Source organism: Talpa europaea, assembly GCF_964194135.1.
Source record: "Talpa europaea genome assembly, chromosome: 12".
Classification (NCBI taxonomy): Eukaryota; Metazoa; Chordata; class Mammalia; order Eulipotyphla; family Talpidae; genus Talpa; species Talpa europaea.
This window is the reverse complement of record NC_140079.1, coordinates 507,415-646,356: the sequence shown is the minus strand read 5'-3', so window position 1 is coordinate 646,356 and position 138,942 is coordinate 507,415. Positions and strand designations below refer to the sequence as shown.

The window sequence follows — 138,942 nt, the reverse complement described above, 5'->3', positions numbered from 1 at the left end:
GGGGCTGCTGCCGCTGCGCAGGGCCCCCTGGCCAACGCCACGGCCGCTTGCCTCCCGCCCGGCTAGAGGCGGTGGGGACGGCCCCGGGCGGTCGGCGTCGCCTGTTCTGGAAAGGACTGAGCCTGGTGGTCGCGCCGCCCTCCCTTACCAGGAGAGCCGCGCCGCCCTCCCGGCGCCGCAGGGACATGTTGGCAGCAAACTGTGGTTCCTCACCAGCAGGGGAGACTGTGACAGGCCCTGGGCTTTACGTAGAATCGGTAATTCTTTTAAAATTTAGTTTTGAAAATTAAAATGTAAAAAAGTTAAAGAGTAAAAGGACTTCTGAAGTCCCTCATCTCAAGCAGAAATACGTCCACCAAGATCCCTTTTACCCCCCACTGCCCCTCCGCCACGCAGCTGCGGTGAGAACAGGGCTTCGGGGTAAGAGGACCGCAGGAGGCCCTGAGTAATAACACAGTTCTCAGGCCTGCCAGTGCATCTCAAGGGATGCTTTGCATATGATGCAAATATCCTGATTATATTTTCATTAGACAGATACCCCTGATTAGCCCCGGAGGTACAGAGCCCTTCCGTTCACCGTAATGTCAGGAAATTGCTAAATTGGAATTCTTTTCCACTGTTTTATAAAAATGGTAGCTGACCTCCACCACGAAAATCATGAGGTGCTGTGCAAGATTCTGACTGTTTCCCTCAGATTGGAAAGGCTTTCCGGCAGGACCTCTGGGTGACCAGCTGAGGAAGCTGGTGTCAGAGAGGCTGTGACTAGGCCAGGCCCACGCGGGCCTCAGAACCTGGTTATCTGCATCCCGGTCCAGGAGCTCTCTTATTTTCACATTACATCCAAGAAAAAAGAGAAAGTCATGCTCAGTTTAATTTTAGTGTTGCATCTGTTTATATTTCAATACTTTGAAGGTGGGTGATCTCTGAGTCGTGCATGCGGACAGAGAGTCAGGGGAACCCGAAAAGTCTGAGACAGCGCTGTAAGCCCAAGCCGGGAGAGAGGCGGCGCGGGCTAGCAGGAAGGCCCAGCGGCTGGGGTGCAGGGCCCGCTACCCTGGCTGAGCTCCCCACCTCTGCTTCCCTTCCTTGGGGGCTCAGAAAATGGCCCCTGGCACGGCACAGGGCCGTGCACGCTGCAGTCTCTTACGGACCTGGACGGACGGAGTGAAAGACCCAGAAAGTGAGGCCTTTTAGGAAGAGTTGGGACCGTTAATTAACTGCCTGCTGGCTGCGGAGAGGCTCCAGGCCCCTCCCAGGGAAACAGACACTTAGAGTCCGCCAGACTCTTCAGGCCACGTGGCTGACATGGGACATGAAACTGTTAAGTTTAAAACATGACGGGTCCCGATTTTCAGAACAGTCTTACTCTCCAGCACACGAGCTTTCCGTCAGGTTGTGGGACTTGCCCGTCGAACTGGAAGACACCGAGGTCACGATGGTGTGTATATCTTATATTTTTATATGTAAATGTTAACTTCATGCAAGTATTTTTTGCTTACTCATGGACGGGTCACGAGTACAACCCTAAAGATCTATCAGAAGCTTTATTTTGGTACAAATTCATAAAAATCAAGACTGTGTCTAAACACTTGCATTGGTATCACCAGTAATCGCCTGGAACACTTCTTTGCTGGGAGCCGTTGGTCTTACGGAATGTGGAAGGTGCAAGAGAAGTAATTGTCATTGTAATTTATTTTATATAATCTGGAATCCAAAAATAAATTAGGTGTTTTAAAAAAACGATTACTTGGTATAGTAGGACTTGAAAACCATGCATTTACGAGAAAGCGCCGCTGGGTCTGGTCTTTGTATTTCTAGCCTACGTGTGACACTTCAGGCCGGCTGGTTTACTTTGTCACGGCCTCGGCAAACACCGCGCGCCCACATCGTGGCCAGGAAGCCGCGTCCACTGCTGGGCAGCCTGGGCGGCGCTGGGCACGGGCCACCCGCCAGGGCAGGAGCCGGACTGGCCCGCCGCCTGAGACATGAGGAAGCCGCCTGCACCGCGGAAGCAGCGTCCCCACGGCCACCCTGGCTGGCCCCACAGGCAATGATGCGCAGGTGACCCTCCAGGACGCAGCCGGCCACCTTGTGGGTCGCACCCCCACCGCGGCCAGGTTGCGGGCGCCCTGGGAGGGCCCGGGGTATGGCCCCGGGGGGGGGAGGGGCGGGAGCACAGGGCTCAACTGTTGGGGTCTGGCTTGGCCCCGGGTGCGCGGGCGCCTGGGCCTGTGGGCGGGAGGGGCGTGGCCGTGGGGCGCTGGCTGTCTGGTGGGGGCATTGGGGCGTCCTGGCGAGTCGGCTTAGCAGGCGCGAGGGAGGTCGCGGCGACAGAGACCCCCCCAGCAGCAGCCTCGGTGGCTGACCGCTGGAGCGACTGGCCCGGACCATGTCCTCAGCCGCCCAGGGGAGACGAGTCGGCTCGGCTGGGCCGGCGCTGGGACTCAGGGCGGAGGCGGAGGCTGCCTGGGGGCTGGAGTCACCCCGAGTAGCCGCTGGTGGCTCAGGCATATTCTGTCTTTTATAAATGCAAGAAGGAAAAGGCTGAAATGCAGAAAGGAAGCGGGGCCAGGAGGGAGGGGGTAGCTTTTTTTATTTTTAAAGGAGTTATTTTTATTCATGCTGGGGCGGGGGGGGGGAGAGGATTCACCAGAGACACAGTGGGGAGCAGAACAGGCGGGTCCATGAAATCCACTGCTGAGGGGGTGGGGTGGGGGTTACGGGGGGTCTGCTGCGCTCTGCGGGTCACTCCCTTGCTGGGGGTCGCGCTCAGGCCTCAGCAATGACAGCCGGAGACTCTGCCCCGCGCCACCAGAGGCCCCTGAGAACGAGGATCAGCGCGCATGTCTTACAGCACTCCTGGTAAGGCTCGGCAATGATATATTCTATTTGCAAGCAAATCAGTAAGAGATACTTTCCCCTGAAGAGCCGGTTGTGACGAGCCGGAACGATCCCTCAGCCTTCCGGGGAAGGGGCGGATGACACAGCTTTGGCTCCCGTCCCGGGCTGGGGAAACGAGACCGACCGCGCCTGTCGGATTCTTCCTCTGCGCGGCGGGCCCATGGCCCCGTGGCTGAAGGACTTAGCATCACATCAGCCTCCCCCTGTTCTACGGACCAATTTCCCTCACAGCTTCCGGGCTTCACCAGTTACAGCACTGACATGTCAAAACACTGCTGGTTTCTCAGGCTTTTCTTTTTGAATCAGAGGTTCCTCTTTCCCCGCCCGGCCAGATCTCCCCACAAGCGGAGAGAAGTAAGACCAGCCAGGTACCGTGTTACCAAGTGACACAGGTGCTGACGGCAGCGCCACGTGATGTTTCCCTTCTCTCCTCATGGATTCTCTATCCAAACCGCTTCTGCCCCACGTGGCCGGCACCTGGCACCCTGGGGCACTGAGCATGCGGTCAGTCCCCACAGGCCTGGCTCCATCCCGCTCCCCCGCAGCTGCCAGGGGCGGGGCGGAAGGCACCGCTCCTAGTGCCACGTCCTGCCCCGCGGGCTCACCGCAGGCCCCTGGCTTCTCACCGCCGAGCCGTCACCTGTGCTCGCTGCGAGCAGGTGCAGGACGGAGCCGAGGGAAGCACGAAGACGAAGAGAAGGCCGCGGGGCGTGAATATTTCCTGCTGTGGGATAGAAGAGGCAAAGATCACGGATAATGTAAGATTTTTAAGAAATGAGTCTATTTCGATCTTTTTGGTCCCCCCAGCTTCCACTCAGCGGGAAACTCTGATCCAGAAGCCAGACCAGGGCATGAAGGCCGCGGCCAAAGCACCGCCAGGAACTGAGCACTCGCGGCCAAGCCCCTTCCTGAAAGCGGCTGGTTTTGAGTAGGGGATAAGCATGCCGAAGAGATGACGAGACATGCTACTCGTTGTCCTGTGATAAATGAAAGGACACATCTCTGATATTCTCAAAATTTCTTATTAAAATTAGCTATTTTTATACACGCATACTGGTAATTTATGTGAGTGAGAGACTAACATTTATCATTTTAATTGGGTCCAGAAAGATGTTGTGTTGAAAAATCACCCTAAAATTGTTTAATTAGTTTTCTTGAGAGCAAACAGGAAAATACTTGTTTATACTTGAAGTGAAGCTGTGGGTTTTTTATGTTTTTAAAAATATTGTTTGTTTGAATGAAAACTAGATATCATTGAACCTAAGTCAATTATTTTTCTTTTCATTTTTTTCTTTATAATATAAAATTTGGAACACTTCCAAATTTTCAATAAAATCAATTATTCGGCTCGCAAATGCCCTTCTGAACGGATCTGTCCTTTATAGAGTTCATGACATTGACGTGTCACAAGCTGGAAACGGCACTGGCATGTTCTCAGAGGAAATGACACTTTACCCAGCCTTGGTGGCTTCATTCTTTGTCACGTGATCTCTAACCTCAGAGATATGATGTGCCTCTAAGATTTCAGGGCACAAGTTGATTTAAGATGAAAAAATACACAGAGAACCGTGCCGGGGTCTGCAGACACTCAGCTAGACCTAGCCTGCCCACGCCCACGCCGGGGGTTTGAGTCAGTCACCCCTGAACACAGCTGCTTGCATCGTATCGTTCACAGACCTGGAACAATGCTTTCGGGGAGCCTTATGTGAGCCCTAGACATTATAATTCCACAGCAGACACGTGAAAAAGTGCTTACCATCACGTATCACCCTGGGACGGCAAATCAGAAACACAGTGAGCTGCTGTCTCACACCCAAGAGAAAGGCCCCCATCAAAAAGGCCAGAAACAACAGGTGCGTGCAAGGATGTGAGAGAAAGAAGCCCTCACACACTGGTGGGGGTGGCGACGGGGCCAGGCCCCATGGGAAAAGCTTGGAGGAGTCTCAAAATGGTGCCACATTACCCAGCAATCCCACGCCTAGGTCTAAAGAACGCAACGTCACCACGTGCACGTGCTCCGGCGTTCCCTGCAGTGCGACGCACACAGCCCGATCATGGAAGCAACCGAAGCAGCCAGTGACAGGTATGTGAGCGAAGCAGCTGTGGCGAAGGCACATGAGGGACACTGCCCCCCATCACAAAGACAACCCTCACGTGCAGCCACGCGGACGACCGAGGGGATTAGGCTAAGCGACGCAGTCCACAGGACTGTGACTGCGCTGGTGTCACTCTGACGTGGAACACAGAGAAAGAAAACAAAGTGAGACAGAAGCAAGCATGGACTCGGGGAGGGCCCACTGTCGACCGGGGCTGGGAGGTGAAGGGGCCCCGGGGGACGGTGAGCCTGGCGGGTTGGAGGCCGCACAGGCGTGATGAAGCGTGAATCTCCACCTCTGAGCCACACCCCAGGCTGCGGGCCAGTGTAACCGCAATAAAAGTAATTATTAAAAAAATCTAGAACTCACATAAATTACCTCCCCGGTGGCGCAGCGGTTGAGCGCTGGGTTGTGAAGCTGCCCGCAGCCTCTGCAGCGCCAGTTCGATCCCCAGCTGCTCTCCGGCCTCCGGAGGAGGGTCCCACATGGCGCGCAGACCTCTCCTGCCGCCCGCTGCTCCCCTCAGCAGTGTCCTTCGGCCCTTCTGCCTGCTCTGCTCCCCGCTCTGGCTCTGGTGAATTCTCTCACCCTCCCGCTCTTCTGATTGTACCCAGTGCATGTGTAAACAAAACAAACAAACAAATAAATAAATAAAACAAAAAGCAAACAAACAAAAAAAGCCTCCTTTAAAAAAAAAAAAAATCTAGAACTATTCCAGTTACTTTGATAGCCACTTTGGCAGTCGCAGTGAGCTGCCACCCAAGCATCGTTGTCTAAAGATCTTCTACCATAAGATTCAGCAAGACTCAGGGGCATCTGACTTCTGTGAAATAAGCAAAACCAGAACTAACTGTATCATTACCTCAGGTCACCAGGGAGGAAACGGACACTTGAAAAAGTTACAAGTGACTCGTACATGGTGAAGCTCAAGCCTGACCACGCTCTCAAGCAGCACATGACATATCACATGCGACAGTGTCCTTGGGGAGGGAAATGATGCTGAACAGCTAAGGAACAAAGTAATTATCTTCCTGTGCTATTATTCTCCTGAACGGTAGTAGCTCTCGGCATTTTTCAGAAGTCAGACAATGAAGTAGAAACTTCTGTAGACGACCGTGCACTGCTTCCAGCACGTCCCACTCTTAAAAACATCAGGAGACAAAAGAAGGAGCCGGGCTCAAGTGGAAGCAGGTCAGATCTTCCCTGGCAGCAGCAGGCATGGCAGTGTCTGCCGAGGTGAAGGGTGCTGCCTCGGGATGTCTGCAAAAGGTCGAGAGCTTTCGGCCCAGCGCAAAATGAATGGATTCAATTACTTCTGAAAGTCTTTGAGGGCTTTTCCATTAATCAAATTCTGAACCGAAATTTAGATCTTTGAAAACATATGTCTAAAATTTCTGGCTATAGTAACGCAAAACCAAACAATCCCACGTCTCTCTAAATTTGAGGATTCTTTAGATGATTAAGAGTTTGATGACATTTTATTGCTGATTACAGCCTACAAAGAAGAGCTAAGTCAGCTTTGAAATGAAAATTTTGGTTTTAACTGAATATGACAGCAGCGTCCTCAAAATACACACGCACCCACCTCTGTGGGCTCTGAAGTCACCTGGCCTCCGGGAGAAGAACTAACATCCTCCCTGGAGGGAGATGAAGTCATTGGAGACTTCAAAATATTACTCAAAAGCATTTCCTCACCCCTCACAGCTGGCCCAGAACCGACACCGCGCAGGCATCCGAGGCCGTGCCAGCGAGAGTGGCCGGCACGACGGCCCCCAGGACAGAGAGGCCCCGCTCAGACCCCCTATTACTGGACGTGGACTTTAAAATAAATGAGGTTTGTTACGCTCATGGCGACAAGTTTGAAGCTTTCAAGCGAGACGCTGGGAAAAGGCAGAGTGAGCGCGTCTGTGCTTGTGGGCAGGAGCCGCTGAGAACGCCGCCGGCGCGTGAGAAACACCGACACATCTCAGGAGCCACCTGCTCAGGAGTGGGAGCGCCGTGGCCATGGGGAATCGTGGCCCTGCGGCCCCGGGGGGGAGCGCGAAGGTGAGCTGGCGGCGGCAGTCACTGGCCCAGCGCTGCCCATTCTGCGAGTGGGCTGAGGCTGAGGGCCCACGTCAGGCCTGAGCCAGAGTTTGGGGGGATGCTGCGGACAACAAGGGGGCCAGCGCAGGTCGGGCAGGGATGTGCCAGGCACAGTGTGTGCCCCTCGGGATGTTTCCTGGTGCCAGGGGTGCCTGGGGAGGAAGGACGAGAAAGCTCACAAGGGAAAGTTCTGAAGGGCCAAGCGGAGCTTTTCAGCAGTGTGAAGAGGCAGGGGCGAGGGAAGCTTGCAGAAAGTGGGCCTGTAGCTGCGGGACAGTCAAGGGAGCTGCTCCCAAACGGACGGGAGCGGTCAGCCGCGCCTCGGTCTACCTCGTGCAGGGGGACCTTTCGAGGGGGAGCACCCACCATCCGGAGCGCGACGCAGCGTGAGACACAAAAAGTGCATGTATGTAACCGTGCGGATATAAACCCTGGAGATGCGCGAGGACACGGAACGTAAATCACCTGATTTCATGATCGAAACGCAGACAATTAAAATAAAGTCAGACACGCTGGCGAGCAGCAAGACACGGAGATACGCGCACACAGAAAGCGCCTGTGAAGGGACAGGAACAGACGTGGCTCCACGGAGAGGAGACAAAGTAGGTTTAAGCCTGAAGGCAAGACTCCGAGGAGAGGGGCTTCGTAATGACAGAAAGTCCAGTTCAGCGGCGTGATCTGGCGTCTGCTTTGTGCAGCTGAGATAATTGGCCTCCTGAGGGTATAACACAGTCACAGCAATTTTCAGAGTGAAAATCATACATCTTCTCACCACAGGCAGTAAGCTAAAAATCAAAAACAAAATAAAGATAAAAAAATTCTTTATGTTCTGAAATGAGTAAATAAATCTCTAAATACTTAAGATAATGTCACATGGTGGAAAAGAAGTATCTTGAACTACACAGAAGACAGTACATTTGGAAATAAGGGACTGCAGCTAAAGCGATGCTTAAAGGAAAGTTTCTCCTCAAATGCGTATAGTTGAACAGAAGAAAAGCTGAAATTAATGAGCTCGGGACTCATCTAAAAAAGCACTGCAAATAAGATTGAAATAAAGAAAAGAAATAACGATGAAACATGAATGAAGTACACTGTAAAAATATAACAGATCCACAAAGCAAACACTGTTCGTGACAACCCGGGGGAAATAAATGAAATTTACTGCACACCTAGTATGTGCTTTAAAGTCTGCTAAGGCCTTAAAAATGCTATTTAATTTCATTCTTTTTCAGTAGCTTTAGTGAGAAATAATTCACACCCCGCCCCATGCAGCGCATCTACTGAAGGCGCACCAGTCGGGGGCTCAGCCGGCTGACGTGGTGGCCAAGCATTGTGGCAGTCTGATTTTAGAATCGTTTTGTCCCCAAAGAAACCCCACCCTGAAGACGCCTTCCCCACCCCGCTCCTCTCCCCTCTGTGCCCGCCCCAGCGACCCCTCATCTCACCACTAATCTCCGTTTAAGAGCCAATGGCCTCTCTCCGACCTTGCAGTGAGCGGGTCTCATGGGGAGCTTGTCTCCTGCGCCCCGCCTCCTGCCCTGAGCAGGTCTGCGGGCCCCTTTGCTTTGGGGTGCACATCGGTCCCTCATTCCTCTCCACGACCGAGTAACCCCACTACGGACAGACGCTGCTTATGCATCATTAGCTGCCTCGTTTTCTCTGTGGCTATTAAAAATACTGCAACGAACAATCATGCACAGATTTTTGTGGCTGTTTTAGTTTCTCAATCTGTCAGAGTTGGCTAATATCCTGGATGCACGCTCCGAATTAGATGTGTGAGCCGCCATTTCCCTCGTCTGCAGCTCGTCCTGGGCGGTCTTGATGGCGTTGCTTGCAGGTGGAAGTCTTTTCATTTTCATGCTGTCCAGAGGCTTCCTAGCTCTGCTGTTACGGTCAGGCCTAGGCCTGCTTTGCGCCCTTCACGGCTGCGTGCTGCAGCAGCTCTGTGGGTGGGTGCTGTTCCAGCCACCTGTCGGCAGAATAACGGGGACACAGAGCCTGAAAGAGGTCCCCAAGAGCAAGCCAACAGATGTCCTAATTGGAATTCTGCCTCAAATTTCAGACCAAGTCCAGACACAAAGTCCCTGATACAAAGCCCGCCTGGCCTGTCGGGCATCTTGGAGTTGGCATTTTAGTCAAGGGTGTACTCAGTTACGGAGAGGCTGCTGCATTGGGCATTTGTTCTGGAAAACTAGAGCAGTCAGGTGCATGTCTTCCGGGCTGGGGGTCGCTGGAAAGACAGTGCAGGTGGAGGCCGGCTGGTCTGCAGAGCCTGCGCAACGAGCACGTGAGCTCGGCCCACCCCATAATGCTTCTTGGCGAGGTGCCGCGCACGCTCGTGAGACAGCACCCCTGTCCCCCGTGCCACGGCTCACACGGAAGGGCGCCAAGTCCATGTCTGAGACCAGCTGCTCCATGGCAGGGAGGACCCGAGGTTTCCTCTGTGCGGGGGAAACGGAAGGTGAGCACAAGGGAAACGCCAGCAGAAGGAAGAAGAGTCAGCGAAGGAGAAGGGGCCGTGACTCCCTCTGAGGACGGGCGTGGACAGGCTCACCCGAGACGGTCGTCTGGAATCAGAGTTGAACGAGCAGCCAGCTGGGAATACCTTTTGCAAGAAAGCTTCAACGTTGGGTGCGTGTGTGCGCACGTGTGTGTGTGTGTGTGTGTGTGTGCGCGCGCGCGCGCGCGTGTTCCTGAGAGAGAGGGAGGGAGGAGGGGGGAGAGAGCGCGCGCCCAGGCAAGGAGGGGAGTAAGCAGTAGTCAGGCACTAGTGACGGATGCTTCTTTGGAAAAGAACACCCGACTACCAATTTCATGGAGCTGCTGTATTAAATAAGTCAGTATTTTTTTTTAAAAAAAGATTTATTGGGCCTCCCCGGTGGCGCAGGCGGCTGAGCCCCACACTGTGAAGCTGTCCGCAGCCTCTGCAGCGCGGGTTCAATCCCTGCCAGCCGGCAAGGGTCCCACATGGCTTGGCAGACCTCTCCTGTCTCGCCCTAATTCTTGTATACATACAAGAACTGGGGTACAGGCCAGAGGCATAGGGGGTGAGAGGACTCGCCAGAGACAGAGTGGGGAGCACAACAGGTGGATCCACTGAAATCCACTGCTGAGGGGAACCGCAGGGAGACAGGAGGGGTCTGCTGCGCCCTGTGGGTAGCTCCCTGGCCGGCCAGGGATAGAACTTGTGCTGCAGAGGCTGTCAATGGCTTGACAGTGCTGCATCTTTTTTTTTTTTTGGTTAAGATTTATTTATTTACTTATACAAGAACCAGGGTACAGATCAGACGCGCGGAAGGGTGAGAGAATTCACCAGAGCCAGAGCGGGGAGCAGAGCAGACAGAAGGACCGAAGGACACTGCTGAGGGGAGCAGCGGGCGGCAGGAGAGGTCTGCGCGCCATGTGGGACCCTCGCCGGCGGCCGGGGATTGAACCGGCGCTGCCAGAGCCTGCGGGCAGCCTCGCAGCCCAGCGCTCAACCGCTGCGCCACCAGGGGAGGCCCCAGTGCTGCATCCTAACCCCTTGCACCACCAGGGAGGCCCTAAATAAATCAGTATCTTTAAATAAAAACTAGGCCTAGCTTATAATGTGTGGTGCTCAGCATTAGCTACTGTTGCTATCCCCCTGCGACAATTCTGTAATTTGCAAATTTTTGGCTTGCAATGGAGGTTTCTGGGTCAGGCCAACCTGGGTTTGACTTGCAGTCCTGTCCCCCAGTTCAAAATTCTTCTCTAAGTCTCTGTTTCCTCAAAGAGGGAACGGTAAAGCTAAGAATTAGCATACGTCTGTGCTGCTGTCAATTCCCAGAGACTGCCAGTGCAGACGGGGGATAACAAAATGAGCGCTACCTCAATCACCAGCATGATTCTGAGTTACAGCATATGAGTGACTTCCCACAATCTGACTTCCTGAGACTCGTGACGACCATGCCCTGACCAGGGGCATCAGAGCGAAGTGTCCAGGGGACAGCGGAGGCGGGACCGCCTGTTGTCCCGGGGGCGAGCCCATGGGTCCTGGGTCACCGGCTCTGATCCAGCCACTTCCCCAGCACTGCCACGGCCCGACAGGCTCTTTTGTATTTTGCTTTTCATTAAAGCTGATTCCTTTCTCTAAAGTGCACTCCTTTGCAAGAGCGCTAATGCATTCCACAGAGCCCTTATTTTACTCTCTTGTAAACTTCATGGGTTTGTTTGTAGGGATTAAACGAGAGAAGTGTTTGCAAAGTTCTCAGCGCCATGGCTGGCTACGAGAAAACACGAGAAAACACGGCACTTCCCGAAGCCGGAAGGCGGGCCGGCCCTCCGTCCCTCCGAAGGAGCAGGGAGGTCCCTCCGGCAGTGCTTCCAGTTTCCCTGGGAAGCGTGCTCTCCTGCCTTCTAGCTCTCCAAGCACGAGCTTTAAACCTCTTCTGTTTAAAGTCATTTGGCCATGTCAGGGCCCTAAGGTAAGTTCAAGGTCAGAATTTTCAGAGTAGAAAATGATTAAAAAAAAAAGCCAGCAGAAGAGACCAAAATCTGTTTGAAACAGTATCTGACAGCTTATTCATCAAAAACAGCAATGGAGTTGATTCATCCTGAGCTGGGAAATAAATGCCACTCACCGACATCTGTGCTCCCTCGTTCTCTACAAAGACGGCATATACAGGCTGGGAGCTCAGTCCTGCAGGGCCGTCCCACCTCACTTCGTCCCTGCGAGGGAACTTTGTGATGCTGAAGAGCAATCACGAAAGGAGACAGCAAAAAAAGAAACGCCACAGAGTCATCAAATAATTCCTATTCTGAGCCAGTCTTCAAAAAGGGCTGCCACCACCTCCCTGACTACACGCTATTGCCCGAACTAGGCACATGCGTGTGTTCACACTCCACCTAGTCCTTCACAGGATCTTCAACTTTCAAAGAAAACATTAAGTTAGAATAGAAAAAAGGGCTTATATAGGGAAAAGAGCCTCAGAAATGATGCAGTTATGGAATTAGCATAAATCTTTGTTCTAAACTCCCCGGGAGCGCAGGTAAACAGAGGTTCCCAACACCAGGGAAAAAGGCTGCAAGGCTGTTAGGTTTTTTTCCCAAAGGTCTGTTTTATTTATTTATTTATTTATTTATTTCAAGATTTATTTTTTATTTATACAAGAGCTGGGGTGTAGGTCAGAGGCATGGGGAGGGTGGAAGGGTTCACCAGAGACAGAGCAGGGGCAGAACAGGCAGACTGACTGAAATCCACTGCTGAGGGGCGCAGCGGGCGAGGCAGGAGAGGTCTGCTGTGCCATGTGGGAATCTCCCCGGGTGGCCAGGAATTGAACCCGCGCTGCAGAGGCTGCGGACAGCTTCACAGTACCAGTACCGCGCTCAACCTGCTGCGCCACCAGAGAGGCCCTGCAAGGCTGTTAGAATGAAGAGCGGAAGGAGCTCGGAGCCACCCAGTCCCCGGCTTGCACTCTGCGGACACCCAACCCCCCGCCAGACCTCAATGAGCCCCCTCAGCAGGTCAGTCAAAGGCTGGACCAAAAGGGACGCGTCTTAGCCACACCACACATCTGTTTTGCCCCTTTGTTGTTTGGGGTGTGTGCTGGGGGGTTTGGGGAGGAAGTGAACAGACCAACTGATGGGACGTGTAAGACTCGCCTCTTTCATTCTGGCCAGTACGGCTGACGGCGGGCCCGGGACAGCTGCCCACTGCGACCTGCACCGCGGCTGCTCCCAGGTGCCCTGAGTGACCGAGTCCCTGCTATGTGTTGGGTGCTCAGTGGGGGGTGCAGGGCAGGTGCAGGAAAGCGCCCCTCAAGCTCTCCAACCTCCTGCGCAACAGGAGGAAACGTGGCCATCAGAGTGAACACGGCGGGGCCTTTTCCAAATCAACATCATGGTTTTGAGTGTCTGCAAACAGTTAGAACTTGCCAAAGAGCGAATTTCATCACACTCTAGAGAGTGACACTGCCTTGTGCTGCCAGAATGGGCCCTCCCGCCAGGCCCTGCCCAGCGTCACCCCAACACTGGCCCCACGAGGCAGGAGCAGCACCTGCCCTGCAGGTGGATCCTGGGAGGGCGGCTGAGCGCGTCCAGCAGAGGCTCCACAGAGCTCGGTGCAGCGCCATGGCCCCAGTGAGTGAGACGGGCCGGAGGCCGCAGGCCTGCTGAACACAGCTGCCCGGCAGCAGGGGACAGCCTCCCCGCGGAGGCCCGAAGGAAGCTCCCCAGCAGAGGGGCCTGGCGCCTGTGAACACAGAACCAGCTGGATCAGAGGGCCAGCGGTGTCCCGCAGGAGCCGCTCACTGCCTGTCTTCCGAATGCCACCCAGCCCATGCTGGTGCTCTGCCCGCGGACCTATGGCGTCCCTCCCACCAAGGCTGTGCTGCAGGCGTTGCCTCCTGTGGGGGCCGTCACCGGCCTGCCCGCGCCCCGTTCTCCCCGTCTGCAGAGGCCCATGCGGCCAGCTCCAGCAAGCCAACGCGGCCGCCCAGTCCCGGGACTTGGAGCACAGTGAAGACGGAGAAAGGCTGACCCGAAGGTGGAAGCTGCTGAGCGCGGACGCCAGGCGTAAGAAACCCAGTACAGCTAAGCAACGTCCGCTGAAACAGATGGAGAGCAGAAGGTTTATGAATGACAGAAGATCACTTTGCAGTGAGGAACCATCAGTCAGGAGAGATGAAACACTAACATCTATTCATGCAATAAGATCCCCGCAGAGTGCATATATCAAAAGGTGATAATATAAGGATAAATAAGCCCAAAGTCATGGCAACGGAGTTTACCTGGTGTAATTCCTTCAGCGGTTGGCAGAGGAAGCAGAACAACACATGAAATTTTAAGGATACGAGTTACCAGTCCTGACCTCGTGAATAAGCGCGCAACATTTGGCTTGACAGACGTAGAACACACATCATTTTCAAGCATATACAGAATGTTTTAATAAATTAACCAAAACAGGCCTAAGGTATGACCAATATACTTCAGAAGCTCGGGCTCACCCAGAGCACGTCCCTGACCACATGCAGCAGCGAGGGCATCGCTACAGTCTTGGAAATCACAAACATTTTTATCACTCATGAGTTAAAGAAAAATAGCGACAGAACAGAAACGGTTGTGCGGTGAAAGGTAACGAGAGACAGCGCCAAACTTGAGCTGCAGCCAAGGAAAGACTCAACGGAGAACTGATCCTCTCAGCGTGTGTTAGAAGACAGGAGCTGTCGACGATTAAAAAGCTAAACGGTCAAACAGCAAAAGCAGCCCAGCAAAAATTTTAAGGCACAGACAATAAAAATTCTAGTCCAACAGAGAACACGTGGCATAAAGTCTCTGCAGAAGAAATAAATCTGGCAGAAAACCAGGGACATGAGCAGGCAGGGGCGGCACCGCGAAGACTGGCGTCCAGGAAGACGCGCGAGGAAGGTCAGGGCGGCGCGTTCCGAGGCTCACCTGAGGGGGAGAAACCTCTGGAGCGCGGACTCACCAGGCGGCAGAGGCGAGCGAGCGCCGAGGCACGTCGGAGCTCGCCTCCCAGAGAGACCGCGAGCGACAGGGTCCCCGGAGAGACGCCGGCGCGGGGGCCCGCGGCAGGCGAGGCTTCCAGGGGAGGCCGGGCGGGCGGCGGGCGCGAGGGGCGGCGGCGCCTCGGGGAGGACGCGGAGAGGCCGCCGCAGAAACGCGCGTCCGAGCGAGCCGCGTTCCCCCGCGTCGGAGGGCGCGACGGTCGGCGCCACGCCCCCCACCGGGGCTGGGGTTGCGGCCGCGTCAGCCCCGCGACGGCGCCGCCGGGCCCCGCCCCCGGAGCCCCGCCCCGCGGCGTCACAGCCGCCGCGCCGCCCGCCCCGCCCCTCCGGCCCCACCCCCCCGCCCCGCGGCGTCACACCCGCCGCCCCGCCCCTCCGGCCCCGCCCCCCGGCGCCCCGCCCCGCGGCGTCACACCCGCCGCGCCGCCCCTCCGGCCCCACCCCCCGGCGCCCCGCCCCGCGGCGTCACACCCGCCGCGCCGCCCCTCCGGCCCCGCCCCCCGGCGCCCCGCCCCGCGGCGTCACACCCGCCGCACCGCCCCTCCGGCCCCGCCCCCCGGCGCCCCGCCCCGCGGCGTCACACCCGCCGCGCCGCCCCTCCGGCCCCGCCCCCCGGCGCCCCGCCCCGCGGCGTCACACCCGCCGCACCGCCCACCCCGCCCCTCCGGCCCCGCCCCCTCCCGCCCGCAGCCCCGCCCCGCGGTGTCACACCCGCAGCGCCGCCCGCCCCGCCCCTCCGGCCCCGCCCCCGCCCGCCCGCAGCACCGCCCGCCCCGGCCCGCGCGTGGGGCGGCAGCCGCCGACCTTGACTGCGGGGTCTGGAGACCCCCGCGCCGAGGAGGGGGCGCCCGGGGCCCGCGTCTAGCTCCGGCGTCACGCGCCCCAGACCCCCCCGCACCTCGGAGGCGCCCGCCCGCCCGCCCGCTCCCCGCCTCGTCTGCGCCTCCGGCCTCGGCTGCCCCCGCGGCGTCCGCGCCCTCGCCCGCGCCGGGGCCGCCGTCGGCTGCGGGAGGCCCGGGCTGCGCGCGCGGGCTCCGGCGTCCTCTGCCGAGCGCCGGGCGGCCCCTCACGGCCAGTCCCGCCGCCCCGCGAGCCCGCGGAGCCTCACCAGGCCGAGCGCTCGCCGCGGCCACGCCCTTCGCCGCGGCCACGCCCCGCGCTGCAGCCACGCCCCTCACCGCAGCCACGCCCCGACGCGGCCACGCCACGCACCGCGGCCACGGCCTTCACTGCAGCCACGCCCCCGACGCGGCCACGCCCAGCCTCGGCCACGCCCTTCACTGCAGCCACGCCCCGACGTGGCCACGCCCTTCACCGAAGCCACGCCCCGCGCCGCCCTTCACTGCAGCCGCGCCCCCGCGTCGGGCACGCCCTTCCCGTTGGACCCGCCCCGTTGCAGCGACTTTGCAGGTCGTGAATCCAGCTCCCGCCTCGCGGCTCCCGCGTGGACAGCTGCGTGGACAGCTCCCGCGTGGACAGCTGCTGCGTGGACAGCTGCTGCGTGGACACGCCTGCGTGGACAGCTCCCGCGTGGACAGGCCGCGGCTCTTGACCCCCTCACTGCTTGGCGGGGGCTGCGGCTGGTTTCCATGGTGGGAGCGCGCCCTGGACCCGCTGCACCCCGAGGGGACCAAGACTCACTCCCCCGCCACCCAGGCGGCAACCTGGTTGAGGACGAGTCACACCCTCCCCCTGCCCACACTTGCCCCCTCACCCCCCAACCCCCCACCCCCCTCACCCAACCCCACCCCCACCCAGGCCCACACCCCCCTCACCACACAGAGAGAGGCACTGGCAGCTTACGGTGAGGGAAGACATGAGATTTAATTGCAATTTGCACATTTTCTCCCAAGTGTTTTTTATTCTGACCATCATTTCCGTGATTTAATCCAATCATTTGACGATGAGTTTTGCTGGAAAATCAAACCGGAAGGAAACAATTTCATCTGTGATGCACCGCGTGCCCCTGCTCTCCCCGTTGCCCCAGGGTGAATCTGTGCCACACGACGGGGAAATTCAACCACCTCGCTGCTGGCAGCGATGGGCACAGCTCAGCGGCGCTGCCCCCGGGTCCCGGGACCACCTGTGTCCTGAACCCCGGATCAAGCGTATTCTGAGCCGGGGCGGCCCCTCTGTGCTCGCGCCGCCCCACCCCAAGCCTGGCTTCGCCGGTGAATGGTGGACCCCGCAGGACGCGGCGCTGCCCTTCCAGTCACTGCCCCTCGAGTCCGTTCCCAGGCTCCGCGCTCGCCCCAGACCCTCTCCCGCAGCTCCGCGTGCACTTACTTGGTCACGAGGTCCGGGGGCGCGGCGGGAGGCGTCCTGACTGCCGTCCTGGCTGCCGTGGGCAACACGAAGCCCGCGCGCGGCCCACACAGACGCCGGCCCCGCCGGGGGTGCCTCCTCCTCGGGCGCCTTCTCCGGCGTCACCTGCAGACAGGCAGCCCCCCGGGGCCAGCCCCCCGGCCCACAGAGGGTCTCCAGGACGGGAAGCTGCCCGGGGGTGTGCAGACGCCTGCTGGGCGCGGCTCCCCCGTCAGGCCCCAGGGACGCCCGCCGCGGCCCTGGGAGGAGGCTGCACACAGCACGAGGCTCCGGGGCCTGTGGGGCCCGACTGCCCCCCACCAGGCCGGCCGCCGACTCCCGGACAAGGAGGCGCGGAACAAAGAGTCACATGACTGCGAGGTTTGTTTTTTCTTTTTACTTGAAAACTCGTTTGACCATGAAATGTTGGCAGTTACAAACCTGTACACTGTGGGGATTTAGTTTTTTGGCTGTATTTTTGTTGGTTTTGCTTTTCTTCCTTTTTTTTTAGAAAAAGAACACGAGACTGAACACCGTCAGCAGCAGCGTCCGCAGAGCCCCGTCCCGAGGGCGGCGAGCGCCAGCCCCTTGCATAAAGTGTGTGTGCAACGTGTGCGTGTGCGTGTGCGTGCGCGGGCTGCCGTCTCGGGGCGCGGCCTCAAAGCCGGGCCTCCAGAACGGGGCCAAACACACTTGCTGGAAGAAACGGCATAAAAAACATTTTCTTGAAAACAGAGAAAGTTAAACGAAAACGCTGGGCCCAGAGCAAGGCCCCAGCGCCCCGCGGGAGGGTGGGGACCGTCCGCCTCCAACCTGAGCGCGCGGTCGCCGCGGCCTGAGAGCGCGCGTGGGCCGAGCGCCGGGACCCCCGAGTAAAGCATCCTGACGGGCGTGAGGTGCAGTCTCTGCAAGCGCCTCAACGCTGAGCGCGCCACGCACAGGGCTACAGACATTCCCAACACCAACACACACACCGCTCACGACAGCAGACCGACAGGGCGCGCTCCCGAGGCGCGCGGCAGGACCCCGCGCCCCCCGCCAGCGGCCCGGGCGCACCCCAGGGCAGCCCGTGGGGACCTGCTTCCGGGGCCTCCTGACGGCCCCGCTCCACACGCCGCGACTCTAGTGCACCCCGAGTACACGGGCAGGGACTGATTATGGCCTTCGTGTGGCAGCACACACTGGGATTATTGCTTTCGTTACGACGTCAGGAGAGAACACCCCCCACCCCAGACGCGCACAGCCGGCAGCCCGCGGACCCGGCACACACCAGCACCTGGCGGCGCCCACGCGCCAGACACCTGAGCAGGCCCCGGGCCCCGTTCCCGGGCGAAGGAAGAGCGGACGGGACACACCAGGCCTGGGCGCCGGAAGTGCTTCTGGGCTGGGCCGAGCGGCCGGCGAGGCGAGGGACAGCCCCGGTGTGCTTGGGGCTCCGGGAGGCCGCACCCATCCCCTCTCAGGCCCTGGCGGGCTCCCGGTTGGGCAGGGCGCGGGCGGGCGGACAGCACCCACGATGGCAGCGGGCAGGGGTGAGACTCGCGGCCCCTCCCCCCGCAGGAGAGCCCGTCAGAAAGGGGCCCCGCACGGGGTGTCGCGCGGGAGAGCGCCGCTCGCCGGGCGGACGCCACCAGGCCGGGAGGCGGGCCGGCAGGGGACGTCCCGGTCAGGGCCACACTGGCCCTGGCGAGGCCGGGCTCAGCCTGCTCATTCCTGCCCCGCAGGAGAGGACTCCATTTGGCAAAAGCAGGGCTTTGAGGAACGTGCAAACAAATGCGTGAGGAGTTCTCGCGCGCCCCGGGGCTTCCAGAGACACTCGGAGCCGACCGGCCCCATCGCTCCTAAGCAGGCCTGGGGCAGGAGAGGCCAGGCCCGGGAGGGCAGCGTGGGCGTGACACCCACGGGTGCTCCCTCGTCCTGGCAAGGAGGGGACAGCGGGGTGCAGGAGGGAAGGGGCCGCGTCCAGGAGGAAGCGCGTCCCCACAGAGGCCCTGAGGGAGGCTCGCACGTCCTGTGCCCGCCCCCTCGCTCGCCCCGGAGCGGCCCCGGAGGCTGCAGCTCTGCGCCCACGGCTTTCCGTCCTTGCTCACGAGCAGGGCTTCGACCCCAGACATTCGGTCGTTTTCTCCATGATTGATGCAAATGTGCTTCTCACGTCAGAAAAACACCAAGGCCTCAAGAGCAGCCTTAGTGCGGTCACTTACTCCCAGGCCCCGGGGTCTGCGCGGAGAGGCGGCTGGAGGGGTGCGGGCTGCGCGGAGCCCCCGGGCCCTGGACCAGCGTCCCGGGCGCCTCCCCGGTCAGTTCTGGGGACGCGGGCCGGCGCCCAGGCAGCTGCGATGCAGCGGGTCCGAGCGAGGCCAGTCGTCACCTCTGCTCAGACTCAGGTTCAGGGGTGACCGTTGTAACCAAACGCCGTGTTTTTTTTTCTTTTGAGGCGCAGCTTTGACCCGGGGGTATAAATGGCCGTGCCCAAGTCACGTCGGCGGGACGAGGAGGCAGGGTCCGGCGTTTCTCGACCGTCACAGAGGCCGAGGCAGGCCGGCCCGGCAGGGACACGGCAGCGCCCGTCAGCTGCGCGGAAGGGCCCCTCGGCGCGAGCACCCCCGGGCCCGACACGCCCCCTCGGTCCACGCGCGGGCCCGGCTCGACTTTCTTCTCTTTAAGACAAAACCGCATTGCAACGACGGCGCTGCCGGCTGGGACAACACGAACGGCTCCGCGCCGGCGAGGCTGGCGGGGATCGGGCGGAAGGCGTCCAGCAGACCCGGCTTCCTCCAGGGAGCGAGTCCCGGCGACACCAGAGCCCCCACCCGCGGCGCCGTGGCCAGGCCGGCCCTCCCGTCCCCGGCGCCCGGCGCAAGGGCGGCCGCTGCAGCCCCACCGGGCTGTGGCCGCCAGGACCAAGTGCGCAGCCCCGCAGAGACCCGAGCCGCCGCCCGGCTCTCCCTCGGCGCCTTCCTCAGGGTCCAGCAGCGCCCACCCCGGCCCTGAGAGCGCCCAGAGGGGACGGTGAGCCAGACGCCGCCCCGCCCCGCCCCGCCCCACCTGGACAGCGGCGGCCGCTTGACACGAGGGTTTTAGAGGCTTCGGCCAATCCTCTCGTTCCACGATACGTGTTTCTCTTTTCTTTTGCCTAAAAGACTAACTTTCCCCAATCGCAGCGACTGTCTTCACGGCCCCCTCGCCGGCTGGGAGTGACCACACGGGGCCGGCCGCCGGGCTGCGCGGGCCCCGCCGGGGCGAGGCAGAGCGTCCGCCAGAGCACGCGTGGCTTGCCGCAGCCGCAGGCCCGTCTCCGGGCGGCCTGCCTGGACAGGGGCCCCTGAGTCCCGCGGGGCCGCCGTCCTCCCTCCACCCCGGCCCTGCCCCTCGCCTCCCGGGCTGACCTCACACCTGGGTCTGGTGCTGCGTCTCCAGGAAGGGCAGGTGGCAGCCGGGCTCGCCCCCTCCCCCACTGTCACCCACGGCCAGCCCGGGCCCGTCCAGGCCGCAGCTGGAGGACCCGGCGGACACGTCCGGGGCCCAGGCGCCTCTGGGGTTGTGCAAGGACAGGGGGTCGCCGCTGGGGGGGGCGGCCGGCTCCGGGGCCCTGGGCAGACTCCCTGCGAACGTGCTGAAGGGGCAGGTGGTGGGGTCGGGGGCGTCGTGGGGGCAGGGGTGGGGCGGCAGGTACTGGCTGGGGTGGAAGTGTGGCCGGCGGCGGCAGCCCGGGCTCAGCGGCCTGGCCAGGGCCAGGGCCTCGTCCTGGTCGGGGCCGTCCCTGGGCAGCGGCGGCGGCAGCTGGTCCTGGCTCAGGAAGTCCTCCTCGGGCGGCGGCGGGTACTCACTGTCCACGTCGTAGCCGCCCAGGTAGTACTCGCTGTCCAGCTCCCGCGCCGCCCCGGCCGCCGGCGTCCCCTCGGGGCCCTCGTAGTGCGGCGCCTCCTCGATGTCCGGCAGGCGGGCCCCCGGCATCCAGTCCGACGTGTCCCAGTGGTAGGCTGCGGGGCGGGGAGCACAGTGACCGGGGCGGCCAGCAGCCGACCCTGCAGCCCAGGCGCTGGCTTCCCCGGCAAGGTGGCGCCTGGGGCCGTGACCTCACACTCCGCTGGCCACCCCAGGCCCCTCCCCGCCCCCCTCAGGCCACTCGCCACATGCGGAGCTTGTGGGCCACATGCGCGGGGAGGCCCTGGGGCGGGGGGGGGGGGGGGGGAGAGCCGTGAGACGCGGCACATGCACAGCCCAGAGGAGAGCAGCTGGGGGGGCCACAAAAGGAGCAAGCAGAACGCTACTCTGGGCCTGCCTGCCGGTCACCTCGGTTGTAGTTCTGTCCTTGATCCACGATGGACACTGTTCAGACACAAAGCGAGAGGCGAGGCTGACGGGGGCCGCGGGCAGGGCAAGAACCCCGGCCGTGCCGGAGGATGGCAGGCGGCAGCCGCCCGCCCCGGGCCCGGCCTCCAGAGCCGCGGGGACCGTGGCCGGAAGGCGGTCAGCCCGCAGGCTGCAGCCCCACGTCCGGGGCCCGCCCCTTGGACCAGCCGCTCAGGAGCCCACGAGAGGCGGATTCCACGCTCCCCGCCGCCAGTGGGACGGGCGTTTCTCGGCGGATTTTCAGAAGAGCCCGCCGTGCAGGCCGCCCGCCCGGAGCAGCATGCAGGGCCCCGGAGGCTGCCTGTGCCCGCCGCTGGCCGCGTCCACCCCACACTAAGCCACACGCTGGCACCCCGGGACCCTCCGTGGAGGCCATGGGGGGAGCAAGTACCTTTGTCCTCTATAGTGTCAACGACATTGCTGACAAGCTGAATGACAGTCACTATGGAGGCTTGTGGCCGGAAGAGAAGGCGGGAGGAGAGGACAGGTCAGGTGAGTGACACGTGGCGCCCACAGCGGCTCTCAGCCGCCGCCCCCCCACCCCACGCCATGGCGCGGCCGCAGCACCGCAGCCCCCACGGCCTCGCAGGGACACTGGGCAGGCGGGGTCTCCGGCCCCGAGCCCTCAACAGCAGCAACGCCGGCCGGTCCTCCAGAAAGGCTCGCTGGGCAGACAGCTGGGCACCGTTCTGCCGGAATGTCGGGGACGTTCTTTGAGACACTGAGCTTCTCAGGGGCCGAGGCTTGGGGGAGAACACCCCCTGCCGCGCGGGACAGTGCCTGCTGTGGGCAGGGCCTCTGCAGCCCCTGACCTCCCGCCCACGGAGCCCCGCCAGCCCGCTCCTGGCACAGCGGCCTCAGCCTCACAAGACCGCTGGACGGCCGGGCTGTCCACACGCCGCCTTGGGGCTCTGGGGGCCTCTGGGCTTGGCACTCGTCCGCGAGAAATGGACACTCCTGCTCGTGGGGCGGCCGGGCACGCCCTCCGGGAAAGAGGAGCTAAGCGGGGCGCACGGGCAGCCGTAGGGGCTGCCTGGAGGGCAAACGCTCCGGCCTCTCCTGCGGTGGGAGGGAGGCAGGCCTGCACACGGGGCAGGCGTGTGGCCATTGTCCCCGGGAGCTGCCTGCAGCCACGGTGCACGACGCAGGCGCACGCCAGGGGCCAGAGTGCTGTGGGGGGCAGTTGCATGGAGGGGCCGCGGGGATCAGGCTCTGGGGGGGTGTGCACGCAGAGCGGAGGTGGAGAGGCGCCCGCCGTCGTGTTGTGTCCCGGGGCGGAGCCGGCCCCTGTGGCATCACAGGCTACACTGACCACCCTGGCCCGCCACGCCCCCCCCCCCCCCCCCAGGACGGGAGCCCAGGCCCGGCCTCACCGTTGTCATCTCCCGAGTCCGACTGGAAAGAGCTCAGGGACTGCACTTCCGAGCTGCTGCCCTTGTTGCTGCCTGAGAAGCACGTCCCGTCCCCGGGGTCCTCGGCCCCTCTGTCCTGGTGGACTGCAGGGATAGAGCAGAGTAGCCCGGTCACTGGGGCCCTCCTGGCCTGGCCCCAGGCACGTTGCTGCCAGGAGTAACCTCGCTGTACGGTTCTGGACCCGGCGACCCCCATCGGCGCCCTCGGCCCCGCGAGCTTTGAGCGGAGACTCCCGGATGGACGCTCAGGGCCTCAGCAACAGAGCCCAGACCTGCCTCCCGCCTCCGGGCGCCTCTCCCAGATCTCCCAGCCAGCCTTCCTGCCGGCGGACCCCGCAGGAGGGCCCACGGGAAGACGCCCGGCTGCCCGCCCTCCTGCGCATCTGGGGCTGGTCTCGGTCATCAGTCAGAGCTGGCTTTGGCCTCTGCCCTCGCTGCTGCCCAGCTGCCCTGCAGCACCAGCTCCCCTCCTCAGCTGGGATCCCCAACACGCCACCCCCCACCCCCCCGCTCCTGTAGGCGTCTGCCTGGACCAGACCACTCTCCTCCCGACCGCCCAGGGCACAGCCCGGGTGTGGGGACCGAGTGCGCTTGGGCGCCTGCAGCCGGCACGGGCCCCACCCCCGCTCCGGGGTTTAGCTTTCCCCAAGCCGGGCTTTTGCGGGGCACACTCCAGGAGAAGGTCCGTAGGCCAGGGACTTGGCTGTCTCCCCAGCCCCTCCGTGCGCCCCACTCACTGTCGGGGCCCGCGTCCCAGCCGCCCTTGCGGATGGAGTCGCAGTCCGAGCGGCAGGGCGACACGGTGGGCAGGTTGGGCGCCACGCTGCACACCACCACGCCGCGGCGCGCCGGCAGGATGCGTGGCGACTCGGGGTGGAAGGTGGTCATCTCCTGGTGCTCGGCCCCCAGCGCGTCGGCGGCCTTGTCCAGGTTGCCCCTGGAGTCGCTCTGGAAGCAGGGCGTGTAGGCCATGGGGCGCACGGGCACCTGCGGGGGCTCCCCGGCGCGCAGGCCGCGGAAGGCTGCGCCGTTGGTCTTGCGCAGCAGCGCGGCGGCCGCGGGGTCCCGCACCAGCGCGATGTTGTTGCGCGAGTAGTGCTTGCGGAAGACCTTCCTGCGGAAGGCGGCGAACACCGCCACCAGCACCAGGATGACCAGCAGCACCGTGGCGAGGCCCACCAGCTCCTCCTTGCCCACGTAGGCCTGGCCGGCCCGGATGTCGGGCACGAGCACTGGCCGCAGCGCGCAGCGTGGGCCCACGAAGCCACGCGTGCAGTTGCAGGCGAAGGAACCGAACACGTTCACGCAGGCGCCCCCGTTCTCGCACTCCTCGCGCGCGCACTCGTCCACGTCGTCCTCGCACCTGCGGCGGACACGTGTGCTCAGCGCGGGGAGGGGCGTCCCTGTGCCCCACACCCAGGCCACCGCCAGGCACCAGCGCCCCCAGCACTGCCTCCCGTGTAGCCGTGGCCCTTACCTGAGGCCCGTGAGGCCCGCGCCGCAGCTGCAGGTGAAGGCGCCGCCCGCCGCGTGGCAGGAGCCGCCGTTGCGGCATGGGTTGGGGAAGCAGGCCGTGACCTCCGCCTCGCAGTTCCTCCCGGTGAAGTGGGAGAGGCAGGCGCACTGGTAGCCTAGGGAGGGTGGCCCGTGAGCCCTGTGGGTCATCCCCCCCGCCCCCCCCACCGGCCTGTGCAGGGGCCACTCACCTCCCGACGGCAGGCCGCTGCAGCTGCCCCCGTGCTGGCATGGGCCGCGCGCGCAGGCGTCGGGGTAGAGCACGCAGCCCAGCCGGAGCTCGGTCAGGCCCACCACCTCGGCGAAGCTGCTGCGCTTGTTCTGCAGCGGCAGCTCGTGGCCGTTGAGCACCACGGCGTCCAGGCAACCCTGGAAGCCGCTCAGCACCGGTGCGGCCTGCGCCTCCGCCGCGCCGCCCACCTGCACCTGCGCCCCGAAGTACACGGCCGTGTCAGCGCGCAGCTTCTGGAAGTAGAGGGGCGCGCGGCGGCGCTCCACGTAGCTGTCGTCCAGGGACAGGCTGGTGGAGTTGCGGTTGAGCTCCAGGGACACCCAGTGCCAGCTGCCGTCGTTGACCGCGCGGCCCGAGATGCCCAGGATGCCCGGGCCCGTGCCGCAGTCCAGCTGGAACCACAGCTTGCCGTCCACGATCTGCGGAGGGGCACGCCACGTCAGGCGCCCGCGCAGGGTCCTGGCCCGCCCGGCCCGCCCGGGGCACCTCCTCTTGGCCGGCAGGGGTGACGGGGGAGCAGGGCAGCGGCTCAGGTCCACCTCCAGGTGGGGTGCGCCCCAGAGCCGCGTGCAGTGTGCTTTCACGGCGACAGGTGCTGGGGGCTGAGCACGAAGCTGGGGGGTTTCTGGGGCTGGAGACAACCCTGCGTGGGCCATGCGGAATCTTCTCTGGCCGGGTCTCCAACAGGGTGGTGGGGCACAGGCGTGAGGCCCAAGGGCTGTGCCGTGGGCCCCGGCCAGCCCCGAGGGAGGTGCACACACGGGCCGCTGCCCCGGGTTGGGACCCCTCCACCCCTCCACGTGCCGGACACAGGGCCCCAGCGCCTGTTACCTTGAGGGTGAGGCAGGGGCCGGCGCGCGTGTGCATGACGACCCCGGAGCCCTGCAGGGTGCGCAGCCGCAGCGCCAGCCGGAAGGCCTCCTCCCTGCTGTCCTCCGAGAGCCGGTACTTGATGTAGCTGTTGCCCGCGAAGCTGAGCGACGAGTGTCCTGAAGGGGCCGGGGAGAGGACGGGCGGCTGCAAACACCCGCTGTGGGGGCAGCCACGCGCCAGGCGGGGCGGCGGGGGTCGTGGGGGGCGAGGCGGCGGACCAGGCCTGCGTGTGGGAAGGGGTCGGCGGCCGGGATGTGCGCGTGGCCAGCTCTGGGCTCAGGCTGAGCCGGGGCCGCCAGCGGGACCCTCCCCTCCCCGCAGCTGCGTCCGGGCGCCTGCAACGGGAGCGCCCTGGCTGCCGCGGTCAGGACCCTGGGCCGGGTGCCTGGGCCCCGAAGCTCAGCAGAGAGCTGGGCCAGCGGCGGGCACGACCGTCTCTGATTCGCGCTGAGAGCCCTGTCAGAGCCACCCTCGCTTCCTCCTCCGAGGCCGGCTGCCGAGCCCCAGGACAGCCCCTCGCGGGCGCGGGCCCGGGAAGCACTGAGACGGGGCCGTCAGGGTCGCGGGTGGAGACATCCCACACACGGAGTCCCCTCTGGGGCCACGGCTGCCTCTGCGTTCCGGGACCCGCCTGCGCCAGGGGCTCCGGACTGGTGGCTCAGCCCCCCGAGTGGCCTCTGCTCCGCGCTGTGGCTTCATGTGGCCATGGCAGCCCCAGAGCGGGCCAGGGAGCTGGATCCGCGACCCGAGCAGTGGCCCCTGCTCTCCCTGACGTGGCAGCCTCACCACGACCGGCCCCGGGAGCGCAGTCCCTGTCCTGGCAGCGCCCGGCACACCTCCCCAGCAGCCAGGCTCTCGCTGGGGCCCACTGGGAGGAAGTCGAGTGGACCTGTGCTGTCGGGGCCAGCATCCTGACTCAGGCGAGGCGTGGACCCCGTCCGCACCTGAGCACTCGCCGAGCTTCCCCGGGGGACACTGGCACAGGAACGGCCGCGGGCTGGCCTCGTAGCCCACGCACTGCATGTCTCCCGGACACGGCTTCTCCACGCAGGGGTCGTCGGCGCCCGGACACAGTCCTCCTGCCACAGAGAGAGCCACGGTCAGTGCGAAGGGGGCAGGGCGTGGCCAGCCACGGAGCTGCTCCGGGCCGAAGCTGCAGCGGGAGTTGCCCCCTGACCAGGGCCGGGGAAGCTGCAGGGCTTCCCAGAGCGGGCGCGGCGAGGACTGGAATGCCCCCCGAAACTCAGGGTGGACTGATGTGGCTTAGAAGAGTGTGCGGTTCAGGGAGGGGGGCTGAGGCCCCTCCAGGAAAAGCTTCTCCAGAGTCCTGTCAGAATGAGCGTCCCTGGGGGGACCCCCCCACCCGCAGAGGCAGGTTCATCACGGAGACGGGCCGGACCCCTGGGCCGGAGGGTGGGAGGGCGGGTGAGCTCGCCCTGCGGGGCCTTCTCTGGGCTCGGCCTGTGGCTGCGTCAGGCCGGGGCTGCCTGGGGGCCGGGCTCCCTGCGCGCAGCGGCGCCTGCCCCGGCCGCGCCTCCACACTTCCCGCGGCTCCCACAGCCGTGGCCTCCCCCCTCCCCACCGTGTCTGCCCGCGAGCCCCCAGACTCAGCCTCTGCCGCAGACGTCGCAAGGGGCAGCTGCTTCTGGAGAGGGAGACATTTCTGAGGAAAAGCCTGACCGGTCTGATGTGCTGGGCCGCGTGGCCCTTGCGTCCTAACCGCCCGCCCCCCCCGCCCGCCCCCGCCCGGCCCCTGTCCTGGTCCCGGTGGCTGCGCCCTGCCAGCTGCAGGCGCCCGGGACGGGGAGGCTCCTCTCCGCCTGTCTGAGGCTCACACCTGAGAAGAAGGCCCGGAGGGAGGTCCCGGGAGCACCCGCGAGGAGGCGGCACTCAGGCCCCAGTGGGTGACCCGCACCCAGCGTGACATGCTTCACGCACAATCAGGCTGCTCCCGGGGGGTGAGTTTAGGTGGGCGAAGACCACAGAGAAAGGGGGTACCCCCGAACAGCCTGCCGCCGGCTGCTCAGGCTCTCTTCACCCCTGGGTTAAAGCAAAAGCTGCAAGGCAGCTGGCGGCAGCCGGCCCCGGCTCCTGTTCCTCTGCTGGCCTCACGCAGACCCAGGTCCCAACCCCCAGCCCCAACCCCGCCCCACGCCGGCCCCGCGATCCCGCCGGGCGCACAGGAGCGGCGACGAGACAGGTGTGTCCTGGGTTTAACGACATTCGAGCGAGCCCGGCGGTGCTGCCGCCAGCGCTGGCCCCAGAGGCTGCTTTTCCTTTCCTCTAAACAGGCGTCCAGGCCGGGGTCTGCCTGCTGAGGCTCTGAACATCCTCTGGGGTCCCCCTGGTCCCCCTGCCAGAAGGCCCAGAGTGGGGCTCCAGCTCTGCTGTGTGTCCACTCAGCCACGCTTCGCGCCCTCGTGGCTCCAGAGAGCCTGAAGGCCGGGTGGTGAGTGACCGCCCCCAGCTGGACATGGATGTGGGCAGAGTGGCTCCTCCCTGGGGAGGCGGCTGCCACGACAGAGCAGGCTCCCGCAGCCAAATGGGGTGAGGGCACCCGCGTCCCCATGCTGGGCGGGAAGCCAGGCTCCTCTGGGACGTCCAGGGCCTTGCCCCCGTGGCCCCGAGCCCTGCCGTCCAGCCCTGGGGGGCGTTTAGCTCATGGACTGTCACCGGGTCGTCCAGGCCTGAGTAGGCTGCTAGGTGAGCAAGACGGCCTTGCCTGGCGGTCTGGACGCGGCCTGCTCTCGGCAGCCGTCAGGGCCAAGCGCAGCTGGAGCGACCCCAGCCCAAGGAGCAGGCTGCACGCCCCGCTCTGGCGGCCACCCCAGCAGGTGGTGGGAGCTGGTCAGAGAGTGGACATGCTTGCGGAAGGTGAGGCGGGTAGCCGTCCTCTCGGGCCTCCCTTCCCCGCTGAATCCAGCGCTGCTCTCCCCGGGGGTGTGGATGTGCCCCCTCAAAGGGGGCGAGCAGCCCAGGCGGGCACCTCCAGCCCAGGAGGCCCAGGGCGTCGGCACCGTGGCTTCCGGGAGGAGTCGGGGCGCAGGACGAGAACCGGACCCCACAGAGCCAGGGCTCCCTGGGAGTGCGCACCTGACGGGGTCCCGAGGGTGCAGCGCTGCCCCCACGCCCCCTCCAGGAGGCCCTGCAGTCTGCCTCCTGCCCCGCCGGTGGGCTCGGGCGAGTCCTTGGACCTGGCCTGGGGCCCCTGGCACCCACGTCCCCGAAAGCTCTGCGCCATCCACAGAGGGCTGTCCCCCGCCCCACCCGACCCTGCCCCTGGCTTCTCCCCGATTCTGCTGCAGACTCCCCTGCGGCAGACGCCAGGCAGAGCTCCCGCGGCCTTTCACTGGGGTGGCGCCCGGAGCGCGGGGATTAACGAGCTGGGTGGCCCCCGAGCCCTTGAGCCCGCCGTCCCTCTGGTAGCCCGCTCGCCGGCCTGGCCTGGGCACGTCAGTCTGGCCACAAGGAGGCCCAGGCGGCAGGGCGGCGGCTCTCACTCCACACGCGCTGGGCGCCTGGTGGGGAAGGCGTACCCCGGGCTGCGCGCTCCGGGCCCACACCTGGCCACAGTGGGGCCATCGTGGAGCGACACCCAGGAGAGGCGGAGAGAGGCCGGGACACGCCGGTCTGTGAGGCACTGAGGTTCCTCTGCCGCGCCTGCTCGCCCGGCGCTGCCGAGAAGCTTCCAGAGGGACGCGGCCAGGGCCCTGCCCTCCCCGAGAACATAAAGCCACGTTCTGCAAATGCCTCTCCCTGGACAGAGGCCTCCCAGCCACGCTCTCTCAGGTGGTACCAACGCCTTAGTCGAGGGCAGTGAACTCACGGCTCCCGGTCAGGGAGGGGCCGGCGGAGGGGCCAGCAGAGGAGCTGTGCTCTCCCGGGGCCAGGCAGGTGGCCAGCAAAGGCCGGGGCTCTGGCACTCAGCTTGCGCTGGCCTGACCTCGGCTGCCCAGGAGACTCCGCCCCCACGGTGCTCCCGGGCCTCGGGCCTGTCCTCCAGGCAAGCAGACCGGCTGCCCCCGCCTGTGCACAGCCCCCCGCTGCCCCGCTGCTGTCCGGAGTCTGGCACCCCTCGGCGGCCGGCACCTTCAGTGGGGTGCGGAGCCCACATGCCCCCCACACTGCCTTGCCCCCCTGCCGCAGGCCGGGCCGAGACGCTGGGTCTGCTCCAGCTGGCCGTACTGCCCAGGGGCAGGGCCTCTCCCCGCCACTCCAAGGGGCCCGCAGGCCCTGAAGCTGCCCTGGCCTTGGCCCCGTCCGCCGGCTCTCGCTCCCCGCCCGCTCCCAGCCTACTTCTCCTGCGGGGTGCAGCTCCACCCCAGCGCCCCCAGTGGCCTCCCTGGCTTCGGGGCTCCGCCTCTGCTGGGGCTCCGCGCGCGTGTCCGCCTGCCTGTGTGCTGGGAGCTGCCGGCTCAGGGCACGCTGTCCTGGCACCCCGCGCCTCCCTGCTCCCTCAGGGAGCCCCAAGGGCTCAGCGGGGGTGGGGGGCGGGCGCCCGGAGGCACGTGGGCGCGCTCACCGTTGCAGGCACAGCGCGCGCTCCTGTGGAAGCGCGGGCACACGAAGCTGGTGCGTGCCGTGCTGTAGGTCAGCAGCGCGTGCGAGTCCAGCGACAGCGTCTGCTCGCAGTGCTGCTCCTGGCAGTCCAGCCCCGAGCAGTTCTTCTCCAGGATGGCGGCAATGCGCACCGTGCTCTCCAGGTGCCGCCGCGCGCCCGACAGCTTCTGGATCAGGTAGGCCGGCTTGTAGAAGTCGCGGGGGCGCCTCTCCACGGCGAACAGCATGTCCAGCTGGCGTGCGCCGGGCGCGGGCTGGATGCTGGCGATGCGCAGGCTGTCCTGCTTCTGCGTGAGCACCGCGGCCCGCAGCGCGCGCCGGAAGCCGTGCAGGTGCAGCCCCACGAAGTCCTCGGGGGACACGTCCTCCAGGCGCAGCGTGACCGTGTGCGGCAGCATCTCGCGCGCCAGCTGCTCCACGTGCACCACCACGCCCACCGGCACCTGGAAGCGGCCGTCGCTCACGGACACGTTCAGCACGTACTTGCCGCTGTCCAGGCCGCCCAGGGCCGTGATGCGCCCGTCGCGGCTGTCCACCTTGAACAGGCTCTTCTGCTCCGACGTTAGCGTGAAGGTGAGCGTGTCGTAGGCGTCCTGGTCGGCGGCGTGGACCTGGCCAATGACGCCCCCGGGGAAGTCGTCCTCCAGGGCCACGACGAAGACCTCCAGGGGCGTGGCCGTGGGCCTGTGCACGCTCTCCTGGATGACCCGCACGTGCACATAGGTGTGCGAGGCCTGCTGCGGCCGGCCCGAGTCCACGGCCTGAAACAGCCGGGGGAGAGGCAGGCTGAGGGCAGCCGAGGCGGCCCCACGGCCCCTCCGGCCCTGTCCAGCATCCAGTGGGGGTGATTTGCCACGCTGGCCAGTGCGGACACAGCGGGCGGGGGCAGGAGGACACAGGTGCCGCGGCCCTGGCCGGCAAGAAGTCTGTCTGGGATTCCTGGCGCTTCCCCGGGGCCTTTCCATACCCTTGGGAGACCTCCTGGGGCGGCACGGTCTAGAGTGAAAACTGGCTCCCCCGGGGAACCACGGAGCCCCTTCTCCTCCTCCCCGCCCCGGGGTTGGGCGGCCTCCCGATGAGACGGGGAGGGGCGCTGGGGAAGCCCGGGTGCACCCTGAGCTGCAGCCAGCCTCTGCGCCAGGTGGGGTAAGCGCCTGCGTCGCTGACCCCTGGAGTCCTTACACAAGACTGTGGCTGCTTTTGGGCAGTTCTCTGCGCCCCACTGGCCATCTGCCCCCCGTGATGGGCCCAGGGACCAGAGGGGCTGAGCGGACAGTCAGGAAGGAGACCTGGATGCCAGCTGGCCGGTCTCAGGACAGGGTGAGCTGGGGTGGGGGGCAGAGGTCGCCGCCTCTCAGCCTCACCGGAGTCAGGTGAGAAAGAGGCCAGGAAGGCAAAGGGCGACAGACAGGCCTGTGCCCGAGAAGGGCTGAGTTCAGTCTGCGAAATGACCTTGGAAGGTCAGACCTGGAGGAGCAGCCAGACACCCCCTGGGGCACAGGCTCGGGGGCAGGAAGCCGGCAGGGGGCGTGCGGGGCGGGACTGGCAGCCGTTCTCACACTCCAGGTGAGGCCGACCAGGCTGCGGTCAGCCACTGTCCATCCCCCCAGGGGCAGCTGCCAGGAAAGTCTGGGTCCCAGTGAGGTTCCATTCATACAGAGCCAGGCCAGGGCTCGCCTGGGGTTTAGAGGGCGGTCAGAGGAGGGACGCGGCCTGGTGGGCACTGTAGTCAGGGACGGGTCAGAGGCTGAAGCCCGAGGGCGGCGCAGAGCAGGGAGGTGCCGGCTGGTGAGGCCCATGCTGGGTGAAGGCCGACTGACACGTGGCCAGGGGAGGAGGCCGTCTAGTGTCTACCAAATCCGGGCTGTGGAACCTGCTCCCTGGGGCCAGCGAGGCTGTGCTGGCCATGCAGCGCTCTGCGGGCTCCACCCGAGACAGGTGCCAGCCGTGCTCGGGCAGTGACCCTCAGGCCATGGTGCAGGGGCCACACGGGAGGGATGCAGGGCCGCACATGCAGGGCACAGGCACTGTCCCCACCCCAGGACATGGGTGCCCCGGGGGCCGGTGTGGCCGTGACAGCCCCTCAGCTTCTTGGAGGGGGCCTCGGCGCTGACAGCTCAGCCTGGGCATCCGTGGGGCGCCTGCCATGGCTCCGAGCCAGTCCACCACGCCTGCCCACAGGCTCCTGCTGGGTTCCCTTGAGGATGCTGGGACTCCGGGCCCTGGGGACCCAGCGGCCAGGATGCGGCAACTGCCGCTCTCCCCCAGGGACGTCCTCCCTGCCCCCGGCCCCCTCCGCCCGGGCGGCTTCTACGGGTGTGAAACAGCCTGAGCTGAAGCCCCGCCGGCCGCACCTGCACGCACAGCAGGAACTCGGGCGCCTGGGCCTGCCGGAACACCACGGCCGAGCGCAGCGTGCCCTGCGGGTCCACGGCGAAGGCCTGCTGCTCGTTCCCCGACAGGATGGCGAAGGAGAAGGGCGGCCCGTTGTGGAAGGAGTCCCTGTCGGCCACCACCAGCTGCACCACACTGGTGCCCACCGGCTGGTTCTCCTGCGGGAGGGCGGAGGAAGGGGCGCTGTCACCTGAGTTGCGCTCACAAGGCCCCGGCCGCGGGGGAAGGCAGGGCCAGGGCGTCCCGAGGGCAGCAGGTGTTCCCTGGGGCTCCGCCGCGGACGTCCCGGAGACCGGGGCCTGGTGTGCGCAGATTCCTCTGCAGCATTCCCAGGCGCCCGAGCCCACAGCTCTGCTGGGGCCGTGGAGGACTCTGTCGTCGAGGAGACGCCCGCTCCGCCACGCTTCTCGGGGGCAGAGACAGGTAGGGGCACCCTGGCTTGGGGGTGCTGCTCCGGGACCCCTGGGCCCCTGTTGTTGCCATGGAGACACAGGCCCGTCCTACTGCTTCCCGGGACCCGGAGACGCTGGGGGGGTCGCTGTCTGAGGGGGACATGCAGCACAGACCTCAGAGAGACACAGCCTTGGCACCCCTTAGTTTGTCCCTGCTCTCAGTGGCCGTCTGGTCATCGAGATCGGGATCCCGGGCCTCGGACACCAGGCCCCTGGAAGCTACAGCGGGAACTGGGTGGGCCCAGCCGGGACTGGACTGGGGCGGGCTGGAGGGGAGTGTGGGAGCCCAGTGCTGGGCAGCGTGGTCAGGCTGGTGGACGTGGCGTCACGTCCAGTGTGGAGCAGAAAACCGTTGTTTGGGGCTGGCAGACGGGGAGGGGAGGCTGAGAGCGGCCTGGAGGGGGGCCGGGGGGCTGCGGGAATGCTCGCAGCTGGGCCAGGTTCACTTGCCTTCCCTCTGCCCATGAAGCCCCTGAACTCGGGGTTGATCCTGAGGCCAGAGTGGACCCGGCGGCTGGTTCTCCAGCGTCTCCGGACCCCAGGTGAGGAGGGGTCCCCTCCTCTGTGTGCCCAGGAGGCGACCCTGCACTGGGCCCACCTGCTGCCCTTCGGTTTCCAGCTCTGGACACGCGGGTGAGATGCCCCGTGCCAAGAGCTGGGGCAGCTTTAGAATCAACTCGGAGGCAGGAAGAGGGTGCCCCCGACGGCAGGCCCGGCGGTCAGCGCTGTGCGGAAGGCTTGGGCTGACCTCCAGGGCCGGGGGCAGAGCTGTGTTTGCAGCGGACACAACTGCTTCCCAGGCCCTGCCACCCCTTCCCTGTGCCGTGGGGCCAGGGTGCGGGCACGACCTGGAGCGGCCCTCCTGGGGGGCGTCTGCCGGGGACTGTGGGTGAGCGGCGGCTCCGGCCCTGGCCCATAAGCGTCCAGCGTGGGGCGGCAAGAGGCCGGGGTGGCTCACCTGGATCACGGCCGTGTAGTTGGTGGGTGTGAACACCGGCCCATTGTCGTTCACGTCGGAGATGTCGATGTTGACGGTGGTGGTGGCCGACATGGTGGGAAGGCCGCTGTCCACGGCCCGGACCAGCAGCGAGTATCCAGACACCTGCCAGGTCAGGGCTGGTCAGAGGGCAGCCTGCTCTGCCCGGGCGACGGGCTCACGGGCTCGAGCTGGCCGGCACCCTCGGGGCCCCAGGCCAGGCCGCCTCGGCCACAAGCCAGGTTTGGGCCTTGTCCCGCCCGTGGCTGACCTGTGCCCTGCAGGTGTTGAGAGCGTTCCGGTCTCCACCCAGAGAGGCCAGTAGCACCTCTGCCCACTCGGGCCACCGTCCAGTGTCCCCTGGGGGGCCCGCCCAGCCCACTCCCTGCGCAGGCCATGCCCAAGCAGTGGCCGTCGCACAGGCCGGAGGGCACAGCCCCGGGGCCTTCTGCTCTCAGCGCTGACACGCGCTTCTTCTCTAGTCAGTGTACGCTGCAGACGCGTGTTTTTGGTTCCAAAAGACAAGGTTCAGGACCTGGTGGAAGTGGGCACGGGCCTCTGGCGCATACTCTCTGCTTTTTCTCTGAAGTCTCTGTGGCCAGACACTGGCCGCCCCAGGGGCAGCAGACTCATTCAGTGTCCAGCCCCCACCCGGTGCGGCGCGTGAGGCACTGAGACACCGCCCAGCCCCGCCCCACGGGACTGGCCTGACGCCAGGGAGGGGTGTCGGGGAGAGCCAGGCGCCTACCCGCTCCCGGTCCAGTTTCTTCTTGACCCTCACGAGTCCCAGGACAGGATCCACGGCAAACTCCTCGTCCCGATCACCACCCGCAATGGAGAAGCGGATCTGCGCGTTGGGCGGGCTGTCCGCATCCTCGGCGAGCAGCTGCCAGGGCAGAGCAGACGGGGCGGGGGTGACAGAGCCGGGCACGGTCCGCTCTCAGGGCCCAGCCGATGGCTGCAGAGCCCGCAGGACCCCGTGCCCAGGGCTGCCCGATCCTTCGGCGCATCTTTACAGCAGGCCGTCCGATGCCGACCGTCTGACGGTCTTCAGTGAGGACAGAGGCAGAACTGACGGCAGAGATGCCGCCGTGGCCTCCCGCGTCCACAGAGGGTCAGAGAGGCCACAGGTGGACGCCGGGGAGGACCCCGCCCCCAGCAGACGGGCGCCCCCAGTCTGCCCCACCGTGGCAGTGCCGCAGCCTCCACGAGTAGGAGGTGGTGGACGCTGCCTCGAAAATACTCACGCCCCAGCGGGCTGCGGGCGGCTGGGAGGGGTGGGGGCTGCCTCAGGGTGGTGGGGTGCCGAGCACAGGGCTGCGCCTCACAGAGGCGCCTGCAGTCCTGGCGCCCGCGGCCTCTGAGGACATGCTCCTCCATGCTGGCCTTCGAGCTGCGCAGCCCCGGGCCGAGCTCGGCGAGGACGGCTCCTGTGGTGACCGTGTGTGACGTGCAAGCCCGCGTGTCACGTGTGCCAGGGCATGGGAGCCCGTGTGCTGCGGGTGCACCGTGCATACATGCAGATGTGCACAGGCGTGCACGCCACACAGCACACGGCATTGCGCATAAGTGCACACATCATGCGTGTCTGTGCATGTCTCACACGCACACTGATGCGCACCACCACACATGTCACACGTGCACACACGTGGCCTGCAGTGCCGGTATGTCACGTGTGCACAGGTCTGCAGGGCAGGTGTCTGTGCGTGTGCACAGTGCCACGTGTGTGCAAGTGTGACGGTGCCACAACACACCACGCATGCCCACAGCGTGTCATCCGCGTGCTCGCACATGTGCAGGCCCCCGCTCACGCCAGGCCCCTGGGACTCACCAGGACGACGGAGGCCCCGACTGCGGCGTCCTCGCTGACGACCGCGCTGTACACGTCCTGGCTGAAGGCGGGCGGGTTGTCGTTCACATCCGTGAGCTCGATGCTGACTGTGGCCAGGGCGCTGAGGGCCGGGGTGCCCCCGTCTTTGGCTTCTACCACCAGGTAGAACTTCTTGCAGGACTCATAGTCCAGGGCCTCAGAGACGGAGATGCCCCCTGGGAAGAGGAACGGGGGCTTTAGGTTTGGGGGGCGCAGCGGCAGCGGGCGGGCCGGGGTGTCCCCACAGCGCCCTTCTGGGCATGCGCCGCACTGCACATTGCCGGGGCCGCGGGGGCAGCTCCCAGGCCAGGCCCTCTCCCCCGACGGCCCCGGCCCGAGGCGAGGGCACACGCTCAGGCCCAGGCAGCGTCGCGCTGAGCCGGGGCCTCTCCTGAGCAGGGACCACCCTCGGGCTTGGCTTGCAGCTGGTCTTGTCATCGGTGCTCCTGTTCGGAGTGCCCCCCAGCGTTCCTGAGCGGACAGGATCCGGCTAGACAGACCCGTGGGGGCCCCGCACAGCCCCACCCACCCGCACGCGTGCGCCGGCTGCCCTCCCTGGCCAGGTTTGGGAGCCCGGAGCTGCTGGCCTCCCCCGAGGCTGCCTGGGTGAGGCCTGTGACTGGGGGAGCCCCAGGCACGTCCACACGCTCAGAGAGACACGAGGGTGGCCGGCCCCACCCCCGGTCATGTGCAGCCCCGTCTCCCCCCGGGGCCCAGGATCCTGCAGCCCCACACGGAGTCTGGGAGCCCAGGCTGGAGGGTCTTCCCAGCGAGGCCTGGGGGGCGGAGCGCCCAGGGCGGGGGAGGGCGGGGCGCGTCTCCGGGGTGGCCTCACCCACCTGTCCGTGGGTGGATCCCAAACTTGCCAAGCTCGTTCCCCGAGCGGACGAGGTAGGTGATCTCCGCGTTGGTGCCGATGTCTCTGCTGGCGGCAAAGACGGTGAGGACTGGGGTGCCCGGGGCCGTGTCCTCGGGCACGGCCGCCAGGTAGTCCCGCCGCTCGAACACGGGGGGGTTGTCGTTGACGTCCAGGACGGTGATGGCCAGGGTGGCCAGGGAGGACAGGGCGGGGCCGGGACCCTGGTCGCTCGCCTGCACGCGGACGCTGTAGGAGGGCTGCAGCTCCCGGTCCAGCGGCCGCTCCAGGATCACCAGGCCGGACGCGCCGTCGATGGAGAAGACGCCGCCCGCCGAGTCGGCCAGCGAGTAGGTCACGCTCCGGTTGGCGCCTGCGGGGGACGGGCCTGAGTGGCGGGGGCCGCGGGTGGGGGGGTCTGTGGGGGGCTGTGTGGGAGGCTTCATGGGGCACAGATCTGGGTTCAGGGCCACAGCAAATCTGAAGTGGCCCCGAGTGTCCAGGTGGTGGTTCAGGAGGCTGGAGGCCACGGAGCGTCCAGGCTGGAGCTGGACCAAGGCCCAGCACACGATGGACTCGGAGCCATGAGAAGGGAGAGGGTGCGGGTGGGGAGGGGAGAGCAAAACCCAGGGCTGGAGCAGGGCGCACTGGCTGGGGTGTCCGGCCGCAGCCCACACGCGGCGCAGTGGGCAGACGGGCTCACCGTCTCCGGCAGAGGGTCCCCTGGGCCCCGACGGCTGCGCAGGATCTGGGGAGCACTCCCGCAGCTGGAGCAGCCCCGCCCGGCCCCCCGGAGGCTCGTCCGTGCAGGTCGGGGCCGGGGGGTGGGGGGTGGGGGGGGGTCCGGGCCTTGCCAGGGTCCGGCCTCTCCTGCGGGGGCGCCTCGCCGGCTGGCAGCACAAAAACCTCACACCTACTCAACGTGCCGCTTCCCGTGAGCCAGGACTCCCCGCGGGCAGCGGCATCGCGGGGGGCGTAAACCACCTCACGGGCTTTAAGCCCAGGTCGGCCCTAAGAGCTCGTCCTCGGTGCAGTTCCAGGGACTCCCCCTCCCGCGGGTCCCCTCCTCCGCCCCAGCCCTCCCTCCACAAGCCCCCGCCCAACCGTGGCCAGGGCAACGGCAGCCGCCTGGGGCAGGGCGGGTGGGGAACAGCCGCCTTCCCGAGTCCTGCCCCGAGCCAGGCCTGCGTGGGGCGTGGCTCCTGCTGTTCCTAGGGCGGCAGCAGGAGTGGCTTCTCCAGCACCCTGGGGCCCACCTGGAGTTCTCGCACCGCCCCCCCCAGCCAGTGCAGGTGCGACCTGCGCCCCCCACACCCCACTCCTCTGGGCCGCAGTCCCGGGGGCTGTCATCCGCGTCTGCTGGCGCCTCCAGCCTGCTGACCGGGCTGGCCCAGGCCACACAACTGTCTGGCCCACTCCCTGTGGTGCGGGCAGTTGAGCGCAGCGCTGTGGAGCTGTCCGCAGCCTCTGCAGCGCCGGTTTGATCCCCGCGGGCCGGCGAGGGTCCCACATGGCGCGCAGACCTCTCCTGTCTCCCCGCTGCTCCCCTCAGCACTGTGTTTCAGTCCGTCTGCCTGTTCTGTGCCCCGCTCTGTCTCTGGTGGATCCTCTCACCCTCCTGCGCATCTGGCCTGTATCCCGGTTCTTGTGTAAATAAATAAATCTTAAAAAAAAACCACTGTCCGGCCCAGCCTCCTGCCAGCACGTGCTCCCCCTCGGGCCGGGGGGCTGTCCCAGGAGACGGCGACTTCGGGCTGCTGCAGGGACCGGGGCGCACGGCTCATGTGGGGCCGGGGCTGGGTTTGCAGGAGGCTGCTCTTGGCAGCAGGGCCTGCCGGGCTGGTGCTCTGCAAGGGCCCTTCGCTGGACAGAGTCACAGGGAACCTCCCTCCCCTGCTGCGCCCTGTGGCACGCCTGCCCGCAGCCGCGTTCATGCTGCGTCAGGAGGCCGGGGCCCGTACGCGTGAAGTGCTGGGGCTCCGGTGGCGTGAAGTGCCCGAGTCCCCTCCTTTGCTCGGTTCCTGACCCCTCTTTAGCCCCAGCTGCCCTGACGTCTGTGTCGATTCATCGTGCGTGCTTCCGCCAGCGCCTGCGCCCGGCAACGGCCTCTTCACACCGGCGACGCGGGCGAGGGGCAGCACGTCCTCGCAGGGCCTCCGCGTCTACCAAGCGTGGCGTCAGTGTTCAGGTCAGCACAGGCCGCGGCCAAAGGCTGAGGGGCAGGTGGGCTGCCCAGAGGGCAGCAGCAGCGGCAACAGCCTGGCACAAGCAGGACAGCGCAGCAGCGGGACGGTCCCGAGCCATGGCCCCAGGGGCTGCTCGCCCTTGGCGCCCTCGGTCGGGCCTTCTCCAGCCACCGCAGCTGTTTCCTCTTCCTCAGAGCCCCGCAGACCTGGAACGAGCCTGGGAGCCGCGTTCTGGTCTCTGGGCCGACGAAGAGCCCCGGGGGGCCCACGTAGCCGGCAGCGGCTGTCGGCCTGTCTCCAGGCCACCAGAGGCCGGTCCCTGTCCCTGGACTTGTGAGGTCCTGCTTCCCCGCAGCCAGGCCGGCCGGCCAGGCGGTGAGTGCGGACCCGGCCAGGCTCCCGCCGCACCAGCTCCCTCCCCTCCTCCAGGCCCTGCCTGGTAGAGGCGCCGCAGGAGACGCCAGCTCCTTAAAGCTAGAATTCTAATTCAAGGCAACCTTGAAAAATCGCTTAAACCTTGAAACTTCACGTCTGCCTCAGTCCCCGCCTCAAAGTCGAGTCTGAATTACTGGGAGCCCCGTTCGTATGATCTCGTCCACACCCCCAGAGCTGCAATGCGCCGAGACCGTTTCCTGACGCACCTTCGAGCAGGCGGGTCTGTGGGATCGGGTGGCACCACGGGGACGGGCGTCCTCCTGGCTTCACCCAGCTCGGCCCTGCACAGCGTGTCCAGGGCTGCCCCTCGGCATCGGGGCCTGCCGACGAGGAGCCAGCAGGACTCTCAGCAGCCACCGGTGTCTCGGGACAGTCACAGAGCCCCTGGGCCTGCGTGTTTTCAACTGATCATCGTGTTTTCACTTTTCCGTTACCCAATATTTTCCTTCCAGCTCAGAATTAAACAACGACGACGAGTCCACAAAGGCCCGTTTAGCACAACAGACGCCCCCGCCCCCTGCGGCCCTGGGAGGGAGCCCGTCCGTGCTCCCCGCGGCACCACGTGTGTCCTCAGGGCTGCCGACCTTACACCCGCCCCTCTGCCTCACCGCGCCTCGTGTGAAGCGTGTTTGGACACCAGCCTTATCAGTGACTTTGCATCCTCGTCCACCGTCCCCCACCCGCCTGCATAGTAAGGCCGGTCCCGGGAGCAGAGGCCTGGGCAATCCGGCGGGCTTTGCCCCGGGCACTGCCCTCAGGCAGGGTTGCCGGCGTGCCCTGAGGTGGGGGTGCAGTCTCGTGGGAGGAGGTGGGATCTTGTAAACGCAGCCACAAGAGCGAAGTGCTGGGGCCCGAGGAGGGCGGCGGCTGCTTCCTCCTAAAGGCTGGGCCTCGGCAGCAACGACCCACCCGCTCCCTGGTGACCTGGTTCCTCCGGCACGCTCTCAGGTCCCAGCACAGAAGGAGCCGCCCTCGCGTTCCCAGCGTGTTCCCAGCCGGGCCTGCCCAGCGACTCACCCAGGTCGGGGTCCACGGCCTGTACCCGGGCCACCAGCGCCTTGGGGGCCGTGTTCTCGTAGACGCAGGCCTCGTAGCGGGCGGCGGAGAAGACTGGGGGGTTGTCGTTCACATCCTGCAGGTGCAGGCTCAGCCGGGACTCGCAGGACCTGCCGCCCCCGTCGGTGGCCCTGGCGACCAGGCTGTACACGGGGACCCTCTCCCGGTCCAGGGGCGCCAGGGTCTTCAGCTCCCCTGCGGAGGCAAAGGAGGCGAGGTTGGCCGGGCCCCGCGGACATGGCTTCCGAGGAGCGCACGCGCCCGGCACACAGAGCCCTGCCCAGGCTGGACAGGACGCTTCGCTCAAGCACCCCTCCCTCCCCGGACACGGAGCCACGTCAGCCACGTGAGCGTCAGGGAGCCATGTGCAGGATTTTGGACGCGGCTACGCTCCAGCGCAGCCTCCAAGTCACCGAGGCCAACGCCAGGCCCTGGCCCTTCTTTCTGCCACGTGGAGGCCTCACTCAGCAGCTTGGGGCCAGCCGCATCCGGCTTTCTGCTGTGAGGATGGATGAGCTGAGAACTGACCTCTCCTGAGTCCCCGAGGGTCATTCACGCATCACCCGAGGCCCCAAGGGCAGGCCCCTGGGCTCCCAGACTGGCCTCCGGCTTTCAGAGGAAAACGCAGAGGCCTCCGGAGGCCCGGAGCCAGCGCCCACAGTGCTGGGGATGTGTGGCCGGAGGGGCCAGCGGAGGGACCGCACGTCTGTGGGGGGGGCGCTAGCAGCCAGGCTCGAGTGGCCTCTCCGGCCCCGCAGGCAGGCGGTGCAAAGCTGCGGCCGGGTCGGACTTGGGGACTGTCTGGGCTCAGAGGCTGCCGGCGCCCCCGACCTTGCCACCGCCCCTCCCTGCTCCCCGCTGCCGGCTGGGCCCAAACCCCAGAGTCCTGGGGCTTTGCAGGGGGACACGCAAGGCCGGTACAGCCAGCTCCAGCTACCTCCAGACCCTTCTACCTCCAGGCCCTCCTTGCAGCCCCTGCGGCTCCACTCCCACGTCCTCTCCCCCTCCGGCCCCCAGGGCTGGGTTCTTGGCTCCTCCACGTCACTCGTGCTGTGGCCACGCTCAGCCACCGCCCCACAGCCACAGCTTCCCAGGCCTGCCCACCCTGATGTGTTCACAGACTGGTCTCCAGAAGCGGGGCCACGGCACTGGGCTGCTGCGTCGGTCAGCCTGGGCTCCTGCAGCCGGGGCGTCTCCCGAGGGGCAGCTGACGGGGCTGGGGGCCCCTCAGCAGCTGTTGACATCCACTTGGCCCAAGGGGACCCTGGCCCAAGGGGGCCCAAGTGGGAGCTGCTCGCCTGTACCCCTGGGGGCCCCGGCGCAGAGCTGAGGTGGCTGCCTCTGCAGCACTTTCCTTGCAGCGGGTAGGGAGGCCACAGCAGAGCCCACATGCCGGCCCTGGCCCCATGCCCAAGCCATGCCGGCAGGGACTCCGCTGAAGACTGGATGGAGGCTGTGACCGGGCGGGGAAGGGCCTCGTGCACCGCCTGCGAGGAACCCCTCCCCCCAGGACCCTGGCACCGTCCTCTTGGGAGTGGCCGTGGCGTCCACACAGGGGCCACCCCACCTTACCGGTTTCTGGATCTAGAAAAAATTCATCGTTTCCAGGCCCGTGGAGCGAGTATCGGATCTCCCCGTTGGCCCCAGCGTCGGCGTCCCGGGCGCCCACCCGCAGGAGCACCTCGTCGGGGGCAATGTCTTCGGGGAAGGAAGCTGTGTACGTGACCTGGACGGGGCACCAGGTGGGCTGGTCACGGCGGGGCTGAGGGCCAGCGACACCTTCTGCGCGCCCAGCTGCCTCCCGCCCGCCCCCCCAGGCAGAGCACCGCCCTGCCCGCCACGCCGAGCGCCTAATGCACCCGGGGGCAGGCACAGCACGGGGACCGCCCCCCGCCCACCCGGAGTCTCGAGGGCCCTGGTCTGCTGGCCAGAGTCCTGGGCTCCTGGCTCTCAAAGGGCCAGACGAGCCCGGGCCAGGGAGAAGGGGTGGTGCCCCCCGCGGCTGCCCCCTCCATCACAGGCCGCGCGGGGGACGGGGGACGCAGCCGTCACGGGGCTCCAGGAAGGCCCCAGGCTTTGTGCGGCCAGTGGTTTCCGGAGCAGCAGGCGTCCGGCCCCACTGCGTGCGGCCAGCAGCCAAGCAGCCCGGGCAGAGCCGCAGCCGCCCTGGGGCAGGCCCTGGGCTCAGACACGCGTGTCCCAGCCGCGGTCCCAGGAGTCCCTGCCGGCCCGGGGGTGCCAGCCTCAGGCCACCGAGAGCAGCGGGAAGCCGTCCCCCCCCACCTGGTCGCAGACGGGGCTGTTGTCGTTCACGTCGGTGACGGCCACCTCCACCGCGGCCCGGGAGACGAACAGCCCGTCGGTGGCGGTGACGTTGAGCAGGTAGAGGCCCTGCTCCTCTCTGTCCAGCGGCCGCTTCACGTACACCTTCCACTCGCCCTGCACCAGCCCCAGCGCGAAGCTCCCGCGCGGGTCCCCGCCTGCAGGGGCGGAGAGAGGCTGTGCCGGGAGGCCTCCCCGCCTCCCCGGCCCGCAGAGCCCCAAGCGGACGCCTCCTGCCGGGGCCCGGGCGCTCCCCACGGACCACCAGAGTCGCGCCGACAGCACTCGGCCTCGAGCGGCCAGGCAGGGTGTCCTGTGTCCCCGCCGCCTCGCTGGCTACTGACTCTTGACCAGGGCGCAGCGTCCGCTCGGCCTCTCCCACCGGCTGCGTCACCGGCCACGCCAGGACCGCGCTGGGGCTGGGACCCAGGGGCCCGAGGGTCACTCACTCGAGCCGCGTCTGCAGCCCAGCACTGTGGCCGGCTCAGGGCCGCTGGCAAAGAATCCGGAGAGCGAGCACACGGGGAAGGGCCGGGGGCCGCGGACCCCACCCCGAGGGCTGAGCGCCGGGAGGAGATGAACGCAGACCCAGCCCGCCAGCGCTGCAGTCGCCAGGGCGGAGTCCAGAGAACACCCCCCCGCCCAGAACAGCCTCCCGGGATGTCCACAGCCCAAACCAGCAGGGAGAGGCCTGTCGGGCAGCTTGGGCCTGGGGGAAACCCCCTGGCCAGGACCCCCTTGTGTGATCACTGCTTCAGCCCCGCGGGTCTGGCCTCTGTGAAATGCCAGGCGCACCCCCGGCCCGCAGTGGACGCTAAGCCCGATTGATCGTCTGGGCCCACCCCGCCCACGGCCAGGTGGCCACTCTGCGGGCAGTGCCCACGGCCTCGGTGGGGGCCCTTGAAATTCTTGTCTGAGAATCAAAGTGTGAGAGAGTCAGCTGCCCTGGCACTAGCAGAGACCCTCGGGGGGCCGCCCCCCGCCCCCGCGCCAGGCTCCGCCTCCACGCCCCCCCCCGCCCGCGCCCCCCCACCACTCTGTACCCCGCACCACGACCCTGCCCCCGCCCAGCCCCGCCCCCAGGACCAGCCCCGCCCACCCCACCGCCCTGGGAACTGAACCTCCACAGGCAAGGGCCGGGCGGGTGCCGAAGGGGCACAGGGCGCAGGTGGAATGGGGGGCCAGAGCTAGAGCTGAGGCTGAAAGCATCAGGTCCCCTGAGGCCGAGGCCCCGCCCAGGCGCCTGCTTCATCCCTTCTCCCCTTGGAGAGAGTTGTCCCCACAGCGGGTCACACCGCAGGAGGGTTCCCCAAAGCCGGCCCGTGCCCCGGCCCCCAGCCCCCCCCAGCTCAGCCCCTCCCACGGCCGGGACCTGCCCACGCGGGAGCCACCTGGGACCACAGTCTGTCTCCACTCCCAGGGCCTCGGGGCGCAGCGCAGGGCTCCGGGGGACGGGCCCTGGCTCAGGGATCAAGCTGGCCCTTGTGGGGACTTTTAAACCGCAACAAGCACTCTGAAAAAGGAATCTTAGCTACGTCACCCCAAAAGCCGCTGTCTCCTCACCGAGCAGAGAGGTCTCAAGGCCGGCGCTGGCGGGCGCCGTCACAGCAGCCGAGCAACCCCACACGCAGGCCCAGCCGGCAGCGTCCACGCGGCCCGGGGACACCGGCCCCAGGAGCACGCGGGCCCCTCCCCGGCAGCGGTGGCCGGGGCCGCTCACCTGTGATGTGGTAGCTGACTTGGCGGTTGGCGTCGGAGCTGTCCCTGTCCCGCGTGCTGAGCACGGCGACCACCTGGCCTGGGGGGTCGCTCTCCTTCACCTCCCCCCGGCACAGCTCCCGGGCGAAGACGGGCGGGTTGTCGTTGACGTCGGTCACCCGCACGGACACCGAGGCGGTGGAGGACAGCGAGAAGGCCTCCCCCAGGTCGGCGGCCACCACGGTGAAGGTGAAGGCGGGGCCGGCCTCGTGGTCCAGGGCCTTCAGCGTGCTGATCCAGCCCGTGCTGCTGTCGATGGCGAACGCCTCCAGGGCGGCCGCGGGCTGGGCGTCCGCGAGCAGGGCGTAGGTGACCTGCCCGTTGGCACCCCCGTCCGGGTCGGCGGCCCGCACCTGCGCGAGCTGGGTGCCCGCGGGCATGCCCTCCATGACCACAGCCTCGTAGCGCGCGCTGTCAAAGACCGGCCTGTTGTCGTTCAGGTCCAGCACCCTGACGTCCACGTCCACGGTGACCACCACGTCCACTGTGTCCTGGGGGACGGTGGCCGCCACCTTGAAGTGGAAGGCTGGGGTGGCCTCGTGGTCTAGCCGCTGGTCGAGTTTGAGGGTGCCCGTGTCTGGCTCTATGACGAAGACGCCGCCCCCATTGTGCTCTGGCCGCTCCCCGTTGACGGTGCTGAACCTGGCGCTGCGGCCGGGCAGGATGCGCAGTGTGTCCACCGCGCTCCCGAGGGGGGCGTCCTCCGGCACGGAGAAGGAGTACTGGGGCTGGGGGAAGGAGGGCAGCGGCGTCTCTGGAGCCACGACGTGGACATAGACGGGCACGAGCGAGTGCCTGACCGGGACGCCCCCGTCCACCGCCCTGACGAAGAAAGACAGCACGGTGCTCCGCAGCTGCTGGAAGCTGCCCTTGGTGACCAGCCAGCCGCTGTCGGGGTCGATCTCCAGGAGGTCGGCCACGGAGACCGAGGCTTCGCTGTACAGGGAGTACGTGAGCCTGGCGTTGGCACCGTCATCGGGGTCTGTGGCCTGAACCTGGGCGACCAGGTGGCCACTGCCCACGTCTGCCCTGACGCTGGCCCGGTACTCCACGGCCGCGAACTGGGGCGCATTGTCGTTCTCGTCCAGCACGATCACCCGCACGGCGCAGAAGGCCACCCTCCCCCCACCATCCAGCGCCCTCAGGGGGATGCTGACGTCCGCCTCCAGGGGGTTTTCCCGGTCCAGCCGCTCGGTGGTCACGAGCTGCCCGCTGCCATCCACCAGGAACCGGTCTCTGGCGAAGTCGCTGAGGATGGCATAGCTGAGCTGCCCGAAGGGGCCCGGGTCCTCATCTGTGGCGCGGACGAGGGCCACCTTGGTCCCCGGGGCCGCGTTTTCCCTCAGCTCGGCCACCTGCGTGGTCTGGGCGAAGGCCGGGCTGTGCAGGTTGGCCCCGAGCACCCTGACGTGCACCTGCGCGGTGCCGGCGAACAGCCCGTCGGACACGGACACGTTGAGGCTGTACAGGGGCTCCATGCGCTGCTTCCGGTGGCCAGACAGGGAGAGGACGCCGCTCCTGGCGTCCATCAGGAAGCCCGCCCGGTCGTTGCCAGACAAGATGCTGTACTCCAGCCGGTCGGCGTCGGAGCTGTCCGCGTCCCAGGCCTGCACGCGGGTCACGAAGTGGCCCCGGGGCGCCAGCTCGCTCACGTAGGCCTCGTAGACGAGCTGGTCAAACGCAGGTGCATTGTCGTTCACGTCCATGACATGCACGTGCACCAGGACCTCGCTGCTCAGCGGAGGGACGCCGCCGTCGGCCGCCCGCACCCGCAGTGTGCAGTGTGGCAGCGCCTCGCGGTCCAGCGCCCGGGCCGTCAGGATCAGGCCGCTCGCGCTGTCCACGTGGAAGTGGTCGGAGCCGTTGTGCGAGGCCTGCACAATCTGGTAGTGCACAGCCCGGTTGTGGGCCGCGTCCGCGTCGCTGGCGGCCAGATGCAGGACGGGCGTGCCCACCAGCGCCGCCTCGGACAGCGTGGCGTTGTACGCGGGCTGCGCGAAGACCGGTGGGTTGTCGTTCACGTCTCTCACCAGCACATCCACAGCCACCTCGGCCTTGGCGCCCGTGAGAGTGTCGCTGGCTCGCACCGTCAGTCTGTATGCGGGCATGACCTCGTAGTCCAGGGGGCTGACCACCCGCAGGACGCCGGTGTCGAAGCCCAGACTGAACTGGCCGAGCGGGTCCCCGTCCACCAGGACGTACACGAGGCCCTGGCCCTCGGGGCTGCTAGCATTGACACTCAGCACCGGCGTGTCCAGGCCCACGTCCTCGTCCACGGACACGGTGTAGAAGGGCCGATCGAACACGGGCATGGCCTTGTTGACGACGGTGACGGGCAGCTCCACGGAGGTGGACAAGGAGGGCTCCCCGCCGTCGCTGGCCAGGATGGTGACGCCGTACTCGATGCTGGAGAGGTCGGCATCGAAGGCCTCCTTTAGGGTGACATCCCCCGAGTGGGGATTGATCTCAAAGTGGCCATAGTCGTCCTGCAGGACGTAGGTCACGGCTCCGTTTGCGCCCTTGTCTTTGTCGACGGCGGTCACCTGGTAGATGAGCGTCCCTGGTGCGGCGTCCACCTGCACGGCAGCGTAGTAGGGGAGGCCCACGAATACCGGCGGGTTGTCGTTGGCATCTTCCACGCTGACCCTGACCACCACCCGGGCCACGTGCAGGCGGCCCAGCTCGCGGCTGGCCTCCACCACCAGCTCGTAGGACTCCCGCTCCTCGCGGTCAAGGGGGACACCTGTGGTCTGGATGACCCCCGAGGTGGGTTTTATGCTGAACTTGTTTCCGGGGTTCAAGATGCTGTACCGCAGGGGCTCGTTGAGGCGGCTCCCCACAGCAGTCACTACGGCGACCTTGGTCACGTTGGTGCTGTTCTCGGGGACAGAGGCGGAGTATAGGCTCTGCGTGAAGCGGAGGCCACTGTCCATGGCCTCCTTGACCAGGACTGTGACCGTGGCCATGCTGGAGAACTTCCCATCCGACACCCTGACCACCAGCACGTAGCGGTCCTTGGTCAGGCTGCTGTTGCTGACGGTGAGCACCCCGCTGTCGGCGTCCATCAGGAAGTGGCCCGAGCCGCCCTCTGCGAGGCTGTAGGTCAGCTCTAGGGGCACCTCGGAGTCAGGGTCCGTGGCGCTGACGGTCAGGACCTCCACACCCACGTAGGTGGGCAGGAGCAGGATGGCCTCGGGCGCGGCCTGGGTGAAGGCGGGCGGGCTGTCATTCTCGTCCGCCACCTCCACGCTCACCTCCGCAGGGCTCTCGGCGGCCAGCTGGGGGCTGCCGCTGTCCCGCACGTGCACGTGGAAGAGAAAGCGGGCGACACTCTCGTGGTCCAGGGGGGCGATGGTCCTCACGGCGCCGGTGCTGGCGTCTACGGCAAAGACCTCCCTGGCCGCGGGCTCCAGGATCTGGTACACGAGCAGAGCGTTGCGGCCGCTGTCGGCGTCGGAGGCGCGGATCACCAGGGGGCGGCCGTCCGGGCCCCCCACGACACTGCCCACCGGGGCGGCCTCGCTGAGGCGGCCTGAGAACCGCGCAGAGAGGAAGCCCGGGGCATTGTCATTCTCGTCCAGCACCTGGATGCTGACTGTGGCGTTGGCGGCCACCCCCGCCATGTTGGTGGCCTGCACGGTGAGCTGGTAGGAGGGCGTGTGCTCAAAGTCCAGGCCCTTCCGTGTGCTGATGACGCCTGAGTAGGGGTTTATGCTGAAGACCCCGCCCGCGTTCCCGTCCCTGACCTCGTAGACCAGGGTGGACAGGCTGGCAGCGGAGACCAGGACCACCGAGGTCCCGACGTCCACATTCTCGCTCACTTCGGCCTGGTAGTCCCTGGGCGTGAACCTGGGGCGGGCGTTGTCAGACATGGTGATGGACACACGCACGATGGTGGTGGCGGACATGGGCGGGGAGCCCCGGTCCGTGGCCCTGACTGACAGGACGAACTGCCCCATCGCCGCCATGTCCAGCTCCTTGGCGACGGAGATGATGCCCAGGACGGGCTCGATCTTGAATGTGCTTCCCGTGTTCCCTGCAACACAGAAGCCAATGGGGACGGGTTACCCGGGCCACCGACTCCCCCCGTGTGGCCACGGCTGGCCACAGCAGCTCCGTGTCACCCCACCTCGCCCCAGGTCACGCCAGAGCTCCGTCCAGAAGGTTTCGAAATAGCCGAAAGGACTTTCCAGCGAGAGTGCGGACTTCACATCAGTGCAGCTGGGGGCTGCTGCCGGGGCTTGTCCTCCTGCACAGGCGGCGGGAAGAGGGCGGGGGGGGGGGGGCAGGCTCCACTGAGGCCGCAGGCAGGAACGTCCTGGCCTGGCTTCCAGCGGAGCCCAGGGGACGCCCTGATGACTGGAGGAGGGGCCGGCACGCCCGGGGCCTCCCGTGGGCACGCCACCGTCTGCAGGCTGTGGAGGCAGCGGGGGGGGGGGTAGGGGGGTCGGGGGAGGCTGGGGACTTGCCCTTCGGCTCTTGGAGACCCTCCAGGTGGGCCTACGAGTGACCTGGTACAAGGACGGGTGCGGCGGCCTGGCTGGCAGGGGCACGGGCAGGGCCAGGGAGGCTGGCGGGAGGGCCGAGAGCAGCCGGGGGCCTCAGACGGGCCGCATGGAGGGCGGGACACCCACAGCAGGAAGCCGCCACCATCGCACTAGGCAGCGTCCCGTGACCTGGCAGGTGTTTGTTTTTGAAAAAGGCATTTTGCCCGCTCGGTTACCGTGGAACCAGAAGCAATGGACTCTGGGGCCAAAATGTAAAACCACCTGCAAGACACCAGCTGCAGGCGGCATGAAACCCGAGAGCCGCCCGGCGGGGCAGCGGAGCCAGCACAGCCCCAGAGCCCGAGCCCATGCAGGAGGCTGCCGGCTGCCATCCAAAGCGGGGCTTTGTGGAAGGTTGCCGGCTCCTCATCTTCTGGTGTTTTGTTTTTTTTTTTTTTAAAGATTTATTTATTTATTTGCACAAGAACCGGGGTACAGGCCAGATGCGAGGGAAGGTGAGAGGACTCACCAGGGACAGAGCGGGGAGCAGAGCAGGCAGACTGACGAAATACACTGCTGAGGGGAGCAGCGGGCGGCAGGAGAGGTCTGCGCGCCATGCGGGACCCTTGCCGGCCGGCTGGGAATCAAACCTATGCTGCAGAGGCTGAGGGCCGCTTCACAGCACGGCACTCAACCGCCTGCGCCACCAGTGAGGCCCTCATTTTCTGGCGTTTTTAGCCCCAAACCATCATTCTAGCCTTCGTACTTTAATTCAACCCCTCACAAAATCGCTTGCAGTGAAACCACGGCAGGAGCCCCCAGCCTGGCACGGAGACAGGCGTTGGGTCAGATTCGACAGGCAGAATGTCGCAGAACGTTGTGGAAATATGTGAACTGAGTGTTCAAAAAGGACAGACCCAGGGCGGGAAGCAAGGCAGATGCTGGACAGCAGTGCCCGGCTCCAGCCAGCGTGGGCACTCCCTGTGGCCGGTGTCCCGGGCCGTCCCCCAGCTGCCTGTGAGCCACCGTCTCGCCTTATCGGCGTTTGAGTCTTAGGTCATCTCAAATTTAACAGAACAGGAGCCTGCACTTCTTGTCCTCCAGGCTAAGTGGGCAGGTCAGAGGCCACGGCACGGGGCCATCTGCCCTGCCGCGAGTCTGCGCTGTCCAGGGCCGCCAGGGTGCAGGCTTGTCCAGCCGGCAGTGGCCACGGGTGGTGGTGGCTGCGGCTACCCTGGCTGTGGTCCAGCCTCTCGGCGCGCACCGCTTGTCTCAGCCCAGGAAACGGAGATTGAGCACAGCTGGAAGACGCGCTCCCAGCCCCCTCGGACACCACCGAGCGGCCGCCCACCTGCTTCGATGCTGTACACCAGCTCGGCGTTCTCGCCCCGGTCTCTGTCCAGCGCCGTCACCTGCAGCACGGCCGAGCCGGGTGCAGCCGACTCGAACACAGACGCCTCGTACAGCGGGTGGGGGAAGCAAGGGCTGTGGTCGTTGGCGTCCTCCACGTGCACCGTCACGCGGGCCAGGCTCCTCCGGTACGGGAACTCCTGGTCCCGGACCTGGGCGAGCACAAGAAGCCGGGACGGGGCTGAGGCGGAAGAACACACACGCCGCCCCGTGGGGACCAGTGGCCGGGGCGAGGCCCAAGGCCCAGGCAGCGTGGACGCCGGACGCACCCCCGAGACAGGCCAGGACCATGCTTCGCGCCGGCTGACAAACCCCTGCCTGGTGCTGACGCTGCTTCCCGCCAAGCTACGGCTTCCTGGCCCAGCGCCTCCTCCCCAGCCAGCGGCAGGACGTCCACGGTCCGTCCCTGCCTCCCCCACGTGCCGGTCGGTGACAATGGCCCCACCCCCGCAGCGAGAGGCCAGGGGGCGATGCCGCTGCCCGCCAACCCCTGGCGACTCACTGAATGAGGGGCTGTCTCCAGGAGACCGCGGCCGGCCCCCCAACGCCGGGCCCTGGGCGGCGGGCAGCCGGGCCTACCATGACGGTCAGGAGGTGCCTGTCCTGGGCCTCGTGGTCCAGCCTCTCGGCCGTGGAGAGCACGCCGGAGCTGGGGTCGACGCGGAACTTGCGCATGCTGCTCGCGTCCAGGCTGCTGTGCACCGTGAAGCTCAGCCTGTGCTGCTCGTCCCTGTCCGTGGCCTCGAGCCGCAGGATCTCCGTGTCGGGAAGTGCGTCCTCGGAGATGGTCACGTCGTAGTGCGCCTGGGAGAACTCGGGGCTGTTGTCGTTGCTGTCCAGCACTCTGATGAGCACCTGCGGGACAGCGAGGGGTGACCGGCCCCGCCCAGGCGCTGGCCTCAGCCCCTCCCTTGCTCACCGAGGCCCCCACAGCCCGGCCGACCCACCCCAGGGGACAACGCCCAGGTCAGGCCAGGCTGCCTGACAAGTCCCCAGTGGATGCAGTCGCCCAGGGGTCCTCCCCTATGTCCATTACGGGGCCTGATCCTGCGGCAGTGACAGGTGGGGAAGAGGTGGCAGGGTCTGGCAGAGCACGTGGTTTTGATGACAGGTAAAGTGGGATGTCCCGAGCTGTTTTCTTTATTAAGCACTTTGTTCTGGAAACCTCCAGGCAGAGGTGAGCGATGTGGACTGGCCGCTCCCACCTGCGCCTGTTACCCGGGATCCCCCGCGCCCCTGCAGCGTGTCTGGAACATGGGCCCTGAAAATGGGCCCCACCCAGAGCCCCCCGAACCCAGCGCCCAGCGCCCAGCCCCCAGCACGCCCAGCACCCGGCGCCCAGCTGTCAGCACTGTGCTGGCACCCTGACAGGGAGCAGCATTCCGTGGCACAGGTCCTCGTGTCTGTGCTGTTCTAGTGTGGACCAGCTGGCGCTCGGGTGCATGTGTCCGCGCACAGTGGGGGGACGAGCAGGCCAGTGCGCCCCTCGTGCAGCACGTAGCACAGCAAACCAGGGGACGACGTAACAGGAAGATGAGCTTCAGGAGACCACACGCGGGCCACGGCAGGGGCGGGCGGGCCTGGACACGGCGGGACACAGGAGCTTCGACAGCGTCCAGAGACAGCGGAAGAGCACGCTGCACGCCAGAGACACGTGGGAAGGTAACAAAGGGTGCAGCGGCCACGGGGCGGCGCTCGGCCCTGCTCATCCTGACGAGGAAAGCGGCCACTCCACATGCCGCGGGCCGGGTTCGACGCGAGCACTGGCTGCCTCGTCTGACCAGGCATGCAGGGGAGGCCATGCTGACTCAGCTGGGCGTCCTTCGGCATCTTCTGTCTCACAGACTCCAGCTCGGGCCCCGACTCCCGGGCACGAAGCCGCAGTGCTGCCTCCTCCGGTTCCCGCAGCCTCCGCCGCGGCCCTGAGCTCTCTCCGCGCCTCCGCCGGGCTCCTTGCAAGCCGGAGGGGCCTGGGCAGCTCACGAGACTCCAGTCCCCCCCCCCCGCCCCCGGCTCCCTCCTCTCCGCCTCCTCGTCCTCCGCTGGCCCAGCCCCCTGCAGCCACACGCGTCCACCTGGGGCGTCCACCTGGGGCGCCCCCGTCCCCTTCGTCCTGACGCCACCAGTGGCCACATCGATCGTCACAAATCGCAAAACTGTGATTCCGTGACTGTCCCTCTCACTCGCTACTCCAGCAGCTCTAAGAGCCGCGCCTCTCCGACGACCCGGCCACGGGAAGCTCCCCAGCGCCTCCAGGCTGACCACCTGCCCAGCGTCGCCAGTCAGTGCCCGCAGGCCAGGGCTCAGGTGTGCACACCCGGCGTCCCGCAGCTGCCCCGCACCGGCCGGCGTGTGCAGACCCTGCCTCGGCCTTGGGAGACTCTCCCAGGTGGCTCTCGGGGTCTGTGGACACCTCCGTGCTGGCCTTTGGTGACGTCCTGCCCTCTGGCTGCCACGGCGTGTTCCCAGGGCCCTGCACACGTCCGCGGCCGTCCTGGATGGCCGTCTCTCCGAGGCCTCGCGTTCCCCTTGGAAACAGCTCTGAGGCCACCGCTGTGGCCCGCGCCCGGTGCGCTTCCGGGTCAGCCCGTTCCGGCCTCAGGCTGATCCCACCTCAGCCTCGCGCTTCAAAGCTGTCCCTGAACCGCGCTCTTTCTACACCCGTCTTCGCTTCCGTATTTGGGCCTCCTGCCCTCGGTGCCCGCACCTGAGTCGCCCATGGCTTTACCTGAAGTTCACGCCCCAAGCTCTCAGCAAACCACCGCCGAGTGGCAGCTCTCGCCACGACGGCCTCAGAGCCATCAGCCTCACACTGCAGCTCTGTCTTCAGGGCCTCCTTCCGGCCGCTCACGCCTGGGCAGGCAGCCAAGTGGCCACACGGTTTGCCCACCCACTCCTGCTCAGGCCGTGGACGTGCCTTTTCAACATTTAGCTGGTTTTACATTATGTAAAGGCACCAAAGCGAGCTCCCAGAAAATATAAAGTCAAAGGAATCTAGTTTCCGTGTCCCGCGCTCCCTCCTGCGGGGAGTGTTGAGAGCTGGTGCCACGCCTGGCCCGTCCGCCCTGGGCCTTTCCTCCGACGCGCTAGTTCAGAGAACATCAAAATACATAAGAATCGTGGCGAGGCTGCGCCTCAGCCGGGAGATGGCCCCACGGAGGACGTCTGGCCACGTGGGAGACGGTTTGGTCGTCGCAGCGGGGGGCCTGGCTCCATTGGGCGGAGGCGGATGGCGCCAATCCCCACCGCAGACAGGCCAGCCCCGGGGGCATCGCTGCGCGGAGCCGCAGACCCGCGGCCGTGCAGATCGCAGCGTCTCTCCAGCTGAGGAGCCACGGGGTAAGCTGCCCCGGAGCTCCCAGCCTGGGACGGGCCTAGGCTCTGCTCCCCGGGAGAGTGCAGTAGAGGATGCCTGTCCCACCTCGGGGCCCAGGGCGGGGTGGCTGAGCTCTGGCTGTGGCCTGCGGGGGGAGCTCCTGCCTCCCCCCCCCCCGCCCCCCTGTGTTTCTTGCCTCTTCCCATCACTCTGTCTCCACCGCGGCCGGGACCGTCTGCCCGCAGCGGCCGGCGCAGACCAGAGCGGGTGTTCCCCTAGGGCCGGCGCCCCCTTCCCACCGAGGCAGCGCGTCCTGGGCCGTGTCCTTCCCTGCGCGGTGCCCGGGGCTGGGACACCCTCTGGGCGTGCTCCTCTCGCTGTCCCGGGCCCGCTCGCGGCGTGAGAGGCCTTTACTTCCCGGCCAAGCATGTCAGGCCGCGCCCTGCAGAAGGCCCACGAGGCACTGGGGATGGGGAGAAGGGGGTGGCCGGGGTGCAGCTGCCTTCCTGGACTGCCGAGAGCTCTGGGCTCATCTTCAGGGTGGCGCTGCCCACACAGACGCACCTGCACTGTCCAGCCCCTCCTTCTCGCTCCTCCCCTCCCGCCCGCCCCCCTCGCCCCTGCCCCGGGCTTCCCCAGGCAGTGCTGGTGCCGTCCCTGTCCTGCTGCCTGTTGGGGTCACTTAGGATCTCTGGGTGGGGTCCAGGCCTCCTGGCTCTCCCCCCAGCAGGGGGCTCCTCCTTGCAGGCTGGGCAGGAGGCCTGGAGGAGGCTGGAGGGTGTGGAACGGGCGGGTGTCAGCCTGGGTCGCCTCGGCCGTGTGGCCTGGGGACAGTCCCGGCTTGACTTAGCTCGTCAATGGGCCTCCAGCTCTGACTTCCCGTGACCACGGTGAGGCCGTGTAGATCGCCAGGCGTTAGCTCTGACCACACACAGGCCGCCCCCGCAGACTCGGGGGTGACGCCACTGTCACGGAGACAGAGCTCGGTAAGTGCCGGAGCAGGCGTCTGCGCTCCCGGCACGAACAGCCCCGCCGCACAGGCGGCAGAGCTTCCGCCACCACCGGAGGAACCTGTCTCCAGGGTGTTCCCGCCAGTGCTGTCTCGGACAGCGCTTCTGCGGCCCAGCCCCTCGGCTCACGGCACCGCCCCGCGCCCAGGGCTGCAGGTACCTGGGTGACGGCCACGCTGGTCCCGTCTGTGACCTCCACGGTCATGTTGTAGACAGACCGCAGCTCCGCGTCCAGGGGCTTGGCGATGACGATGGTGCCGGCGCCCTTCTCCACGTCAAAAGCGCTGTCAGAGTTGCCCCCTGGCGGTGTCACGAAACAACAGGGATTAGCGCGTCTAAGAAGTGGGTCTGGGACGCGGCGTCTCCCTGCAAAGGCGGCTCTCACACGCATGCGCACGTGTGCGCACGCACATGCACACGCTCACACACATGCACTCAAACACGCACGCCTGGCTTGGTGCCTATTTCAGAACACAGCTCCCCACGCCCACTACCGCCACAGACGTGGAGCTGAACTGTGAGCCCCGGGGCTCTGGGGCAGCCCTGCCAGCCCACGGGGACATGAGGCCTTTGCTGCTCCCAGGGGGACGAGCGGCTGCCGAGCAGACGGCCGGCCCCCGCGGGCGAGGCGGAGAAGGCGCCTCCGCTCAGCCGGGTTGGTGGTGAACATCTGGCCGGGGCATTCAGACTCCCTCAGCGAGAGGCCAGAAGCACGACCGCTTCAGAGCAGCAAGAAACATGGGATTCCACGTGAAAAACTTTATCTGCAAGGACGCGTGTAGATTTTTTTGCGTGGTGATGGTGTGGTGACTGTTCTGCTCCCCAACAGCAGGACGTTGATGGGTTTACAGAAAAGCTGGGAGAGGAGCGGAAGCAGAGGCGACGTCGGGTCCTGCATCCAGACGCCAGGAAGCCCTGCTCCCCGCTCACACACGCGCCCCCGGCCGTGGGGTTCAGGCCACACGGGCCTCCTGCGGCCACGGTGCTGCCGCCGGGAATCAGTGAGGCCTGTGGCCCTTCCAGAACGAGAGGTGCTCGCAAAGGGAGGAGAACACAGCAGCAGTGCTGGAGCGGGTTTCATTAAACACCAGCCCACGTTCGCAGCTGCATTTACGTTAGTCTGAAATCTCACAATGTCGATTAATTTTGTTCCCGGACAGGGGCTTGATCTGACACCAGCACACGGTGACGCGTTCGCTGAATGCTGCATTTGGCTTCGCTCACAGTCAACGGCCTCTTCATCTCACTGTGCTGCGGGAAGAGCAAAGCTCTGCGCCGTCCACGCGAGCAGGGAGTCCAGGAAAGGATCCCTTGGCCCGCAGGACTAGAGTCTGGGGCCCAGGGATACACTCAAAAGTCCCAATAAATGTCCTTAAAGAGAAGCCCTGGCCGCACACGGCTCGCGGGGTGTCCCGGCGGCGGCCGCCACGCCAGGCGTAGCTGCTTGCTGAGAACAGAACTGCCCTTGACATTTAGCTCCAGTCGGAGATGCGGCGGCTCCAGAGCGGCTGGGACGAGCTGTTCTTTGAAAATTCCATCTAAAAAGAGATGCTCCTTCCGGCTAATAGCTCTGATGAGCCGAGGGCGCAGCACATGAACGCGTACAACCCTTTAGGGAACAGGCGGGAGGACCCCAGCCGGCGCCCGCCCAGCCCGCCCAGGGACCCGGGCGTCTCCGCAGCCCGAGGCGGACTCCGGTCCTAGCGCTCGCGGCAGCAGCTTGTGCCCTCAGGAGGCACGTCTGGAAGGGCCCGACGGGCGTGGGAGGGCCGTCACCTTGTCCAAACCCGCAGCAAGTGCAGGCGATGATCTGGGGGGAGAGGGCGTCTCTCCTCGGCTAGCGCAGGAAGTGAAAACTTGAAAGTCAAAGCAAAATAGAAATTACGCACGTCAGAAAGCCTGGCTGCCTCGTCGGGGTGTGCGGGACGCGGCGCCCCTTCCTGCCAGATGCCATTTCCCAGAGTCTTGCTGGTTGGCTTCATTTGTGTAGTTCGCGCCCACGGCCCAAATCCCCCACATCGTTGGGGGTGCCACTCGCCCGGCCGAGCGGCGTCTCACATGGGGGCGCCCCAGTCTCTGGGAGTCCCGGGTGCATTTCTGATGAGGGACACAGAACCTGGACCAGAAGTTCACCATCAAGCCGGCAGCCCGCGTCCCCCTCAGCCTCGCCACGGCCTATGGGCACCCCCCCCCCACAGGGTGCACATTCCGGGGCCTCTGAGCGAGACCCGGGGCAAGAACCCGTGGAGCCGTCCGGGCAGCGCCCACAGGACAGGAGTGGCCACTCAGAGCCAGCAGCGGACATGCAGAGCAGCAGCGCGGGGGCCAGCGTGGAGCAGCCAGGGCCGGCAGGCGAGCGGGTGCACAGTCACAGGCCACATCTCTGGCTGTGGGGACGGGCGGGCGTCAGCAGGCAGCAGGGAGGCCCTGGGCACGTCCTGCTGCAGGGAGCCGGACTGTCCCCATAAACTCGAAAACAGGACGGGGCGCAAGCTCCAAGCAGGCTGGCGTGGGGGCTCCGTAAGCCCCTCGCCCTGAGCCGGGGCACGCCGGGGCGTGGGGGTGGGGCTCTGCGGGGGGTGCAGGGCAGGGGCCTCCATGCAAGGGGTGGGCTGAGCCCGGAGAGGGCCCTGTCTTGGATGAAGCAAGAGAGCTGGCTGAGGGAGCTGGGGGGCCCGGTGCCAGATGGGGAGCCCTCCGGGAAGCGCCCCCTCTAGAACCCTACGCAGGGCTCCTCCTCAAGCAACCAACCCTCAGGCATGGCAGCTGCGCCCCAGGCTCCTGGGAGCCGCTCCTGGGGCGTCTGGTGGCTGTGGTGGAACCACGCGTGGGGACGCAGCCGGGGCTGCCGCAGAGACCAGCCCGGACTGACCTGAGCCGTCTTGGCCAGCGGCCCCAGTGGGCGGGCACCGTCCCGGGACAGGCGAGCACCAGCAAACGGGGTCACGCCTGAGACCCTGGCCCTGCGGCTCCACAGCCACGGGTCGGACAGGCCAGGGGCTCCCGAGGAAGAAGTGGGGTGTGCGGGGAGGGACTCGACTCACGGAGGTGGCGGTTGCCGCACACCGAGGGGGCAGGGCGCGGGCACCCTTCCTGGCCGGTTCCCACAGGGAGGACGCCTGGTTGGGGGGGCGCACGACTGGCAGCCGTGACACTGGGGACGGGCTCCCGCCCCAGGGGAATCAAGTGCTTCGGGAGGCCACGTCGGCTGGAGGCAGCGACAGGTCAGATCGCGTGGGGTCTGGGCGCCTGGCCGGGGACTGAAACCACGGGGCCCGGCTGTGCTTGCGTTGCAGCGGCCACGGGGCCTGCGTCCAGGGGAGCCCTGCCTGGGGGTGGCCCGCTGCTCAGCCCTCGGGTGCCAGGGTGCTCGCCTGGCCAGGCCTGCTCCCAGCGGCAGCACCGGGGAGGCGGAAGGGGACAAAAGCCTTGACCTGAGGAGTGGGAGTAGAGGGGACGCCCGGGGCGTGGCTGGGGCTCAGCAAGCGACTGGGGTCAGGCGAGGGCTTGCTCGTGGGTGGGCAGTGCCAGGGTGTGCAGAAGGACACGCCCTGGGCCACGCCAGGCCAGCCGGTCGGCAGGAGACAGTGACGGGGTGAGGTGGGGCCCCTGCGGCCCCAGGGCTCAGGGCCTTGCATCTGTTGGGACTTGTCCGTGCTCTCTCGGGTTAAAAGAAGTCACGGCTGCAGGCGCCAAGGGCCCGGGCCAGGGCCAGGGTGGGCCGTCGGGGTGCTGGGAGGGGCCGCGGCGGGAGACGGCTCTGGCTCCACCCGGGCTCGCGGGGCAGGAGAGGCCCCTCCACGCGCTCCGTGAGGAGGCTGTGGGCGTGGACTGCGGGGGTGGGGGACGCTGCCAGCCACCGAGAGGAAGGGGTGAGACAGGTGCTTTCCTGCGGGGTCCCCGGGACCCTCTGTGGAAGCTCAGGGGCCGGGCGCTTTCCTGGCCTCACTGAGACAGATGGGGGACCTGCTGTCACCCCGACCCAGCCATTGCGGGGTGGTCCTGCCTGTCCTGCCTAGGCTTCTCTGCGGCCTCCCTGCCCGTGCTGGAGCCTGGGTCACCTCTGGCCGCTGGGCCGCGGCACCCACTCCCCGGTGCCCCGGACAGACGGGCTTCTGCCCTCAGCATTCGGCCCTCCCTGCCGGGCCCTCGCTGGCCGCCGGCGCCCACTTGCTGTCATTCAAGGAGCTCACGGGCCGGCGGGTCGGCTGCTCTCCGGTTCGGCCGCCTGAGAAGCCCCCCGCTGACTCCCCCCACACAGAGGCTCCGTTTCCTGCCCTTCTTGGTGCGGATGCGGCCGGGGACCTGCCGGGCCGTCTGGCCTGGGGAGGTGCTGCTGCTGCCCAACAGAGGCCGAGGGCGGCTCTGACCTGTCTTGGCCGGGGAGGCCCAGCCAAGCGCAGCCCCTCACAGAAGGGACACGAGGGGCAAAGCCCACACACCGCAGAGCAGAGTTGAGCCCCCCCAAACCCGCCACCGCGCCGAAGGCTGCCTGGGCGGGAAGGCGGCCCCCAAGGTGGGGTGGCCGCGGCCGCAGGCAGGGGGGCCGTGGGGGCGCCGGGAAGGCCCGCCCCAGGCAGGCCGGTGGGCAGGCGGGCGGCGCGGAGCTGGCGCGGTACCTTCTGTGGAGCAGTTCTGCCCACAAGCTGTCTGCAGGACAGAGAACATCTCTCGGGCATGCTTGCCGCCTTGAAGCAGTCGGGAGCAGGAAAAAAAGAACAGAATGCAGAAAACAGGTGAAGAAAAGAGAGAAGTGAAGGACAGAGAGTCTCGTTCCGTGGACACACTCAGACACGAGGCTGGCGAGGGCGACACAGGTCACGGCACACGGACACCGGCCGCGGCGGCGGCAGCAGCGGGGAGCGTCCACCCATGCGGCTCTGCCCGGCGCGGCCCCGGGGGCAGCCGGGCCCTCTGCTGACTCCTTGGCGGGGAGGGTCCCCTGCCCTGGCTGCGCTGCCCGGGCCCCACCGGCCAGGCGGGCTTACCCACGATGTCGAACCACAGCGGGGCGCCGGCCGGCTGCGCGGACACCACGCCCACGATGTCGGCCACCCTGTCGCTCTCCATCACCGTGAAGTTGTAGAAGGGCTCCTCGAAGGCCAGGGGCAGGGGCGAGGGGGGCGGCCTCTTGATCCACTCAATGTGCAGGCGCGCGGTGGACGACTTCTGGGGGCGCCCGTTGTCCACCGCCTTGATCTGCCCAGAGAGAAGCCGGAGCCTCAGGGGCCAGGCCGCCCAGGGCCCCCGCAGCGTCCGTGCAGGGACACAGGGCCGGGGCCGGCTCTCGGCACCGCGCTCTGCCCGCAGGTCACGGAAGCAGACGCCAGGCGGCGGCCAGGATGGGGCGGGGACAGCGGGGCCGGGGCGCTCGGTCTGCCGCGGTGGGGGCCGGCTACGTCCACCTCCACGGAGGGGGGCCCCCTCCCCGGCACAGGGCCCAGTCTGGGGGACGGGGCTCCTTGGAGGTGGAGCCAGTCTCTGTCCCGCGTCTCTGCTCGGGCTCTCGCCCCGCGGTGGGCAAAGGACCTGGCTCCTGGGGCACACACGGTCCGCTCTGGGCTCAGCGCCACTGCTCCCGGAGGGGGGCGGCGGGCAGTGCGGGAGGGGGCCGGAGGGGGCCCGGCGCTCACCGTGAGGATGTCGTAGCTGCCGGCCGTGAACTGCCTCCTGGAGGAGACCAGGCCGGTCTTGGGGTCGATGAAGAACCTGCCGTCCCCGTTGCCGTCCACGATGCTGTAGGAGATCTCGGCGTTGGCGCCCTCGTCCCGGTCGAAGGCGAAGGCCCTGTAGATGGGCTCGGCCCGCCTCCGGCGCTCCCGCTCGGGCAGCCGCACCTGGTACACCTTCTGCGGGAACTGCGGCCTGTTGTCGTTCTCGTCCAGGACCCGCACCAGCACCCAGGCGGTGGACTGCTTGGGGGAGGGCCCGCCGTCCGTCACGGTCACCTGGGGCAGAGGGCGCCAAGCGTGGGGAGGCCGCCCGGCTCCCGCCTCCCGCCGCCGCAGCCCCAGAGAGGCCGGAGCCAGGCCAGCCCGGGAGGCAGGGAGGAGGGCAGCTCCGCCTCCCACGCGCCCTGCGCCCGGCCGCGACAGCTCCAGGGCGGCCCCACAGCCGCAGGACACGCTTCTCCTCCCTGGGCGTGGGAGGGCGGCTGACGCTCTCCTGAGGCCAGGAGGGAATGGCGGGGGCGGGCCGCCCGGCGGCTTGTGCACTCACAGGGCCTCCCTGCCCTCCGCAGCGCCTCTTGGCGGGTGGCGGGTGGCCCCACTCCCGCCGTCCCCAGTGTCCCCCGGAAAACCCAGGTGCCTACGTTTAATCCTAAACCATCTCCTGGACTGAGACCGTTGTCACCCCGAGACAGGCCCCCGAAGCGGGAGCACGTGAAGGGGACTCGGCCTCACCAGGGCGAACAGCCGCGTGGCTGGGCCCGGCCTTGGCGCCCATGGTCGGCGCCGCCTGCTGGGAGGGGCGGGGGGGGGAGGGTTGGGCGGGGGGACAAAGTGCGAGAAAACAAATGACACGGTTTTCGCAAAACCGAGCCTCCATCTGGTGCAGTTTCCCGTTCCGGCCGCCCAGGAGGAGCCTAAGGCGGGTCCTCGCAGACCTTCTTGCTTCCTTTGGAAAATCAATCGTGTTCTCTTCCACGGCGACTTCCCAACCGGCCTGTCCCCTACACAGACGAGGCACGCGGGGGCTGCCTGAACGGTGGCCGCGGCCTGCAGCGAACTCGGGCGCCCTGAGCCTGGAGAGCTGCGCCCTGGGCCATGCGTCCCCCGGGGCGATCCGAGTCACTCAGCACCTCATTTCTTGCTGCCCCCCACAGCCCTTCCCACGTGTACACACAGCTTACAGGTGCTCACCCCGCGGCCCAGCCCTGGCTCTCTGCAAAGACCCCACGGGCGAACCGGGCGGGCAGTGGTGGCTCCAGGCTGAGCCCCTGGCCAGGTTCCCCACTCCAGGGGGCTCTGCAGAGAAGGTGCTGTGCTCTGCTGCACCCGGCTCCCCACGCCCAGCCCCAGCATCCACCCAGACCTGCAGGGGTGCTCCTGCGGCAGGCGGTGCTCCCCACTGCCCCCACCTGGCACAGCCCCAGATGCCAACAGATGTTGGTCAATCAACTTAAAGCTGCTTTACCCAAAACTTTTCCCAGGGTGGGACGGGAGCAAACTCCAGGTCCTCTGTCTCCTCCTCTGCAAGAAAGGACACTGATGTCGCGTCCTCCTGCCAAGACAGGTCCCCGAAGCGGGAGTGCCCCAGCTGCGGGACACTGTGGGCGATGCTGCTTCGTGAGGACGCTTGCCCCCCTCGCCCCACTGCCCCCGCTGGCCCTGCACGAGGAAAGGCAGGGTCCTCCCTGGGACCGGCTATGCCCGGCAGGGGCTGTGGAGCTGCCCAGCCTGTCACTGCCCCTCCAGACACTCGTGTGCGCTGACCCCAGGTACTGGACCCCCGAGTCCTCAGGCTGCCCTTGGCGCGGGACCAGACGTTGGGAGAGGAGCCGGCTGGACGGGGAGGGACGCTGCCGAGGCGTGGAGGCCCTGGCGCCGCAGCACTTCTCGCGAGCTGCACGGGGCTCACCGCCCGCCCTGAGGCCCTGCCGAGCGCCAGCCGCCCGGCCCCGGCTCCTCCTCTCCAGACGGACAAGGCCGGCCGAGGGCTGTGCCCGACACCACCTCCTGGGGGACGGCTCCGTGGTCACTCAACCGTGCCCCGACGGGAACACCCTGCAGCCGTCCACCTGTAGCCCCCACCCCCCCGCCACGAGCCTGCCCTCAGCCGGCATCGCCTCTGGACGGCCTGCCCGGGCGGGATTCAGGGTCTGCGTCAGGGGAGCAATTATTTTTCGGGCTTTGTTTTTCTACTTCCAGCCGGTTATTTTAACTTCAAGTCGTAGCGAGGCTCCCAGACGGCCAATAAATCAGGATGAACGAGGCAGGCGCCCTGTTGGCGGGAAGAAACACCATTCGTCTGCCATTAACAGCCGTGGGGGCCGGCGCCCGTCGCGCACGCCAGGGCCCTTGTTCTCTGCCGAGCCCCAGTGGGGGCCCCGGGGAGACCCGCCTCAGGATGCGGCGACCCAGAGAAGCACTTCATCTTGGTTTCTAAATGTCTTCATTACTCTCCCTGGGCGAAGGGGAGCGGACGTCAGTTTTGGATAAAGATCAGCTCAGCAGAGCCGCCCACGTGCAGAAGGCCCCGTGCAGCCGTGACCTGTGTGATGGAGGGCAGGACGCGCTCCGCCCCCGCCCTAGACCTGCGGCTCTTCCGTGCGGCCCCCAGGAGGCCAGCCGCACGCCTGTCCCGGCCGCACCGTCCCCTGCCCGTGCCTGTGGGTCACCTGCCAGCCTGCCTCACGCTGGGGGCTCCTGGCGGGAGGCGGGTCCTGGGTGTGCCCTCCCCTCTGGGCGCGGGCGGTGAAGGAAAGCTGTGTGCGGAGAACACGGCCGAGGACATGGATGTCCAGACGGAAAGCCAGCAGCAAGGTAATTCAGCGTCGTGTCCAGCAGTTGCAGCTGACCACGCTCACCCAGCGCCAGGCCAGCCACGGGGGACCGTGTGGATGTCGGCACAGGGGCAGGACGTCGGTGGTCACGGTGCTGGGCATGTCGCTGGCTCTGAGGACACGGATGGCGGGTGGGACGCCGCCGCTGCACGCTGGTGAGGGGGGCAGGTCACCACCGGCCGTGACGCTAAGCAGATTCAGAGATGCGGTAGCTGCAGAGAATGACCGCTCCGCGCACGGAATGACTAGAACGTCGCCGTGCCTCTGGTCCAGTTCTGCTGGACGGCCCGAGGCTCCCGACCCCGTGATCGGGGATGTGCTTCTCAGCAATCGCTTGGCGCACACCTGCATGGGGGCAGAGGCTGGCGCACCCTGGCCGGCCGTGGGCAGGCACTGGGCTGGGCCAGGGTGGGGGGGTCAGCCCGGCGCCACTGCAGGGCTGAGCGGCACTTTCTGGGCCACTCCTTGGCCGCTGTGTCGGGACGGAGCAGGCTGCTCGCGAGGCCTCACCGGCTCCTCAGAGCAGCCCTGACCCCTGACCCAGCACCTGGGGAAGCCAGGCCGGAGCTCACGGGCCTGTGTCCGGAGCGGAGGCAGCACCCACTTCCCCACGGCCTGGCACATGCTCTCCATGCATGGCGGGTGGTGACAGCACACAGAGGCGTCCCTGTCTGTTTTCTGAAAGCTGCAATCAAACGCTCTCTGAGGGCCTCCCTGGTGGTGCAAGGGGTTGAGACGCAACCTATGAGGCTGTCCGCAGCCTCTGCAGCACAAGTTTGATCCCCGGCCGGCCAGGGAGCTACCCCCAGGGCGCGGCAGACCTCTCCTGTCTCCCCGCTGCTCCCCTCAGCAGTGGGTTTCAGTGGATCTGCCTGTTCTGCTCCCCACTCTGTCTCTGGGGAGTCCTCTCACCCCCACCCTCCCCGCAAGTCTGGCCTGTACCCCAGCTCTTGTATGCATAAGAAAAAATAAAGTAAATCTTAAAAAAACCCAAAACGCCCTCTCAGCAGAGGGCACCTTTTTGGAAAGGCGTAAGGGAAAAAAATAGCCGTCGGAGGAAAGGATTCCTGGTTAAGGCGCTTCCTTCCTCCCGAGCCGCCTCCTCCCAGGCGAAGGTCTGCGGCGCCAGCCCAGCTCTGCGGCGAGGGGCGGGCACGGGGGCCACCGAGCGGCCAAAACGGGCTCCAAGGGGCAGATCTAACCAAGGAAGTGGACCCGGTTCCCACCCCACGGCCAGCCCTCGGGGTCCCCAGGCAGCAACGTGCATGGGCCGTGTCCAGAGTCCGCAGTCCGCGAGGTGAGGCCAGGCCAGGCCCCGTGGGGGCCGGGGCCCAGGGGGAGGCGCAGGCTCAGGCTCCAGGTCCTGCCAGGTCTGGCCCACGCCAGGGGCCGAGGGACCACGACTCCCCACTACTCAGCACCCATGGCCGTGGGGCGGGGAGACACCCCTGGGCGGCCAGGCTGTGTCGCGCCCCGGCGCCGCCGACCACCACCGACCTCCGGCGTGTTCTTTGAATCGTGTCTCGCTGCCTGCCTTGCCGAGCCCGCGCGAGAATGAGATGGAGGAAGGGGCGGTTCTGAGGACTCACGAGGCGGCGCGCACGTCGGCAGGGCGGTTCTGCTCGTAACTCAGCCAACGCTTGAAGCACCAGGACGGGGCCAGACTTCCCGATTCCAGGACCTCCAGCGCTGTCCAGCCCCACGCCCCACAGCCCCGGGGGCCAGGCGCCGAGGCCGCCGGTTCCCGCCAGATCCCGGCTGTCTGGACGCCATTCTCTGTAATTTTAACATCTACTCGTTTCTCTACTTTCAACCAGAGCGACTTTATGGCCTTAATTGGGTGCTTCTGGCAATTTACTTGTTAAATCTTATCAATACCTCGGTTGTCTGGGCTTCTTGGGGCTTCTCCCTGAATGTTACATTATTCCAGATTTTATTTAGAAATCACTGTTGAGCCCGGTGTCTGGCAGCCCTGAAGGCGACCAAGAGCATCCGGCTGCCTCTGAGGACGCGCCCTGCAGGGAACAGCAGCTCCCGCTCCCGTCCAGCGCAGGCGAGGGCCTCTTCCTCGGAGACTCGGGCCCTCCTGACCGGCGTGTCCCGAGTCCGCCCCCCAGGGCCTTCCCAGGCACCCGCCCAGCCCCTTCGGGGCTTCCTGCGGGTCACCTGACGCCCTGGGGCCACGTGTCACACCGTGTCTGGCCTTGGGCGGTGAAGCCTTCCCCGGGGAGTCCGCTCTGGCTCCCATCTGCTGGGCTGGCTCCTGGGGCCGACCCCCGAGGACGTCCGGAGCCTGCGCGGAGACAACTGGGCGCGCTGAGTGGCACCGCTTGTGGCGCATCCTGCTGCGGTTCCTGGGCGGTCGGGATGCTTGTCCGACGTCTAGAGTTTGGCGTTTCTGTTCCTGGAAACATCTGGGCCCCGGGTGGTGAAGCCAACCCCCTCAGGAGTGAAGGCGGCAGCTAGAGATCCGGCTCCTCCTCCGCCTGCACCTCAAGGCAGAGGGGCTGAGTTTTCAGACTCGCTCGGCCAAAACTCACTCGGACCCCTGAACAATCCGTGTGGCACCGGCGGACAGGAGGAGAGTCGGGGGCCTGGATCCGACCGCCCTGCAGACACGCACCCCCAGCTGTCTGGACACGGCCCTCGGGGGGGCTGCAAGGCACGTGTCCCGTCTGCTCCCGGAGCCACGTCTCACGGCGCTGGAGATCCCCGGAGCCTCTGCGCGGAGAGCGCGGTCCCGGCGCCCGGAGCCCCCAGCCCCGTGCTGGCGCGTCCACCCACATCCGTGTTTCCACAGTCCACCCAGGGGATGGCTGTCAGGTGGTGTTTGTGCTGAAATGTTAGACTGTGGGGTTCACCGGCATTTTTGCAGGAAGGTGCTTACAGGCCACTTTGCCTTGAGGGAGGAATCGTCGGGGAAGCTGAGCTGGGGGGAGACGCTGCGGCGTCTGATCTGACTTCCCGGATCACACGGCTGCTGCGCTGCGGGGTCTTCCAGCTGCTCCCAGACAACGTGCCGGGGAGCTCCTCGCGCTGCATAATCTTCCCTCCCGGAGTGCGGCACCCGCCATCCCCGCTGCGTGGGGGCCACCATCTGCTCGAGGGCTGGGACATCTGCTCAGTGACTCCCTCCGCGTCTGCCTTCAGCGGGCCGGGGCAGAAGCCGGCCAGTGAGCGCCAACTGTGTGGCGGCGTGTGGACGCAGGGTCAGTGTAGACCTGACACCCTTGGGCACCTCACGGCCCACCTTCGTCCCCTGCAATGGGTCACACCTGGGGCGACCTGGGCAGGATGGAGCAGGGCCCGGTGCGTGGGGTCGCTGGCATGGAGGTGAACAGGACCGGCTCCCAGCCGGGCATGGCTGCCCGCCCCAGCCAGGCCAGTGGGCCGAGGCCACCAGGCACTGAGGAGGCTTCCTGGGGCCGCAGCCCTCGCCTAGGGCGACCCCTACATGGGAGGGCACGAAGGGCCCACACAGCGCTCCGGGGCGCAGAGTCCAGACTCTCCTCCCCGAGCTCCCTGGTGCCATGCGCGGGCTCACTGGGGGCGGCCAGCCGGAGATGTGGCTGGGGCAGCACGGCACCCGCTTGGCCAAGCACCCACAGGACCCAGCAGGGAGACCCTCGCGGAGTCTCTGGCAGGAGCCCGCGCGCACCCCCACTTGCGAGTCCTCAGAGGGCACACCGTGAAGGAACGCGGGTGGCACGAGACACGCCCACCCCTGTCCCGGGTTCTCCGCCGGCTCGGCCAGCGGCTCCAGTCGCCGTGGGTCGGCCCCCCCGGGGTCTGGCAGGTAAGAGGGTTTAGTCCCGTGTCGGGAAAACGGGACTTTCTGAGGCGCGCACCTGCCGGCCCCCGCCACCCGCCCTTCGCACGCCGCCCTGCCGTCTGCTCCAGCACACGCGCCGCGGCCGACTCGCGGCTTGAACGATGAGCGTCTGTTCACATCCACTCTCCGCCAGCGGGGAGACAAAGGGGCCGACACGTCTCACGCGGGGGCTTCCCCGAGGACCAGCCGACCCGCAGACAGTGGGGTGTGCAGGCCCGGCTCCTGCACCTCCTCCCGCACCTCCATGTCCTCCACATCCTCCACCTCCTCTGTGCCCAGTGTGGGGTGGGGGCGCCTCCTCTGCCCAGTGTGGGGTGGGGGCGCCTCCTCTGTGCCCAGGCACGAGCAGTGCAGGCTGGGGCTGCTGTGATGGCGCCAGTGGGTGGGGCAGAGGCGGGTTCAGGGCTGTGCTGCCCGCACCCCCCACCCAAGGAGGCCTGTGCCCGGCACCCTGGCAGGGCGGGGTCTGCTCGAGGGCGGCTGTGCCTCTCTGCGTCATTCCTGACACCCCTGGCCAGATGGGAAGGCGGCGGCCAGGGGCCAGCTGTGCTGCCTCCTAAGCGTGCCCACGCCCGGTCTGGCCCGCGGCCGGCTCGCACTCCTGGCTCTCCCTGGGCGCAGGGACGCCGCACGGCCAAGGAAGGCGCCTCGGAAACGCGCGGCACCTCTGGGAGCCGGGGCCGGGGCTCGAGCTGGTCGGGGGGGCCCGGGGCGCGCAGGGCCTGTGAACTGGCGGAGCCGAGGCCAGCGCTGATGGAGCAGGACAGCAGCACGTGTGAGGGGGTGTACGCACGTGCGTGCGCACAGGGAACGTGGCCGGCGTTGAGTGTGTGAGAGCACAGATGTGAGTGGTGAGCGTGGCGCAGGCCGAGAGGATGGTCTGGGGGCTCATGGCAGACACGGCAGTGGGGGGCGTCCTCGCCAGCTGCGGGGTGAGGGTGCCTGGGCCCGGCCACGGCCGCTGGGAGCCGCGGGAAGCACGGAGGTGGCCAGGGCAGGCACGGCCGCACGCGGGGACCGTCCCCCGGACCCGCCCAGGCACCCCTGGCCTGACGCAACCACAGGACTCGGCGCCCACAGGCTGAGCCCAGAGAAGGCCCCTCCGGGCGCGCTCACCCGCCCTCCCACCCGCGGCCCAGGCGTCCGGCCCGCCTCCGAGATGGACCCGCCCCTGCTGTAGGGGACCCTGGGGCTCGCGCTGACAGGGCTCTGGAGCTCTTCCCGGAGGGCCCCCCTCCCTGAACCCCACACCTCAGCAGAGGGCCAGGCCCGAGCGTGGTGAGAGTGCGTGTGAGCACAGCCGCCTGTGTTTTCGACTCAGAAGATTTATTCTTCTTACATGACGGGACGCAAAAGTCACAGCTTCTCGAAACTGCCCAAAGCAAAGCCTACACCTCTGTAGGCAGCAGATGTGGGAGCTCACCAACAGTGGGAGCCCCTCCCAGGACCCGGGGCGCAGGTCGGGGCGCGGGTGGCGCTTACCTCCAGGAAGTGCTCCGCCTGCTGCTCCCGGTCCAGCTTCCTTGAGGTCGTGGAGATCAGGCCTGTGTGGAGACCAGAACACACGGCTTTAGGGGCGCAGCTCCCCACGGCGGCAGGCGGGGGTCCAGGCCGAGGGTCTGAGGGTTCCCAGCGTTCCCAGGGCAGGGAAGAGCCTCCCCGGCATCTCCCTGGTCCTGCATCCAGGCTGCCCGCAAGCCCATTCCCCGCCCCCCGCCCTCCAGGAGCTCGCAGTGGCCTCCTCCGTGGCGGGGCGTCTGCCTCTTACCACCAGGTAAACGAACAGGCCGGAGGGGTCTCCGGGGACGTTTAATGTGCCCGCGACAGACACTGGCCGGGCCCCGTGATTCTGTCAACCCCCGGCTGCTCTCACGGCAAACAGCCCTGTGGCCTCGCCCGCCCGGCGGTTCCGTCCGGGGCACTGGCTGCGGCAGGGGAACCTGCCGTGTGTACTCGAGACAGAAGCTTCCTGAAATGCCCGGAGCCCGTGTGGAGCCGCCCATGCCCTCTTGGGGAGCCTCGGGGTTCAGGGGCTCCGGGGCTCACTCCGCTGGGGAGACTGAAGGGGCCACCAGCACGAGCCCCTCCCTGCCACACAGCGACAGCCCGTGGGCAACGCCGCACGCCCTCACCCGGCGACACGCGTCTCCTCCCACGAGGCGGGGCCTGGGAACCCCGGGGTCCGCAGAGACCCGCCCATCATGCAGCGCCCTGTGCCTCTCGCGGGTGCCCCCTCGGCTCCCCGGCACCGGCTGGTGCTCTCCCCTGCCGTGTCAGCCGGGCCAGCAGGTGTCAGGAGAACCGGCCCTCCGGGAAGCCGCCGGGGGAGGGTCCGGCCGCTGGGTGTGGCCCTCAGCGCTTAGGTCAGGCCAGGGCCCCGCCAACCTCCCAAGTGCCCTGACGGCTGCTCGGGGCTCAGCCCTCGGGCCCCGCCTGCAGCCGGTGTCCGCTTTGTTTCTCTCTGGCCTTTGCACTTTGTTTAACCAAACCACGCGATTTACCGAGGTCGGGGGCTGCTGTGCCGGCGAGGGCACTCCGCCCGCTGTCGCCCAAAGGGCAGCAGAGGTGTCCACATGCAGCCGGCCAGGGGGACGGTGGGTCGGAGGGCTGCGCGGCCACGCCCGGGGCTCTGGGGACGGCCCAAGTCCTCCCAGGCGGGGGACGCCGGCCCCGAGCAGGGGGCCAGGGGAGCCTCAGCTGCGCCCACTGCCGGGGCCACGGCGGTTGCTGCGCCGTCTTGTCCAGAGAGAGGAGACACGGGGTGCTGGCAGGGTAGTGGGGAGCTCGCAGAGCGAGGGCGGGACCCTGCTGGGCGGCGGCCTCATGGGGCACCCCGCGGTGGCCTGGGCGACCAGTGCAGATGTGGCACCTGGGCGGCGGCCGCGTCCTCTGTGGCCGCCCCCGGCCGGCGGCTCCCGAGTTGCCCGAGTTGGAGGGCGGGCCTCGTCTCTGCAGCGCGCCGCATGGGCGTGTAGACGGACACTCTAACTGCAGTCAACTTAGAAAATTAGCCCGATCTTCAGATTCGGGGACCGAAGAGCAGCCCGACCCGGAGCCTAATCAGACCAACGAGTGGCTTTTAATGAGAAGCAAACAGGACCGGATGACCAGCCCCTCCAGCCGGCAGACCTTCGGGCCCCCTCTAGAGCCGGGAGCTGCTGGCAACATCCGCCCAGCTGGCCCCGGCTCCCCAGGCCCCTGCTGCCCGGGCCGGGCCGGCCTTCCCCTGCGTGCGGCCCCGTCCACCCGGCGTGGCCGCGTCCACAGCACCCCCGCGACGCTGCCCCTCACACGGGTCCCTCCTGACTCTCAAAGGCCGCTTGTCCCCAAATCAGGAACTTGAGGTCAGATACCATCACGGTCACCCCCCTGGCAAGCCCCTGTCTGGGTACTGGATCACACTGACAAGCGACAATCAGGCTGCCCCACCCCTGCCACGCCGTGTGCCTCATCAGCCTGGACGCCGCTGCCAGGGACTGTGCGCCGTGAATCGCGGCTCGAGCTCCAGCGTGCTCCAGCCTTCGGGAACCTGGCTGGGCCTCTTCTGCCAGAAACCCGCCTCCGTGGGCTCCTGGCGCCCCGCCACGGGCAGGGGCGGGCCACGGTGGGCGGGCCCCCCTGCAAGTTCACCCTGACTAATCGGCCGCTGAGGCCTTGTCCAGCACCCGGGAGGTCGGACATGAGCCTGTTTCCGTCCAGCTCCTCGCTCAGATCCAAGAGGGTCTAGCAAAGGGCAAAAGAGGGGCAGCCCGGCCTGCGGGACTTACAGCCTGGTGGGAAGCCAGCGCCGGGCGGCTGAGCCACGGGCAGGGCTGTGCCCACAGCAAGGCCGGCACGGGGGTGAGGGGCGGCAGCAGGGGTCGGCACAGGGAGGGCGCAGCTGACCCCCTGACCCCCGCTGCCCCCTCAACCCTGGGTCTCAGTGGATCTGCCCATTCTGCTGCCCGCTCTCTCTCTGGGGAGTCCTCTCACCCCCGCACCTCTGCAGCCCGGCTCTTGTATGCATAAACAAATAAATATATTTTTTTAAATACTACAACTTTAAAAAAAGAAAGGGGCCTCAGAGCAGCCTCAGGTGGGACAGCAGGAACGGGGGGCAGCCGGGCTCAGAGCCAGGAGGCAGGGTGGGCTACAGCAACCGGAAGGCCTTAGGGCTTCTGAGGAGAGCGCCATGCCCAGGGGCCAGCACGGCAGCGGCGGCTTCTGAGGCCACCTGTCCTGCGTGAAAGCCTGCGGGCAGGAGGCTTGTGTCCAGACGACGCGTCCACCACCCATCTCGCCTCCTGCCACTGGGCGCCCATCCATAAAGAGCTTCTTCTCTGCTGAAATCCAAGCCGCTTCGTCTGCAGACGCGCTCACCATGGGAACAGTCGGCTCCGCTTGGGCTCAGGACTCCAGCGTGCAGTCGGGGCGCTGGGCTGGCCCGATTCCCGGGCTGGGGACACCTGATCGGCCAGGACGCGGCCCTGTGGGCTGCTCGGCCAGCGCTTCCCCCAGGCACTCGGGCGCGGTCTCAGGCACCTAAATCGCGGGACACGCGGCACCCAGCGCCCGACGGAGGGGCAACGGCCGCCGGCGGCCCACAGATGCAGCAGCTGCATCTTGTGAGATCAGACGTCCTCTGATGGAGAAGACCCCGGCCAAGGGGCCAGTTCTCAGAGCCGACCCCGTGGGGGCAGCCGCGCCCGGGACACCAGCCGCCCCCCAGGCCTGCCTCGTGCCCGCACAGCCCCACCTCACCAAAGTCCCCAAACCCCTGCAGACCCGCGTGCTGCAGGCAGCCGCTCCCCGGGCCCCAGCGTGTCCTGCAGATCGCGGCACCACGGGCCAGACAAGCCGGGGCCTTTACAGAGGCGCTTGGGGTACACAGGGGGTGGGGGGGAGCATGTGAAGATGTTCGCCCCCCAGAGCAGCGTCTCTCTGCCCTGCAACTCTTACTGGGAAGGGGGCAAGACCCGAGTCTTCAGAAACGCGGGCGGACCCTGCCCTGCCCCGGGGAAGTACAGCTTCTTCAACTCAACACCCAAACAACCCAGGAGAAATAATTACAGACAGCGCAGGGCTGCGAGCCGGTGGACCAGATGGTCCTTTGTATTTACGGCCTTCCTGGTGCATACAAATGCCTCGGGGATCCAATTAGCCTTCCACGAAACTCAAACTGGGTAATTACTATCATTATCCCCTTTTCAAATAAATCTGAAGTCTAAACTGCAATTATGTTTCTTATCTTATGTTGGGTATTCACGTTTCAAGAACTGTGCTTTGCCATCTTCTCAGGAAACTCCTGAAACCGATGACTGAGTGGACCGGGCAGCACCGGGAGCCTTGGCAGGGCCAGTCTGTGCCTGCCGCCTCCCGCCCACCGGGGCGCTGCCTGGCCAGCGGAGAGCAGGTGCTGGGGGACCGGGTGCTGGGGCAGCTGGGGGTGACTGGGGGAGCACAGCAACACGTCCTCTTCCCTGAGGTCCTGGACACTCACCCCCGAACAGCCTCCAGGTGCTGCTGTGAAGGAGGTAGCCGCAGGCGCAGGACAGAGGGCCCGGTGGCCCCATGAGGGCATACTAGTGGCACGAGTGTCCTCCCTGCCTGGGCGACCTCCTAGGAGATGACCCAAGGGTGGCCCCTCCGGTCACCTGAAGACCAGCAGCCAAGGCCGACGGCACACAGGCCGCGGTGTGAACACCCAGAGAGCCACTCCCGGCCTGTCCAGCGTGGCCCCGTCCAAGCACCACTCAGCTCCGGCACCGGCTTCAGCAGATCCCACGCCATCGGCAGAAAGCTCCGGCTGGTGTGAGTCTTGCTGCCTTTATCATTACTTCTTTACAGGACATCAATTTCCCCTCCACTGCCTGGCTCGGCTCTCGGAGACTGGTCAGTGTCCAAGGAGTCTTTGGGAGCGGCGAAAACACATTGTCCAGAAGCCAGCCCACGGCCAGGGGCAGCCAGGAGCAGCCGGGAGCAGCCGGGTGGAGCCGGGAGGAGCCGGAGCACCTCTTCTAAGTGCTGCTGAAACTTCTCAGGCCGTCTCGTCCTTGACGCAGCAAGTCCTCTGAAAAGATGGGGTGACCTAGAGGAGCGGGAACTTCTGCAGGACCCAGGGGTGTGTGGGCCTCGGTGACCAGAGTGTGAGCACAGGCGGGGAGTTGGCCCCCGGCCGCCTTCTCCTGCGCCCCCGGGCGGGCGTCTCTGAAGGGCGAGGGCCGTGGGGCCTGCGCGGCTGGGGCCGGGTCCCTCGCGTGGCCAGCGCTTGCCGGGAGGTGAGAGCGAGGGCCGCTTCCCAGCGGAAGGCTGACTCTGCGTCGCAGACAGAACACTTCCCGCCGCCTCTCTGATTTCCCGCAACACGAGAGACTTCGTATCGAAGCCGCTCCAGCTCTATCCAGAGGGAACAATCGTCTCTGCCCGGCGCTGGCTGGGCTAAATCACAGCTCTGTGTCCTGAAAGACGGTCTGTCAGGACGAGGGAGCAGCAGGCGCCGGGAGCGCGAGCGGCAAACACGTGGCTGGAGGGGCCTCAAAGTCAACTGAAACAGCCTTTGAAAAATCACACCCTGGCGGAAGCCCGAGAACGCTCTCCGCCCCCTCCCTGGAGTTAAAGCACGACGCGGAGCCTCAGCAACGGGCCGTGGCAGGCGACGCCCTCCTGACGCGCCCCTTGTTAGGCACATCTGAGGGTGCCACAGAGAGCCCGTGGCGCCCAGGCCCAACCGCCCCGGGACGGCCCTCGCGCCGGGGACGGGGCCGGGGCCGGGGGAGGTCTTGGACACCCTGCCGGGGAGCAGGCCAGCGGATGGGCAGCCTGAGCCTCACGCCGGCCGCGTGGGGGCCGGCTTCTGTGAATGCAGGCATGGAGGACGCTGCGGGGCGCCGTGCCGACTCCGGGTGCAACGAGAGCACCCCCCCCCCGCCCACTGCCCCCGGCCTCCCGGCAGGTGTCGCTTCGCCAGGGCGGTTAATTGCTTGTGCAAGTCCCGACCGGGCACACAGGGAGGAGCCGCGAGCCGTGCTGCAGCGCACGCCACCCGCAGGCTGGTGCCGGGGCTTGTGCTGCGGGGCGGGGGCGGGGGCGCCTGCAGAGGGAAGCGCCGGCCCCCCCTCCATGAGGGCATTCGGGCAGCTGGGTCGGGCCCCCATGCCCTAGGACGCAACTTGCAGGTTCTCAACTTCACACCAGGGCTGGGCGCCGGCAGTCAGGTTTCGAGCTCTGGCCCTCAGGCCCGGGGCTTCCTGTGTGACCTGGAAGGGCTCCAGAGAGGCCGCCCGGCGGCGCCCGGCATGGGGTGGCCCAGGGCTGGGCGTGAGGACAGACAGGCGACGGGGGGGGGGGCCCCGGCTCGGGCTGGCTGACGTGGGGTCTCGGCTGAGGTAGGCAGGAGGGCCACGGGGTCAGGCTGTGTGTGTGCATGAGCTCCGGCGTGTGCATGTGCATGGGTGTGCATGGGCGAGAATGTGCGTGCACGAGCGTGCGAACCCTCACACACTCCATTTCAGAAACTCCAGCCGCTAAGTCACTCCCTCAAGTAATTGCCCCCACGTGACATCATATGAGTTGCCATGGCAACCGCAGTGATGGGACACCCCCGCCTGGATCACACGGAGGAGAAGCTGCCGTCCAGAGGCCCGTCTCCAAGCAGCAGCCGCACCGTCTCCATGGCAACGGCACGTGGGGCACTGGGAGGCCGTGGCCACGCCGCAGGCCCAGACTCACGGGCCCTCCAAGGCCCTCCCAGGACGCGCCAGAGACCAGGGCAGGGGAGGCGCTTTCAGTCATGAGGCGGGGGGCGGGGTGGGGGGCGGAGGGGGCTTCCGCTGCCCTGCGCGGGCCGCAGGGATGTGGTGACGCTGCCTGGGCCCTTGGCCTGCGCAGGCCGAGCTGGTGACCGTGGTGCCTTCAGGCACGGCCCACAGAGCTGCTGGGGCACCCGCGGGGACACGTGCTCCTCGAGAGCCAGCAAGTCGGGTGGGAGCCGCAGATGGAGGAAAGACCTGCACCAGGGAAGGGAGCTCCTCAGGCCGTTGCTGACCGGGGAAGGGGAGCGGGGCCGCCGAGAGGCCAAGCAGGTGTCCGTGACCATCCGGGGCTCAGACGCTCGGCACACGGCTCAGGCAGGAAGGGGCGAGGCCTGTGGGCAGCGCTGGGGAGAGACACCCCCGTCGTGAGGGGCGGCCGGGGACCGGAAGCTGGCCTGAGCTGGAGCCGGCCTGGGGTGAGACCTGGGCCAGGTCCCCAGGTCTGCCCTTGCTCTGGTGGGGACGGTGCGAATGGGCATGGTGGGACACTGGGCAGCAGGCACAACGTGTGATGGGTCGCGGGGGCGGCTGTGGGCGCCTGTGGGACCAGCTCTGCAGGTGTGCACCCCAGCCCCCTTTGGCGTCGGCACAGTGACCGCGTTCGAGGGCACAGGATCTTCACCCCGAGAATGCCAACGTCCCAGAGCTCAGGGGGTACGTCAGCGCTTGAGAAAGGCCGCCCAGCCCCGCAGCCCCGCCCACCTGCAGCCCCTGCAGGGCGCCCTGCCCCAACCCCCACGCGGGGCCTCCTCGCCGGAACCTTCTGTGGAGACTCTGGCCACGGACACGGCTGCCAGCGCGAGACTGGGCGGTGCCCTCAGGCCCGTGGCCAGCTCCCCACCGTGACAGGAGACATGTGCGGGGTCAGAGGCAGGACGGGGCGGCAGAATAGGATGTTTAAGGGTTCAAGCCAAAGACCAAAGCTAACAGGGGCTCGACTCTGAGTCCTGGGTTTGCCACGTTCTCCCCGAGTGTGTCCAGGCGAGGCCTGGGCAGAGCCGCAGCCCGTGGGCTGAGCGTGGGGCAGAGGGCGGGCAGTCTGGTGGCTTCGTGGTGACCTCGGAGGTTGGCCCAGGGTTCACCAGGGGCATATGCCTGGGCCGAGCCGCTGAGGAAGCTTCCGGAACAAGACACCCCGAGACTCCCAGACAAAAAGACTGAAGCTGCAATGGGAAAGGAAAAAGGGCGAGGACGGAAACGCTGGGGAGGGAGGCGCGAGACGCGGGGGTGGTGGGAGGACAGAGGCCCTGGCTCGGGCACACGCGCCCACCGAGCGCCAGCGTGTGAGGCTGCTCCCCCCCCCAGGGCAGGGGCTCTGCCGGGAAGCCTCCGGGCCCTGGAATTACAGCGCCGAGGGGAAAGTGCCGAGACGTGTGTGGCCACGAGCTTCAGCGTCCCTGGGCGCCGGGGCCTGTGCTCCGCGCCGGCCTCTGACCCGGGGTGACCGGCCTGGCCGCAGCGGCTCAGCCGCCTCGCAGCGCCCCAAAGCTGCCCCTAGGTCGGCGGGCCGGAGTCCAGGTTACATGAAGAAAAACGCTCAGAAGACGCTGGCCGAGATGCGCGTGCTCGGAATGGGGAGGAGGCGGCGCGAGGCGTCAGCTCTGCAATCGCTGGCCGTCTCAGACGCCGTAAGCAACTCTCCGCCTCAGCGGCCTGCGAGGAAGGACGCTCGAGCCCGCTGGTCTGGGTGCTTCAGTGTCGACTCTCCCGGCTCTGAGCCCACGGACGGAGATGCGTGCCGGAGCCCGGCCCACCACGCAGCGGCTCACGTGGAAAGGCGGAGGGGCTCCTCCGGTCACGCACAGCCGCGCACACACTCACACATACATGTGCACACGCTCACACACTCACGCCGCAACCCATGCGCACTCACACAAGCACGCACACACAATATCACACTTTCGCAACCGCTTCGCACACCAAAGGGCGGCCCGCCCCCTGCAGCCTGGCCCCGCTGCTGGGCCCCAGGCGGCTGTGGGTTATTTTAGCCCCACGCAAGCTCCGACGCAGCCCGACGCAGCTCCGACCCCCGTCAGCCATGCCGTCTTCTCTGCGCCTGCTCTCGCGAGCACTCGCGCCCACACACACGGCACAGTGCTTCTGCAGGCACGCCTGTCGGCACACCCCCACGCTGCACACGCAGTTGCCTGGGATTCCAACAGGCGGCGCCTGCAGGAAGCTGACCATTGCCCAGACGTCCGGCCCGGCCCAGCCTCTGGGGTACTGGGCGACGTCAGCGGAGTCCTGGAGAGCGGGTTTGTGCCGCGGAGCCGTGCGCAGCAGGAGGGACCCACCAGGCAGAGCTCCGAGGGCCAAGGCCGCCTTCGGCCACCCCTTCCGCGGTCCGGACATGAGCAGAAAGCGGGGGAGGCCCCAGGATGTGTGGCTGGGCAGGCCCCAGAGGCTGACGCCCCCCTTCCTTGCTGTGCCAAGGCTGCAGCCTCCGTGCCCACGGCCTGTCCCGCCCAGCCAGCTCCGCTGGGCCACAGCCCTTCCCACGGACATGCTGTCCCTGGGTGCCGACCACTGCATCCAGCTGTCACCACGCACCCTGCAAGCTCACGTACCCCTCACCTGGCAGGTTCTCCACCCAGCTCCAAGCAAGTGCCGAGCAGCAGCAGCGTGGAGGTGGGAGCGGGGCTGGGGCACCAGGAGGCAGGTGAGTTGGCCGGGCGTGGCAGTGTCAGGGCCGTATGATAGGGTGTGGGCGCCTCCCACTTCGCTCGGGTCCCCGCTGGAGATGGGGCAGGGCCCGGCGGGCCCGGCGCTGGTGCACAGCCACGAGGCAGCGCCTCCACGGGCCGCGCTGTCCTGGAGCTCCTGCAGGAGTCCAGCTTTTAATTTCCTGAAGGCAGCGCAGGCTCACCCACGATGTCAGAGGTCACGGTGTATCATTTTAAGGTGAAGGGAAAGCTGAGCAACGGAAGGACCTTTGTTTACAAGACGATGCAGCGGGGACGCCTGGGCTGGGCCTCATCTGGACAAAGGAAGTGGCCGGGGGCGGTGGGTGCGGGTGCGGGAGCGACACCGCCACCTTTCCCCATTTCCCAGGTAGGTCACACGCTGACGGTGTTTTTCACCAGAGACTGCGACTCGTGTGCAATGAAAATATTACAAGGACCATTCTAATTACGTGGCGTTCAGGGGGACGCCAGACATCTGAATTGCGCATCTCACAGATAAATACATGTTTAAAACACAGTTCTGCTTGGTTAATTTGTTTGAAGAATGAGGAGCAAAACAGCAATTACCCCCTCATCTACGCCAGAAATTCCTAAACATTTGCTTCAAAGCTGGTTTGGAAACGGGTGGGGGGAGGGGAAACGGATAAAGTTCCCCAAGGAGATAGAACACTCTGTTATTAACCGAATGTTACATTAAAATTACTCTAGAAGTTAATTAAAAATGAAGTCCACGTAACTGCTGCCGTGTGTCCCGGCCTATGGGTGGTGGAGGCCGCCGTCAGCGGTCCGCCCCTGGGTCTGGCCGCGGCCGCCGCCCGCTACGTGGGCCACGAGGCCGGGACCAGGGCCGGGCAGCCGCCTCGCCAGGGAAGCTCAGCCTCCCCTCGGGCTGCCACCTGAGATTTCTGACCATCACTGGAGCGCGCATCGGCCGAAGTAGCCAGCAACTCCCTCCTGGAACCTTCCCTGGATGGGGCAGGCGTCCGACTGGACAGGCCAGAGCACTCGTGGCAGCCGCGTGGCCCGGCAGGCGGGAGGAAGCGCTGAACCCAGGAACCCAGGGTTCCCTGGCGCCCCCACGGCCCCTGCCTCACTGCTTCCTGGGGAAGAGGCGCCCGAGGACACGGCAGCCAGCGCGCGGGAGGACAGGGAAAGGGCCACAACGGGAGGACAGTGAGCAGCCTGAGAAGAGGAACAAGCGGGACCCAGAGCCCCAGAAGGGCCGAGACAGAAACAAGAGGGAGACACAGGAAGCAGAGATCAGAACAAGCCCGCGGAGAGCAAGGGAACGACGAGCTGCTTCTTGGAGACGGTAGACGGAATCCATACACCTTGCTCTAGCGAGGCGACCCCAGGAAAGGAGGAAGAAACACCCGTAAACGGAATTGGAAAGGAAGTAGGAAAAATGGCCAGAGACAGCGTAGCAAGACAAGGGCCTCGCGGGCCTCCCCGGTGGCACAGCGGTTGAGCATTCGGCTGCGAAGCTGCCTGCGGCCTCTGCAGCGCCGGTTCGATCCCCGGCTGCTCCCCGGCCACTGGCAGCGGAGGGTCCCACATGGCGCGCAGACCTCTCCTGCCGCCCGCTGCTCCCCTCAGCAGTGTCCTTCGGTCCTTCTGCCTGCTCTGCTCCCCGCTCTGGCTCTGGTGGATTCTCTCACCCTCCCGCGCTTCTGACTTACCCAGTGCTTGGATAAATAAATAAATAAATCTTTAAAAAAAAAAAAAAAAAAGACAAGGGCCTCGTGAGATCACTACGAGCAGCACACACCAGTGAGGGTGACCCTGGAGACGCGCGTGTCCAGGTAAACACAGCTTGTCAGGACAGAAGCGCTGAAACACTGATCACAATCGCGGAAATTGAAGCGGGAGTAAAAACTGTCCCACACGCAGGGTCAGGTGGCTGTATATATAAATTCTACTAAAACTTTAAAGAATTCACACCCAACTTGCTCAAATTATTTCTAGAAGCCCCAGAGGAGAGAATGCTCCCCAACACATCTTGCCATGTCAACATCACCCTAATTCCAACGCCAGATGAAGACAGCGCAAGAAAACTAAGACCAACATCCCTGAAGAACATCGATGCGGGAGCCTTCAACCACACACGAGCAAACTGAATCCACAACATCCCAGAAGGACGAAGTGGGGTTTATGGCTGGGATGATGCGAGAAGGATTTAACGGTTGCCGATGAATCAGTGCATCCATCACATCAACAGAAAGAAACAGAAAACTCCCATAATTGAAGCAGGGAAAGCATCTGAGGAGCCCTTTCTGGGCTGTGCTCGTGAGGGGTGCCAGCCACGGAGCTGGGGCGGTCATCAGGCCCTGGAGCCCAGAGCTGCCTGGGTGAGCTCAGGGCGTGGCCACCGCGGGGGTGGGGGTGGGAAATCCCCGCACATGGTCCCACACACGGTTGGCAGTCAAGATCTGTCCCTGACAGTGACAGGCTGGCACCCATGCGGGAGGGGCTGGGAGGACCCGGGGCCATGGCAGCGAGCACAGACACTGCAGACGTGTCACTCTCTCCTCCCCAGTCCCAGCCTGACGCCCCTGGTGCAGACCCAGCAGACGCGCTCACTGCAGTCAGGCTGGGCGCGCAGCGGCCTCGGCGCTGACTCAGGGCAGCAGAGCTGACCGCAACCCAGCACACTGGCCGTGCAGCTCAGCGCCGCCTTCTCCAAGCCGGACCCCGTGCTGTCTGCTCAGCGGCAGCGGCTGGGTCACCAGGCCGCTCTTCTCAGTTGACGCTCTCCAGGAGAGACCAGAACGGCGGCCGGGCCGCCAGGAAGCGCCGCCCTCAGCCGGGAAGCAAAGCAGTTTGTGTTGGCTGAGTGTATTTCTCTCTCATGACAACCACAGCCCATTAAAAGCCTGTCAGGAAACAAGGAAGACACTTTGTGCTCAGTTGCCCACATCCCATGCTCGATTCCACAGACTTCAGCCTTCTGGGCACTGCAGCTGGAGGTGAGGCCAAGGAGACCCGGGCTGGCGTGGCCAGGTCTCTGCCCTTTCCTCTGACTCGCCTGCCCCACCCGGTCTTGTCCCTGCAGCCAAAGACGCCTCTTGGCTGTGGGACAGAGGCGCACAGGTCACCTGGTGGGGTTTACTCTGCGCCTCAGAACCAACCCTCGGAGGTGTCCACGTGCAGTTTTCCGAGGCCCCGCGTGGCCCAGGTGGACACGTGGCTGTTTCTGCAGCGCCCACACACCCTGGACCGCGCGGGGCTCTGGCAGCAGCTGTGGCGGGCTGGGGGCACAGGGTGGGGTTGGCGCTTGCAGGCCAGGCCGCACCTCGGTCTCTTCCACTTGAACTGTCCACACCTTCCAGGGAGGCCGAGCTGGGTTCTGCCTCTCAGACCAGGCAGGGGGCCCTGCTGCGTGGACCAGTGTGTGCTCCCCAGGGAGGGCGCAAGAAATGCTGCCATTACTCAGGCTCATTATTTGCAATTAGCCGGGGCTCATTTTAATCTACGATTAATGGGGTTTATTAATTCCTGATTCTAGAAACTTGACTATATTCCAAAATCTTAAATTTACTGACATTGAGAGCTAGTGTGCAGTGGGACGGCTGTTAACCTGGTCACCCCCTGGTTGACCCTTGGGCCCTGGGCTCCCTCGGCCGCTCCTCAGTGTCACGCCCTCTGCCAGCACGGCCCACGCCTCGGGCACCTCCCCATCCGGTGACTTCTCTTCCTGCCTCGGCTGCTCCACAGGCTGAGGATGTCCAGGCCCTGAAGACTGGGCCCCTGGCCCGCCGTGGCCCCGCAGCCACCTGGATGCACTGGACGGGGGGCTCCCGGCTCCAGACACCGCATGTCACCAGCTACCGCGAGGGGTTCAGATGCTTAACTCGCGAGCGCTGAACTCCCAGGGCACAGCATGGAGGCGCAGGGCGCTGTTGTCACGGTAACCGAGGCGGCCCAGGCCAAGAGCCCAGTCAGCAGTTAGCTGCTCCACCCAGTCAGGTGGTAAAAGCACCTCCGTGCACAGCCGTCCTGATCCCCCTGCTCCCGAGAGCAGCAATTGTGATACCAGGCCACGCTCTCAGGCCCAGCATCTCCGCCTGGGCTGTCCGCAAGCACCCCGGGGCGCCAGGGCTGGGGGTCGGGGATGCTGGGGAGTGAGGCTCAGCCAGCAGGCTGCGAACTGCAGGAGAGAAGCCCCTCGGCGTGAGCAGCCGCCTCTGCGCCACAGCCTCCGTGCTCCGGGCGCGGAGAGGACGGGCGGCCCCGCGGCCGCGCGTCAGGGCAGAGGAGCCGCCCCAGAGCGGCCGGGCTGAGGCGGGCCACGCGCGGGGCAGGAGGGGCCGCGCTGAGCAGACGCGGCGCTGGGGCACTCGCCGTGGCGGGGGACGAGGCAGGAGGGGTCCTCAGCCCCGGGAGTCCGCTGCAGCCCCCCGAAGCCCCGACTCCCACCCGGACGGCGCGGCCGCCCCGGCCAGCAGGGAGGCGGCGCAGACAGCGCGCGGGGCAGGGCGTCCGGGCCGCAGCGCGGGTCTCCGGCCGGGGAGGACGCGGGGACAGCGGGGCGAGGGGCGAGGCGGGCTCCGGGGCGGGCAGCAACGTCGGCCGGGCTGACCGGACGGGGGGCGGCGGCCGGGGCAGCCCTGCGCCAGGGACCCCGCCGGGCAGGACGCGGCCGCCAGGGTCCGGCCGCCCCCACAGGCCCGGGGCTCTCCGCGCGGCCGCGGCGCCGCAGGGACGGGGGGCCCAGCACGGGCCGGCGGGGCGCGGGCATGGCGGGCGGCCCGGGCTGCCGTCCTCCGCGGGGGCGGCCAGGACGCGGGCGGCGCCCCCGGGGCGGGCGGGGGGGGGGCGCCCCGGCCCAGGCGCAGGGAGACCCGACCCTCCCCGTCCCGCGCCCTCGCCCTGCCTGGGGGCGCCCGGAAGGCGCGTGGCCGGGAGGGGCGGCGCCTGCGGGACCCCGGCTGGACAGCAGCGCCCCCCCCCCCCCCGCCGCCCGCCCGGGTGCGCACGCGTCCCGAGAAGGCCGGGGGCGGGGCCGGCGGGGGCCCGAGGGGCGGGGCCCGGGCCCGAGGGAAGGGGCGGGGCGGGCAGGGGCGGGGCCCGAGGGGCGGGGCGGGGCCGGCGGGGGCGGGGCCCGAGGGAAGGGGCGGGGCGGGGCGGGCGGGGCCCGAGGGGAAGGGGCGGGGCCGGGCGGGTTCAGCACCGCGGACAGCGCCGCTGGGCCGGGCCGGGCCGCGGCTCTCGCGCTGGGGCGACCCGGCCGGCCCGGCGCCGAGGCCTGGAGGAGCGCGGCGGGCGTGAGCACCCAGCGCCCGGCCCCAGGACACTCCGCAGCGCGCGGGGACAGGCCGGCGCCCCGGCACGGGCGGGAGGGCGGTCGGGCGAGGAGGGAGCCGGGGCCTCCGGGGCGCGGCGGCTGAGCGCGGCTGTGCCCGGCCCGCAGCCTCCGCAGCGCGGGATCCGGGCGGCCGGCCAGGGAGACGCCCGCGCCCCCCCCCCCCCCCCCCCCCCCCGCTCTGCCCCCGGGGAGTCCGCTCACCGCCTGCGGCTCTGCCCTGCACCCCGGCTGGCTCTTGCATAAATAAAAGCAAATCTTTAAAAAAAAAAAAAAAGGAGCGAATCCAGGCGAGGGACCAAGCGTGCCACATCCTGCCCCGGGCAGAACAGGAGCACAACCTGCGGAGGCCACTCCAGAACACCGGGGCCCTCCAGCGTGAGCGGACCGGCCACAGCAGCCCACAGGCCACACCGCGACCCTGGCACCGGGCCAGCCCCGCGGAGAGGCCCCCCTGACCCTGGCGCTGGAGCCTCCGCCATGCCCACCCAGCACAGGGTGCGCCCCACTGGTTCTGCGCAGCCCGAGCCAGCGTGTGCGGGGCCCGCACGGGGCCCGGCGCCCTCTCCCGGCAGGAGACGCAGCCCGGGTCTGCAGTGTTTCTTTGAAGTCTGCACGGAAGCAGCAGCCAGGCCTGGGAATGGGAGAGCGTGGATGTGACCGTGGACGAGAACGCGGGCTTTGTCTCAAGCTTTCTGCTCTGATCACAGGACAGAGAAAGTTTCTGGGTGACAGTGGGTGTTTCTTCCCAGGGTCCCAGGCCCACTGTGGCCACAGACGTGGGGGTCTGATCCCCGGTCTCCGCGGGCGGCGTCCCTGCAAGGTGCTTCCCTTGCCCACAGGGGCTGCAGGGCACGTGTGCGCATGGACAACCGGAGGGCGACGCGCTGTCTGTAATCAGCACTCGCGGCCGCGGGGCTGCCAGGCTGGCAGAGGGCAAGGCCAAGGAGGTGCTCCTGGGCAGGTCACACCCAGAGCCAGGCGAGCAGGTGAGGACAGAGGGCAGGTGTGCGCCTGGATGAACGGCCGTTCCCTCCACTTCCCCGGGCCTCCCTGAGGCCCGAGTTAGGGCTCGAAATAAACATGCATGCCCCCAAGTCCTCTGTTTTGCTTCTTGCCTGCACAGATTCCACCCCACTTGGAACAATGCAGAGATGGTGACCTCTGGCATGGCGTCTCAGGGCCTTCCCCAGGGCCTTCTGGGCTGGGGCCGCTCCCCTGACAGCTGGGCAGCTTCATCTATGGTCTGCACATCAGCCTCCAGGCGCCACGGGTGGTGCCAGCCTTGTCACGTCCTCAAGGCCGGGGCCTGGGATGGAGGCCAGCGCCCGTCTTGCCGTGGACCAGACTCTGAGCCCTTGGGGCTAGCCCTGGGTCTCCTCCTCTGTCTCGCCGAGCCCTGGCACAGGAGGAGTGCCACGACGGCGTCCCCCCTCCAAGAGGAAAGTCGGAGCCCTCGCCAGATGCCAGCAGCCCCAGGGCCTCAGAAACGCTCGGGGCTCCCTGCCGGCGCCTTGGAAACCAAGACTGTTTTCTGTTTTTTTCTCTGTTTTCCTCTCTGCTTTCACTGTTCTGTTCCCCTTCTTATTTCTTTCCTTGGTGAAGTTTTATTAAGACATTGAAAGGATGTCATGGACCGAGTCAGATAGTGTTCAAAGAAATCAGTAGCTGCTACAGCAGCAAAAATGCCAACTGATCCTGGGGCTTCCCGGTCCAAGACTCTGCCTTCAGCTGTTGATCTGGAGAACAGCAGGTCGGGGGCCCAGGACTCTACTGGAGCCAGAGCTCGGCACCGTCAGAGTCGGCCTGGCCCTCTCTCACAGCACGGGAGGGACGTTCCTTATATTCTCTGAAGACAGAGACTGAACTCCGCCTTCAGTTTAAATCAGAAAACAGGTGTCTTGTTTTCTCTGTGACAGTCTCATGTATCAGCATTCCAATGCCATTCTTGAATTTCACCACCTTCATTGGCGTATGCAAGTCATGACAAAAGAAGATACTCAAATCTCAATAAAATTAAATTTCCTTACACATGTTGCAATTAGTCACAAACATCACACGTTAATAGTAAAGAAAGAGCATCCCTTAGGTGATACCTACGATGGGCTCGTGCGACGCAGGGCCTCCCAGGCGCTGAGAGGGTGGAAATCTGCACCAGAATTCTTACATTCAAGCCTGCACGCCGCTGGCTGCCAGCGAGGGGGTGGGCACTTTGTAATATTCACAACCCCTTAGATGCTGAATATTAAAATCTACTTTTGCGTTGTGGGGCTATTCCCAATCACACACACAAGCGCGGGTCCATCTGCCGGCTGCACGGTGTCTGCAGTTATCTATGCTTGAGTAATTACTGAAAATTAAATAATATCATAAGCAGTCAAATTAATTCCTGCGAGTCCAGGTGGGCAGGCTGTGGGAAGACAAAGCTCGCGCCCTGAGAACCAAAGACAGCCACCCGGTCCGCGCTGAAACTCGCCCCACGCGCCCCACGCGCACGCGAGGCTCCCAAGCACGGCCCGGAGACAGATCCCCAAAGATGTGAGGCAGGTGGCCCCTGTGACGCGCCACTGAGCACAGCCAGGCTCGCGGGAGGCTTGGGCTCCGTCTGAGGATGCGTCACCGAGCGCGCCCCGGCGGGGCCCCGCGCCCACCCCCACACGGAGGCTGAGTGAGAGCACACAGACCCCGGCTCCCGACAAGGCCAGCTCCTCCCACGCGACTGTACCTTCTGAACCCCGCGGAACAGCATCTTACTGTTGAAGAGAAGCTCGGGCTCAGACAGTGTGAGCTCTGCCTGCGGCGGAGGACACCCTCCCCTCTCTCCGCTCCTTTCTTCCTAAAAACGAAGGCGAAGCTGTTTGGAAAGATCCCTGCGCGAGGGCGGGAGAGACAGGCCGTGCAAGCTTCTGGAGGCCCAGCCAGGACCACAAGCCGCTTGGGAAACGCAGGACGCCTGGACGCGGTGTCACGGCCCTGCTCTGTGGCCTCTGGCTCTGCGGGCTGACAGGTGGCCTGACCCCACGTGCTCCCGCGGCCCTCGGAGCACTTGCCGATTCAGCCGCTGGTACCTGCGAGGCGACTGGAGCCATCCTCAGGCAGCTGCGCAGGGCTGAGGACGAGCGGAGACGCGGGGGTCTGCACACTGGGGACGGCGCCAGCGCGGGAGAGCAGCGTGGTACTGGCTGTGGCGGAGACTGGCCCTGGGCGCCCCGGGCCCCACACAGAGTCCACAGCCATCAGGGCCGCACAGGGCGCTGCAAGTGGTCACCCGCCTGCATCGGCCCGCTCTGCCCGCCGGGGCCCTGCAGGTCGGACGCACCGTGCCGGGGCCTCGTCCAGCCCAGGGCCTTCCCGCGTGGGGCTACACCCTCGGGGCGGGGGTGACAGACATGTCAGCAGCTCCACACACTGTCCGGAGGACACCGGCTGCCCCCATGAACAGCCTTGCAGAAAGGGGCATTTTTTCACGTTTTGGAGCCTGTACATCGGGGAACAGAGCCAAGGGGCCGAGGACGGGCTCGCACAGGCTGCCCCACCAGGGCTGCCCGGCCGCTGTGCCCTGGCGGAGCACTCGGGGCAGTGGCCGGCAGGCCAAGGAGGCAAGGGGAGGCCCGTCTGTGAGGGTTTACGCTGAGCTCTCCAGATGTTGCAGGCGAGAGCTTCACACGGGGATGGCTGGTTGCTGAGTGTCGCCTGCTGGAAAGCCGGCCCCATCCTTCCCCACTGAGGGACGGAGGGCACACCCCACACAGTGGCGTGTCCGTCCCCCACGCCGCTCATGCCACAACCTGACATAACGGAAGGGTGAGGTCTGGAGATGGAGGGTCACTACCGACCTATCCACCCATCCACACCTTGCCACCGCGGTCGGTTGGGGTGCAGACCCGGAGCTGGACGCGCGAGGCTCAGAGGCGGGCTCCCCAGGACGGGGTCCGGACACGGTCCAGTGCCGGCCGCCTTCATGGATGCAGGCAGAAGGCGCGCACAGCAGCCAAGGGTTCGAATCTCCTTGTAGACTCGTGGTTTTCCAGTCACTTGCTGTTCTCACTTCTGTGATGGCTCAGCTGTGGGAGGCAGAGCCCAGCCAGGGGCCCCTGGCAGCAGAGGGGAGCGGGGAGGAGCTGGGGGGGGGAGCTGGGGGGGAGCTGGGGGGGGAAGCTGGGGGGGAGCAGGTGGGCGGAGCCGGGGAGGAGCCCGCCCCGCCCTCCATGCCTGCAGACAACACACAGAGGTTCAGAGGGAAGCCTTGTGGACGCAGAGGGGCCAGTGAAAATGAAAACGCAACCCCTTGTTCTACAACGGGGAAGACTGTGTGGATGCTGCAGTGCGCGGCAAGGGGGCGCTGCTGAGGCGCACCCCTCCCCGGCCTCAGGCCGCGCAGTCACAGACACCGGGAATCCACCAGGAAGCATTCAGAGGGCGCGCTGGCAAGTGCCAGACCTCGGTCCTCTAGACGCCGCCGGGTCCACCTGGAGACTCCCGAGGCGCGGCTCCGCACTGCAGGTCCCCACGAGCGCTCGCTTGGCTGGGGACCCCCGTCCGCCAGCGCCTGTATCTGTCACGGCGGGAGAAGCCTCTTATTTCTTTGTGTCCTGGGCACAGTTAGGACCCCAAATCCAGAGACGTACTGAGCCACAGAGGGGTGAGAGAACAAAGCAACCTGTTGCTCCCCAGCCACTGGGCCCAGCACGGCCTTGCAGAGAGCGGCCGCACCTCCCAGGCTGGAACCGCCCCGACCCCCCCTGGCTGGGCTCAGCAGAGACCCTGGCACCCAGAGACGCCCTGGGCCCTAAGACACTGGACCCCGAGCCACAGAACTGCGTCTACAGCTGGCTTCCCAGCAGATACCCCTGCTTCCCGGCTCCCAGCCCACCATGTTCTCACAGCGAGACCAAGCGAAAGCGAGTGATCTGGCAAGTGCACACTCAGGACGACGGACGCCTCACAGGACAGGAGATCTCGCAGAGAACAGAAACCAACCAAGTGGCTGGAGGAGACTCGGATTCCTCTCACCAGACTCGGGGGTGGGCAGCGGGACCCGCCTGCCAGCCAGCTCCATGTCCCTATGCATCCCTCCATGTCCCTGTGCATTGCTGTGCATCCCTGCACGTCCCCATGTCTCCCTGCCTGTTCCTCCATGTTCCTGCACATCCCTCCACGTCCCTGTGCATCCCTGTGTGTCCCCCACGTCCCCCTGCGCATCCCTCCACATCCTTGCATGTTCCTTTGCATCCGTCCATGTCCCTCCATGTCCCTCCGTGTTCCTCCATGCCCCTGCATCTCCCGTATGTCCCTCTGCATCCTGCGTGTCCCCATGTCCCCCCGTGTGTCCCTGCACATCCCACCATGCCCCCGCATGCCCCCGTGTGTGCCCCCTTGGCCACGGCCACTCCGCGAGTCCTCACGGGCGCACAGCCGTCTCCCTGCCCAAGCCAGCAGCCCGTTTATCCCGGCCAGAGGGCGCCCCGCGGGCTCTGGCGCCCACCCACCCTCTTCTCGTCAAAGCCGCGGCCGCCGCGGTGGAGGCCGCTGAGGGGCTGCTCTCCCGGGAGGGTCAGCGCGGGGTCTCGGAGAGGTCGGGGCAGGGGGCGCGGCCGGGCACCGCGCGGGCGAGGGGGAGCCGTGCTCTGGCCGGCCGGTGCCAGATCCCCCGCGGCCAGTGAGCGCCGGCCAGCCCGGCAGGGGCAGCGGCGCGGCCAGAGCGGCCGCGGCAGGCCCGGGGGCGCCTCACCTGTCCGGCCGTTGATGGCGAAGAAGTTCTGGGGGTTCCCGCTGGCGATGCGGTAGGCCAGCCGCCCGCCGGAGCTGGGGTCGGGGTCCTCGGCCTGGACCCGCACGACGGGCGCGTCCCGCGGCGAGTTCTCGGGCACGGCGGGCCGGTACAGCGGCTCCGAGGGCAGCGGCGCGTTGTCGTTGACGTCCTCGACCGCCAGGTACACCTCGACGCTGGCGTGCAGGGGCGCGGCGCCGCGGTCGGCCGCGTGCACGGTCAGCCAGTAGGCGGCGGCCGCCTCGCGGTCCAGCGCGTCGGCCGTGGAGATGACGCCTGCGGGAGACAGCGCGTCAGCGCGGCGCCGCGACCGAGGGGCGGGGCGGGGCGGGGCCGGAGCCCGTGGGCGGGGCCGGGGGTGGGCGGGGCCGGAGTCCATGGGCGGGGCCTGGGCTGGGCGGGGCCGGAGCCCATGGGCGGGGCCTGGGCTGGGCGGGGCCGGAGTCCATGGGCGTGGCCTGGGCTGGGCGGGGCCGGAGTCCATGGGCGGGGCCGGGGGCGGGCGAGGCCGGGGGCGGGCGCTGCACTGACCCAGCCACACGGCGCGAGCCCCCCGGGGCGCGCCCCCCAGAAACGAAGGCGTTTGCAGACGGCCCCGGGACGCGGGGGCGCAGGCCACAGGCGGGAGGGGCGAGACGCGCAGAGCCCCGCCGGCCAGAGCCCCGGATTTGAGCGTCCGGGGAAGGGTCAGTCTCTCCCGAGGAGACGAGCGGGGCCAGCGAGCAAGGGGCCCTCGCACCCCAGGAGCCCCCCACGGCCCTGTTCTGTGTCCCTTCCCCCGCGCGGCCCGTCACGCCACACCCCCCCCACACACACCACATACCTCACACACATATACACGCCACACCCCACACACCCCACACACACACCTCACACACACGCCATACCACACTCACACACCCCCCACACACACCTCACACACACACCTCACACACACGCCACACACCTCACACACATATACACGCCACACCCCACACACCCCACACACACACCTCACACACGCCACACCACTCTCACACACCCCACACACACACCCCACACACACACCTCACACACACGCCACACCACACACACACACACCCCACACACACCTCACACACACACCTCACACACACACCTCACACCTCACACACATATACACGCCACACCCCACACACACCACACACACACCTCACACACGCCACACCACACTCTCACACACCCCACACACACACCCCCCACACACACCTCACACACAAGCCACACACCTCACACACATATACACGCCACACCCCACACACACCACACACACCTCACACACACGCCATACCACACTCACACACCCCCCACACACACCTCACACACACACCTCACACACACGCCACACACCTCACACACATATACACGCCACACCCCACACACACCACACACACACCTCACACACGCCACACCACACTCTCACACACCCCCCACACACACCCCACACACACACCTCACACACACACCTCACACACACGCCACACACCTCACACACATATACACGCCACACCCCACACACCCCACACACACACCTCACACACACGCCATACCACACTCACACACCCCCCCACACACCTCACACACACACCTCACACACACGCCACACACCTCACACATATACACGCCACACACCACACACACCACACACACACCTCACACACGCCACACCACACTCTCACACACCCCCCACACACCCCCCACACACACACCTCACACACACACCTCACACACACGCCACACACCTCACACACATATACACGCCACACCCCACACACACCACACACACACCTCACACACGCCACACCACACTCTCACACACCCCACACGCACACCCCACACACACACCTCACACACACACCTCACACACACGCCACACCACACACGCCACACCACACACACACACCCCCCACACACACCTCACACACACCTCACACACACACCTCACACCTCACACACATATACACGCCACACCCCACACACACCACACACACACCTCACACACGCCACACCACACTCTCACACACCCCACACACACACCCCCCACACACCTCACACACACGCCACACACCTCACACACATATACACGCCACACCCCACACACCCCACACACACACCTCACACACACCACACCACACACACACACCCCACACACACACCCCACACACACCTCACACACGCCACACACCTCACACACATATACACGCCACACCCCACACACACCACACACACACCTCACACACACGCCACACCACACTCTCACACACCCCACACACACACCCCACACACACACCTCACACACGCGCCACACACCTCACACACATATACACGCCACACCCCACACACACCACACACACACCTCACACACACGCCACACCACACTCACACACCTCACACACCCCAGACACACACCTCACACACACGCCACACCACACACGCCACACCACACTCACACACCTCACACACCCCAGACACACGCCACACCACACACGCCACACCACACACGCCACACCACACTCACACACCTCACACACCCCAGACACACACCCCACACACACACCTCACACACATGCCACACCACACACACACATCTCACACACACACCCCACATACACACCTCACACACACGCCACACCACACACGCCACACCACACACACCTCACACACACACCTCACACACGCCACACACACACCTCACACACACACCCCACACACACATCTCACACACACACCTCACACACACACCCCACACACACACCTCACACACACACCACACACCTCACACACGCCACACCACACACACACACCTCACACACCCCCCACACACACACCTCACATACACCTCACACACACGCCACACACACCTCACACACACATGCCACACACACCGTCTCACACACAGCACACGCACCACAAAGTGCTGCTTCTCTTGTTGAACTGCGATCCCGTGTTCCCGAGCGGCTTCGCCCCCTCCCACCCCGTCGCGCGCAGAGGTCGCCGTGTTCATTCTGACGGAGCGATTATTAATTTGCACGCGTCAGAATCTGCTGCTAGATGGTGACGAGCCGGGGCGGGAGGAAACGTGGCAGCCCAGCCGGAGCGCGGGGTCAGGGGCAGCGCCGGGCACATGTCGGTTCCTGAACCCCATCAATCACGGACGGACGGAGCCGGAGAGCAGGGGGCGGGCAGAGGCGGGTCCACCGCACACGCACGGGGCACATGCTCCCCTCCCTCGTGCACACATGTAAACACACGTGCACACGCCAACCCACGGCAAACACGTGCACACACAGGCGCATCTGGGTATGGACCGCGCACACGCCAAGCCCCGCAGACACCCGCACCCTCGCTGCGCATGGCCCGGGGCCCCGGGAGCGCGAGCCGGCCTGTGGCTGGGGCCTCCCCTTCAGGGCGGCTGCCCGCCGCCACAGCCCCGGAGGACGGTCGGGACCCCCCACGCTGAGAGCAGATTAAAGCAGAGCCAGGTCAGGTCCACCGAAGCAGCAGCCCCGGCCACGCCAGCTCCGGCCCGCGCCAGGCGTTCTGGTTCTCTGTCTGGGCCTGAGGGTCAGCAGCTGCTAAAAAGCACACAGAGGACGCTTGTGTCCAGGCGCCTGCGGGCGGCGGGGAGTGGACCAGTCGGCCGGGGGCGGGGGGGGTTCTGGATGAAGGCCCCAGCAGCGGCCTGTCTACCCCGACTGGGCGGGGGCAGAGGGCGAGGGAGGGTGGGGACCAGCGCGCGAGGGCCCCGCCTGGCTTCTGGGGCGGGGACGGGCGGCGGCAGGTGCAGCGGGTGTGGAGGCCGGCGCCCCCTGGGCTCCTGGGTCAGCGGGAGCTCGCAGCCCGGAGTGCAGCCGGCGTCCCCTGGGCTCCGGGGCCAGCCCCCCTGGTCCCTGGTCGGCGGGAGCTCGCAGCCCAGCCAGACAGTTCTGCCTCTGGCCTCTGCTCACGAGGCCGCGTGGCCGGGGCAGCTGCTGTGCCAGTCTCCCAAGCGTGCCCCCCCGGCTCCCGTCAGGCAGACAGATGCACGTTCTGAGAGCCCGGGGACTCATGCCGACGAGCCCGGCCGGGCCCGGCCGCGGTGGAGGGACGGACGGGCACACGGAGGGCGGACGGGGGCTGCGGCGCAGGGCTGGGGGCGGCGAGGGCCTTCTTCGGACCCAGCAAACTGATTCCGAGGCCACTTTCACTTCCAGCGTGATTGAGACGCGCGCGGATTGGCCGTGAAGTGAGAGTACTCCCGGGTCTGACGCGCTGCGCCTCCGCGGGCGGCACGGGCACGTCTCCGACGCCGCGTCCCTGACCACGGCCCGGAGCCCAGAGAGGCGGGGCAGGCCCAGGCCCCCGCGCAGCGGCTTCCAGCCAGGTGCAGGCTGGATGCTTGGGGCGAGGGCTCAGCCCTCCGCGAGGGACCCACTTTCCTCCCTGGAGAGCGCGCGCTCCTCCCGTCTGTCCGCCCGGCGGGCACCCCGTGTCTTCCTGAATCTGGGGCTCGCTCTTACTCCTCCGCGGGCTCGGCCTCGCCAGGCTCCGCACCCCGGGCCCCTGCCCCTCCCGCCCTCCCGCCGGCGCCCACTCAAGATGCCCGTGTGTGTCGCCAGAGGCCCCTGGAACTGTCACTTCTGAACTTGCTTAGACACCATCACGCTGCAGGACCTGGGAGCGGCCCGGAGCGCCGAGCCCCTCGGGTGTTGGTGTTGGCCCCGCGGGGCGGCTGGCAGCCATACTGCGGGGCTGCGTGGTCAGTTCTTAGAGCGCCCGTGCGACCTCACAGAGCCCCCCCGCCAGCGGGGCGGTACCCCCTCCGCCCCACCCAGCACCCGCAGCCCTGCCCCCACCCGCAGGCCGGGGCTGCCCCTCTGGCTGTCCACACTCCCAGACACGCCAGGGACGCGGCCCCCACACGCGGGAGGGTCTGGCTTGGCAGGGGACGCAGGAGCCGCGCGTCAGGCGTGGACTGAGAGGTGAGGCAGGAACGGCCGCGGGCGGCAGCTCCTCAGCTGGGGGCGCATGACACGAACCCCGTGGCTCGGAGGCGGGGCCTCCCGCCACAGCCCCTCTACCCGCCGGGCACCCCACGGCAGCACAGCCCGAACAAGGAGGGCAGCCCTCAGCGGGCCGGGGCGCAGATGCCCAGCCCCCCACTGTCCCCCAAGGAGAAGGTGCCGTGTCTTGGGACAAAGCGCGCCTGGCCGAGCAAGGGAAGGGACGTGACGGGGAAAGAACAAAAACCGTGGCGGGGGCAACGCGGGGCCAGGAACGGCCGATGGGGCTGGGTGGGGGGCAAGTCACCGTTAAACCCGCTCTGGAAGTGAAAATGCCGGCACCACCTCAGGCCGCGCAGCCCGGCAGAGGCTGTGGGGGCGTCGGCGTGGGACGTGGGGTGTGCAGGTGGAGGCCACTGTGGAATCCCTGGTCCCTTTCAAATTCTACCGAGTTACCCCAAATCAACAAAAATGAACCACCCCACAAAGGAGCGAGCCCCTCCCAAAGAGAAGACGGATCAGGACGGCCTCTGCCCCGGGAGGGGCAGCGGCCACACCGGGGTTCTCCACACTGACCCCCTCGGCAGGGGCAGCTCCCCCGGCCGCCCGGCTGTGGCCACGCAGGCCCCTCCCCGGAAACCCGTCCCTCCGGGGCAGCCCCTCCGCCCGCTGGCGTCCAGGCCAGTGTCCTCATTCCCGCTCCCTTCTTCACAGGAAACCCGCCCTCTGGATGCAGCCCGCGTCCCTGTGTCGCGGGGAGACCCGCCTGGGAACCCGCCGGTGCCGCTGAGAGGGCAGCTCTGGGGACACCGTTCCCAGAGTGAACCCCGGGACCCGCTCTCCGAGGCCAGCACCTCCAGAACACGACTTCACACCGTCAGTACTTTAAGGGAGACTCAGTAAAATACGAAATACATCCTTCCCCAAAGACAGCATTTCTGGAAACTTTCTGTTCAGGTGTGTTTGGAGAGAAATTATTTTTTATGTGCAAAAGCAGCTCCTGAAAATGTCACAAGGCCAGGGAAGCACACATGTGCTCGGTTCCCAGCACGCGGCCACCTCCCAGCCACAGCAGGCCAAGCCACGGCCACTGGGGAGCTGACCCACGCGGGCTTAGACTGCGGCCACGGCCGAGGGGCCACGGAGGAATACACACCAAACAGGAGCTTATTAATATGGGACAAACAGCTTTTCCAATTAATTCTGCAAAAAAAGAGCTGAAGAAATGGAAAGAGAACCACCTCTCCGTGTCCAAACATGAAGAGAAAAGAAAGTGTTGCTCAGGTGTCCAGGCACCCGCCACCCAGCCAGCCGCAAGGAGGAACACGGTGAAACTCAAAGTGGCGCCCAGTTGCAACATTAAAGGTGAGACTTTACAAATAAACACGGGAGACCCACCAAGGACGGGTGGTTTGTTCTCTTGAAAGGCGTTGCTGTCGAGTCAGCAGCAGCAGCGGGCCGGGGCGGCGTGAGACAGGAAACCGCGGTTAACGGAAAACGAGAAAGTTAGTAAATGGAGTCAACCCGGGTGTTCTTCGAGCGTGGCTGAGACCACAGCTCACGGGAGCCAAGAGCGGCGGTATGACGGAGCGTAAGACGCCGCCGCCGTCTTCGAGGCTGTGCGCGATGGACATCATTTCAATCAATTGCGTTACTGTTTCTTAGCAATTTGCTAAAAAGGAAACACAGCGTAATGGGAAGCAAGTGGTACTCCGGGAGCGGGAGCCGCCGGCGCTCGAGTCTGCCTGCGCGGCCCGCGTGTGGAAACAGGACCGCGGGAGACGCCCGGGCCGGCCTGCCCGCGGCCTCGAGTCTGCGCGACTGGAATTATCGGCAGGGGTGAGTGAGGGGGGAGCGCACCCTCCCCTCCAGGCCCGGGGTGGACGGCAACTTGCTCCAGCCACGTCCCCGGGGAGAGGTGAGGCCGCCCCCTGGAAATGGTGGCGCGGGGCAGCCGAGAGCGGGCGGGGTGCTCGCACCCCAAGACCCGGCCTGCCCGCCTCCCGCGAGATGCTCAGGACAAGCCCAGGTGGGGCAAGGCCCCCACGCCCGGGAGGACGGTCGCAGCACCTGCTCGCTCGCCTGGCTCTGCTCCTGTCCACCTCTTCCTGCGGACGGGGCCAGGGAGCCGGGAAGCGGGGCCAGGCTGTCCCGGCTCCCGACGTGCTGAGAAGCGCCCCTCGGGCCAGGCCCAACAGAGCCGGAAGACCAAGCTTGGAGGGAGAGGGGGTGTGCGCAGCTCCCGGGGCCCCGCCTGCTTCCTGGGGGTCCTGCCGGGGCAGACCCAGCAGCTCTCCCTTCCTCTGCACCCCACACGTCCCTAATGCCCCCCAGTTTGGGGAGACGGCCTTTGAGACAGCAGCCACCCCTTCTCGGGGTGCGGCTCCCGATGAAACCTAATTTCCTCCCATGACGCTCGTCTCGAGTGCTGGCTTCCGAGTGGTGAGCGGGCCCTGGCCGCCCTCTTCCCCGGCTTCCGGGGGTCAGCGCCCTCTGCGGGCAGCAGCTGTGCCCACTGAAGTCATTTCCAAAACCAGGGGGCGGCCTGCGGTCTGGCCCTGTTGACCTAGAAAACACACACTCACACGCGCGCGCACACACACACACACACACACACAGACACAAACATGGCACCCACAGCCCTAGGCCTGCTGGCTCCCTGCGAGCCCCGTGCATGTGCAGGCCCAGGGCAGGTCTCCGGACAAGAGCACGCCCAGCACACGCCTCTGACACGCCCGGCCCCGAGCACTGAAGATGCTGGTCGAGAGGCAGCATGAAACAGTGCCTGAGGAAGCCCTGGCGAGCTGCCCTGCCCACCCCATGCTCGCTGCCACCCCCAGGGAGCCTCCCAGCCCCACCAGAGCCCTGCATGCTGGGCCCCAGGGCTTCCCCGCTGCTTGTCCGCTCAAGCCCGTGCTCCCCAGGAGGCAGACGGCCCCCCGTCCTTCCACTAAGACCGGCCTGGCTGGTGAGTGCCAGGCCCTTGCCGGGGGCCCTCCTGGCAGGAGCTGCTGCGGGAACAGCCAGGCCGCGCTCCCGTGGCACCCAGACCCCGTCACGCAGGTCCTCAGCAGCCCCTGGAGACACTCACGACTCCCCTGTCTTTTAAATGCAGCAAGGCATTTTCTTGAGGTGGGGACTCTGGTTTTACCAAATAAGAAACCAAGTTCCAGAGAGATGGAGTCACACCCCGCCGCGCCCCCCGAGCAGGGGCCACGTCCCGCCTCCGCACAGTAGCAAGCAGTGTCCCTGGGGCGCAGGAAGTCCCTGGGGGGCTTTCTTTTCTGTTGCTTGTTTCTTTTCGGCTTATTCACATTTTCTAGCTTCATAATGACCCGCATAATCTTTTTAAGATTTATTATTTATGTGTGCACACAAGAGCTGGGGTGCAGGCCAGAGGTGCAGGGGTGAGAGGACTCCCCAGAGACAGAGCGGGGAGCAGAACAGGTGGATCCACTGAGACACTCTGCCGAGGGGAGCAGCGGGGAGACGGGAGGGGTCTGCTGCGCCTGTGGGTCGCTCCCTGGCTGGGATCCAACTCATGCTGCAGTGGCTGCCAATAGCTTGATAGCCTGAGACTAACCCCTGCGCCCCCAGGAAGGCCTGACCCAGACAACCGTAAACATAATTCACAACAGAAAACAACTGGCTGACAGTGTGATGAAGACAGATGCTACATCAGACAGAAAAAATGGTAGAGACAAGGCCTCCCTGGTGGCGCAGGCGGTTGAGCGCAGCGCTGTGGAGCTGTCCTCAGTCTCTGCAGTGCCAGTTCGATCCCTGCCAGCAGCGGAGATGCCTACATGGCACGGCAGACCTCTCCTGTCTCCCCGCTGCTCCCCTCAGCAGTGTCCTCCGTCTGTCTGCCTGCTCTGCTCCCCGCTCTCTGGTGAATCCTCTCATCCCCCACACATCTGGCTTATACTCCGGTTCCCGTGTAAAAAAATAAATCTTAAAAAAAAAAATGTAGAGACAATAAAAGCCACACGTGTCCACTCGCAGCCTCTCTCTGGGGGCCCTCGGGGCCCCCTCCCCATGCGGAGGCCCCCAGCCGGGTGCCGCTCACAGGGAAGCGGTGCCCGAAGGTGTCATGGCTTCAGAAAGAGACAGGGCGAGGGGCGGGCAGGAAGGCCTGTGCTGGTGCTGCCTCCTAGCAGGCCTCTGCCACGTGACCTCCCAGGGAACGGCAGTCGGACTCTGTGGGTGCCGGGCTCCCCACGGGCCCTTTGCCAGCCACACGTCTGCCCTCCCCTGCTCCGGCATCTGCAGGAATCTGGGTCAGGCAGTCACGGGGCTGGGGCCTCCCACACCGCGGCATGGCCTGGTGAAAGGCAGCAGTTCTGTGCGAGCAGTTCCGGACGAGGCCCTGTAACCCGCCAGACACGGGCCCTGCGCCTCCTGGTCCAGTCGGATTCCGACTTTGCCGTGTCCACGGTGGGCACACAGCCTTGCTCTCCCGCCCAGCCTGCTCTGAGTCCCACTTGAAAGCCTCTTACTCGCCCCCTAACTGCACATCCCGGCCAGTGTCCTGAAGAGTCAGCCTCTGAGGGACCCCGCGCCGGCCGCTTCTGTGCCTGCCCCAGGTTCCCAGAGGAGTCCGGGGCTTCAGGCCAGAGCCGGGAGGACCCAGACTCCCGCTAACCTCTTTTTGCTCGGAATAAACCTGCCAAGAACCCAGTCTCGTCATTCAAGTCACCCCCGGAACTGCCCTCTGCCGGGCATGGCCCGGCGCATCCCCGACACAGGCGCAGCCGCAGGAGGGCACGGCGGGCAGGCCTCCACAGTGGGCCGTCCTGGTTCCATGCAGGCCGGCGTCTCAGGGCAGGTTTCAGGGGCCACCTTTTCAAAACCCAAAAGCCAGCACCCACCAAAACCAACGCCTGCTCCTCCACGCCCTTGGCCTCCCCTGGCGTCCAGGGTCCACGCTGGCCTTCCCTCCCTCATGCCGCGCACTGCCGAGACAGCGCAGCGCTGTCCCCCGTGCTGACCGTCGCGCTCTGCACCCCATTCCCTCGTGAACGGCAGAGACTCCCTTGGTGAAGGCGTCCCCCCTTACACAGCCCTCACTGTGGGCCCCTGGGCAGAGGCCGCGGTGACCCTGGTGGGCAGCTCTTCCGTCTCCGCGGCCCCTTCGCGCCAGCTCGCTGGTCCCCACGCTTCTGCGCAGGCGTCTCAGTGCAGCAGCCCCCCTGGCTTTCTCCTGTGCCCTCCCTGTATGGGGCAGGACTCCTGGCCGCTAGGGGCCACAGGGGTGCTGCCTTCAGGTCAAGCTCAAATCTTCACCCCTGCCGCGCTCCTCTCTGCGTGCAGCTGCGGGCAGGCAGCCGCACTTCCGGACACGAGGCCGGGGGTCCCCGTGCTGCCGGCCGGCCCCCTCTCCCCCTGCCCTCCCGGCCCGCTGTCATGACCGAGGCCGGAGAGACCCGTCTAGCCTGCTGATCTGTGCGCCTGTCTCTGGCCATCACCACGCTGCTGCTTGGGAACAGTTTAAAACCGAACAAAATAGGTCTCCGAACTCTCAGACTTGCTTTAGCGAGTCGTGGTCTTCTATGGCTTCATGTCAACTTCAGTATTTTTTCCCGTTTCCCTGGACTACGCCGCTGGACCACTCGCAGGGACTCTAGGAAGCTGCTGTTGGCCTGGTCAGGACGGTCGTTCAGCTCCGGATCCCCCGGCCCTGTCCCCGGGGCTGCAGCCTCCACTGCACAGACCTCCCTTCCTCCGCTACCCCTTCCTGAGTATTTGCTTCCAGTTTGGGTGTGGCTGGGGTTCACCAGAGACAGAGCAGGGCACAGAACAGGCAGACTGACGAAATCCACTGCTGAGGGGAGCAGCGGGCGAGACAGGAGAGGTCTGCGCGCCATGTGGGACCCTCGCCGGCTGGCCAGGATCGAACCGGTGCTATGGCCGGGGCTCTTGTGTCTCTGGACGCGCACGGGGCAGACCCGTCGCCTCCCGGGGTGAGGGCCGCCTCCGCGGCTCCAGAGCCCAGGCCAGGACCAGGACAGCAGCCAGGACAGAGCTGCGAGGCCAAGCGGCCATGCCAAGCCGGGAGGGCTGGGCGCTGGGCAGGGGCAGGGAGCTCAAAGACCAGCCTCCTGAGGTCTGGACCGGCCAGGGTGCCCCCAGACAGAAAGCCCCTCATCTTCTCAGCCCACAGACCCCCTTCTTGGCTTTCACCCTCCCGCTGCTGGCAAGCTGGTGACCAGGAGCTGCAGGTGAAGAGCCCCGGAGGAGACCAAGCCGCGGCACCTCCAGCAGACCTTCCCCACCCCAGCGCCCTCAGCGCCCCCAGCGACCCCCCCACCAGCGCCCCAGCACCCACCCGTGGCGAAGCGGTACTCTCTGGGTGGGGGCGGGCTGTGGCTATGTCGGCCGGGCGCCCCGAGAGTCTGCTCTGAGGTCTCCTGCAGGCCCCGCCGACCCACCCAGGCGCTGGAGGCCCACAGCCATGCCCCGAGCATGGCCCCGGCTGGCGCTGCCACGGGGGCCTTAGCAGGTAAAGGCCCAGCATGGGGCAGAGCTCAGTGAAGGGACTTCCTCCTGCCCCGACTCTGCCTGTCCAAGAGCCATTGGTCGGCTCTGCTGAGGGGTACCAGGTGACCCATCCCTGGCACTGACTCTTCCTCATGGAGGCCAAGGAGTCCCCAGCCCAGGCCACAGCTAGAGCCGCTGCACAGGGCCCTGACTCCGGGCGCGGCGTGTCGGCCGCTTCCACAGACCAAGCACAGCTCCTTGGGCCCCCCATGGACCAATGTGCACTGGGTCTCCGCAGACGCCCTCCCATGGCCTGTGTCCACCGTGACCTCGATGCCAGGAACAAGGTGCCCGTGGGTGTTGAGACGACGGCCTGGCTGTGTCCTGGACGCCACAAAGCCCGACACCCCCACCCTGTGGCAGACTTGGCCAGGGCAAGGGGTGAGGGGCTGGGACGAGGGGTGTGCTCTCTGCGGGCACCACGCAGGGCCGGGGCACCAGGGTGGGGGGCAAGGGGTGGCCCTCGGGCTGACAAGCAGCAGGAACCATGGACTGACTGGGACTTCCCCACGTTTCAAACGTTTCTCCAAAACTCCATCACGACAATTCAACCTTAATGCCCATTTCTTATAAAGCGCACTTGCGCCCCCCGGGGCGGGGACGCACACACCGGGGTCGCGTGTGCCGGCCAGACCGCGGGACCCGAGACCTGCCCACCCCACCGCCGGACTCACCGGAGTCCTCGTCGATGCTGAAGCGGCCCAGGCCGCTGCCGTCGCGGATGGAGTAGCGCAGCTCCCCGTCCCGGCCCGGGTCCTCGTCGCGGGCGGCCACCCGCAGCACGCTGCTGCCCACACGCGCGTCCTCCCGCACCGAGCCCAGCACCACGAAGTCCGGGAAGCGGGGTGCGTGCAGATTCTCGTTGACGTCCACCACCTCCACCGCCACAAAGGACACGGAGGACAGGGACACGGGCCGGCCCTTGTCCTTGGCGCGCACCGTCAGGTTGTAGAACTGCTGCTTCTCGTAGTCCAGCTCCCGGCGCAGCCGCACGGCCCCGCTGGCCCTGTCCACCTCGAACCTCCCGCCCTCGTCGTTGACCAGCGAGTAGCGCACCTGCCCCCCGGGGCCCAGGTCCGGGTCGTGGGTCTCTAGCCAGGCCACGACCGTGCCCACCGGGAGGTCCTCCGGGACCTTGGCGCGGTAGCCGCGGGGCACGAAGGCCGGGGCACAGTCGTTGACGTCGTCCAGCAGCACGCGCAGCGTGGCCACCGAGGACAGCTGCTGCCCACCGTCCGCCCTGTCCCTGGCTTCTATCCTCAGTGAGTAGCTGGCTCTGGACTCCCGGTCCAGCTGGTCGGCCACGTACACGACGCCGGTGGAGCTGTTGATGGCAAACTGCCGGGCGTCGGTCAGCAGGGAGTAGGTCACCTCCCCGTTGGCGCCCTGGTCCGGGTCCCGGGCCTCCACCTGGATGAGCTGTGTGCCGACGCCCGCACTCTCCGGCACGCTGGCCACGTAGCCGTCCTGCACGAACACGGGGCTGTTGTCATTTACATCCTCTACGGTGACGGTCAGCAGCCGCCACGCAGCCCTCTGCGGTGTCCCCAGGTCGTAGGCGGTGATGTTGAGGAGGTAGAGGTCCGTGCGCTCACGGTCCAGTGGCATCAGCACCGTCAGCTGCCCAGTGTCCATGTCGATGCTGAAGCAGCTGTCCGTGTTGCCATCGGCGATGGTGAACAGCACCTTCCCATTGAAGCCGGCGTCTGGGTCGGAGGCCCGGACCCTCAGGACGGCGGCGCCCACAGGCAGGTCCTCCCTGACCGCCAAGTCCGAGGGGAGCGATCTGTCGAAGCGGGGGCCCTCCCTGTTGGCAGCGTAGAAGTCCAGGAACCCGTCCCCCTGATGCAGCCGCCCATGGGCCTTGGCCTTCATGAGCAGCTTCTCCGCCAGCCTCTGCGCCACGCGGGTCTCTCTGCAGCTGAAGCTCTTGGAAGGCGCCTTCCCCTGCAGGACCGAGATGTTCACAGACGTGGGGTCCGCAAAGTGCTCCCCGTCGGTCGCTGTGATCCTGAGCGCAAAGTGGGCGTTGCGGGCGCCAGCGTCCACCAGGGACTTCTTCAGCTGTAGGACCCCAGAGTCCGGGTTCAGGTAGAAAAAGCCCAGCTCATTGCCAGAGAGGATCTGGTACTTGACCAGCTCGAGCTCGTCCACGTCGATGGCAGACACGGCAGTGACGTGGCCCCCTACCGGGAAGTCCTGGGCAATGGCCCCCTGGCAGGCCACCCTCTCAAAGAGTGGCCGGTTGTCATTGGCATTGCGAACGCGCACCGTGACGTTGACCTCGCGTTCGTGCCGGTAGGGCGCGCCCCAGTCTGAGGCCCGCACCACGAAGCGGTAGGTTTCCGGGCAGGACTCAAAGTCCAGCTCCTCAGTGGTGCTGACCAGGCCCGTGAACTGGTTGATGGCGAAAGGCAGCGGGCCAAGGCTGGCGATGCTGTAGGTGATGTAGCCGTTCTCCCCCTGGTCGCGGTCAGACGCGGAGACGGCCAGCACGCCCGTGCCCACCGGCACGCTCTCGTTCACGGCCACCTCGTACCAGGGCTGCTGGAACTCGGGCGCGTGGTCGTTGGCGTCCTCGACAGTCACAGCCACGAGCGCCCGCAGGGCCCCGCCCCGGCTGGTCACCTCCAGCTGGTAGAGGTCCTTGTGGGCGGCGCTGAGCGGCTGCGCTGTGACGATGAGGCCAGACCGTGCGTTGATGCTGAAGCTCCGGGCGTCCTCCCCGGGGGACAGCCTGTACTCGGTGCCCAGCGGCTCGGGGCGCAGTTTGACCACGGCCACCGCCACGCCCGGTGGGGCGAACTCACTGACGCGCACCTCGTACCGCTCCTTCTCGAAGCGGACGGGGGCCACGTTCCTGTGGGGGTTGGGCACGCGCAGCAGCGTGGCTGCCGACAGCCGTGGCGGCGAGCCCCGGTCCCTGGCCTGCAGGGTGAGGTTGCAGCCCAGGGGGAAGCTGGCCCAGTCCACCGGCCGCCGCTGCTTGACCCGGTACTCATGCGTCCACGTCTCGTCCCTGGCCAGGAAGAACTGGCCCAGCGGGTCCCCCGCCACTATGGACACGGACTCCACCTCCCCGTTGGCCCCCTCGTCGGGATCCTCCACGGTCACCAGCGCGTAGGTGGGCTCTGCATCCAGTGGGGAGGGGGCGAAGGCAGCCACGCGCAGCGTGGGGGCATGGGCGTTCACCCGCTCCACGTGCACGTGCAGCCTGGCGGTGCTGCTCACCCCGTTGTTGCCATAGAGCTTCATGCCCCGGTCCACGGCCAGCACCTCCAGGTCGTGCCGGGCCTGCTCGTCGTAGTTCAGCCTCCCACTCAGGGAGATGACGCCACTGGTGGGGTGCACAGAAAAGAGGTCGACCCTGTTTTTGAAATAGTAGTAGAACTCGCCGTTGGAGCCGATGTCTGCGTCCGTGGCAGTCACCTGGGCCACGCTGGCCCGCAGCGGCGTGCTCTCGGCTATGGTCACCGAGTACGTGGTGGGTGAAAACAGAGGCCGCAGGTCGTTCATGTCCAGCACCTGGACACTCACCTTGGTCCAGGCCTCCAGGTCCTCTCCTCTGACAGAGCCTTTGACCACCAGCAGGTAGTGGTCCTGCACTTCCCTGTTCAGGATCGCCGAGTTGCCGCCTTTCGTTCGGATCCTGAGGAAGCAGAAGTCTGCGATGAGCACCTCCTCTGCCTTGAAGAAGCCCTCCTCGTCCCCCGACACCACCCTGTACTTGACGTCCCAGGACCGGTCGGCCAGGGCGATGCCCATCCTGCCGGGGCTGCTGACATAGGTCCTGGCGGCCGAGTTCTCGTGCACAGTGGCATTATAAACGGGGTGCGTGAAGTGGAAGCCCAGGGGCCCGCTCCCCGGCAGCCCCTGGGACGCGGTGGCCAAGAGCTTGAGCAGCAGGACGATGAGGCAGGAGGGAGGAGGCCGGCGACCCGCAGGGAGTCCCATCGCTACGCCCATCTCGTCATGCCTGCGCCTGCGGGAGAAGCAGAGGGAGAGTGAACGGCTGCATTCTCGGCTCCCAAATAAGACACCACACGCAATGCAAACAGAGAGCCCCGCCCTCCCCTCAGAGCCTGCTCTGGATGCTGAGCTCTGCGCCCCGGTTCTGGGGAGCGAGCGCGGGAAGCACGGCCTGGGAGACAGTGCCTGGAGCGGGGCCGCTGAGGGAGCAGACAGCAGGCTCTGAGTGGGCGCTGACGCGCTCCCGGGGAAGCAGCCCACCCGGCCCTGCTGCCGCAGCCGTGGCTCCCGGGGCCCCCCAGCGACACCCGCACTGCGGCCGACGGAGCTCAAAGCCGGAGTCGGGGCCTCGGGACGAACCTGCTAGTTGCCCACATCTCACGTGAGCGAGACGTGCTGTTCCCCTATCAGGCACCTCGCCAAGGTCAACGCGCTCTTCAGTGAAGAAACTGTCAAATGACTGAGTCTCAAGGGTACAGAGAACTTCTCTTTGAGACAACAGCAAAGTGGGATTCGGGGCGGGGCGCTCAGGGGACCGCAGGAGGGGAAAGGCCGAGCGTGAGCTCAGTGGCGTGTGGCCAGCAGGGAACAAGCTCACGCTGGATGCCTGGCCGAGGGCCAGGGCCGGGGGGCCGGGCCATGCACTGAGTGGCCAGCGGCGACTGCTCGTGCTGGGTGTGGACACTCCCACCCAAAGAGGGGAGACCCGGACCCCTACATCATACAATGTTTACAAACGACGTTACCTCCACGAAACAGCACATTTGTTAAATTCAGTTCCTCATCCACCTCAGCTTCACTGTACTGTGGATTTCGCCAAGCCAAAGTCCGGGAAGCTGGCGTCTCGCCCCTGCAGCATCAGCCGCGATCGGGGCACACAGCTGACTTCCGGCCACATCCAGCAGCGGCGGCTGCCCCAAACCCAGCCCAGGTGCCCGCGGCTGGCGCCGGCACCGCCCCCCCCGCGCCGCCTCAGGCCGCCACGGCCTTTGCTTTGTCCAGCGAATGGGCCAGCCAGCCTGCCCAGAGCGGACGAGTCACTGGGAGCAAAGAGGAGGCCTCCGCGGGAACAGGGCGAGTGGGCACGTGGCCACTCCTGCGGGGACACTCAGGAGAGGCCGCCGCCCCCCTGGGCCGGACTGACAGCGCCAGCAGCTCGCCCACCGCAGCGGACGTGGTGAGGTGCCGCGTGCTCTGCCTCCGGCGTCGCTCTGCCTCGGTTATCTGCGCAGCCCCGCGCCTGCTACAGGGTTGGGGGTGTCTGCTCAGGCGCTTCACACACACACACACACACACACACACACACACAGCACATGCATGCAGCACACACACAGTACATGCATGCAGCACACACACACACACACACACACACACACACACGGCCCACGCACGGCACCCGCACGCGGCGCTCCCGTCAGCTGCACTAACGAGACCTTCCTCCTGACTCCATTACCATAATTTGCAAACTAAAGTCAATGGAAACTCATTAAAATATTTGACATTATTCAATATTTGCTGTGTTTATCAGACAGCAGCGCCTTTCCTTCCCAAGTGCTAATGTTCTCACTAACACGTCTACACATTTTGGACGCATAACGGCAACATTCAGATGACTCTGCCCGAGCAGCAATGCGGGGCGAAGCGCTGTCTACGCGCATGACCCTTCCTTCCTGGCAAACCCGGGCACCCCAGTCCCCCTCTCCCCCCGCTGCCGCTGCCAACTGCACACCGCGTCCCAACAGCCGCCCAGGGGCAAGGAGCGGCCCCTGTGCTCCAGCGAGGCAGCCAGGCGGGGTCAAGGGCAGGCCTTGGGCGGCCTCCCGCGGGCAGCCCCGCCACCGGCTTCAGAAGGTGGGCGGCGGGCAGCTCCCGGGCTCAGGCCACACCCGCAGCCTCCGTCCAGAAGGACACTGTCCTGTTGTTCAGGCCTTCGCTGCACGTGACGCTTCGTGGCTCTCACACGTGCAAGGACAGCGGCCAGAGGACCCGCAGGCCTGGACGTTCCAGAGGCACAGCGTGTCCTCCCGCCGTCCACGTGGGAGGCGCCGGGCACCAGTGGGCTCCGGGGGCCGCGGGAAGAGAGCCGCCCCCTCCGTGCTCCTTCCCACACCCCGGGCGGCCTGCGAGGCTCCTCTGCCCGCAGGTGCAGCTTTCACGCGAACACATGGGAACAAGTCTGTAGTTTTTGCTTTTTCGGTGACAGCACAAAGTCACTTTAATGTCTGACTGTGGGGCGGGGCCCATTTCTGCGCCTGGGGATGGCGAGGTCCTGCCCTGCCAAGGGGGCCCCCCAGGCCAGCTCTGCCCGCTCTTCTCCTACCCGCCCCTCCCCCAGCCAGCCACAGCCCCCGCGGCGACCTGCTCCCGCAGGCTGCACACGGCCCAGGGTGTGACAAAGGAGCTGGGCTCCGCGGCCACCGCCCTCTGGGACTGCCGGACAGACAAAGGGAGGCAGGAGCCCGGCAACGCCAGCGCAGCAGGAAGAATGTCGGCCCGGCGCGAGGCTGGAGATAAACAGAGGCCTCTCCCCAGGCCCCTGCGCGCCGGCCGCCGACGCTGGCCGAGCCTGCAGAAGCTGCCGGCGGACCCAGACGCCACCGAGCACCCGGGCCCGAGGCTCACAAATGGGACTTTCGGGCAAATAAAGAGCGCAGGTGAGGTCTCGTGAAGCGCAGCCAAGGGCAGCTCCTCCCGCCCCCAGGTGGGACGGGGGCGCTTCCCGACGGCCTGTGGGGCCAGCATGTCCACCCGGCTGGTGCAGACGTGACCGGAGGAGCCACGGCTCCAGCAAGGGCCCCCGGCCCCCTGCGTCATGGTTACCTGGGAGCGCGTCCAGCCAGGCTCTGCGGCCCTCACCGCGCATCCACGAGGGGCCTCCCTGGGGCCATGCCAGCCAGCTGGACACGGGGAGCCCATGGTCCTGTCCTGGGTAGACGTGCATGGCCCTTGGCCACCAGGAAACGCCCAGGCCAGTCGTCCCACCAACCCAGCTCCCAGCGTGCAGCTCACGCCGACGCTCCGGTGGGGCCAGAGGAAGCGTGACGGGCTTTCCAAAGTGGGGACCGTGCCTGGGGCACTTCCCCGCGCGGCCACACTCAGGACCAGCCGACTCTCCCTCCGCGGGAAGGGGGGCCGAGAGGCGCCGCACGGGCCGGAGCCATGCTCCCCGCCAACTAAGCACGACCTGCTACCGGGCACGCGGACGCGACAAGAGTCCACCCCGTTATGGCCGCCCGCGCGGGAACGGCTGTGGAAAGACGCAGAAGCTCAGCCTGACAGCGTGACCCCGGCACCGCCCTGGTCAGGAGTCCGTGGGAGGACTCTGGAGAGGGCTAAGGCTGGGGCCAGCTCCATGCGGCACACGCACGCACACGCACAGCACATGTGTGCACACACGGCACGGACAGCCCACACGGCAGACGCGTCACACAGCATACACACACACACACGCACAGCACACACAGCCCTCCTGAGAAGCGCCAGGGCCACACCAGAGGCCTCTGTGATGGTGATGCAGCGCAAACAACAAAATTTTATTTTCAAGCAAGAGAGTCCACCTGAGGTCAAGCAAAACCGCAGGCGAAACTGAAAGAACGTCCACGTAAGACACGCCACCTGCGTCTCCTCGGGTGAAACAACTCGGCTCACGGAGCAGTGCACACACATCCCCGCGCCCGCAGGTCTGGCGGCGGGCAGAGCGCTGCCTCCCTCTCTCCCGACTTCCCTCGCCCGGGAACCACGAATTCAAGGCCCCGAGAGCGGCGCGGCCACCGTTCCCCACGTGTCCAAAGGCCCCAGAGAGGCCGTCTGGTTAATTCCTCAGGCAGCAGCTGTCCAGTGCCCCACAGACCTCCCCGGACCGAGGTGGGGCTGATGGGCACAGGTGGCGGCCGCAACACAAGGAGAGGGTGGGCGCAGAAGGCTGGGGCTGCACACTGCTTCCTGCCCCCTTCTCAGCTGGATTTGCAGCCGAGACGACAGATCGCGTCTTGCGGTGCGACTTGCCATGACCAAGCGCGGCAGCGGCTCGTGCGGGACTCGAGGGGCGTCGGCGCCAGCCCCGCTTGCTCGCGTGAGTGTCTGGGGGCGGGATCGGCCACGATACTGAGAGGCCGCGGTGACGGGAAAACAGACGAGCTGCTTTAAATCCAGGCGGCTAAGAAGCGTGTGTTTCATGCGCGTTTCTTCTACCCCCTGCCCACAGACGCGACCTCGCGCAGCCTTGCTCCCTCCAGCTGACCAGACGCTCGGCTGACAGGACCCCGCGGAGGGCCCGGGGCTTCCGACGGCCTCTCCCCGCGGCTGCTGTGCTCCGCGCCCCGCTCCGCACACCGGAGCCTCCGCGACGACCCTTCGCACACCATCGCCAGAGGCGCCCGGGGAGATCCCTTAATGACGCCATCCTCTCTGCACGGTGTGCGACGAGGGGCTTGAAGGGAAGCATTTCACTGGAGAGCAATACATTATTAAAGATTTTATCATAAAGTTCATTTAATACAATTTTAATAATATTAATTATGTATGAAGACATACTGCAACCTCTCCCCATTTAATAAGTAATTTATGCTGTTTACTTTAAACTTATAAGAAAAATGATTTAAAACAAATTAAAATCTAAAATGGTGTTGTATCGGTTTTATTGGGGTGCAGCGGGTAGGAAGGCGCATTGGGGGGCAATGCCCGCCGGATGTGTGATCCTGCAGCAAAAACGCCTGCATCAAACGCGCGGACGTTACTGGCTTTTAAAGCTTCCAGGGTCTCAGGCTTTCATTCGCGACACACCCTGAGCAAAGGATGCGAGTGATTCACTCTCTGCTGGGGGGGCGGTTGGGGGGTGGAGCCCAGGGTGGGGCAGGGGGCGGGGGCTGGGACGGGGTGGGGGGGCCCAGAGTGGGGGCCCAGGCAGGGCAGGGGGGCAGAGGGGCTGGGGTGGGCCACGGGGGTGGGTGGGGCGGAGGCTGCTGTGAGCCGGCGAGAGCCGTGTCTGGGCAGCGCCGCCGTCTTTACGCTCCTGCTCCACCTGCTTGTGGGTCAACTTGACGCTTCTTTCTCTCTTGCCCTGCGGGCCGAGGCCGGCCCCCTGCACCCCCCAGTTCCTGCTTCTCTTTTCTATCTGGACTTGCCTCCAGACGGCGGTGCCTCTCCTCAAAGTACACGCGAAGGCCGGGTCTGGAGCTGGCATAGGGGCTGGGGACCCCCAGGCTACCTCTCAGGCCCCATGGGCAGGCTCCTCCATCCCCTGACGGCCTCTCCTGGGCACGACACCACTCGGGGGCAGAACCACACACAGAACCTAGTCACGGCTGAGGGGGTGCCCGGGGCATCACACGCGGGCCCTGGCCACGGGGCTTGAACTGCGAGGGCCGCTTACACACAAGCCGCCCCCTCTGCGGCCAGGCACTGTCTGTCGGCCCGGGAGGCCTGGGGCTGGAGCCCCACCTGTCAGGCGTGCCCGGGGCCACCCCAGCCCCCACCGTCAGACTCGACTGTCTCTGCTTGATCTGCGTCACTCTTAGGCCTGCTCTAATGGACTGACTGAATGTGCTCCCCCAAATTCCTGTGCTGAAGACCTAATCCCCAACGTGACTGTATTTGAAGACAGGGCCCGTGAGGAAGGGTGAAGGTTAAGTGGGGTCCTAAGGCTGGTCTGGGTGGGCGGGGAGGTAGCACGCAGGGGTGGGCAGGTAGGGGTGAGAGCACAGGTCGGCCGGGGGCCCCGACGCCGGGCGCACCTGCATTTATTTGCACGCACCTGGTCTCTGGAGGCAGACCCCACACTTAAGCAAAGGCAACATTTGCTTATGCTTGTTCTCTAATGTGTCGCCAACGCATTTGCAGGGTCAGGGCAAGCGTCCATGCCACTAAGAACGGACCAGGATAGCAACCAGGACTGAAACTCAGATTCAGAGCTGACGACTGCAGGGTCACCTACCCTGTTTGAACTTTTCTCTGTTTAGGGTCGTTCCCTAGATCTTAGGGACTAAACTTTTCCCACACTCAGTCTAAAGTAGAGAAGGTACGCAAGACCCAAGTCCTGACAGGATATTCAATTGCAGGTCACCGGCCCGGCCCCTCTGGAGATGGAGCTCAGCGACCACAGGTGCCGCCTGGTGTCTGGGGAGCTATTTGGAAACAAACAGTTTTTATCCAAAAAGCAAGCTCCTCCTGCTCCCAGGGAGAGGCACGCCTGGCTGGCCCGGCTCCCACTCGGTCCTCCTGCCAGGTGAGCGGGCGGCCGGCTGAGCGTTGCACGGGCTGCTTTTGCAGATCTTTTGACAGTAGATGTAAAAGGCGGTGACAGCGGGTGTAAAAGGCGAATGGGGCCCTCAGCCCACTCAGCACATCTGGAGCAGGGCAGTCGTGGCCTCCCGGCCATGACCGTGCCGGCCGCCCGCTGAGCGCAGCACCCACGGCACCGCCTGCCCCTCTCCAAGCCCAGACGGCGGCCGGGCCGTGCAAGTGGACACGTCGACGTGTCCCTTCGGGGAAAAACGTTTCCCACCTGCTCTTTGCACAAATTTTATAAGTAAATAAATAAGTTGACTGAAGTTGGGTGTCGTAGCACGCGCCCCTCCAGTCGTGTCCGAGATTACGTTTCTGACCCGAGGCCGAGATCTCCCGTCTCCGGGCTGGGGCGGGCGTCGGCAGCGGGACCTGGGTCTAGAGGCTTTCCGAAGCCTTCTTGCTGCCCAGGTCCTTGTGCCCGCATCTGCTCCACGGCCGAGCTCTGAGCAGACGCGAGCGTGTCCTCTTCCCGCCCCGCTGCCGGCGCCCGCGCGGCTCCACCAGCCTTCCCCGCCCCACGTCCCGCCATTTCTCGCTGGCAGAGCCGCACCTGCCGACTTAAAATCGTTTCCACTCGGGCTAAACTCGGCAGAAACCCCTGAAAACGCTGAGTCCGCACGAAGGACATCTTTCACTTGGCAAACGAAAAGCTTTAAATGAAAAGAAAGGGGCGCCATGGAGTCAGACGTCAGTTGTTTTCCTTGGAAAGACATCAGCAGGCTCTCCAGCTATCGCCGAAAGTTGCCAAGGTTTTTCCGTCACATAATCACAAAAAACCAGGGGGAGCTGACAGGACGGCCCCCGCGTTCACGCTTCCCTGAGAGCCAGGGCACGGCGGGCCGAGCCGCGGGACAGAGCGCCAGTTCCGGCAGCAGCCCGCGCTGTCTCGTCAGAGCGCGGCCGAGAAGCCGCCGGGATCCCACAGTCCCGCAGGCCTGCTCTGGCTCCTGCAGCCCCCCGGGCCCAGCGCTGGCCAGCAGCCGGCCCCACCCTCCCCCGTCTGAGACGCCGGCTGCCACGGTAACAAGGCAGCCCAGAGCGGAAACTTTGTGGGGAGAGGGCGCGGGGAAGAAGCAGGGTGGGCAGAGAAGGGGCTCGGCGGACAAGCGCCCTCCCCGCGGTGCCAAGCCGCTTTGGTGTGAACGGTCCTGCCTGCGAGTTCCTGGGAGAGTCTGGCCTGCCTCTGCCTCCTGAGGGGAGAGGGCGTGTGTGTCCGTGTGCTGAGGGGCGGGGAGGGCACCCTCGGAAGCCAGGCCTGGACCTGGAGGGCAGGGCCGGAGAGGGGCTGGGGGTGACCACGTGTGCAAGGAGTGGGGACGATGGGCGCGGGACCGAGGCGCAGGCTGCTCTGGGGCAGCGGTTTTCCCGGCAGGCTTCCCAGCTCCACGAGCAGGGGCTGTGGGACACGACGCACAAGACCCGCTGACTGAAATAAGCAAGTGGACACAGAACGACTGGCGGGTCCTGCCCCAGCCCACGGGGCTCCTGGCTTCAGGCCCATCCAGCCTGTGGTCTCCCCTCCCGGCCGGGAAGTTTGGGCCCCGTGGGCTTCGAGTCCAGCAGACCCGGCCAACACCACGCTCGGCCGGCCCGGGCGTCGTCAATGCGAGATGGCCGTCCTCCAGCGTCTCCATGAACTAAGACGGCCTGAAGCTGGGCTGCTGCCCCACAGCCGCCCGCAGCAAGGTCTCCGGAAGGCCGGGTGACCGACCCGCGGGCCCGGGGTCTGAGGAGCCCAGGCGAGGACAGCAGGCCCCGTCCTCAGGCTCCCAGGCTTCTGACCCACAGGCCTCTGGGTCATTTCGGCGGGTGATTTGCTCGGACACGTTCTGGGGCCTCCCCCATAACCACCTCGGTCCTTGCCACGACCCTCACAGCAAGTCCTCACACCAGGCGTTCCCTCTGCGCCTGCCTCACCTGCGCGTTCCAGCCTGGAGATGGAGCCACAACGAAACGCGCCAGATTCAGTCTGTCCCTGGAGGGGCCTTTCCGCGGGGGCTTCCAGCCCGGGCCCTGGAACAGCGCTGCTGCCCCACGCGCTCAGGCCATCCCACGCCTGCTCCCCGCTCACTCAAGAAACAGACCCCACCCGCTGGGGAGGCCGCGAAGGCAGTAAAATCCCGACCCCCACCCGAGCGTTACCGCGGGTGGCCGGGAGCGTCCCAGAGGCGCCCCTGCCCTCTGTGGAGACTCCCGTCTGGCTTCAGGCGGCGGGAAAGGAACGTCTGGAAAGTCGTGGAAGAGCAGGCCGCTGAGGCCCGCAGAAAGGGGTCCTGGAAGGAGTGAATTTCCATGAGAATAGGCCCCATTTGTAAGTTCCCAGAGAAGGAGGCCATTAGTGGCCACTTGATTCTGAGGACTCTGAGAGCTAGACTCAGACTGGGCGTCTGGTCTGAGCCACTTGCAGGCGCTGGCACGAGCACAGGGAAGAGAACCAACAAGCGGCGGCAGGTGGGGGGGCGTGGACACGCTCCGGGCCGGGCCGGGCCGGACGTCGCGTAAGGCAGGTTTCCACACGTGCCCACTCGCGGGCAGCCCTGGCCCCGCTGCCCTCCAGGCCAGTGCCCCGGGCAGGGCGTCTGCCCCTGCGTATGTCCTCAGCCTGCGGCTCCCCCGCAGGGACTGCTCTGTGAAGCGGCGACGGCCTTGCAGGGCGCGAGCCCAGCCACGCGGAGGCGGCCGGGGCGGGACACGTGTGGCCGCGAGGAAACCCATTCTGGCGACTGAAGTCAAACTGAGCCCCCGAACACGGAGTGACTTCTCCCCTCCCTGGAACCTCGTTAACATAACACCGCCAGAAGATTAATCAGCTCTGTAGCTGTTAAATGATTAATAAAAACAGTGATTATAATAATAAATTCCAACTTGAGACTCTCATTCAAACGAGGCCACGAGGACGTCTGGGCGCGTCTGCCAGCGGGAGAGATGTCTGCGGACGCGGAGACCGTGATGCTGCAGCTTCTGAGCCACCAGCAGCCAGACGCTTCTCCACCAAGGGGTGATTTCTACTAACGCGTTTGGCACTTTTTTCTTATTTCCCCCGATTAAACTTCGCAGACACACAGACGCTGTGAAGCCTGACGGCAGACAGGCAGAGGCGGAGCTCCTCAGCCACAGGCTGGGGGGCGGGGGGGGGGGCTGGCCGCCACGCCCCCAGCTCCTCTCCCCACCGCAGACCCTGGGCTTGGAGGGCAGCGAAGGGCATTTTGAACCTTCTTTGAGAAACTTCACATTGTTTCAGAATTTTTACTGCGGTGACACTGCATCTCCGCACGCCAGCTCGCTCAGCCTGGCAAGCGGCCTGTTCCCCCACGGCGGGGAGGTGCCACCGCAGAGCTGGGCGCACCCAGAGACGGGGCGCGGCAGAGGGGAGGGCTCCAGGCGGACCCTGGGAGGACCCAGGCAGGGCTCGCTCGGGGCCAGTGTCTCCTGTCCCGGGAGCACCTTTCTCCTCCCCCACCCCCCCCTTTCCGGGAGACCTTCGGCCCGGGGGAGGGAAGAGGCAGCCTCACTGTCCTCACACCACTTGGGGCCAGACTGGGCGAGGCGGACAGCTGAGGACCTCCAGGGGGTCAGAGACAGGGCCGGCCCCAGCCCCATCTCAGAGGAGAGGCTGGGCCTCCTGCCAGACTGGCCCGGAGCCCAGCGCAGGGCAGCACAGCCATCCGCTGCCCTCTCGTCCGGGGAGCCAGGGGCCCAGACCAGCTGCAGAGAGAAGACGCCAGGGTGGAAACTGAAAACTCACTTTAAACGGCGAGGAGGTTGGTGGGCCAGAGACAAACTACACACTGGACAAGCCGCGCGTGCTGGGCAACACTGAGGGGCGGGGGCAGCGAGCAGCCAGACAGGCCCCTCCTGTGCCGTGTGCCCACGAGCTCAGGGCTCTGACCCGGACAAGCGGCGGGGGCTGTCTCAGGAGTCATGGCCCCCGCCAGCACCACAGAGGCCCAGCCAGAGCCTGGAGGCCTGCCCCGGCGCCTCCCACCCCACCTCCTTGCACGCGCAGCCACAGGCTTGTCCTCCAGGTAGAGCTCATCGCCGGGGGCCAAGGCCAGGCTTGGGTCCGGCGTCTGCTGGACAGAATTGGACTAGAATCACGGCCACCCCACCTTGCTTGTGCATTCACATAAAGCAAAGTTCCACACGGCGGATGTCTGCAGAGCCGAGCGCCTGCCGCTCTCGAGACCACAAGCAAGGGCAGGACAGACAGCAGAGCTAAGGGTCAGGGACGCAAGGCCCCGGCGCTGGGGGAGCCCAGGGCCCGGTCTCCGTGAGCCGCCGTCTCCTCAGCGCGACCCTGGTCCAGAACCAGACGGCCTCTGGGCCTTCTCCACCTCGATGCCACATCCACGCGACCCATCCTCTCTCCCACGGGCTCTCTCGGCGCAGCGGTGACCTCTGCGTCACGTGGTCACAGACAGCTCAGCTGCAGCCTCTGCCTGCCCAGGGCTCCGCGCCCCGGAGGCTCAACGGTCCCCAGCCCCAGTGCCACGGCCGCTGCCCCGCACGGCCACTTCGGGAAGAGCCGCCCTGTGCTTCCCAGCGGGCTGGCCCCTCCAGGCCGAGCACAGGAGGAAGGGCCGGGGGTGGGCAGCCCTCGCTCCAGCACGGCTCGGCCGCCCCCACAAGCTCGCTTCCTCCCCGAGTGCCGTGGCCGCTGGCTGAGACAGAAAGCCAGGGCGCCGAGAGCCAGGGGCTCGGGGAGGCTGGGAGGGAGGTTCCGGGACCAGGGGCTGTGGGAGTCTGAGCAACGCGGCCTCCTGGCGGGGACGTTTCCCACCAGACAGCACCGCCGGAGTCGTGGTCCACGCAGGCTGGGACGCGGTCGGGCAGGGGCGCGGGGCCGGAACCCTCCCGCACGCCCCTCCACCCCACACAGGCTCGTCCTCTAAGCACCTCACCGTGGATCTTAAACACCACTTAAATGATCTTCTCCCAAAAGAATTAAATTACCATTTACGGCCTATTCCTCTATTAAAAATTAATGAATTTACTAGTTCCCGGGATGGAGGCCTTCATTTGTTTTATAATGAAAAAAGCTTTGATCTGCAGCCCTCCAAGGCTGCAATTGTTTTTACTCTTCGGTTCTTCTCATTAAAAATAAATACCTCCATTCTCTAAGACGCACCTGCAAAGCACTAAAACACCCGTTTGAACAACGGGAGACCTATTTTCGTCTCCCCGCAAGAAGAACCCACTGTTTAAAGTGCTTCTGCGGGGGGACGCGCCTTCCTCCAGTACCCAGCTCGCTCTGCGCGACCGGGGCCCGATTGGAGGCCTGAGCTCATCAGTGTTTGCAGAGCAAGCTCGGAGGGCAAGGGGAGCCCCACACCCGCCTCTCAGGGGAGGGACCGGCCCTCTGCTCCCAGCCCTTCCTCCAGTCCCATCAAGGGGGGTCTCGCTGGAGCTACGGCCCCCCCCCCACGCAGCAGCTGCCCCACATTCGCGACCTCCCACTGGCAGGGCCACTTCCCGCCCTCCAGGGACTCTCCCCCACACCTCAAAGTCCCGCCGCCCCTCCCTTTGCACCTGACCTGGCACCCCACGGCTTCCCACTCTCTCTGCTGCTCCCCAGAGCCCACCTGGGTTTGGGTCCCGGCCCACACCTCACTCCCTCCAAGAGGCCTCGCACACACACCACTGCAGTCACGTCTCTCGGCCCGTGGCGCTGCCCAGGCCCACGCTGAGCCCTGCCCCATGCATGTCCAGGAGGCCAAGAAGAGGCCAGGCAGCTACTCCCTGCTCTGTCCGCCGCACTTGGGGACGCCCAGTGCCTTGTGCTCAGGAGCGGACGTCTGGCTGCCCCTGCTCACTGCGCAGACACTTACTCAACGAGGTCCGCATGCCAGGCCAGGCGGGTCCTGGAGAAGGCCTGTAGCAGGCCCGGCCTCCACCTCTGCCGTCACGTGGGAGCTGCGGCATCTGATGGTGATGACCAGAGCAGCAGCTAAAAGCAGAGCCGGAGGTCAGGAAGCCCCGGGTACTGGTCAGGACACGCTGATCCTCCAGGCCGCCGCCACGTGAGGCAACACCTGCAGGCCCTGCTCGGGCTGAGACCCAGGCCAGACATGGCACGGCCGAGGCACCTAAAGGCTCAGTCCGAGGATGCAGACGAAACCCTAACGCCAGCCCAGAAACCCTCAGTCCCGGTAACGACTCAGCCTCCGCTAGGTGAGAGCCGGGGACGGGCTGCCCAGCCGAGGGACCAGCTCTGCTCCTCAGACAGAGCCGCGGGGGGCTGGGCGCGAGGACCCCAGTGGAGGAGACGCAAGCATCTGTTGGGGAAACGAGGGGCCCAGCGACACACCTCCCCGGGATCCCGTCTCACGGAGGCCGGGGGTGGGGGGGCGGCGGCCCGGCTTCCCCTCTGCCTGGCTGACCACAGCCTGTGACTGGGCCCCGCGGCATCGCTGCGCCGGCTCCAGCTGGACCTCAGAACACTGTGGTCCAGCTCAGGCCTGCGGAGCCCAGGAGAGGCGGCCAGGCCCTTGGGGCCCAGGTTCGGGGCAGGCTCACCCTGCTCGCCGCCACACTCACAGAAACTTGGAGACATCACAGGCCCTCAAGGAAATCAAGGCCGGTTATGACCCACGCCAAGGACGTCTACTGGCCACGAGGCCTCTCGTCCCCTCGTCACTGGACAGCACTCCCGACAGGGCTGGGAGGCGGCTCCATGTGCAGCGTGACCGGCAATGTCCAGGACTGCCCTCCAGGCGCCCCCCCCTTGTCCTCTCCAGGGCCATCTGGCCTGTGAGACTCAGTTTTTGAGAACCGGCCTTTTCCCCGCTTTATTTCCTAGAAGCAGCTCCTTCACACAGGGACGGCTCGCTGGTTTACACAACAGTTCGGCAAAACCCTGGAGCGCGACGGGTCCCCTCGCAGGTGGTGCCCCGGGGGCTCGGGGCAGTGGGCACAGGCGGGTCACTGAGCGGGCGCAGGTCATCTGTCTCAGGGGAGCCGGCCTGTCAGGCCATGGGTGGCTCTGGTGCGGGGCAGTCGCCGGCCCTGGAAGTGCCTCTCGCAGCGCTGCCCAGCGGATGACGGGGCCCCTGGCCTGGCCAGGCCCCAACAGGCGTCTCCCGGCGGCGCAGCTCTGTGGGCCGAGCAGGCCCAGCGCGGGCTCCTGGGCAGGCGGCGGGAGGTGGGCATTTTCAACAGGGACCAGTAGGCCCCCCCTCCCCCAACTGAAAAAAAATGGGACGTGTGGTCCTGGCTGTGTCAAAATTCTGGTTGAAATGGATTTTCAGATCCACGCTCCGCTGTATCATTTGACCACAATTGTTGACTCCTATGACGGCCTGCAATGCCAGCCCCGCCTCGGGCTGGCGGGAGGAGAACCAGGTCCCTCGCCTTGCGGTGTTAAACAATCCCCGTCAAAGGGAGCGTTTTCATTCAGGACTAATGGTCCCCGCAGATTCCAGCACGGGACCAGCAACAGCGCAGGCCTGGGTATGGCCGGAGCCGCCACATACGCCGGGGAGGTTGCGGCCACGTCCGGCCCCGGCCCGGGAGCCGCGGATTCCAGCCCCGCTTCCTCGCAGTTTAGGTGGGCAGGGGCTGTGAAGTTGGCAGTGCTGAAAATGAGCGGTCGTGGCGAGGGGCACAGTGCGCATCTGCCTCGGTCATGGCCATCAATGAGAGCACTTGGGGCGCCCCCACCCAGCACCCTGGAGAGCGCCGTGGGGCAGGCGCTAGGGGCTGGCGGTCCCGGCAGGCGCGGGGTTCCCGCTGGCAGCCTCCGGAGCGCGGGCGTGGGGGTCCTGGTGGCTCAGGCCCACAGCTCCTGGGGCGGGGAGTAGCAGGCGGAGGCCCAGGGCCCAGCAGGCGTCCGCGTTCCTGCTGCACCCCCGCTCTCCACTGCCACGCACGGAAACTCGCGGCGCGGGGGTCACCACTGCCGGACAGGCGGCGCGTGGACGCGTCTCCAGACCAGCCCTTGTCGACACCCCTGGAGCTTGGCCCAGGGCCTGGTGCGGCCTCATGGAGCCCCTCCAGCCACCATGCACGCGTGGGTGCCACAGAACTCTGGGCAGCCTACACAAGCATTCTAGTTCCTGCAGGTTCAAAAAATGGGCAAAATGGGACTAAAAAGATAATTAAGGTCAATACGCTATAGTTTTGTCTCTAAACCGGTGAAGAGCCGTAATGAAATAAAGCTTTTCACTAAATATAAAGTATATTTAAGGGCTCAAACACACGTGCACTCTTGGCCAAGATGTTTTTTACACAGAGTTCCGCAGAATCTGAAGATGTTAAGGTCAAAGGCAAACTTCAAGTGGCCAAGTAGAGTCACGCTTCCAAAGTGCTCAAAAATCTGCGTCTAAATTAGAGCTAACATTTGCTCTAGTTGATTGCAGCTGATTGCAATACAACTTAATTTCTCAGGAAATTCTATCAGTGATTTGGAATGGAAGGTTAGTGACTCTGCTGAACGGGGCTCGGGGGCTCCTGCGGGAGTTACGGAGCGGGGTTCGGAGGCCCCCCGGGGAGGGCCACAGGGCTGCCAGGCGAGCGCGCAGCAAGCAGGAGGGGCGTCGTTCTGCCCTTTCAGACGCTGGGCCTCGGACACTAGCTGAGCGAGGGTCCCCAGCTCCAGGCGCTGCCCTAGTCAATCAGCTGAGCTGAGGAGGCGCCGGCAACCCCGCTTCAGGGCCGGCTATCAGAAGCACAGGGGACTGGCGCCTGAAGCGCCTCACCTGTGGGGTCTGCTGGCGCCCAGGGACGTGGGCTCAGGAGTGGCTGGAGACACGCAGGTGCTCGCTTTTCCAGCTGATGCTTATCTCCCCAACAAAGACAGCGTGGTCGCCTTTAATGGGGGGGGGGGGAGCCATTTCCTGTAACCACGTTCTAGATTGTCCATGGGAAGCAGACGGTGACGAAAGAACCCCAAAGGACATCTACGACGCTAAGGGCCGGCGCCCGGCGGGGCGACGCGAGTGCCCGTAATCACAAAGGTCAGACGTGCCGAGTCATGATTTTCTAATAAGGAAGCCGAGCAACACCGTCATCATTCTCCGAGTTTCTGAGGACGGCAGACGTTTCACTACGGGTTCAAACATCCACCGTGCCGAGCTACGCACGTAACGTGCAACCTGCAGAGAGCAGGCCCTGGGAACGTCGGCTTATTACACTAGAAATGTTCTAATAAACAGTCACTCTGCAAATCCACCCACTCTGCGTGCTAACGTACGTCAGCCTCAAGGAGTGATGATGCTTAGAGAAGACGAGGGGATGAGGACATCCTATTTTGCTCTCTGTGAAGTAACAGGGTCCAAGAGGCTCGGAGCGCCTCAAAGGCATTAGTTTAATCCTCAGAAATCTATTCTGGCTGCAGAGCCTTAGCGTTTCCCCTGATTTCGCCCCACAGGCCTTTCTGTCTCCTTCCTCACTCTCTTCCAAGGCCTCTGGCTTTCATTACATCTCACGGAGCCTGTGCAACAGCTTCATTTGCTGCCTTTAAATTATTTTGATAAAGCGATGCTATTATACACTCATCACAGCCAGGACCTCCGGAAACATCACAGATCACTATCGCCACCTCCCATTAACCGGCGGCGCAGTCGCTGGTGATTTCCTTTCATTGCACTTCAAGCCCTAAAACGCCCAAGGTCTTCGTAGTCTGTCCTGCACAATCCCAGCAGGCCGAGCTGTTACGGAATTTGGAAGCGGGGACGGCAGGAGGGGCAGAGATGAGGGGAAGGGCTTCACAGCACCATGACAAAGATGCTGACGAAGCGATTTTATTTCCTCTCGAAGGAAACGACTTTAAGGGCAGGAGATAGGAGTTCTCTGGAACAGGGCTGGCATCACTTTACACAACACAGGGTGGGTGCGGGCGGCGTATAATTTGGGGAGACAGAGAATGGGAACATCAGACCCACAATTCCACAGATACTGCTGCTTAGAATGTGACTGGAAATGGCTAAGGAAATAGAGGTTCAGCACGCAGGACAGGAGGTAAGCGCTGGTAAGGGGCCCAGCCCAGGCGCTCGGCGTGGAGATCTGAGTCATGGGAAACCCGCCTGTGGAGGGGGGATGGGGCCATGTCCCTCAGAAGGGCCGGACGGGGCGCGGGGCGTGCAGCTCATGGCTGAGCCGCCTTCGCAGGAGCCCAGCAGCCTCCTCGGCCATCGCGGCTGCCAAAGGCTCTCCAAGGGCAGGGCTGCAAGCAGCGAAGGGCCTGCGGGCGCTTCCCACACCGCAGGCTCGCGGGCACGTTCAGCACTTGCCCAGTGGCACGCGCCTCTTCAATGGCCCTTCTTCCACGCAGCTGCCCGCGGCCCCCTCTCCACCCCTGCAGCCCACGAGGAGGCCTCACTTTCCTTCCTCAGGCCCACGCCGCGCTCTGCTCCACACTGTCCACTCGCATTGGCTGACCAAGTGCTCTCGCGAGCCGGCCTCCGCCCCAAACCATCCCTGGACACAAGCTCGATTTGCTCTTGGACCCGAAACCACACAAAACTCGGCTGACTCTGCTCATGAGGCTGTTTTCTCGGGAGCAAGAGGCCCTGGGCTAAATCTCGCCCTGCGCCTGCAGGGCCCGACCCAGACGCCGCCAGGCCGTGAGGCTGAGGGGCCGGGCCCGCACCGTCCGGCAAGGCTGGAGCGGCAGGAACCCGGAGCCTCGGCTTCCAGCCCCGGACCTGGCTGGGCGAGCGGGGAGCCCTCGAAAGCAGCGGCGCGGCGTTGGGCTCGGAGCAGGACACGGTCTTCCGGCACAGCGTGGGCAGGAACAGCCGGCCTGAACCCGAATCCCAGGCCGCCCGGAGCCAGGACGCCTCCAACACGGCGGGAAAACCACTGGCCGAGACCAGCCCCGCAGCCTCCTTCCCAGGCTGCCCTCCTCGCCTCCGCTCTCGTGGGGTCAAGCTCGGGCCCGAGCTCGGAGGTGGACCTGAGCACAGCGGCGTCTCCCGGCCGGGCCCCGTGCCCTGCAGCTGTGCTCCGCAGACATCACCCCGCCACTCAGAAGGGCACAACACGGCGTCCAACCACGCCAGGGGCCCCAGGAGGGACTCTGGACGGAGGCCCCTGACCCAAGCAGGCAGAGCCTGATGCGGGGACTGGCCCGACAGACGATGAGAAGTGGCCGGCACGGGCGCACGCTGGATACGCTCAGACGCGGGGCTACCGGGCTGGACGCGGAAGGTGAGGGGGACAGGAAGCCAGGCTGACCCTTGGCCCTCAATCCGAGGAGCCAGGTGGGTGGTGCTGCCGCTGGAGCCCGGGCAGCCTGCGGCCGAGGGGGCAGGGAAGGCGAGCGCCCTACAGCTCCTGCCTGGGGCGACGTACCCAGGAGGGTTGAGTCTCAGCGGGTGGATGGGCTAGATGGGCCCGCAGGCAAGGCAGGGCCCTGCAGAGGAGGAGGAAGAGCAAGTTCAAGGCCGAGAGGACCCTTCAGGTAGGGGCTGGTAGGAGGGCCTGGAACAGACGGGAAGAGCAGAGGCGAGGGCCGGGGTGGGCCCCGGAGGGCGCTGGGGGAAGTCCCCTCCCGCTCCGGCGTGGCGGGGGCGGAGAAACCTCTGCATCGTTTCCACCTGTGACTTCGGCCGCAGACTCTTCGAGCAAATGAAAATGAAGAGCAGGAAGTTCTGTGGGGTCAAATGATACGACCCAGACTCATCTTCCCCGGGGCGTGGCTTACTCAGGACGAGGACGGTAAGTGAACAGCACAGTCTTCACGCCGCCCAGGTCCTGTGACGAGAGGGTGGGAGCTGCTCAGGGTGACCAGAGGCCAGGCCGCCCTCCAGCTCAGCACCTGCGGACTCTCTTGGCCTGGCCGCCCGAGAGTCCCCCTCACGCGGGGAGACGGCTCCCGCGCCTGCTGGACACACAGCTGGACACACGGCTGGACACGCCAAGTGCCTCGCGACCCCGGGCGATGCAGCTGTGCCGCTCCCGCTCTGCAGTGGACAGGCGGGGCTGGGGCTGCCTCCCCCCCGGCGGCCGGTGCTAGACACCTGAGAATACCCATTTTTAAATTCTTTCCTACAAAAAGAAAAGCGCTGAAATGGAAAAACTAATGGTTTCAAACCATAGTCTCTCCTTACTGTAACCAAAGTCGCCCTCAAAAATACCTCCTCTTTTTCGCTCCCCTTCCTTAAAAGGGAGAAAATTGTAAGCTGAAACACCACTTACCAAGGGGTATATTTTGTGCGTATTTCTAAATGCCAGGAGTTTTCTGAGCCAAGAGGAACGTGTATTTTAGCCAACTCTCCCCGGACGCTGGGAGCACGCAGGACAGCAGTTGGGGGGCGCCTCCACGCCAGGCGCCGGCAGGGACAGACGCGCAGGGAGGCCCCACCAGGACGAGGTGAGCGACTCGCGGGACAGCCCGACCGGCTTCTGCGCAGAAACTGAACTTAGAAAAAATGGAGGAGAGGTTCGCGCGCTATAGCCTCAAGGGAAACGCTTTCACTTTCTAAAGAATTAAGCAAAAATGGGCAGAAGAGCTTAAAAGAAACTTCTCTGAAGAGGAAATGCAAATGGCCAACAGGCATATGAAAAAATGTTCAACATCCCTTGTCATCAGGGAAATGCAAATCAAAACTACCATGAGATACCATCTTACACCAGTGAGAATGGCACATATTAAAAAAACTAGCAACAACAAATGCTGGCGAGGGTGTGGAGAAAAAGGAACTCTTCTGCACTGTTGGTGGGAGTGCAAACTGGTCCAACCACTGTGGAAAGCTGTGTGGAGATTTCTGGACCTACTAAACATAGAGCTTCCATATGACCCAGCAATTCCACTCCTAGGTATTTACCCAAAGGACACAGAAACATCAATTCCAAAGAACACCTGCACCCCTATGTTTATAGCAGCACTGTTTACAATAGCTAAGCTTTGGAAACAACCCAAATGCCCAAAAATAGATGACTGGATCAAGAAGATGTGGTACATATATACCATGGAATATTACTCAGCATTCAAAAAAGATAAACACATGCAATTTGCTGCAACATGGATGGCGCTGGAAGGGATCATGCTCAGCGAAATAAGCCAAAAAGAAAAAGAAAAATCCCGGATGGTCTCACTCATAGCAGGAATCTAGAAAACTTAAATAAGGGACCAGGAAAATGAATAACTATAAGAAAGTGAAAATCAAAATCAACAAAAAACTATGAACCAGAGACACTTTTAGGGGGGCGGGGGCGGGAGGGGAGGGATTGGGGTCAGAATGGGGGGCTGCAATTGTATGGGGAATATAACAATAAAATTTATAAAAAAAAAAAAAAAAAAAAAAAAAACCCTGGAGAAAAGACATTAAAATGTAAATAGTGGCTATGCATGGATGGTAAAAAAAAAAAAAAAAAAAAAAAAAATAAAGAATTAAGCAGATGAATTCCTGTTGACCTCCCTACACCTGCCGGTTCAAGTTTCCCAAGCAGGCCCCGCCCTCTGCGGCGGGAGCAGCGCTGTCGGGAGCAGCGGGCGGCAGGGCCGGTGAGGTGCCCAGTGAGGTGCCCGGCGTGAGGACGCCACGGAGCTCGCAGAGGGGAGGTGCCCGCGACGGCCTCCTTGTCCTGACGTGGGCATGACGAGGGCCGAGTGGTCCCTGCCTGCCGTGGCCCTCCGGGAGGCTTTGCACGAGTCCAGCTGGGAATAAAGTGCCCTGGAGTGGGACCACGGCCGGAGCGCCTGCCCAGGCCGAGGACAGGCCAGTGTCCAGGGTGCTCGGACGTCACTTGTGATTGCGGGGCCCGGTCATCAAGGCGGAGCCCCAGCCCTGCGGTCGGTGGCTCGGAGGCCGAGCCTGTCTGCGCTGCTTTCCCTTCTTGGAAAACTCGTTGCATCTCTTTGGAAGAGGCGCGTGGAACTGGAGATAAATCTCCCTCCAGGTCAGAGACGGGCGGAAACACTGCATATTGTGTCTTGTTTGTTTAATGGTGACAAGTAGTCACGGAGCCATAACTGCAGTCGGGAGGGGCTCGAGGCTACGCTCCAACAGCAGGAAGACAAGCTGGAGAAGGCGGGGTTGGGGGGCGGAAAACACCCCCCCCAGCGTTTCCATCCCACGTCTCCTGGCCCCGCTGGGCGCCCCAGGTCCAGCCCCCACGAGCACAGCATGATTCCTGGGGTTCCTCCTCTCCCCTGAACACACGCCTGCCCCCACCCCATCTCCTCGCTGCTCCAGGCGGGGCCTGTGCCTCGCGCCCAGCCAGGGCCGGAGGGGAGGAGAGGGTGCGACACCAGGCAGGGCTGCTCCCGCCCTCGCCCGCGGAGCCGCCTCGCCAGCCCTGCTGCTAGCCAGCGGAGCAGAAGGCGATGCGTTTCTATCTTCAAGTAAACACAGGTTTCAGCCGCGGGGTAACTCAGAAATGGCTGGGCCCTCCATGGCAATCAGACTCCGCGCTGCCCTGGCAGGCCCGGCCAGCTGCGGGGCGGCAGGCGGGTCTGCCTGGCCTCTCTCGGTTTCCTGTTTCCTCGCCTCTCCCTGGATGTCCAGGAGACCCAGAGAATGCTCGCGGCACTGAGCCCGGACGTTCTAGAAAGGTGTGTGGAGCGTCTGACTCAGAATCCACGAGATTAAGATCTTAAGCTCGAGATGGAATAAACACGCACTAATCCTGGACAGCAGAGAGGGGGCCCCGCTGTCTCCACAGCCGCCCTACAGAGACGTCAGCACTGCCAGGGCCCGCTTACGCTCCAGAAAGGAAAGATGAGACATCTCTGTCGCCATAGCAACCCGGCCTGCCCAGCACACGTGTCGGGGTGTGTGGTCACCTGGACACTGGTCCTGCCCCCAGGCACAGCGTGTCCTGGGCCCTTCCCCCACTCGAATCACCCACCTGCAGAAGCACCTTCACTGGCTCTGCACCCTGGGGCCCCGAGGAGCCCGACCTGCCGCCAGGCTCAAAGTCTGAGTATGAGGGGCCATCAGGAGAGTCGCTGTCCCCGGCCTGGGGGAGGGGGGCGCAGGGGGACTGAGGGGCCCGGCGGGGGGCGCTGGGGGGGGGGTCTGACGCCGCTGTCCTGGAAGGGTGCGCAAAGCCACCACCCACGCAGCTGCTGCTGTCCCTTTGCCGTGAGCGCGGGGTTCTCGTGATTCCTTCCCGTTAGCGAAGACCGGGCTGTGCAGGTCCCTTGAGAAAGCCAAGGGGTGTGACGCCTTCAAAAGCAGGGGTCGCCTGTCCGTGACCACTGGGCCCACACCACGGTGCAGAGGGAGACCTGGGAGCTGCGCCGCGAAGTCAGACGCTGGGACACGCGTGGTCATAGGTCCGGGCTCACTGGACGGGGGAGCCCAGCAGCAGCCCCGGGAGGGGCAGGCCCGGGAGGGCGCTAACGCCAGGAGGGCGCAGCAGAAAGGCGCCGAGCCAGGGGCGGCCGGGCCTCCCCCAGAGTACTCACCAGCGGCACCTGCCAGGGCCCAGGGCCGGAAGCAGCGCGTCCTGCGGCGAGCCCAGGTGCGAGCCTCTGGCCCTGCGGCAGCCTGTGCTCTGGACGCCCGAACAAGTACCTCGACTCCCTCCTTTCATTATCCGGCCCATACTGAGCCCCGCCTGCTCATACAGGGCTGGGGAGACATCCACTGCGCGGGCAGGGGCTGGTCTGAACCCCACGGCTGGGGGCAGTCAAAGGGCCCAGGTGCTTCCCGAGTCCCTGCCAGAAGGGCCAGGCGGGGCGCAGTGCTCGGGCATGGGGGGGGGTGGAGGGGGCGCAGGCGCGCACTTACACGTCCTTAAAGAGCCTCCTGCGCAGGGGCCCACAGCATCGCCCCAGGCCATGGCCAGCTACACCCAGAGCCGTTGCCCTTGGCCCTGGCAGGGGCTGGTCCAGCTGGGGCTCATTTGCGCCCCGCGGCCCCAGGGTTCTCATTCCTGAAGTGCTTTTCGGTGGCTTCTTTTCTGTGCCTCTCTTCTGACACGCACCTCTTCAGGGGGGTAAATGGGCCCGGGCTCTGCCCCACCCCGGGAGTCCCTGCCCGGTGGCCTCGGAGCCCCCGGAGGCGGGAGCTCAGAGACTGGAAGGAAGTCGGCAGTGAGACCAGCCCGAGGAGTAAGTCTTGCTATCCTTACACCGTCTGTGGCAATTTCGTGCCTTGCCACTGTGGAGCCAGACGCACTGAGGCCCGTGATCCTGCTCCTCCCGGAGGGCAGGGTCCCGGACTGGCACCTGAGCGCGAAAGGCCGCCGGGCACACACGTCCACTTCCAAGCCGCCAAGGCCAGAACACCCTGGCAGGAAGCCAGAGTCACACCCCAGGGGGGCGGGGCCCCAGGAGCGCAGCTGGGGCGGAGCCATCCCCGGGCCTGGGGCAGCTCCATCAGGTTTTCAGTGACGACCCGTCCCTCGCCCCTTCATGGCAGCTCCCGAAAGCGCAATCGTGGAGGCGCTGCAGGCCCACCCCACAGCTCCCCCCGCACCGTGCAGGAATGGGGCACCGCTGGCCTGGCCTGCCAGGTGCATGGCCACCCCCGCCTGCCGACACCCCACACCACCAGCCCGGCTGACTGCACGTCCGTGAGCCGCTCCTGTGTCGAGGGGAAGCCATGGCCAAGGTCGCGCGCTGTGGGCGGCGAGGGCCTCGCGAGTCGCAAGGACGGAAGCGGTGCTTCAGAGACGCGGGCCAGGCTCGGCGGGCGAGCCCCTCCCGAGACCGCAGGTGCAGGGCCGCCCCACAGGCACACGCACACCACACACGCACCCCCTCACGCGTACTTGCACACCACTAACCCACGGAGGCCGGACGGGGCAGGGGCTACGGCCCTGGGGGCAAATGGAAGAGGCTGCAGGTTTCACACTTTTTGGTGTGATTTTTTAAAGGCAGCTTTTTCCTTCCTAAAACGTTGAGAGATGGAAAATCCATTAGGTAAGTATGTCCAGCCCCAGAGACCGAGGGAAGACCATCCCCACCATCCCCGCAGCAGCTGCCCAGCGCGTCTCCCTGGGGGGCCGTGAGGCGTCGCCCGCACAGCACAGCAGCCCTCAGGTGGCGCCTGAGCCCAGCACCTCAGTAAAGCTGGAAAGGTGAGCGTTTGAACGAGGCCCAAGCGGAACTGCTCACGGCTCCGAAGCCAGCCCTGCTCTCTGCAGGGGCCCCAGGCGGGGCCTGGGCAGCTTCGTGCCTCCCTGGGCTAACCCGCCGCCGCTGCCAGCAGGCCGCCCCCCTCCCCAGCTTGCCTCTTGCTTTCTGAATTCTCCAAGACACGCTATTTCTGAGAGTGGGCACGAGATTTTTACTTGGAACTTCTCTAAACTTCTCTCTAGAAAAAGCAGGCGATGGGCTTTTAAAACTGTGCCGAAGGCAGGCGGGTGAGGAGTGCAGGGCCCGGGCCTCTGGTCCGCCGGGCCAGGGGCCACTCACCAGGCACCACCCACAGGGCGCGATGGCCTCCGCGCAGCTCCTGGGACCCCGGGCGGGCCCTTGGTAAGTGTCACAGCTCATAAAGGGCTTCGTGGTGGTGAGCCCAGGAGGAGCGGGCACCGGTGCTGAGAGAAGACTGACGCGATGCCCGTCAGACTCGGTTCATCTCTCTCTGCGCACCATCGCCTGTCTGTGGGCCCACCCATGCCATGGCCCGCTCGGCCACCAGGAAGGGCAAACACAGCCACGGGCTGTGGACTGGGGGCGGGAGGGAGGCGGCCGGGATATGGTGCGGGCATGGAGTGGACACTAACCCAAGCGAGTGAAGCGAGGCTGTGGCTGCAGGCCGGGAAGGGCCACGGCTGGGTGCCTGGTCCCGGGACCCGGACTCCACCGCAGCCCACGGGCACCTGCTGTTCCTTGGCCAGAGTCTGCTCAGCCGCGCCGGTCACGTCCGGGCCCCTGACTCCCGCCCAGAGGGCGTGCCCGGCTAATCGCTCATTTCCTTTTCCGCAACACCAGCCAGCTGCCGAGAGGGTGTCCAAATGCCAACCCGCCTCCTGCCCCCAGGCGCTCCCAGGAGCCCACACTGGTACCGGCTCTCGGGCTCGCCCCAGCTCCTCACGCAGTGTCAGAACCAAGAGATCTGGGCGTTTCACCGAGAACGGCTCTCCTTCGCGCCTGCCAGAAGGGCGTCCCGGGCCAGGGCCTGCGTGCCAGCTCCTCCCAGCCCTCCCGCCCGGGGCTTCCCGCCTGGTGAACCCGCCTGGCCTGGCCACCTGCCAGGACACCTCCGGAGAGCCGACGTGGGCAACACTGGCTTAAAACTTGTCACTTAAAAAAGGAAAACTCCAGCAGAATCAAGGTTGCAGTGTTGCCCAGGAACAGATTTCCTCCACCCTAAAAGACAGCAGGGTTGCTGTGAAGGGAGGCTCAGGGAGCCGCAGACACGGAGAGGCCCTTCCGTTCCCAGCTGGGCCCGCCGCATTGCATGTCCGTGGACAGAGCAGCCACAAGGAGGTGAGCAGGAGGCGCAGGAGGCAGGGAAGCGACACGCCAAGCACACCGGGAGGTGCAGGCCCTGGGAGCCCTCGGCCTCATGGAGGAAGCAGAGGCCCTGGCGTGGGGCCTCAAGGGGCTGTCTTGCGCCCTCCACAAGATGGTCTGCCCCGGGCACAGGCAGGGAGGCTGGGCTTCACAGGACAGAGAAACCCAGCAGGCTCGAGAAGGCCTGCAGGTCTCCATCACTGCCACGGGAGGGTGAGCCGCCTCGGGGCTGGCTTGGGCATGGGTCCCGATGAGGGCTGGAGAGCACAGACGCAGGTGGGCAGGATGGGCCGCCAGCGGGAAGCCCAGGGTGACGGCCCAGGGACCGGTGCACACGGGGGGCCAGGGAATTCTTGGATGCAGTGGACACAGGGATCCTGGGAAGCGTCCCCAGTGCTGCCTGAGTCCGGGGGACCCTGGTTTGGGGCACTGCTGGCCGTGGCGAGAGGCCCCAGCGCAGGCCCGGCGGGCGGCAGATCATGGCCCTGGCACAGACAAGGCGGCCCGGGCACAGCCGCTGGGCGTGTTCTCTCCCTTGCTGCCCTCAACCTCTGCCCCACGCGCGGTCCAGAACCCACACCCTGGCGGCTCCCCACCCCCTCCCCAGCCCCAGAGCCTTGATTTTCCATGGAGAGGGAATTGCTGACTCACACGCAACCCCGGGCAGCCCAGGCACACTCTGAGCCGTGCCCTGTGAGGTACGTGTGTGTGAGGCGTCCACGGGGGCGGCCGGGAAGCCGAGTCGATGTGGGTAACAGCTCGGACCGCGTCTGCCAGAGCTCTGCCTGCGGGACAGCTCCCGGAGGACAGGCCCGCGCCGGCTCCGCCCCGCAGGGAGACACCGTGTCTCTTATTTATTTAACAGGAGGGAAATCACTTAAAATGATGCACTAAAGCTCAGGGGCCTTCCCCAGTGGATTTGTCTTTTTTAAATTGGATTTCTACTTGATTAACGCAGAACGGGAGCTCCGTGAGCACATCAGAGCAGGGAGAGGTAAGGAAGCTGGGCCGGAAAGATGCTGGTTGCGGAAAATCCACATCAGATCATCATGAGGAAATTTTACTTCAATCATTTCATCAATCAGTCCCCACGGGTTTGAGAATTAAATAACTGCTTCTCTGCCTCAATGCGATGTTCTAGGTGTTCCTAGAGAAACAAGACAAACTGGCTTCTCAAAAGAGTAACAGCGAGTGGACCCCACAGGCCAGCAGTTCCGCTGTGTCCCCCTGGAGTCCTGGAGAACGCGCCCCGCCCCAGCCGATCACGGGCCCCACGTGAGCGCCAGGGCAGGCGCGGGCCGGCTGCGGCGACGGGGCTGGGCTGAGCAGCGGGCCACGCGCAGTGAGTGGGCGCCGAGCAGCCGTGGCAAGCCTCATGCGTGGGGACAGAGACAGGGTCAGACCACCACGAACTTGAGCCAGCCCTGAGGGGACTGCAGACCTGGGCCAGGGTGAGGGCGCGGAGAGAGCATGATGGACGTGGGGCGGGTGTGTGGGGGAGGCTCCGAGGTGGGCACACAAGGGCGCAGCAGCAGGGGAAGGCCCCCCGCCCCCCGCAGGCCAACAGGGCAGGGTCACCTCAGCAGAAGAGAATCACGCTGTGGCCGGAGGAGCTGCGCATGGTGGGCAGTGCCTGCCAGGGTCGGGGGCCTAGGCCGTCGGCGCCCACACAGCTGGACTGGGAGGCCCAGTGTCCCCGAAACCCTGCTCTCTGGCTTACGGGCATTTCTGTGAGTCTGAACCCCTGAAGCCACCTCAGGAAGCAGGCGGTCCTGGCGGACAGCGCCACCCGCATGCCGTCTCCTGCACGGGGCGGCCAGACCCGCACGCTGCAGACGCTGCCTGGAGCCCACCGCACCACCCGCCGCACCTGCCCGCCGCGTCCTCCAGGAGGCGCCAGCCAGTCCGGGCCTCTTGGCCTCACAGGCGGGCACAGCCACTGACTCTTCCTTCAGAAGCCGCTCCTCTAGCAAGACGCCTCCACTGCGGCTTTGCCTCCTCACGCCTTGGGTGTGTTAACTGGCTGTCAGAATTCAGTTACTTCAGGGAGGAATGACTGAGTGTCTCCAGATAAACCGGCTCCGACAACCGCCCGGAGCATGGCTTCTGCTGCTGCCACTGGGCCGCCCCTGCAAGGGCCGCCCCTGGTGACCCGAGGGGACACGCGGTGCTGACGCTGCACAGAAGCGCAGGCGCCTCCATGAAAGCCCCACAGACTGCAAGGAAACCTCGGAGACTGGAAATAGAAAAGAAGCCCTTGGCTGCTCATAAACCAGCTTGTATTCATAAACGGGAAAAAATGAACGCTTCAGACCTCGTCTGTGAAGCAAGAATCTAAGATGCATCTAGCTGCTTTGCATCCTCGCCAAGCACCTCCGTGCTAGGAGCAGAAACGGTCCCTGCCAAGCCGCCCCTCAGCGGGTGCCGGACACTGAACAGCGGACATCTAGGACTCATCTGTGGCACAAAGAAGTTTTTTTTTCAAAAATATTAACAAAACAGCATTTCCCACATTCAGAAAAGCTTGAAGCGGGAGCGGCCCAGAGCGCCAGCCCTGCTGTCGCCACTGCAGGACACGGGAAGGCCCATCGAGGCCGGACATGGATTCGCCCGCCCCGGACGGCACGCTCCAGTGGGGACACGGCTGTCCCGGCCCCTCCCGTCCAACCCGACTCCCGGGGAGCTGCTCCCCTCAGCCCAGGCGGCTGCCCTGGGTGTTGAGAGGAGCTGCTTCCGGGGGCGCCGGCCCCACAGGCCGGGGTGCTTCGTTCCCGTTTATGAGGTGGGGGGGGCGGTAGAAGGTCTTTGTGCAGTGACTCAAGCATCCATCTTCCCCAGAACTCTCAGTCCTCACACGCAAAAGCCAAGAAGCCTCTTAAAAGAAAGTGATTTATGAACTTGTAAAACCCAAGGAGTCAATCAATATGTAATGAAGTACAGAGAGAGAGAGAGCGGCGCAGGCAGGTGTGACAGTCCTCGGTCGATGGCAATAACTGACAAGAGCGGCTGAGAGGCCACTTCTGATGGGCTGCTGGGCACAGGTGGCCACAGCGCCCTCCCGCCCTTGCGCCCAGCCAGCGGCTCATGGGGCAGGCACGGCCCGCGGGATGGCCGGGCGTCCCTGGCTCATGAGGAAAATGCAGGAGCGCTTGCTTTTGGATGGCGAGTGAGAGTGTCCCCAGAAGCAGGGCGTGGCCGCCCCCTGGCCATGCAAGATGTCCCGGGGGGCAGGCGCCACAAACTGGCCTGGAAGAGCAGGACAGGCAGGAAACTGACCGCACAGGGGCCCACCCCAAGCTCCCTCGAGGTCACTCTCACAGGCTCCGACCATCCCTGCCGGTGGCGCTCTGTGACGGGGTCTTGTGGGGCAGGAGAAGCGCCTCCCTCGGGGACGCAGCCCCACTCTCCCGGCGGGTGCTCCGGGCAAGGCCCGGGCCAGCAGACGCCCCGCGGAGACACCGCGGGTCAGGGAGCAGAGAAAGGGCCAAAGGCGTGTCCCTGAGAAGCGTGCGCGTCCCTGAGAAGCGTGCGCTTGGTGCAACATCTCGCTCCGGGGACATCTGCCAAGTCCCTGGGAAGAGTCAGACCCACCCTGGGACTGCCGTGTCTGACAAGCGTGTCCGGTCACCCCCACGCCGTCGCTCTGGGTCTCCCCTGCGCGCCCAGACCAGCCACGCCAGGGGTGGGCTGTGCTCTCTTGGACAGGCTCTTCCCAGTATCTCGGCGTCTGCACAGCCCCGGGTCTGTGGGCTGTGGAGAACCCCTGCCCTGAAAGAGCACGGGAGCGGCTTCGCAAGGAGCCGGCAGCTCAGCTACGGCCGGCAGCTCAGGCCGCGGAGGCCCGTTCAGAGCGGGGAAGAGAAGGGAAGCAGATCACAGCTCTGCAGCCACGCGAAAATAGAAACTTACCAGACGAGCAAATTTAAAAAGCCCTTTAACGCAGCCAGTCGCACTCCACGACGGCGCCTGGTTCTCCGTGCCTGGCGTCGGGGTCCTCCGGTGTCAGCAATTCGTAGCACGTCTGTACATCAGGTGACATCAAGCTGGAACTGCAGACAACGAGGTTGAAAACAAGTATGATGTGTATATTCACTGCACGGGCCCACGTTTTTATAGAAAATATTTGCAAGAAATGTTACAAATGCAAGCAAATAAAATATCTATCTAAAAACAGCCTTTTGGGCCTCCCCGGTGGCGCAGCGGTTGAGTGCTGGGCTGCGAAGCTGCCCGCAGCCTCTGCAGCGCCGGTTCGATCCCCGGCCGCATGGCATGCAGACCCCTCCTGCCGCCCGCTGCTCCCCCCAGCAGTGTCCTTCGGTCCTTCTGCCTGCTCTGCTCCCCGCTCTGGCTCTGGTGAATCCTCTCACCCTCCCGTGCTTCTGACTGTACCCAGTGCTTGTATACATAAATAAATCTTAAAAAAAAAAAAATAAAAACAGCCTTCTGCAGTGATAAACCACCCGAGACAGCAGCTGCAACTCCAAGTCACCTTGGCTCTGGGTGCACCCGGGAGCACTGGAGCCTGGGCCGGGGCACTGGGCCTGGCCCCGGGGCTGAGCAGCAGGGGCAGCCCTGGAAGGAGCCGGGTCAGCGGCTCAGCAGCCAACAAAGAGTTAACAGCGGGCTCAGTAATGTGAGCAGCAAGTTTGGCCCAGGAATATCAAGTAGATACAGGGGCTGGAGTAGCTGCTAAAGGGATGACCTCCTTGAATCCCATTTGCATAGCAATGAGGTGTCACAAAGGCATTAAGGCTGAGACTGCAATGCTGCTTCTAATCCCTGCTTTATTTTGTTGTGACATGAAGCAAACTGCTTTTTAAAGTAAAACAGAAATGATTCCAGCGAGGTGGGGGCCTGGGGCCGGGGCAAACAGAGGCGGATGATAACACGGGCTGGAAAATAGCTACGCAGGGGCTGCCGGGTCACTCTGTGAGCAAAACCAGCTGAAAGAACGAGAGTATTTGCTCCCAAGGACGGCTCCAAAGTGAGAGCAGGTAAGCTGCTGGTTGTCGTTAACTGCCATGTGGGGCTCGGGCCAAGAATAGTGGCGTCTCCTCCAGCAGACACAACAGCGTCAACACAACAGCCGAGCTCACTCCCAGTGTATCTGTCACAGCCTCAGGCTGTTGTCTGTAAAGATGCAAAAACCTCCCATTACGGCTTGGGGTTAGTTTCTGTTTGGTTCCATCTCACTTTGTTCAAGGAACCACGTCACCGCAGCCAGCGCGGAGGGCCTTCCTTCAAAGCCTGGAGGGAGTACCAGCTGACGGCCAGGGCGAGGACGGGCGAGGACGGGCGAGGACAGCAGCCTGTGGCCAGCCCCATGTCACCCCCGCGCGCCAAGAGAAAGGGAAGCGCCTGCTGGCTCACCTGGCCGCCCCGCCCCCAGCTGCGGGCCCTGCAGACTCAGTCACCGGGCACTCAGGGGACCGGCTCCCACCCCGCCCCACCACCCGCAGCCGGGGAGTAACTGCCAGAGAGCGCAGGTTTCCCTGGTTTCTGTCAGACGAGCAAGGTGAGCCCTTAGCCGCGTGGTGCTCAGATCCCTGAGTCGCACAGAAACCACGAAGCTCGAGTTTGTCCCCAAACTGCGTGAGCCTGCTCTGGGCCATGAAGCCAGGGCTTCGAGGAGCCCCCTCCTCGAGGCAGGAGCCTGCGGAAGACCCTGGACGGGGTCCTGGGACAGGTAGGGAAGCAGGGGCCTCAGCCGGAGGGCAACTGTGGTCCAAAGAGTCCCTCGTGCAGACCAGACCCCTAACCAGGCCACGCCAGTCTTACATTTTATCTCCCGCCATGTGGCTGAGAAACCAAAACGAGAGCGCAGCAGATTTCCCAGCTCTTGACCCGACCTGCTCCACACGGGCGCGACCACAGGGGCTGCTGCACCCTTAGGGGCACCCCCCAGACCCAGGCCCTACAACGGTCAGGCAGCCCCACGAGCGACGGATGCTGGCCGGCCCTGGGCTCCTCTGCCTGTCAGCTTGCGGGCTTGTGTCCAAGGGGGCATCGCCGGTCACTGTGGTGCCTGGAGATGCTGGACTGGCTTCTGCCGACCAGGCTCAGGCCAGACGCAAGTCATGTGGCCTGCTGGCCGGTGTGTGAGGCTCGAGCCGCAAGGGCCTGTCTGTCCCACAGGACACTGCAGGCTCCCAGGATCACAGGGCTCTTCGGAGGAAAATTTCAGCCCTCGGGGAAACCTGACTGAGGCTGACACACTCCAGCTCTGCACTGAGACCTGCTGGGCAGGAGCAGAGGTTTGTGGGCCCTGCTGTCCACAGAGCTGGGTTCAAGTCCTGGCCCCTCCCGAGGGCCTGTGCCCTCACCTGCGCCACCCTCCAGGGCACCGCCAACTGGGATGAGAGCACGTCCAGAGGCTGACGTGTGGACACATGTGGCCGTTTCTCCCCCCGCTGTCCACCAAACACCACCTGTAACTTCTCTCCAGGAGGCCAGGTTCCTCCGGCTGCCCACGCCGCCGCCCCTGCTCGCCTGCCTGCTAGAACGTGCTCTCAGAGCTCTGCCCGGGCGGAGCTGCAGGGCACGGAGGACACGGGAGCCTCCACCAGACGCCCGGCTCTGGGAAGCAGAGGGCCGCGGCTCGCCCTCCTCCAAGTCCTCCCAGCGCCCGCAAGGACACTGGCTCCTGTCCAGCCCTCATCAGGGTGTTAATAGCAACAAAAGCCATGAGTGAGGCCAAGAAAAGAAGTGAAGCCCCCAGGCCCCAGCAGAGTGGCCCGTGCAGAGCGCCCGGAGCCACCCCCAGGACCACGCTGGAGCGCTCTCGTTGTCTGCACGGCTGCCCATGCCCTCTCTGCGGCGGAGGTGACACAGTCGCTCCTGAGACTGGGCACCCGCAGGCGCCGCAGCCTGCCGGAACTTCGATGAAGCAAAGGATCAAAATGCCCTTTCATCTGAAGAGCGGCGCATCAGCTCTCCGCCGCTGTAATCACTCTCGATGACTTCCCCGCTCTTGATACGGATTTTTTTTTTTTTTTTTTTTGGCATAACAGAATCCGACTCCAATCAAGACACACAGCGCCCGGCCAGTGGGCATGATCCGGCCACACCACCCTGCGGGCCTCAGACAGCCCCTCCTCACTCCAGTCACAGGTCAGCGGGGCGGTGGCCCGCAGGCCCCAGGAACAACAGGGAAGATGCGGACCCACGTTTGCCTCCAAGCGAGAGCCCGAGAGTCTGGCGTCCAGTCGCCTGCTGGCCACAATAAGCAGCCGAGAAAGGACAGCAGGACGACCCACAGGCTGCCAGGCCCAAGTGCAGAAGTCCCCTGCCAAGCATGCCCTGGCCCAGCGGGCTCCCGCGGGCTCCCAAGCGCAGGTGCTTATGGGAAGCAGCACCGCACCCCTGGCCGGGCTGGGGCTCATCTGCAGAGCTCACAGGGTGACAAAGGCCTAAGCCCCGGGTGCGTCCCATTCCACGTCCCACTCAAGAAGCAGAGTGGAACACTTTCCGCCACTCTGTAAGAGGGTGGTCCCAGGAAAGCGGCGGTTCCAGCAAGGGAGGGTGGAGCTGAGCAGGGGGAGGCTGGAGAGGAGCCTGGGGAAGGGAGGAAGCGGGACGGGCCCGCAGGAGCCTGGAGGAGGCGCGCGGGGCAGAGACACTGAAGAGGCTGCGCTGGCTTCTCAGCCTGGACAGGCGCCAGGGACCTGGGCACGGGGCGGAGACGCCTGGACAGAGGGGGGAGAGAGACGGGGGGAGGCTGACCGTGGGGGCCTCGACCTTCATCTTCATTTTGCTCTTTTCCTTCCAGACTGTCTGGCCCCTCCTGCCCCTGTCCTTTGGGTCCCCACCAGGAGGTGCCCGAGACGGGGAAGGTTCCGGGCCTCAGCGGCCCTGCTCTGGGCCAACCCTGTTTGACTGGACATTTACCCACGAGGAAACAGATAACTCCGGGTGCTTCATTTCAATATGTTATTCTTTCCTGTTTTTTCTCCTTTCTGAGTTACACATGAATTAAAGTCGGTTTCCATCAAAGGTCTTACACGTTTGCCTTAATACAACAAGTGACAAGATTTATTTAGAAGAGACAGCTCTGGGGTGCTAGGGTGTCCTCTCCCTGCCCTGTACAGCAGGACAGTCCAGACCCCTGACCCACACCGTGGCCACCCCCTTCCCGGCCAGTCCTCAGACTCCCGGGCCTGCGCGGAGAATGCCGGGCCGGGTCCCGCAGGACTGGCCTCCGCCCCCACTGCTGCTGGCCAGACAGCAGCTCCGCGGCCCGCGACCAGCGAGGACCCGGCGGCCTCTGCGGGCACACAGCCGGTGGAGCCACCGGGGCTCAGCCGCCCAGGCCTGGACTGGAAGGGCTCTCGGCCCTGAAACAGGCCGCCTTCCCCGCGCACCCTCCTGGGGGTCACGGTGAGCCTATGCCCAGCAAGCCTGGCTGGACCTCGGCGGCGGCCTCCACACGTGTGCCGGAGGCACCCCATCCCTCTGTCAGGCCACAGAGGGTCTGTGAGGAGCCACAGCCCCAAGGGATCGGCCGCCCAGGGCCTCGGGGCTGGCCTCCAGCGGTGGTCAGGCTCATCCCTCGTGCCGACGTCCACGTGTGCACGCGTGGGAGTGGCCCGACGCAGCCAGCAGGGCCTTGCACAGCGCGGTCACGAGCCGGCGCCAGGGAGCCAAGAGTGGCCCGGCCGTGAGGAGGGCACCTGTCATCCCAGCCAGGCCCGCGGAACCAGGCACCGCCCTGCGCGCAGACAGGCATGGACGCCAAGCAGCAGCGCGGCCATGGGGACCTGCAGATGCGCAGGAGTCGCAGGCGACGACAGAGCCGCGGCGGGGTGAAGGGCACCGCGCCAGACGCCCCAGGCGAGGGGCTGCAGGGGCGGCTACGGGCGTGCCGGCCTCAGCCCAGCTCCCTGCGCTCTGCACTGGCCTGCTCTGCCCTTCCACCCTGGCCAGCCCGCCCCGCAGCCGCTGAAAGCAGCGGCCCAGCCCCGCGGGGAAGCACCGGCTGCCTCTGAGAAAGCTGATCCAGGAAAATGTAAAGTTAAAACACAGATACGTTAAGGAGAAACAAACTAGCGTTTGTAAAAGAATTTTTACCACGAGGTCTGCTTAAAGGAACAGTGAATTTTCCCTAATTGATGCATTTAAAATGTGATTTGCTTTGGAAAATGTGATTTACACCGGCTTAAAAACATACCCATTGTGTGAGAGCAGCCCGGGCGCACTCCCTCTGATGGCTGTAATAAGCGCCACGAGCTGCCGGAAGTGGCAGATCCCGTGAAGTGCCTGCCTGCCCCCCCCTTGGAGTGGAACGTGCCATCAATCCTGACGGGAGAGAGAATGCCAACCCAACCAACTGCGCCTGCTGAACACAGCCTGGGCGTGAAGTGATTCACGCAAATCATCGCACGTGAAGAATCTACGTTTGCAAAGGAAAAGAGGATCTAATTATTGGGTAACTCGGGGAGCTCCAGGAAATGGACCCGGCAAGCTGGCGTCTTGGCCTCATGTTTCCCGGCCTGGGGCCCGGATCGTGTGACCTCGGGGCGGCGACTGCACAGGAGGAATGTCCCCTGCTCGGCACAGGGACCGCCAAGGCCGTGACAGCACCTCCCCTGGACAGCAGACGTTCTGACGTGGCTGCCCTCGCCAGTCCTTCCCGGCCCACCTTCCGGCACCCCACCCCTTTGAGAAAGGTGTCCGGGGGGAGGGGCTGTATCTCCGCACATGTTTCAGGTGAGGCCAGCGAGGGCGGCGGGAGCGCGGTCCCCTGCGGTGTGGGCCAGGCATCCGGCCAGGGTGTCAGTGGCCTGGGAGATCAGGTGCGCGGCCCCAGACCGGGGGCTCCGCTGTGCCGCAGGGGAGCGAGGCCTCGTGACTGGGCGGCACCCTCAGAAGACGGGGGCTCCAGGAACCTGGCCACTGGCCGTGTTGTCACCAGATGGGCGGCCAAGTTTAGGCTGCAGACAGGTGGTGACGAGTCCTCCCGGATTGGGGACAGTGCTTCTCCTTCCCTCAACACCCCCAAGTTGTTTCTTTACCGACTGTGCTGCCTTCAAGCGTTTACAGCCACCACACGCGTGGACTACATCCTGTAATAAGGACATCAAAATAGAAATGCACCCCCGTCTCCAGGAGAATGGGGGCGCTTCCAAAGCAACATCTGGAGTCAGGCTTTAAGCCACGGAACCATCACCCATGTGTCGGGAAAGCCCCTGGAGAAGTGCAGGACAGTGGTGCCCCGGCCGGCAGGCGAGTGGACAAGGGCCACTGACCGCGAACAAGAAAGTCGTCTCAGGGGTCACTGCGGGGCTGCTGGGACAGAGAGCGCCACGCCGTGGCTCCCAGGCCCTCTGCAGAGGCCGTGGCTGGGCCATGGCCTGGGGACCGTGCATGCCCACATGACAGATGTGGAGGCCCACAAGAGGGCGGCCCGGCGGCCCAGCAGCTGCAAATGCTTCCAGAGCGAAGCCGGCCACCAGCGGAGCCTTTTCGTCAGCGAGTCCAGAGGCTGGCTCGCCGACTGAGGCCTCTAACACGGCGTCTGATGGCGTAGACTCCCCACGTGGACAGTTCTCAGCTACGCTTCCC

At 65.6% G+C, this 138,942-nt stretch overlaps 1 protein-coding gene across 1 annotated transcript; it reads right to left on the bottom strand.

Moving 5' to 3' along the window:
- Window positions 1–20,263: 20,263 nt before the first annotated feature.
- On the bottom strand, window positions 20,264–103,736 carry FAT3 (FAT atypical cadherin 3; the record flags this gene model as incomplete). Its single annotated transcript, XM_084248506.1, has 28 exons — window positions 20,264–20,856; window positions 21,170–21,205; window positions 21,621–21,680; window positions 22,603–22,712; window positions 23,375–24,004; window positions 24,119–24,272; window positions 24,348–24,807; window positions 25,220–25,377; window positions 26,206–26,340; window positions 29,784–30,582; window positions 32,176–32,373; window positions 33,626–33,769; window positions 34,392–34,529; window positions 35,475–35,689; window positions 36,353–36,742; window positions 40,008–40,241; window positions 41,619–41,772; window positions 42,330–42,526; window positions 44,089–48,162; window positions 49,965–50,175; window positions 50,603–50,878; window positions 54,510–54,649; window positions 58,969–59,037; window positions 59,338–59,548; window positions 59,983–60,297; window positions 68,170–68,231; window positions 88,195–88,509; window positions 100,445–103,736. The coding sequence occupies 28 exons, from the start codon at window positions 103,734–103,736 to the stop codon at window positions 20,264–20,266; spliced, it is 13,770 nt and encodes a 4,589-aa protein (XP_084104632.1).
- Window positions 103,737–138,942: the final 35,206 nt, after the last annotated feature.